The following is a 124059-nucleotide window of genomic DNA, read 5'->3' on the forward strand; positions in this document are numbered from 1 at the left end:
TCCGCGCCCTGCGCAGCCTGTGCCCACAGACAGGTAACATGAGCTCCAGCTGGGACAACTTACGAAATACCGAGATACCCACATTTTCTGTCTTTTAAGGAATCATGTCATGTAAATTCTTCAGGGTATAAAAACAGTATTTTATTTGTGTTTCTTTATTTGAGTTTCACCTTAAAACTAAGCTGAGCACACAGAAAATCACTTTCTTTACTGTGTGCTACATAAAACCTGCCAACTGTCACTCCTATGTAATAATTTTCAACTAGCTGACATTTATCAACATGGTATTTTGACGTGTTTAAGTCCCAAAATAGGTAATATTTTCTTTCTTTTCTCCAAATTGCATCAGCGTTGAGTTGAATAAGAATGTGGAGGGGGGGTGGTATATGCACAGCTCCTCAATTTTGTTTTTCCTTAGAAACGCATCACCCACATGATCCCCTGTTGCCCACATTGGCAATTGTTCCCTGAAGTGTGGAGGGACTTGGGGGAGTCACAGACAGGGTAGTCCCTGTTCCCATGGTTCACTGGGAACACTGCAACCCAGACACCCCTCTTCAGAGCCTCCGAAGATGGTGGGCAACCAGGGATCTGAGCAGCTGAGCTTCCCACAAGGCCACCACTGAGTCAAGGCCCAAGTCCTGACCCCTGGTTCCTGTGAGGGCGACCTTATTTGCAGAGGTGATTAGGTAAGACCTGGAGATGGGAGCCTCGTAGCCCATGGCTGATGTCCTTATAAGAGAAGGGAGAGGGAGGCCGGAGACCCACAGACACCACCCTAAATCTATTACAGAAATTGAATTTAAGTTAAAAAAAAAAAAAAAAAACTCCCCCTAGAAAGAAGACTACTGCTGCACACCCAGATGGCTTCATGGGAAATTCCACCAATGTTTAAAGAAGAAATAGTGCCGGTTGTACAAAAGCTCTTCCAGAAACGTCAGGACGAGAGAATAACCCCCAGGTCATTCTAGAAGGCTAACCTTGCTCTGATACCCAAACCAGTCAAGCACTATCCCTTATGAATATAGATGCAAATATCCTTTAAAATGTTTGCAGACAGAATACAGCAATGTAACAGGGTAATACATCACACCCAGGCAGGAAGATGGGATGCCCACTCACAACTTCTGTTCGAAAACTTCCTCAAGATTCTCACCAATAAAATCAGTCAAGAAAAAGAAATAAAAGGCATCAGATCAGAAAGGAAAACCTAAAATTTTCCTTATTTGCAGACAGCATGATTTTCTGCCTAGAAAATACAGAACCTCTGAGAAATCTATTAGAACTTGCAAGTGATTCCACTAAGGTTTCAGGACACAAAATCTATATATAATTAATCATATTTCTAATACTACCCATGAACAATGAAAAATGAACTTTTTAAAAAAGTACATGTACAGTAGCACTGAAAAATTAAATAGTGATACATCTGACAGAAGATGTATAATATTTGTACACTGAAAGCTATAAAACATTGCTGAGAGAATTAAAGAAAAACTAAATAAATTGAAAGACATGCAATGTTAATCAAAAGACTCAATATTGTTAAGATGTTATTTCTCTAAAAAATTGATGCATGGCGTCAACATAATCCCAATCAAAATTGCAGAGACTTTTTTTTGTGTGTGGAAAATCACAAACTGATTATAAGATTCCTGTGGAAAATGAGAAGGATCTGGAATAGCTGGAACACCTTTCAAAAAGGAAAAACTGAGTTTAGTTTGGAAAACTAAAGCAATGCTCCCTGATTTCAAGACACATTACAAAGCGACAGCAAACAAGGTGGTGTAGAACTGACATCAACATTGATGAACCGATCAACAAGACAGGATAGACATTCCAGAAGTAGAAGCACGTGTATGTGGTCAGTTGAGTTTTGACAAAGGTGCAGAGGTAATTCAATGGAGAAAAAATATTCTTTACAACAAATGGAGGAACAACTGTATATCTATATGCAAAAAAAAAAAAAAAAAAAGCCTTGTAGCTATACCTCACTCCATATAAAAATTAGCTCACAAAGCTTATAGACCTGAATGCAAAATCTAAAATTACAAAACTTATTGAAGAAAACAGGAGAAAATATTTGTGACCTTGATTTAAGCAAGGCCTTTTTAAATATAACACTGAAAACACAACACATTTAAAAAATGATAGATTAAAAAACAACCATGAAAGGCAGAACTAAAATAAATATCATGCTCTGTAAATTAATACCAGGCATGTGGGCACTTATCCAGAAAAACGGGCTGGTTTGAGATTAGAATATCCATCAATTTCATTCAACATATTAACAAGATTAAGGAGAAAAACTATAGGATAGATTTTTTTTTTTTTTAATAAAATGACAAGAACTCTCAACAAACAAGGAATGGAAGGGAACACCCCAAACCTTATTGAGAAAACCTATGGAAAACCTGCAGCAAACATCATGACTTCACACTTTGCCCCAAGGTTGTTAACAAGTAGGGGTGCCCTCTCACCACTTCTGCTCAAGTCTGTAGAGGATGTCAGTGAAATGAAAGAGGAGAAAGACAACAAAAGGCAAAAGCTTGGAAAAATAAGCTATATGCACAGGTAGCATGATTACAAACAGAGAAAATTCTAAAGAATCTGCAAACAAGCTACCCAAACTAATGAGTGAACTTAGCAAGGTTGCAGAATAGATAGTAAACACACAGCATTCGGTGGTGCCTGTATGTGCTAGCAACAAACTTCTGGAAGTTGAAATTAAAAATTACAATTTACAACATGAAAACATAAAATACTTAGGGACAGAATTAGAGAGACATAAGATAAGATTTATAAATTATAAGCGAAAATTATAAAACACTAGAGGCCCAGTGTACCAGTGGGGTCCCTCAGCCTGGCCTGTGCCCTCTTGCAATAAGACCCCGTGGGGAATCAGGCTGAAACCAGCAGTCTGATATCCCCTGAGGGATTAGCAGTGCAAAGAAGCAGGCAGCTGGGGGCCGGGCACCGCTCCCGCTCATCCCAGCCCCACTGCGCCTGCTGGTGCCGCCACTAGGTAGCGCTGCCATGGAGGCAGGAGAGGCTTGCACCGCCACAGTTGCGCTAACCAGCTGTGAGCGCCGCTTCTCGCTGAGCGGTGCTCCCACTATGGGAGCACACTAACCACCAGGGGGCAGCTCCTGCATTGCTTAGGCTTTTATATATATAGACTAGAGACCCGGTGCATGAATTCGTGCATGGGTGGGGTCCCTCGGCCTGGCCTGTGATCGGGGCCAAATAGGGCTGGCTGGCCAGGCGGAAGGACCGTGGGAGGTTGGCCGGCCAGGGAAGGTTGACTGTGGGAGCACACTGACCACCCAGCTGGCCAGGGGGAGGGACGACGGGAGGTTGGCCAGACACAGGAGGTTGGCTGTGGGAGTGCACTGACCACCAGGGGGCAGCTCATGCATTGAACGTCTTCCCCCTGGTGGTCAGTGTGCATCACAGTGACCGGTCGACCAGTCAACCGGTCATTCAGTCGCTTAGGCTTTTATATATATAGATTGCTAAGAAAATTTAAAGAAAACCTAAATAACCAAGCATGAATTACTCAATAATGGTAAGCCATTGTTTTTCCAATTAATCAACAGATTCAACACAATCTCATTAAAAATCCCAGCAGATGTTTTTGGGGATATTAACAAATTAATTATAAAATTGTATGGGAAATGAAAGTATCTAAAAGAGTCAAAACGATTTTGATGAAGAGGAACAAAGTTGGAGCACTTACATTATCTAATTTCAAGACCTAATATAAAGCTTCAGTGATAGAGACAGTGTGATATGGGCATAGGTCGATGTTGCAGGTAAATGGAACACAATACAAAGTCCAGAAACAGACCCACATAGACATGATCACTTGATTTTTGACAACGTTGTCAAGGTAATTGTATGGGGCAAGGTATTTTCTTCAACAAATGCAGCTGGAGCAGTTGGATATCCAGATAGAAAAAATGTACCAGCAATTCATGCCACACACAACCATTCACTCAAAATGGAATATAGATCTAAATGTTAAAGCTAAAACCACAAAACTTCTGAAATAAGAACATCTTTTTTAAAAGTTTAAAATTGTGTTTAATTTATTAGAAGTATCTTAATGACCTTGGTGTGCGTAAGTCCTTCTAAAACAGGATACCAGAAGCATGACCCATAAAAGAAAGATATTGATAAATTGGACCTCATCAAAATTTAAAACACCTGCCTTTTGGAAGATACTATTGATGCTTAACAAAACATGCCAACACTTAGCTACTGAAAAGCACAGGACTTACTGTTTCTCATTATTCTGTGGCTTACCTGGGAGGTTGGTCCATTGCAGGTGCTGGGGTCCCTCATCCAGCTGCATCCACCTGGGGCTGCGTCCAACTGGAGCAGAGACAGCAGCGTGGGCCAGGGACAGCCACCTGGGACAGGGACATCCACCATGGCCTCTGGTCCCCCAAGTCTGTCTTTACACAATCTCAACAACATCAACACAACCAGTAGTATTCCTCCATACGAGCCATGAGCAAACAGTAAGACTCCTTTATTTTACCACAACAAAATTATAATATATCCAGGAATTAATCTAATAAATATGGAATCCTTACGTAGAAACATTTTAAATGCTCTTAAAGACCTTAAGAAGACTTAAATAAATGAAAAAAATAACCATGTTGGTGAAAAACAATGCTTAAAATTGCAAAGTATCATATATTCTGTATGAAACATGTTTTATTTTCAGTATTTCTAATGCTTTGACATCTGGGAGCCTTGCAGACTGATTGCCTCTCCCAGGACTACCTGCCTGGGAGCACACCTTTCAAATGCAAACCAACCCTCTCCTCAATCAGGCACTCAAACTCCAGACCAATGTCCCTGCCCTAATCACCTCAGGGCAGAAACCAGACAATAGGGGGCAGCCCTACACCCTGAGCCCCTCACTGAAATTATTCAAACTAGCCAAACGTAAGCCTGCTTACCCTTCGTGGCCTGTTCAGTCTTGTGGAAATCCTATATAATAAAAGCGTAGTATGCAAATTGTCCCCTGGACAGGGAGTTCATCCGGGAGTTCGACCAGGGGGTAGGGCCAGCCAGGGGAAGGGAGGGAGGCCCCAGCTGGCAGCCGGCAGCTGCTAGGGACCCTACCAGTGCACGAAATTCGTGCACTAGGCCTCTAGTCACAAATAAAGGATTTTGCCCATGGTTTTCCCTCACTTTCTATGCCCCCTGACCTCTCCCGGTTCTTCCCCCTATGGCAGTGGTTCTCAACCTTCCTAATGCCATGACCCTTTAATACAGTTCCTCATGGTGTGGTGACCCCCAATTTCATTGTTACAAATTGAACATAATTAAAGCATAGTGATTAATCACAAAAACAATATGGAATTATATATGTGTTTTCCGATGATCTTAGGTGACCCCTGTAAAAGGGTCATTCGACCCCCAAAGGGGTCGCAGCCCACAGATTGAGAACCGCTGCCCTATGGCCCCATGTCCCTGTGTGCCTCTTGTGTGTAGGGAACTGTGAGTAAAAGTTCTCCCTTGATAATAGTCACTCCCCTGTCTGTGTCTTTCCACAGTTGATTACACCAAACTCCAGGTACCCAGCAACACATTCTTACGAAAACAATCTACACATTTAATGCAACTTGAAACAAAACTTCCAGTAAAAACCTTTAGCGACAAGACAAACTGATTCTATCATTTGGATGGATAACAAGTCCTGTGAATCGCTGAGGCAACTCATGAAAAGAAGTGCCAACAGGAATGCACCCTATGGTTACTAAGGCAGATTATTTCTAAGATAGAAGTGACCACAGTGTGGGGCCAGCACAGGAACGAATAAACCAATAGAATAAAATAGAACACCCAGAAATAGCTTTATAAATACTTCTGCTCATGTACCAAGTGAAGCCACATGTGGGAGAGAGACTGATAAATGGTTGTGAGAATATTGGGTCGCCATGTAGAGAAAAAAAAATCTTAGAATAAAAATAACCATGAAAAGCAGAACTAAAAATAAATATTAGAAAGAAATGAAGAAGAACATCTTCCTTTTCTGTAAATAAGACTAAAATTCAACAATTAAACACACCACAAATCCCCAGCCTCACAGCAGTCAGCAGGCACCTGCATCCTCAGTTCATCTAGGCCGTGGGAGAGAATTTTCTCTCCATTTACCTGCTTAAATGAGAAAAAGAGCAGGGAGCCACAGGGACGGAGCAAGGCCAGCAGCTCCTGTGCTCCCAGCATCTGCATTCCAGAAGGTTCCTGGAGAACCATGTGGGACTTGCCTTAGCAGTTAAAGGGCCTGTCTGGTGGTTTTTCCAAAACTGAGAAACTAAGTCCCAGAGATGAATGGAAGCCTATTCCCCTCTTCTGAAAGAAACTGCTTATAACCTCAGATCAAAGACCAACTTCTCCTAATCAAGCTTTCAGAACCCCCTGAGACTTCTAGAACATTCCATCACACTATCAACATTGAAGCCTAACAGTGAACAACCAGTGCCGCCAGCCAACTTCCCAGCCTGCACCATTCTCCCCACAAGCCCACCTGCCAGCCCCCACCTGTCACTTAGCCTCCAAGAGATAACTCACTTCCTCACACACAAGGAACCTTTGTCCACAGTGGCTAACCCACCCTGTTAGCTGTCTCTCCTTTGCAGCTGTAGCAGGAAGGGGTCCCACCCTGGGTCCTCTGGACTGAGATGGGGCCATCCAAGGGTTTTCAGCTGCTCCTGCACCTAGGAACACCTGAGAGCACCCTCCCTAAAGCAAAGGCCCTGGACTGCCCCCCTCCCCCACACCTCCTCACCCTGCATTTCCATCTGCACTCCTCCCTTTTACCCTCCTTCCTCCTTCACCTGGCAGCTTTCCAGAAAGAGACTCCTGGAATTCCCACTCCCTGTCCACCACATGGCTCACTGTGGGGTGGTCTCCACTGCTGTCTACTACAATTGGACAACCTCTCCATTCTATTCTGGCCAGTCCTCCTGAGGGGGCAACTCCTGGACCCACCATTCTGAGCCCTCATTCCTCCACCCTGCTCTCTGGTGACCTTTGGCTCTGGCTGGCCTCCCAGGGTCCACCACGGCTCTGTTGGTTGTGAAAGAGTGGAGCACCCCCCTCCCCTCCCCAACCCCTTCCCCTCTCTCCTCTCCCTCTTCCTCCTCTCAAACTGCCCCATCAGCCTTCCCAGCTGGGCTCTGGTGTCTGAGGTCAGAGCAATTACCAACCAAATTCCCAAAGATCAGCAGAGTGCTGATGGCCACAGAGGCTGGTGCCTGCCAGTGTCCACCAGCAAATAATGCCCACTGCATTCCCAGGCCTTCACATCTTCACAGCACAGAGTGCCTTTCACAGATGTGCCAACCAAGGTTCCAGGAGCGCTCACTTGCCCAGGCCAAGCGTAATGGCTCTGAAGCTGTGTTGGACCCAGCCCTGGTTTTCCCTTTCTTACTAGCGCTGCTGTGTGGGATGCCAGAACCACTGGCCTCTTTTCTGGTTCCAATTCTCTCCCTCCATCAAAACACAGAAAGGGCCCAGCATGGTGATACTTCACCGTGTTAGAGGCCAAGGTTTCAGATGGGTATTCAGAAGGTCAAGTTACTCCCTGACCCCCGCCCGGGGACCCTCACAGATCACAAAGCCCCAGCGAGGTCTGACCTTCCTGCAGCCCTAGAGCAATGCAGGCAGAGCTGGGCTCCTGCCCCTTATGTCAGACGCCCATTTGTGAACAAAGGGACTAGACTAGACTGTGTCCCAGCATCCTCCCTCACCCGGCACCAGGCCTGCTCCTCCATCTCCTGACTGACTGGGGCCACAAGGAGAGGCATGCCGAGAAAGTTAGCCGTGCTCACTACAAACGGTTTGAGGTGGACTTTTGAAATTTATAAATGTTGAACATGGAGCTATTTCATTGTTGCCCTAGTTAATACTGTGCCATAAATTAGGGATCCCCAAATGTCTCCCCTTCACGTGGTAATTCCATGAACCAGAGTAATTAGGGAATGAGAATCATTTGATTCAAAACACTGGGTCCCAGGTAGCAAATGCATCCGTGGACCCCCTCCGGCCTGGCCCCACCGTCCCGGGTGGGCCCCTGGGCTGGGTGGCCCCCCGTGTCTGGATGAGGCCTGCCCTAACAGCCAGAATTGGCACGGACGAAGAGGCCAGGAGAACCTCCTTCCCCAAAACCGCCTCCCAGTAACCTGAGAGCGAAGAAAAGCAGGGGGAAGGGGGTGTGGGAGCCCTAATGGGACGGTATGCTGTGGCCTCTCACACGTGCTTGCGGCCAGGCCCTGCTCCTCCGGGGTCTCGGGATTTGAGCAGGTGGGGCGGCCTCCCACCCAGACCGGGGTCGGGAGGGCCGGGGAGCACGCGTGCTGGGCGGGTGCGGGCCCCACCCCCCCGACCCTGCCCCCGCGTGGGTCAGTTCAGGAACCACGGCCGCGCCCCCCGCCATGCGCTGAGCGGCGGAAGGCGCGATGTGGCGGGCCTCGCCGCACCTGGGGCCGGACCGTCCTCCTCTTCTCTCGGGACCAGGCGGCCTGCACGTCCCGGAGGTCCGGCCAGCGCTCCTCCAACCCGCGCAGCCCCACAAAGCCTCCGGACGCCGGGAGGGGGCGGGGTCGGGCTGCCTCTCGGGGACGGAGGTGGGCGGGGTCTGAGGCGAAGCCCCGCCCCGGATCCGCCCCCTCCGGCGCCCCCCGCCCACGTCACGCCGCCGCCCCTCCCGCGCCTGCGCGGCCGCACACCGGGCCGCTCCTGGCGCCGCGCATCCTCGCCCCGCGCCCGCTCTGCGCTCAGCTCCACTCGGCGTCCCGCTCGCGCCCGGCCCGCCCGGCTCCTCGGCTACCCTCGCGGAGGGCGGCGCGGCCATGAGGATGCGGGGACGCGGTCCCCGGGATGCCCCCGCCTCCAGCGCGGGGGCCGGCGACGCGCGGCGGCTGGCGCCCCCGGGGCGGAACCCCTTCGTGCACGAGCTGCGCCTCAGCGCCCTGCAGAAGGCCCAGGTCGGTGCCGCCCGCGCCCCGCGCCCCGTGGCCTGGGCCGCGCCGAGGAGGGACTCGGGGGAGGGATCCCCGGCGCGGCCCAGCCCGGCTGCCGCCCCTCAGGCCCCCGCCGCCCGCGCCCCCCACTCTGCCCTGCGGCCCGCATCCCGCATCCCCGACGCCCTCACCCCATTTCAGGTCTCCTTCCTACTTTCCCGCCGCCCGTGCCCCAAACCTGGCTCCTCCCTTTCCCCAGCCCCCCGCACCTCGAACCCGGCCTCACGCCCTTTCCCTGATCCCTGCACCCCTTTTCATGATCTCTGCACCCCTTCCCCTGATTCCCGCACCCCTCCCCCCAGCTCGGTCCGCGCAGCTCGTTCCCTGGTCCGGTTGTCCACTCCTGCAGGACTCGCGCGGGGCTGGAGAGGACCCCCTGGATGTGACTTTGTCACTTGATGAGTTTCGTCGTGTGTGAGGACCTAGTTGATCCTTTGAGTCAGTGCCAGAAATATTGGGGTGCGGGCCGTGTGGTGTCCCCTGAAGATGAACAGCGGGAGGATTTGCGCTTCTCTGTTAGCAAGTTGTTTTCTGGGGAGTGCGTGAGGGACGCTCCCCTGGGGGTTAGTCCGTAACCGGAAGCAGTTGGACACAACTTCGGTTCCAGCCTGGGAGGGAACAGTGTGCGCTTCGCCCCATCCGGTTTTATGTGTGCGGCCGGCTGGTCCTGGCTGAGGGATGGGCGGCTGCAGGACGCCGGGGGCCTCCACACTGGTTCCTTGTGTCGCTTGGGGTCTGACCAGGTGGAATGACTCCCTGACCGTGGGGTCTCGGGCTCTGTTAGTGGTGGCGTTTGGATTTCTTAAGATCGCACACAGGTCAGCCTTTCTTCAGGCTCCAAAACTACACACCGAAGCAGGCGCAGATGTTGGACTTAAGTGGCTGTCCAGTGGGTGGGCGTGACATTGAGAATTTTTTAATGTGTAATGTAACTCACCTGAAATAACGTTCAAGTGAACGCTCTTGAAGTCAGTCTAAAGCTGTCATTTTCTGGGACTCCCGCCTTTTCTTGAAGCACTTTCTCGGTTGGTTCAGTTGGCATGGGTGGCAGAGGAAACCGGCAGAGATTGAGAAGAGAGAAGAGAACGGAGAGAGTGGTGTCCCTCCTGATGATAGGAAAGGGCAAGGTTGTCCCCAGTTGACTCCTGGTCCCTGCCCCTGTGTGTCCAGAGCCAGACACCGGTATCTTCCGGTGCCTCTTTCACTTGTAGTTTCATACTCACCACCTACTAGGTGCTGTGCCCAGCGTACTAGGGTGTTAGGACACAGTCACTTCCTCTGTGCTCCTGAATGCCCCCCTTCCCAGGTCCCCCCCTGACTCTAGCGGTTTAGGACAGCGGTCGCCAGCTGGTGGTCTGCGGACCACTGGTGGTCTGTGAGGTCTGAAAGATTGGCCACCACTGGTTTAGGAGGCCTTCCTCCTCCCACTGCTCTGCTGCTTAGAATCCCCTGAGGTGCCCTGGGGACCAAGCCAGCCCTGAGCCCTTCAGGTGGTTTCCAAGGCCCCTTCTGGGCCCTGCCCCACACCTTTGGCTCCAGCTGCCGTAGGGCATTCTGTCCCTGCCTCTCTGCTCCTCCCTCTTGGGTGAAATATCACCTCCAGGAAGAAGCTCTTCTTCCCTGGAGGTTCCCAGAGGGCCACCTCCACATCCCTGTCACGTTTGCAGTGATTCCCCCCCCCCCCATCTGTCCTGTCCCAAACTGTGTGCTCACTGCAGAGGTGGGTGGGGTCCACTGCAGAGACTCAGCTAGTTGAATGAATAAACAAGTGGAAGGGAGGATGTCAGAGCAGAGTCAGAAATCCCCAGCTCCCCTCCCCAGGAGTCACAGGGTTGTAAATTGGAGGGTTGGAGCAGTGCCTGTGGGCTGTTCTTCCCTGAGACCGCTTTCAGATCCTGGTTTTAGATGTTGGCAGGCAGCATCTGGATGACATTCAGAAAAAGAACAGGTGGGTGGGATGTCTTAGCCTCCAAGGAAGGGCGGGATACCTTGTGTACACCTTGTCACAATGTTTCAGAAACCGTAGTCAGAATAATCACGTGTACTTGTAACAAAGTCATCGCTACTGCTCAGATGTCAGCAGTGTGTGGATGAGGGTGTGTAGCTCTGCTCTCAAGTTCCAAGTCCTGCTCAGCAGACATATTTTGCTTTTCATCAAGCAGTGCTCTGTCTGCCAAGCCTTTTACCTTTATCTACTGAATTTTAGGGTAACATTTCCACAGAGTGAATTGGACTATCCAAGCAAAGAAAGCCTGCCTCCCAAATCAATAAGTAAATGGATTCAGCAATGATGTAGCACGGTGGGAGCTCAGAAACTCACCTAAATTCTGATTAAGATAAACCAGTCAGGGGACCTGTATTTATATGCTAGAATTTGCTGCCAGGGAAGAACCATTGTATGTGGATTAATGACCGGTCCATCTGTCATTTAACTGCAGATTTAGCAAGGAGCTTAAGCAACTCTTTGGACAGAAAACAGCACAGTAAGAGCTGACAACTGGGAATAGTATAATATGGGCTAGTCACATGGTGATTCCTTGCTTCTGAAATCATGAAGTGGTTTTATATCACTTGGGTTTTTGGGTGCTTCCCACTGGAGCCCACAAGTGTGAGTGTATCCCACCTCCAGCTCTGCAGTTTCCCCATTTCTGAACTCCCTATACCAGTGTCAGTGAGCACTTACTTCCTGGAAAGCTGACTGGCTTCCTGTGTACCTTGGAACTGAGTCCTGGGAGGGAGGAAGCTGAGGAGCACACCCCTCCCCCTGCCTAATCCTTAGAGAGGATTACCAGGAGGGTGGAGTCCAGGGCTGATAGCAGCCCTTTGTGGAATTCACCCAAAAGTGGGTGGTCTTTTCTACAAGTCCTTAGTTTTGATAAAAAAAAAAAAAAAAAAAAAAAAAAAAAAAAAAAAAAAGCAGCAGCAGTGGCCTTGGTTGGTCTCAGCCTGGATCCTGGGTTAGGTGTGGCCATTCTGGAGCAGGGAAGCCCACACTCTGTTCATTCTGGGCCACTTGTGGTCTTGGTACCCTGGCCCCAGTGCCCCCATCCCCATGCACACAGACCAGGCCTGGCATTTCCCTCCTGCTCCAGTGACCTGCCAGCCCTTCCCATCACACCCACCCTGCCGCCCCTTGTATCTGGGTGCTCCATGCCTGAGACATAATGAGCAGGTCTTTATCCAGGCCCTCCTGTAACCCCAGCTCTGCCAGGGGTGTTAGGGAGTGGTTAAATGGGAGGTGACCCAGTCTGAAAGTGGTAATAGAGACCAGAAGCCCCTCGTGGAATGGAGGATTTCCAGGAGAGTGTGTGTCCCATGGGAGGACAGAGAAGGCTGCGCCCTCCCTAGATGCCTGGAAGGCCCAGGAGGCTGAGGCTCCAAGTGGACACCAGGCCCTGGGTCTCTGGCCACCTCTGACCACCTGGGAGTTCTGATGGTGATGCCTCTGTTGGCACATTTGTAGCCCAGTAGGGTCCAGGGGAATTCCCAGTGTCCTTGCACTGGTCACTCAGTGCAGCCGTGGGAGCAGGGGGTCAGTGGAGGGTCAGGTACTATATACCCACATCCCAGGTGAGGAGACAGGCCCAAGTACAGTGCTGTCCCCAAGTCCAGGGCAGTGATGGCTGCTGCGTGCAGACATCTGACCTGGCCCCCCAGGGAGCCCCGTCCGTGGGTATCTGCCTTTTTCTTCTAACTCACCATTCTAATGTTTGGAACGGTCCACACGTGACACCGAATTGTGGCTAACGCTGAGGGTGGGAAGGGAGATTCAAAAGGCTTGTCTTTTAGTTTCATACTCCTCAGTCCTGAAATGTGAATTGTTAACAGGTGTGTATGTTTTATATGTGTGTATATAAACACTCACACATATACACAGAAGCATATTCACACATTACATGTATACATACACACAGAAGTATATACTCACATACTCACACACACATACACACAAAAGCCATGCTGCAGAAGCTGGGCACCTTGCCCACCCTGCCAGGCCCACAAGTGTCAGGGCCCTGAGAGGGGGAACCCTCCTCCTCCCCCTTCCGCCATGATTTAGATGATCTGAGGAGAGCCCTGAACTGTTCTTTCCAGGTGAGCCTGAGCAAGGCTTCCACACTCCACGTTCCAAGGAGCCCTGCCCCTGCCCTGCCCGCTGCCCAGTGACCTGGAGCCTTGCTGGCAACCCTGCCCCCTGTCCTGCCCCTGGGCCTTCAAAGTGCAGGACAAAGTGCCATCATCCCCAGAGCAGACAGAGCCCCCATCGATCCCCTGGAGTTCCTGTGGGTTTTGGGGGCTGGGTTAGGGCGACCTGGCCTGGCCTGAGTTAGTTTCTAACATTCCTAGTGTTCTATGAACTTAGCCGTGGCCTAGCTGTGAAGTGCATTCTTTTGAAAATGAGCCCAGAAGAAAGTATGTGCTTGGAAATAACATGTTTGAACGTGGTCATAGTGTTTGTCCTTCTAGCCCCGGGCCATGTTTTGCAGGACTAAAGCCAGTGCCTTGTTTCTGTTTTGTTTGTTTGTTTGTTTTGTTCATTAGATTCCACATATAAGTGAAACCATATGGTACTTGTCTTTCTCCAACTGGCTTATTTCACTTAGCATAATACTCTCCAGGTCCAGCCATGCTGTCACAAAAGTAAGATTTACGTCTTTTTTATGGCCGAGTAGTATTTCATTGTGTAAATAAACCAGAGCTTTTTTTATCCACTTATAGATACAGAGAACAGACTGACAGTTGTCAGCGGGAAGGAGGATTGAAGGCTGGGTGAAAAAGGTGAAGGGATTAAGTAAAAAAGTCATAGACACAGATCTGTGTGGTGATTATCAGAGGGAAAGGGGGATGGGAAAGTAGAAGAGGGTTAAGGGGAGATACCTGGTTGCAGAAGGAGACTTGACTTTAGGTGGTGAACACACAATATAATATAGAGATAATGTATTATAGAATTGTACACTGGGACCCTATATAATTTTATTAACCAATGTTACTCCAATAAATTCAATACAGATTAAAAAACAAAAGCTAGTTCTTTGTTCCTTGGCATTTTAACCATGTTTCAGCCTTATGAGCTTAGGTGTTTTAAGTGCTGAAATGCTGTTCAGACACGGCCACTGGCAGTCGGCTTCCTGTCTTCCTTTGGGCACGTTTACTGGGCTCTGTTGCATTTGGTGACAGTCCACTAGCTACTACAGGCCATCATGGACAGAGCCCTGGCCTCGCCCTGTGTTACCACACATGCAGGTGTCCATGGGACCACAGCCCTTTTCCTCTTAAAAGTCAGGTTTCCATCTCAGAGCCCGAAGAGTGATACTTCCTAAAAAATTATTTGCCACATAAAACCTTCTTTTAAAAATTTTTCACAATTTTAATATTTCAATCCCCTAGGCTGGTGACACAGAGCTGGGCCTTTCCATGCTGTGTCTCATGCAGGTTCCCTAAGATCTGGGGGGTGAAGACCAGCAGTTGACACCCAGTGAGGCCTGGTGCTCCATGGCTACCCCGGAGCCTGAGCTGCTCACAGGTGACCTTGGTGCCCAAGGTAGCCAGGAATGCTGACGGGCAAAGGGCCCCATGTGGATCAGACCCTGGATGCCCACCCTGGGATGGGGGTCTTCTAACTTAGCGCATTTACTCTCCCAGGCTCCCCCTGGAGGGGGCATGGGTGACTGTCTCATATACAGAGCAAACAGCAGAATTCCCCACCACCACCACCAGCTAGCCACCATGCCCCCACACCCTCCATCCACCCTAGCTGACCCTGTGTCTTCCGATCACCCCTGTCTTTCCCCACTGTGCTTGGCCAGGGGACAGACTGTCTGGGGTCCTCTCCACTCCTGTGCTGACTGGCACCAAGGACCCAGTGCCAGGCCCAACCTCACCCGACCAATGTTATTGGTGGGCTGGAGACTCTTTGAAGCTGGGGAGCAGAGCCCTGATATTCTGGGTCGCTGTCTGTATTTGAGGTTGGGTATAGTCATGAGTAGGTGCCCAGGTGGGGGGCTGCCTGCAGTTGGAGGCATTCTCCCCATAGCTGGGAGCCCAGGACTTCTGGGGAGGGCCCCACCATGGGAGATTTAGGACACCCTGTCACCTGGGCCCTGCTGGCTATGCAGGTATTTGCTAAACAAATAAAAGTGGCTGGAAATGCTAGATTTCAAGATTCTTGAATTTCAAGATTCTTTTATTCGGACATGAAGGCCCCTAGAGATAAGGGATTTCCTTGAGCTACAACTCTGAGCTGAGCTGAGCTGGGGACAGAATCCCTCAGGCCTGCTGTATAGGTGGGCCCTTATTGCTGGGGTGCTCACAGCATCCTTGTCCCTGCCTCCCGTGTGTTGTGGTCTGCACCCCCTACCTTTCCTGCCCCTGCTTGCCCTCCCCCTGAGCCAGAGGCTCCCCCGGTACATGACCCGTGAAGCTGCCCACTGACCCTGGCCCTGCTGCCTGAGGGGGGACACACCCGACTTCAGACAGTTAAATTGTGGGGGCTGTGCGCTGGTTCTCAACCTTCCTAATGCCACGACCTTTTAATACAGTTCCTCATATTGTGATGACCCCCAACCATAAAATTATTTTCGTTGCTACTTCATAACTGTAATTTTGCTACTGTTATGAATCATAATGTAAATATCTGATATGCAGGATGTATTTTCATTGTTCGCGACCCACAGGTTGAGAACCTCTGGCTTAGGAGCAGGGACTGGGGCCTTTGCCTCACTTTCTCACCTGAGGCCTCTCTGGCCTGTGAGCCCCAAGGACAGGGACCTGCTGCTCTATCTGGGACACAGCCAGGGGCCTGTAGGGACCCACCTGTCAGATGAGCAGACTTGTCTGTCTCTGGTGCTTACTGCAGCACTCTAGTTCTGCCGGCCCCTCCCGGTGCCATACTGGGACCACTGGTGTTCTGACCCTGTCATTTCTTTCTGGACATCACTTTTCAGTGGACCAGGACGAGGTCTTCTTTGTGCCTGGCCTGTGCCCTCCCCTCCCCACTGCCCTCGGCTTCCTCCTAAGTTTTTATCCCTCAGGAACATTCTGAAAGATAAGCCAGCACCTTTTAGAGTGGCCCTTGCATCCTGGCCCTTCACCAGGCTACTTCTGTGGGGCCCTACCCCACCCCCTGGGGGCTGTCATCCAGCTTCGCTTGTCCTGGGCTTCTACACCCATCTGTGGGGCTCCCAGCCTCCTGGGTCCATTTCTGCAAGTGGAACTCTGTGTTCTTCATGTAATTACAGGGTGTCCTGCCCACAGTGAGGTGCCGTGGGAGCAGGTCAGGTGTTGCTGGGATCCTGCGGCCTTTAAGACGGGATGTGGAGCCAGCTCCTGCCTGGGAGCTGAGCCTCGTCCCAGAGTGGAATGTCCAGCCCAGGAAGCTACACTTCCCAGCCTTTCTGCCCCCCACCCAGGACCCCCACCTGCCTTTTGGTTTACTGTGGAATTTCACATCCCAAATCCCAGGGCCACAGGGATAGACTCTGGGCTCCAGCCAAGGGGCCCTGAAAACCCAGGTAAATGAGATTTTGTAGAAACTGAGGAGTAGGAGGAATGAAGACAGGGAGAGCATGGGGGCAGAGGGGGGGCCGGGGGGGACCACGAGGATGCCATCATTCTGAACCAGTGGAGCATTAGTGTCCCATGTGGCTGTCCTGCCTGTGTGCTTTACCCCTGCCCATCCTGCCTGCCTAGCCTCCTGGCCCCACCTGCCCCTCCCACAAGCCTGGCCTCCAGCCCCAGAGCCTTTGCACTAGCCTTCCCCCTGTGGAACCCCTCCCATGCCCCTCCCCCCTTGCACTTTCTCAGTCTTTGCTTGAATCCCACTGGACATTATAAAGACCTCCCTCAACTCCCTTGGAGAAGAGATAATCCCCTCCACCCCCACCCCACTCCAGGTGTGCCCACCACACCTGGACACCTATTGTCTGCTCATTTGTGTTGTTCCTCCTCTGTCTTGGGGCCCAGCCACTGACCAGTGAGCCTCCATTGGCGTCTGGGTGGTAGTTTTCCCTGGAGACCTGAGTCCATGTGGCAGGTGGCTGCTGATGTCCCTGAGGGTCTGCTTCCCTGGCCTCGTGTGGAGGCTCTTTTGTTCACCTGCTGCTGCATGTCCTTGGGCCCAGTGCTCTGCTGAGCACCCCAGCAGTAAGGGCCCACCTACACCGCAGTGCCTTGCACTCCTGCACCCTTCACCTGGAAGCCCCATGCTGCCCACTGTGTTGACTGCTGACTGAGGGGTTCATTTCATGCTTCCTTCACCAGCTGGACTGTGGGCCTTACTGCCTCAAACTCTTCCCCAGCTCCCGGTGCCAGGGGCCTGCACACCCTGGGCCTGTGAAACCATCAGTGCTGATGGAGCCAGATTCAGGCCTGAGCTGGCCTTCTGGCTGGACCCTCGGGCACTGGCTAAATGGCAGGCAAGCAAGGACTGTCTGGTAGTGGTGGTGGTGGGATTCCTTGGTTGGGGGGAGGGGGAAGGGGGTGGTTCCTATTATAGGGTGTCATGTTGAGGGTTGCCGTACACCAGAGGTGCTGACCTCTGAGGAGCGTTGTGGATGCCCATTGCTGCCTCAGGAGACCCACCATCACTGCAGGCCTAGAGTGGTCAGTGCGGCCATCCAGGAAGACTGCTTGGCCACCGACTGCAGGGCAGAGTGTAACTCCAAGGGAATGACTGAGACACTTTGCGGACGCCTCCAGATTGGGCAGTGAGTGCTAAGATTTGAGTTGAGAGCTCTTGAATAGTGATGATGGGGACGGCAGGGATGTTGGGGTTGGCTAAGAGTTTGAAAGACAAAAATAGCTGTTTTAGAAAAGCTGCATTTAATTTTAGATTTGAGTGGGATAGCTAAGAAGAAATAGCACGTATGTAGCAGTAAGCATGGGTGCTGGAAGTTTTCTTCATTGGAGGTACAGGTTATCCTAACGGTCACACAGGTCTGTGGACAGGGAGCCTCAGAGTGGGATACAGTTGACACCTAGGGTCAGGAAGACAGTCAGCATTCACATGTTAGTAAGAAAAAGGCAAATAGTCCATGTGAATTTGGGCAAGTCACAAAAGTCCAGGTACCCAATACACACTCTGTACTCTCCGTCTGAAGCTGCCCTCGGATGTGACCTGCACTCCCTGGCCCCCCAGCAGTCATTCCCACCCCATCCCTCACGTTGACACTTTGGCTCACTAGCCGCCTTCATGCTTCTTTCTGTAAAGAGGAAGCTTTTTCCTAAGAGCAGGCCTGTATGTGACGAGGTAAAACCGACCCCGACTGTTGAGACATCAGCTTTTTGTTTCCCTTTTGCATTCACGTATTCTAACTCTTAGAATCAGTGTGAACGCTCCCGTTTATCCCATACTGAAGGCAGCAGAGAGTTGGGCCCAGCAGTGTTTTGTATCTATCAGGGATGTGGTGGTGACGGGGAAGCACAGCGGAGAGCTCGGGCGGGTTTGCTGGGTTAGCATCTGCCACGTTGGGCCCAGGGCTGACCTCGGAAGCTCCTCCAGGCTCGGCTCCAGGCTGCTGTGGCTGGTGGAGTTTTCTAAGGAAAGTGCTGGGTTGTGCCAGCTGGTGGGACTCCTGTGAGGATTACTGTGCTTTTTCTAAGTTGTTTTTTCTTTAAAAAGAAAAATAAAATGAGACGTCTCACTGCATCAGGAGAAAGTGGCCCCAGTAGATTTGACTGTTTCTACGTGGCTCTGTGGACCACCTCCTGCCTGGACAGGCTGAGGTGTGGGGACCGCCAACTTCTCAGGGCACCAGGCGTCAGCTTCCCAGTTGTAGAATATTCTGTCTATTCTAAATCAGGATTGGCAAGAACAGCTTGGTTTATTTATTATTTTTTTAATAAGTAACAGTAAAAACAAGATTAATTCCCTGGGCAAGGCTTTCCTGTTTATCTCACATTGCCCCGTAGAGCTTCCTGCGGGATGAATGCATTGCATCTCCAACCTGTTCCTCGTGACACAAGCTTGGAGATGACCAAGGCCAGCTTCCCAGGGTGTGTTTGTGGAGTGGAGTGCACAAGACCCAGCCCCAGAAACCGCTGCTCCAACAACTTTTGAACCCTAGTGCATGCTTCATTCCAAAGATGAGCCCTTGTCCTCCCACCCCCAGTCTCCAGCTGATCTGCCCTCATTCATAGCTCCTGTCCCAGGAGTCCCCCTCCCAGGAAAAGGCTTGGTGTACCTGTCTGGCTCAATTCCTTCTCTGGAGGTCCAACATGGGCCCTCTTATATGGCCAGGTATGTGAGCGAGGGTTCTGGTACCAGCCCTCCAGTGATTTGGGGAAAGGCCCGTCCTGCAGGGGTGCTGGGTGCCCGGTGTGGTAGGAGAACAGAGGGAGGCCAGTGTATCCAGCAGAGGTCATGCGGGGGGCCTGGGGTCAAAGGGTGACTTGGCAGCCATGCAGAGCTCTGAGCACCAAGGGACGGGGTTGGCCGTGTGTGGAGAACCAGGGTGGGGGCTGCCATGTTGCACCTTGGAGGAGTGGGGCTCTCAGATTCTGGATTTGTTTCGGAGGTGGAACTATTAGGAATTGGTAAGAAAGAGAGATGGCAGATATGACTGCGAAGTGTGTGTCTGCTGCCCAAGCAGGACCTGAGGGACGAGTCGCCTGTTTGAGGGGAAGGCTGGAGAGGAGCAGGCCAGCAGGGCTCAGTTTGGGTGGTGGTTTCGCATGGCTGTGGGTTCTCAGTTATGCTGTTGACAACGCATGTCTGGAGCCCTGGGCAGCAGACCTGGTGGGGTGTCAACATCAGAGCCATTGTCCCCGTGTCAGGCCAGGGTCCACGGGCAGGAGGTGCATGGAGGAAGGACTGAGTCCTGGGCCTGGGACTTTCCCCTCAGGGCACCTCGTCTATTCCTTGAACCTTGGCTTTTGCTCTGATCAGCTGACTGATCTTGGGAAGCTGCCTACCTCTCTGTCCTGCCTATCCACTGTGGGTACCTTCTCTCTGGGACACGGACCACACCCTGCATTCCCTGGCAGGACTCTCCCTGCCTCCCCCCTACCCCCCGCCAGCAGCGGCCCTGCCTGTCTGCATCTCATTCAGCATGCCCTGCCCCTGGTGCACACGCTACCGTTGTTGGTTTGTTTGTATTGTTTTTGGTTTGTGGAGAGGCAGGGGTTTGTGGGTTAACTGATTGGGGTAGTTGATTTGTCTGTTGTATTGTTCCCTTTGTTCTGAAAGGCACCCCTAGAGCTGGTGAGCAGCCCCCTTTAGTTCCTGCCTGCATGTGGTACCCTGTGGGCTGGGAGCAGGGTGGGACCCTGGCCTGTGGCACTTCCCCTCGGTGGCACAGCAGGTCAGCCCCAGCATCTCTGGGCCCTAGGGTCCCATCTTTATGTTTGCTGTAGCAACCCCCTTAATCCAGGCTCTACCCACACCCAGGTCCCACACTCATTAGTATTTGTCCATGTCCTATGTGCTCACCTAAGCCTACCATCTTTGAAAAGAAACGAATTGCCACCTCAAGACCTGTCCTCAGTGTCTCATAAGTCAGAGCTCCTCCCTCTGCTGCCCCTGGGTCTGTCACACACAGGTGGTCTTCAGCTCACCTGTCCCTGGTGCATCCAGCTCTGTTCCCAGCAACACTGGGATCAGCAGCCTCTCCGAGTGCCCACACCCCGCTCCTGGAAAGCGGGCCTGGGCTGCCAGCTGGCAGGTGCACTCACACAGGCCCTACCTGAGTTCTCACCTGGCAGAGAACACACAGGCCACATGCTTGGGTGAGGTGAAGGCCGAGCCATGGGGACCTGGTGGAGCACCGGAAAACATGTGGGCTCTTAGCTTGGGATGCTGGGAACCCCCTGCACCCTGTGGAGGTACAATTTACACAACACTATACATATGTAGTACATACACACTTAGTACACACACACACACACCAATAGAACCGCTTCCTCCTCATCCTCCAGGCGGAGCCAGGTGGTTCACCCTGGGTATACCTTATGTCCCACCGCCCACCATGTCATTGGAGGCTTGTCTGTTTGCGGAGGGTCAGGGCCTATCCTTCCCCTGCTTGCTGCGAAACTCAGAAACCAGGACTGTGTCCTTCCTGATGCCCCGAGAGCAGGAGCAGGAGCACTAATGCATCCCCTGAGGTTCACATATTGTGTCCCATGTGGAATGGCCGAGTGGACCCCGTGGCTGCTGGCTACAGGAACATGTATTGCTAATTAACCAAATAACTTGGACAACAGCACTCCAGCCCCAAGTCAGGCTGCTGGGCAGGCTCCGGTCCCCTGATCAGGTCTTGACAGCTTCTCCCTGTCAAGATGGAATGAGGCACTGCCTCCATCCTAGTCTGCAGGTCCCAGTCTGCTGGGAACCACATGCTCTTTCTGGAACCCCATGAGATACAGTTGTTTTAGACCATGATTTATAGTAGGAACTATCCTGGAAACAGAAAATGCCTGCAGCCCGGCTGGTGTGCCTCAGCGGTTGAATGTCGACCTATGAATCAGGAGGCCACTGGTTCGATTGTCAATCAGGGCACTGGGTTCGGGCTCTATCCCCAGTAGGGGGTGTACAGGAGGCAGCCGATCGATGATTCTCTCTTATCGTAGATGTTTCTATCTCTCTCCCCTGCTCCCTTCCTTTCTCTAAAGTTAATAAAAACATGCTTGGAAAAAAAAAAATCTACAAAATGCCTGCAGAGCAGGGTGTGGTATAAATGCCACACCATTCAAGTGCAGATTTCCTGGGATTTTCAGGTTCTGTGCCTGTTCACATGTCTGCAGCACAGGCACCAGACAAAGGGTGATTTATGGGAACAAATTGTAAACTCTCCTGTAACATGATATCTTTGCAAATTGGGAGGGCCAGCTGTCAATTTTAATGGCAGAGCAGGATTGCTGAGCTAGCTCCCAGCCAGCACCCCAAAAGTGAGGGCACCCCAACAGTGAGGGTGGCCCATGGGCTTGGGAGAAGGGTGCAGGGAGATGGGGTTACATCTCAGGAACAGGAGGGAAGTGTCACCTACAGACTGCGACCTCTTTTCCCTCTGCAACAGAATTCTAAAATAATCACAGAGGATGGAAAAAGACATAATATTTTAAACTAAATGTTAAAAATAAAGGAAAGGCAATCAACCTATGGGGTTAGATTAAAGAGGTACTTAAGAAAAAGTTGTGTGCTCTCAGTGTGAATTTTGGGAAAGAAGGTATTTCTGAAATTAATGCTCCTGGTTTTTACTGCAAGATGTGAATTAGACCGTTAGCATAGACCAGGGGTGGGCAAACTTTTTGACTCGAGGGCCACAATGGGTTCTTAAACTGGACCGGAGGGCCAGAACAAAAGCATGGATGGAGTGTTTGTTTGAACTAATATAAATTCAAAGTAAACATCATTACATAAAAGGGTAAGGTCTTTTTTTTTTTTTTTTTTAGTTTTATTCATTTCAAACGGGCCGGATCCGGCCCGCGGGCCGTAGTTTGCCCACGGCTGGCATAGACTCAGAGTAGGAGTCACTCTGGTAAGAGCCAGAATCAGTATCAAACTGGTTCTAGAGGAGATGAATAAAATAGAAGAATATCTCAATATTGGCTGAAAAGTTCTAGAAGGCACAAATAATATAAACAATGAGATTGTAGATCAGGACTGATCTAAAAGTCACGACGAATGTCATGGGCAGCTTCGGTTATCCTGAAATCACTCATGCCAGGAAGTTTAGGGGGGGAGGAAAAGTCTGAGGACTTCGGAGATTTCCTCATTGACAAAAGTACTGAAATGAAACCAAGAGAAAAGAGAAAAGCTTGATAAACAGCAGTCTTAGAAACATGGAAACAGCAGTCAGAAATCTCCGTAGAAATTTCTCCAGAGTGGCAGCTGGCTGGAATTCTAATGTTGTTCCCAGAGGATTCACCCAGAGGAGGCAGCACGGGAGGAGACCCAGGGGTCAGGGTCACCGAGGATCTCAATGACTCGGTCTCCGAGGTGTATTCACGGGCAGACCCAGCGATTCATTCATTCATTCATTCATTCATTCATTTATTTTCCCCCAGCAATTCCTTTAAGACAGGGACACCTGACCCTGCCAAGACAACATTAGTTGGAATTTGAAATTCAATAAATCTAGGAGCTTTTTTCATAGCAACATAATTTTTAAGTTGATAATTTTGTATGGCCCGCAGACGTTGTTAATAAATATCCAAATGACCCTTGACAAAAAAAAAAGGTTCCCCACCCCTGCTTTAAGAAAAGAAACTAAGTGTCACTTCCCAGCACTGTTGCGAAGGTTTTAATGTGAGACAAGCTGTGAACACATCACTTGTGGTGAGTGAGGACAGGCACAGGTTTACCCACTGGACACAGACCTGTGATAAAGTTCAGCACCCAGTCACGATGTAAAGCAAAGCCAAGCTTTCAGAAAGCCAGGAGTGCAAAGGTGCGTTCTCACCAGTAAGACATTTCCTGACAGCCTCGAGCCAGCACCACTTACTGGGAAGCATGGTCACCGAGGACAGCAGGACAGCAGGTCTGGGATTGCCGCTTCTGTGCAGCCTCTGCTGAAACTGGAGCTTCCCGCTGGGCTCTCCCCACCCCGCTCCTGCAAGAGGAGGAGAAGAGGGCCAGTAAACATTTCCATCATTTGCAAAACATGGTTATCAAATCCGCACTGTCCAACAGGCAGCCGCGGCCACAGGTGGCTATTGAGCACTTAAAACGAGGTGAGTGGCCCTAGCCAGCTTGGCTCAGTGGATAGAGCGTCAGCCTGTGGACTGATGGGTCCCAGGTTCAATTCCAGCCAAGGGCACATGCCCAGGTTGCGGGCTCGATCCCCAGTTGGGGGTGTGCAGGAGGCAGCCGATCAATGATTCTCTCTTATCATTGATGTTTCTATATCTCTCCTTCTCCCTTCCTCTCTGAAATCAATAAAGAAATATATTTAAAAAACAAAAAACGAGATGAGTGTAAATTGGGATGCCCCATAAGCATAAAACTCACACTGGATTTCTGACATGAAAAATCATGGAGTACCTCATAATTTTTTATGTTGAGTACATGCTGAAGTGATATTGCAGGTATATTGGATTAAATAAACTATAAATTTCATCACCTTTATATTTTTTAAAGTGTGGCCACTAGGAAATTAATAATTACACATTAAATGGCTGGCATTGAATATCATGTTGGGCTGTGCTGGTCTTGACAGGGAGCCCAAGGGAATCTGCAGAGGCTGAGGGAACAGCCCACATGCGCTCAGTTGCAGGTGACAGAGGCCCAGCAAGGTGAGGCAGGTGGGGCTGTTCAGGCTTGGCCAGCCGAGAGCATGAGACCTCACCACAGACCTCCTGTCTTTTCTGTCTTCTCTGCACCAAACCTGCATATTTGAAGTGTGTATTATTGCAGGTAACCGAACACTGCAGTATGGGTCATACGCCTTTATAAGTTTCAGTTCTATCATCCTTCCCGGTCCTCTTCTGACTGACCACCTGAGTATCAGCTGGTGCAGAGCCAGAACGTCGTTGTGCATGGAAGTGCTTGTGTTTTAGTGACAGCTGTCCTTCCACCTGGACTCGACCACTCGGCTGAACCCACGTGTCCATCATTCCCACTCCCCGTGTTTGCACTATCCCCTCACCTGCAGGGCCTGCCCCTGCCCACAGAGCCCCAACCCACCTTCCTGGCGTCCTCCCAGCTAGACCCGCGGTGGCACATTCTCTGCTGGGCTCGTGCCCTATAACTTCCTTGGGCTGCTAAGCCCCCCGAATTCCCTGGTCTTCCTGGGGCCTAGTCTTGCCAGCCCCACCCCTGCCATCTTGCCATTTCACAGATGACATCTTAGTGCTGTGACAGTGTCCTCGTGTCATATAAGGCTCGGGCTCAGACTGCCTGCAGGTGTGGGAGTTGGGGCAGAGCACTGTTGACTACTTGAGAGGGTCCCCCAACTCCAGTCCTCGGCCTCCCACAGGGGTGACTTTAGGACTAGGATGGAGCGGGAAAGGGGTAGCAGGTCCCCTGTAACCTGGGTAAGGTGTCGCTGCTGCTCCAGCCACCTGACTGTTCCTGAGATGAAAGTACTCTGGCCAGGGCAGGTCCAGCGCCAGTGCCTGGTAGCTTCCACACGAGGATTCCAGAGGAGAGGTTCCCTGATGACCGTGCTTCTGGAACAACCTCAGTCTGTCTCCCCAGATCGCGGTCATGACGCTGACGCTCTTTCCCATCCGGCTGCTGCTTGCCGCCTTCATGATGCTGCTCGCCTGGCCCTTCGCGCTCGTCGCTTCCCTGGGACCCGCTGAGAGGGACCCGGAGCAGCCCCTGGCCTTGTGGCGGAAGTAAGTCCTGTCAGTGGTGCTCTGATGTGGGGAGTCACAGGGCCATGTCTTTGTTCTCACAACTTCTATCCACCCAGTGTTTATCCTCCCCTTCCCGGGGCATTGTGTGCCAGGGCTGCGCTCTCCGGGCTGGGACACTGCGACTCCTGCCACACCCCTGCCATGGTCTCCAGCTTCCAACAGGGTCCTTCCAGCCACATGGCTGCTATTTCCATGTCCCCCAGCCCTCAAACCCCAGTGTGGGATGTGGGGCGTGCAGGAGGCAGCCGATAAAGGATTCTCATCATTGATGTTTGTATCTCTCTCTCCTCCCTTCCTTTGAAATCAATAAAAATATATTTAAAACAAATGGGAGAACAAACTGCCCACTGAACTGAGAGGAACACACAATGACTTGTGCCCAAGTGTGGGACCCAGGGAGGCAAGAGGAAACAGGTTTTGAAATAACAGGGCTCAGAGCATATGCCCTTCGACCTCGTGCACAATGGGGAGCACACTTGTGCAGTGAGTGGGGAGGTGGGTCCTCCCCGCTGTGCACAGCTGTGCGGCTCTGAGTAGACCGATGTTAGGTTAGGGAGCCTTTTTGTTCAATGTATGTTAGTGTCATTCAAAAGTTCCTAAAATAAAAATCTTAGGTTTTGTTAATGAAAGGAAGTGCGCCCTTTCACAAAAGTCACTTACTCTAAGTCACTTACTTTCAAAACACACAGTGTTGTAAAAACTAGTATCTTCTTGCAACACCTGATCAGCAGGCCGACACCTGAGCCAGGCGGGCTGTGGTAATGGTCGTCTTGGTTCTGACACACAAACACACCTAGCTCATGTGGTAGAAAGAGGGTGTCTTAGTCCTGTCAGGCTGCCTTAACCAAGTACCACCAGCCGGGACTAAACAACAGATATTCATGCCTGGAGGCTGGAAGTCGGAGGCCAGGGTGCGGGCATGGCTGACTTTCTGGGAAGGGTCTCTTCCTGGCTGCAGATGCCACCTTCCCCCTGTGTCCTCACAGGACAGTGTTCTGATCTTTCTTCCTCTCCTTATAAAGCACTGATCCTATCAGATGCAAGCCCTACCCTATGATCTCATTTCACCTTATTTCAAAATATTGGGGATTAGGGCTTCAACATAGGAGTTTGGGGGACATGGTTCAGTCCCGAGTGCTCCGTGTGGGGACTCTGCTCTCAGATCTGAGAAGTCCATCTTCATGACAGCCTGGTGCCATGTGTGCACTGGAGACCAGGGCCTGGACTTGAACTTACTTTCAGCTTTTCTCTGCTATCCTGAAAACATCCCCCACCCCGAGATCTTAGCTTGGGATTGCCCTGGAGAAGCCCAGCAGCCCCCACCTGCCCTCCAGTATGCAGCCTAGCTGCCTCGAGACCTGCTGCCCAGGGACTGGCCCTGCATTGAGCTTGAAGCTCCTTGCAACTCCAGGACATGGCCCAGTCCCTTCCTGTCCTCGCAGTCCCAGGATGTGGCCTCAGGCCCCTCCTGTGCATCGTCAGCTGTCATTGCTTCATGGTGGTGGGGGGAAAGGGGAATAGTAGGTGGAGTGTTCCATCAACACACGGGCCAGCTCTCACCTCTCCCATTGTCCGGGTGCTTGCTCCCTTTTGTAGCAAAACCATTTGTAACATGCAGATCAGCAGTCTCCAGGACCACATGGATCTCAAAGACCCAGGTGGACTGGGCTCTTGTCCCACTCTTCACACGCCTGTATGTTCAGGGACCAACACCCAGAGTTCGATGTCAGGACGCTCCCTCCACCTGGACACACTGTCTCCTCAGTGTCCAGTTATCCCCCCACCTCTGTGACCCTTTACCCGCCATGTGCCCCTTCTTGTTTTGCTGGCTGCGTCTACCTCTCCCCGGCCTCGGCTGCAGCGAGTCCCTGTGCTCTCCTGGTGAGCTCATCTGGTTCAAGGATGTCCACGACTGTCCGCAGGAAGAAGGAGACTCCCGTTTGACTTTCACCCTCTCTTGCAGGGTCGTGGACTTCCTGCTCAAGGCTATTATGCGGACCATGTGGTTCGTCGGTGGCTTCCACCAGGTGACCGTGAAGGGGCGGCAGGCCCTGCCTACCGAGGCAGCCATCCTCACCCTGGCACCACACTCCTCCTACTTCGATGCCATCCCCGTCACCATGACCATGTCCTCCATCGTGATGAAGGCCGAGAGCAGAGACATCCCGATATGGGGAAGTGAGTGAGGCCCTCCCGGCCCGCCCTCGGTGCAGGTCACTCCCATGTGAAATAGGCCCTGGGTTTGCGTCCCTGTTATCTTTCCTTTGTTGTGATTTCCTCTGCAATAGTCATTGTGGGTTTTATTTTTCATTACTGCCCTTAAATATAATTTGTTGAATTACTTCTTCAAGTTCTATCACCGAGGATCCTAAAAGTCTGGGCACAGCACAGGGCTCCGTCCCAGCACACTAGTTATTGTTCTCGAAACCCAGGCACAGGAGGGTCCCTAGACTTCATGGTAGATCACTGTGGCTTAAAACAACAGAACTGTCTGCTCTCATTCTGGAGCCAGAAGGCCCTCATCACATTATCTCAAGACTGAGCCCCTGATGGGACTTGGGGGGCAGAGCGGCCTTCCTGCCTCCCCAGCTCCTGATGCTCAGGCATCCCTGGGCCTGCGGTCCAGTCATTCCACCTCTTTCTCCATTGTCCCAGGGCCTCTGCCTGTGTCTGTGTCTCTGTGTGTCTTATAATCCAGGGTGAGCTCACATCAAGATCCTTACCTGTTTTAAAATGTCATATTCACAGATTCTGGGGGCTAGGACATAGGCACATCTTTTTGGGGTCACCGTGGAGCACACTCACCATTATTGTGGAGGCTGTAAGGAATCCTGGGCACTCTAGGTGGCCCCCTGGGTGCTCTACATGGTCCCCTCACTTCACAGATGAAAGCACTCTCATGCCAAGCCTGGCCCAGCCCTTCTGGAGCACTGCCCATGGTGCCCCTGGAGGGTTGGCCAGCCTGTGCCAGGTTTGCATCCCCGTGGTTCCTCCAGCTGCTCTGCCTGGGCCCTGCCTCTCCTCTCCTCCTCGCCAACCAGCCTCTGCCTTTTTTTTTTTTTTTCCAAATCCTCACCCAAAGATAATTTTTATTGATTTCGAGAGTGAGGAAGAGAGAGAGAGAAACATCCATGTGAGAGAGAAACATCGATCGGCTGCCTCCTGTACCCACTCTGACTGGTGGATGGAACCCACAACCTGAGTATGTGCCCTGACTGGGAATTGAACCCATGACCTTTCAGTGCACAGGACAAACATTCTAACCAACTAAGCCATACAGGCTGCCTTTTAAATCTCACGTGGGTTCTGGAGCAGGACTTGTCTAGCAGAGGCAGGCGATGGTTCTCTCCCTCTGTGTCTGTTACCCCTTCTTATGAAACCCAGTCACTGATTAGGACCCACTTCAATCCAGACTACCTCCCTGTACCTTGAGTACACCTGCAAGTATCTTCTTTCTGCCTGGCCACTGTGGCTCAGTGGTTGAGCATTAACCCATGAACCAGGAAGTGTCAGTCATTTTGATTCCCAGTCAGCGCAAATGCCTGATCCCCGGTGTGGGAAATGTAGGAGGCAGCCAGTCAATGATTCTCTCTCATCATGGATGTTTCTATCCCTCTCACCCTCTCCCTTCTTTTCTCTGAAATCAATACATATTTTTAAAAAATATATCTTCTTTCCAAATAAGATCACTCTCACAGGTGTTTGGGGCTAGGACATCAGCATATCTTTTTGAGGGACACAGTTAACCCCACAACAGGAGCCACGTGTCCTGGGCCCTGCGACTCTGAGTTCATGGCCCTCACACCCTTCTTTATTTACAGTGACAGAGGCTGTCTGCTCCCTGATGGGTCAGCCTTGTTCTGCTCTTTCCCTGATTAACCTCCTGTGGACTCTCAGTGTTGTTACTAAGGCTTCATGCTGTCCTCTAAGTTTACTGGAAGCTTTGGTGGTTTCCCAGTTCCCTGTGGCCAGGCATGGACTCCCACCCACCCCGTGGTACAGCCCCTGGGACCTCTAGGGGTCTCACCTCTCACCAGATCCTGCTCAGCGGAAGTGGTGTATCCCCACATGACATCTCCCCTTCCCTTTCAGCTCTGATCAAGTACATACGGCCTGTCTTTGTGTCCCGGTCAGACCAGGATTCTCGCAGGAGGACCGTGGAGGAAATCAAGAGACGGGCGCAGTCAAACGGCAAGTGGCCACAGGTAACCGGGCCCTGCTTGCGTTTGAGTGGATTTATTCCAGAAGTTGTGAGCTTAAAGACTGAGGGGAGAAGAAATAAAAGGGCCAGAACCTGCCTTCCATAGGGGCTGGCTGTGTTTAGTTTCCTTTTATTTCTGATGAGTGTAAATCCAAGAATCTGCTAAATATCAGGTACTTTTGATTCTGGAATTTTAAAATTAAAAGAAAGAAGAAGAAACCATTCAGACTTGTATCTCAAGTTCCCACAATCGTCTTTATTGACAACAAATCTTTGTATAAGTTCTGAGTCAGAAAGAGCTGCTACCCGGTCCGCGGGGTCGGCAGGACCTCGGTTCTGAGCAGAGCATTCGTCTATAAGGTGCCCACTGCTTCGGGGTCATGGGCTGAGCTTCCTGTGTGCATCTGGTTTCTGACCCAGGCCGTGAGGCGCAGGCCTCAGCTGCTGTTATCCGTCGAAGTGTTTGACCCAAGCTGTAATTTTCTTCTTTTAAACTGTGCTGACATTCAGAAGCTGGAAATCCCCCCAGACTCTGGGTTCTGGCTGCTCAGGAAACACAAGGGGGGCTGGCTCCCAGCACCTGTACCCATGGGCAGCCACTTGGAGTGGTTCCCTGGCTGCCACCCCTACCAGTGCAGGCCATTCCTGCCCCTCCTTCAGCTTACCTGCCAGACCCTCGGGGATGCCAGGGTTGGACCCCTGGTGGCTCTTTGTTATCTGGAGGTGGTCTGCCCTTCAGGGACCAGAATTGAAAGCACCCACACAGGTGGTATTTTTCAGCTATGGGGAAGGTGTTACTGTGGATTCTGTTGGGGTTTCCACTTGCCGGCCAGCACCCCCATCCCCAGGGCCATTCCGTGTCCCGAGTCCTTTAGCCACACGCTCTCATCTGTGTGTCCCTGTCCCGCTCTGCCTCGGGACGCCTGCTCCCGCTGACAGCCTGTTCTGTGCAGTTGTGTCTGGTCCTTGAAGCAGCCAGGAGGCAGGGACCACAGTTAGCATATGCAACTCCCTGGTCTAAGAAGGTACATGCTGTTGTCTACTTGCGTTGCTTCCAGATTTTAATAAATTTCATAGAGAAGAAATCAGCATAATCTTCCAAAATGCATTTTACCTTGTTCAACTGAAAATGATTAAAGTGTCTAAATTATGTCAGCAGTAGGGAAATAGATTGTGAAAATTGGCACCTGTGAATTCTGAATTATGTCTCTTTATTGCTGAACTCTTTTTTCTCTTCTTTTTTTATTTCAAGATAATGATTTTTCCAGAGGGAACTTGTACCAACAGGACCTGCCTAATTACCTTCAAACCTGGTATGTAGGTTTTTTTCCAATGTTTTTATTGATTCCAGAGAGAGAAAGGAAGCAGGAAGGAGGGATAGAAGCATCAATGATGAGAATCATCGATCGGCTGCCTCCTGCACGCCCCCCACTGAGGATCGAGCCCACAACCTGGGCATGTGCCCTGATTGGGAATCGAACTGTGACCTCCTGGTTCATGGGTCAGCGCTCAATCACCGAGCCACACAGCCAGGCTGTAGTTTTCTTAATTATTTTTTTCTCCTTGAAAAAGTGGGGGAGACCCTCACTCCCACCAGTGCTTCCAGTTGTCCTATCAAAGTGCAGCTCAGCCTGGAGACACTCCTGTCTGCCTCCTGCCAGCAGGGTTGTGACCCTGGAATTCTCTGTATTTTCCACCAGCACAGATGGGGAGGGACCTTCCAGGCATTGGGTTGCTGCTAACCAGGAAAGCCTGGCAGGAAATCCCATTTTATTCTGAGGCCAGCATGAGCCACGCAGGCACAGGACCTGCCACCCTGGCAGTAAGACGGTTCCTGTGTCCCTTTTCTCTGCAGGTGCCTTCATCCCGGGAGTTCCTGTCCAGCCGGTGGTCCTGCGGTACCCAAATAAGCTGGTGAGTGTGTTCTGCGGATCTGTGTTCAGGCGGAAGCCCTGGGAGTGAGAACTGCAAGGTGTTTGAACACACGGGTTTTCCAGTCAACCCTGCTATGCCGAATATTCCCAAATATTCACGCACAGAATCCTGCCTTCATAGGTCAGGGAGTGGTCCTCCTCTCATGTGATCGATCCTGACATTTTCATGTGAACGTCCCCCCTCTCTGCCCAGTGTCCTCAGCAGCTGTCACTATCCAGTTCACACTCTAGGAAAATTATAAATTAAGAATATTCAAGTTCTGAAAGGCTGGAGGCAGCAGGAGAGAAAGGAGTTAGGTGACTTTGTGGTTCATGTGCCTTTATCTTGCTTCTGTTGTGTGCAGAGGTTTTGTTTGTTCCAAGAGAACAAAATAAAAGAAGGGGTGTTTGGGGCTCAGAGCTCCCAGACAATCTTGATGGATCCCCAGCTCAGAGGCAGAGCTGGGACAGGACCTCAGAGCAGGTTCAGCCAGGGCCCTGCTGGTCTGTGCGTCGACATCTGCAAAGCAGCCATGGCTGCCCCCTTCTCCCAGGTGCCCTGTGGTAGCGGTTTTCATGCTGGCTGCGTCTCACTTCTGTAACCCCGTCCGTGGGTGTCATCTCACCTTGATGGGCTAAGGGCCTTTGCAGCCGAGAGAGGTCCAAACACACTCCGCCCTGCCTGGGCCCTGGACACACGGGAGTGGTTCTCCGCTGAGGCACCTGAGGCAGATCTGCTCGTAACACGGAGCTTTCTCTCCGTTGCAGTATCTTTATGACAGCAAAGGAAGAAACCTACCAGCCAGGACATGGTGGGCTCTGGAGTCCCTAGTTTAGACGGTGCAGAATTACATGTGACATCTGGGCCAGGCCTATAGGGTCTGAGATTTGCACACTGGGCCTAAGGGTGTAGACAGGCGCAGTGGAGGCTCTCTGAGTGGCCATTAAATAAATGTCAGTCAGAACTGGTCGCCACGCAGACTGACAGATAAAATTGTTCTCGCAGCACAGCTGAAACTGAAGAGGTGTGTTTGTTTGTCAGTCTCTGCAAATAAGAGAATCTGTCATTGGTGTGTAGAATTCTAGATTTTCCATTTTTTTAGTTTGTCCCATGAACGTATTGTAAGCAAGGTTTCTTATAGGTTCCAGAGCATGCAGCTCGGGTGTCAGAGACACCTGCTTTGCCTGTTTGTGGCCCATGTCCTGTGTTCAGCTGCATAGCCACAGACATAGCCCACTGCTGGCAGGTTTGAGCACAGACCTGCACAGAGGGGGCCACATGGGTGGCAGGGAACCCCATGCCAGGGGTTTTTGGAGCCTGTGAGAGGTGTGCATGGGTGTCAGGATTACAGAAGGAAAAAGCCTCCATAGGTGACCTTTGTCAGGGTACAAACAGGCACCTGTCCTCCAGTGTCCCACCTCGGTGACTGCTGAGGCTGAGAATGGAGAGCGTCAGAAATGCCCAGTGGGGATCTGGCCTGGCACGGGAGTGCGGGAGACATGGCTCTACAGTGGCTTGTTCTACCCCTTCCCAAACCTGGGGCCAACCTGCTAGAGTTAGGGGTGCAGGCAGGTGTGGTGTTGGAATTTGGCTGGGTGTCACAGGCCCTCATGAGCAAGTCTGAGGGAGCAGATGGACAAAGTCTCCTTGTTGTTAGTTGAGGTTGCCAGGGATACCTGGGGGGTAGGGGGGGAGGGCAGGAAAAGGAGCTTGGAGGGGATCTTAGGTGGTGAGCACCCACCTTCTTCTCTGCCCCAGAATGGACTTGGGAGGATGAGGAGCTCAGCATTTGGAGTCAGAGGAAGGTTAGAATAAGGGCAGGGAGGAGGGCAGCAGAGGAAGTTAGGATAAGTGCAGGGAGGGAGGGACCCGTGTGGCATCCCCAGGAATTTCTGATGCCCAACTCCCAGTCATGTTTTATCCATTCATTTCTTGCCCCCAGGACACCATCACGTGGACGTGGCAAGGCCCCGGAGCGTAAGTCAGACATTGTGCTGTCTCATTTGTCCTGTCCTCCCGGGAAAGTGCTCCAGTTAATTTAGCAAATGTGAAACCTGAACACGTGACCCGCTGCTATTTGACAGCAGTTAGGTTCACCCTGTTGTGGAAACTGAATGTAAAAATCTGGTATGTCCTCACACCCTGGGTTCCGGGACTTAAGTTCATTGCCTTCAGCCCCACTGGGAAGATAATTGTGAGAACCTTTCTCTTCCCGCCTTGCGTCTGTCAGCTTAGTGATTACCATCCTGTCCCTGGAAAAGACAGCAGACTTCCAGGGGCTGCCCTCCTCTTGCTCAGCTATTGGGGGGTGGGGGTGGGGGGGAGGGTGGAACATGGGATCCAGGCACATTAGGCCTCCAGGGTGCTGCCATGTGAGCTGGTTTTTGGAAATGGAAGTGTGGGTGCTGAGGCCAAGCAAGAGCCCGCCCAGGCCCCCAGGCCTTGTCCAGTGCTTGGAACAGAATGCGCGGGAGGTGCCGTGAGGAGCGGCTTGTCCGAGTGGTGGTCCTCACGTTTCTGAGGCTGGAGTGTGGGGGTGGGTGGTGAGAAGCTGGGAGAAGGGCTGGAAGGGGCTCCTGGTGGCCTGGGCTTGAGGCTGTCGATGAGGCCAAAGTCGGGTGTGTAAGAGTGTTACAAGGGAGACTGTGTATCCAGGGAGTAGTGAGCGAAGGCCCAGGGGTGGGATTCTGGATGGCTCCCCATTTCCAACTTCTGCAAATAAAAAATTTAAAATGCTGGTTCTGAAGTCAGGAACTCTGGGAGCCAGGCATGGGAGTGGCATAAGCGAGGGCCTGTCCAGTCTGCGCTGCCGTGAGATGACTGGGTGAGGACCGATGGGCAAGGTTTCCTGAGCTGGAAGACAAACTTGAGAAGCAGTGGCTTGCAGGGCATACTAAAGCTGCAGATATGGGCGTGTTTAATAAAAACAGTGAAGACAGCTATGTAATAAAAGTAGCCTTTTTTCTCACTGTTGTATTTTAAGATTTAGGTTTGGGCTGAAGAAGGCTCAGCATCTGTCTCCTGAAGGAGAATTAACTGCCCAGTACTGCCCTCTGCAGGGCAAGGGGGTTGAAGATTTTGCTAAACGGAATCTTCTCACCAATGCTATAAATCTGTTTGTTTTTAAGGTTAGAAATCCTGTGGCTCACCCTGTGTCAGTTTCACAATCAAATTGAAATTGAGGTTTGTATAAATATAGTGTTACACAATGTTACATTGGGGTTATAAATACATTGTATCAAGGTCTTTTATAGATACGATGTTATGTTGTCTGTATAGATACAATGTTATATAGGTGTCTATGTGGATATGGTGTTAGTGGTATCTTGGGTTTTATATAGACACAATGTTACATTGATATCTCTACAGACACAATGTTATGTCATCTCTCTCTTGGAACCCTTGCCATTTCTCATGGCTCCTTACTAGTAGAGGTGCTTCCCAGTAGTTTTGCATCAATCGCTTGTGTCTCTTGGGTGATTTTTAATCTATTCAGATACAGTTTTTTAAATCAACAAGGAAGGTAACCCCGTCATGCTTTTATTATGGTTAGTGCAGCTTAAGGCATATAAAATTGACACATATGCAATGAATAAATTTTTTAGCTTTATTTTTACTTGATACTAATACTGCTGAATTCACACTGCTAAATTTGTCATACTGTCATCCTCTCTTTGATACTTGGTCAGATCATGTAGTCTGCCTTTGAGTTTGCATCCCACTGGATGTATCAGACAAAGTCACAACACCCATCCTCTCATCTAAATTAAGTACAGCTATATTTGTTCAACTTGTAAATTTAATCTGAGTGGATGAGGAATAGAGTTTATTTTCTTAAAAAGGGAATTACCAGGCTACTCCTGCACCTGAAAATTAAAGATGAGTCATACGCAACTTAAGTATTTAATGAAACACTTTACTACCTTCCAATCAATTTTGCAGAGTAACACTGACTACAAATGAGCAGGCTTTCCGCCAAGTTTTTCATTTCAGTAGAATGTAAGCCACTTAATACTCAGGGCTGAGCCAAGGGTAGCAGCCCCACAGCTTAGGACATTTTATGTGGCTTGCCTGCTGGTGGCTCGGAGCACAGTGGAGCCAGGCTCTGAGAAAGACAAGCTGGGCCTGCCCTGGGCCACCTGGTAGAAACAGCTCTATTTCAGCTCTGGCTTCTTCTTGTGAGCATTGAAAAGAGGCTTCGTGGCTTGTGAAATCCCTCTAAACATAATTCCTGGTGTTTCTCCTCTGAGACGCTGGTGCTAATGTGAGGAACTGTTGCAATTTGCGTCCTTCTTTTCAATGTAGCTGTAAGCAAAAGGTTCAGTTATGAGAATTGATAGTATTTCGGGATATTCCTTGATTCTTAAATATTAGTGTTAAAGAAAACGGGCTCAGTGGTGATTGTTTGCTTTTTCTGCATGGTAGGACTTATTTAAAACATTGGATAGATGTTCAAAAGCTAATAATCTTTTACGTAAAAATAGTTTGTTGTGTTATCCTCAACACAAAACTGAGACCTTTAGAAATAAATGCACACATGTCATTCTTTTATATCTAAAAACTAAGCCCCTATGTGAAATTACAAATACAGTGTACCGGCCACAGCTGCGGTGTCCGGGGAGTGGGTACTCCTAGTGAGGAATGGCGAGTTGTGAATTTTCACACACACACACACGTGCATATATGTGCGCGTGTGACCACTTCAAAGATGATTCTAGCGGGAAGTGCTTTGACAGATCTTAACTTTTTCAGACTCACAGTTGTCACTATAGTGGCATTGGTAAGGGGGGTGTCTTGTGATACTGTGCCAGTAACACAGCCTTCTCTGTGTGCTTAGTTCCTTCCGGTGTACAACCCTTCAGAGGAGGAAAAGAAGGACCCCACCCTGTATGCCAGCAATGTGCGACGCGTCATGGCTGAGTGAGTGCACCCTCTGTCTCCTCCTGGCCTCCTGATTTCCTTTCCCTAAGTATTACCCAGCACTCTTGTTTACCTGCTATTTTCCTCCTCAGTGCTGCTAAAAACAAGAAAGCCAGTAGCTTTAGGAAGATGGGTTCTTGCAAAAGCTAGTGAACAGCATGGACTCGGCCTATTGGACATACACTTTATGTCTCCTGTTTTTGTCAAATGACATTTCTGCTTGTTCAGCATTTGGAAGATCCTTAAACATCACTTAGTTTCACTCATGTCAGGTGTGCCCATAGCCATCAGTCACCCAGGTGCCGCATGTGTGGGCGCCCCAGTGTGACGGGCAGCAGAGCTGTCAGTGAGAGCAATGGCCTCTGCAGATTTCAGGGTCTGTCTGGGCTGGAATGTTCTCGAAGCTTCTCTCTCCATCTACCCACGCAGTGTTTATTAGTGTTCCTGCTCCATCTCACCAAGTTCAGTGTGGTAATTGTGCACCTAAGCTTGTACAGTAGCTCCTCCCACTTGTACTGCACCCGTGCCACAGTCAGGAACGTGCTCACCTCCTATTTCTGGCCATTCCCAGCTTGTTCCAGGTAGTGGTAGTGTCAGCTCTTACACCTGCCCCTCTAACCGCCTTCATCCCTCCCATCCCGTCTTCTCCCCTCTCCTCCTCTCTCCTGTTCCAGGGCAGCAGGGGCTGCCTCTGACTTTGGCCACCTCGGTGCCTGCAGGGGGCTCAGCAGCTCAGCGGCTCTGACAGTGAGTGCCACTCGTTGGGGGTCCACGCGGCTGCAGAGGGGGCTTTAACAGTTGCTATTGCTGACCTGTGTGGCTTAGACTTCTAAGATAAAGCATTTCGGTATGCACATTGCACCCCATTTTAATGCATTCTATAAGACTCCACTGAGCAAAATCATGCATCTCACCTCAACATACATGAATTAACACTCAGCAAGCTGTCTTGTCTTTGTCCACGGGCTCCTCAGGAAATTGGGCGCTAGGGATAGAGTGCAGTGAGACACTCATCCCCTTGCCTTGGGCTCCCCGCTCCCCCCCCTCACACACGAAAAACTCCCTCTTCTTTTCCCTCTCTGATTCACACTGGCCACCAGGATGTGCTTGATCCTCAACTTTTGGGAAGTCAGGGTACTCAGTAACACCCTTGTTTAACCTCTTGATAAAAAAAAAAATAATGTCCATCCATGGAATTGCAGGCTCAACAGGTTGGGTATAAATATTCTTAGTACACACTGAAATAAATTACCTGTTAACATTTTTAAAGATATGTATCCTAAAGAAACTGTCCATATTAATTCAAAGGAAGAGGATAACCCATGGGTCACCCCCTCGCCTCAGCGGCTGCAGGAGAATTTCAGTGGGTTGTCACCTCTCTCATCTCTAGTTCTCACCTTCAAATGCACCTGGGAGGGGCCAGGATCCCCAGGGGCTCTGTGGACAGCCCCTCAGCCAGCCTCATCCCCCTTCCTGAGGAATAATTCTGGCTTCTGTCCCCCAAGGATTATACCTGAGTTTGTCAAGGAGAATGTCAAAGTCACTGTTTCCTTCTCATGTGATTGCAACAGGAACTTTTATCAAATGACTGAAGCCCATTCAGTTATTGGGGTGGGGAGAAGTTTAGTTTTCTATACTTGGTAGATTTCCTACCTCGAGTGTTTTCTTTAACAGGAAAGGTTATTTCTCATGAACCCTGATCCATCTCTGAGAATGGCCAAGTTCTGACTCTCCCAGCTTCAGGGAGGTGTCAGCTCTGAGAAGAGCGATCCCTGGTCACTTGTGAAGAATTGAGCTTCTCCAATAAACACCCCGTGGGGTGGTGGTGTCGTCTTTAAGGCCCAAATGCATGGTTGTTTCCTAATGGGGTGCAAGCTTGGGCAGCCCAAGTTCTAAGTAATTGAAATTTAGGGTCAGCTATTAGGCATTTATGTTTAGTACTAAACATGACCTTCCCACATTGCCCTTCTGTGCATCTCGGCGTTCAGAGTCCTCCCTCATGTACTAACTGCTGTGTGAGGAGGTACCCCAGGGGCTCAGAGCAGGGTGCAGGACACGCATGCAGCACTGCCTCTGCCAGGGTGTCTGCCATCGGAGCAGACTCAAAGAGACCACAGGGGCTCCTGTGACTTGGGACCGCTGCCATGCAGGGCGCTCATGGCAGGGCCTCCTCTCTGCTGCAGGGCCCTGGGCGTCTCCGTGACCGACTACACCTTTGAGGACTGCCAGCTGGCCCTGGCGGAAGGACAGCTTCGGCTCCCTGCAAACACCTGCCTTCTGGAATTCGCCAGGCTGGTGCGGGGCCTGGGGTGAGTGCCTGGGTTTTTTTACTCATGATCAGTTCGTCAGAAAGGGTACTCCCTCGAATGCTGTGACAAGCGTTGGGGCTGTGATGTGTGACAGGGCAGGTGCGATGTGTTCAGCAGTGAGGAAAAGCTTTGTGATGGACCAAAACTCCGGGCAGAACCGCACAGGGGCCTCCACCCTGCAGGTGTTGGGGACCAAGCTGGAGGTCGAAGCTGCGCCTGGGGCTGCCCGATGTCACTCGAGACAGGGCATCAAGGAGAGCTGGAGTGCTTGTTCTGGCAGTCTGGTCATTTTCCTCTTTTCTGTGCCAACTTCAGCCCACACTGAAGTCCCGAAAAGCCCCTCATGGCTGGTGCCACGCTCTCTGGAGCTGCCCCCGAAGGACGTCCTGCTCACAGGCCGCCCTGCCGAGGGGTGTACATGCTTAGGCAGAGCATTGCGTGCCTTCAAGTTATTAGAAGCCTGTTCTTGAAAACTAGCAGCTTGGTCTATAAGTCATGCTGATAATTTGTTGGGTCTTAAAACCGTAAGCCTCCTATTTTTGGCATTCTGTGATTTTATTGAAAAAAAACTTCCTCTCTCTTTATTTAGCCTAAAACCAGAAAAACTTGAAAAAGATCTCGATAGATATGCGGAAAGTGCTGGAATGAAGAGGGGGGCAAAGATCAACGTCTCAGAGTTTGCGGCTTACCTGGAAGTGCCTGTCTCCGACCCACTGGCCGACATGTTCTCCCTGTTTGACGAGGTAGCACATCACCCAGTGGGGGTGGCAAAATCTTTGGCTTCAAAGTATACATTGTTTTCCTTGTAATATAAACATTCTGTAGACAGTTTTGGAAGTAGAGCAGGAAAAACCACCCCTCAGTGGCCCCATCCTACCAGCCTACCCTGTCCTCGGGAGTATTTTCTCCCATGGTTTTAAATGCACAAAGAATCTGCCATTTCAGTTAGCATGTGCTGATAAACATGTCTGTAGTTTGTGTTTCCTTAGATCAGATCACTAAAAGGCTGAGTGATATCACACAGCAGGGCTGGCCTAGCCCCTGCCGTGTCCCTCCACTGACCAGCCCAGCCAGGCCTTCAGAATTTCTAAGCATGGCCTCTTTCTGGATGCTTGGCTAAGTGGTTCCCCATCGCCTCTGTCTAAAGCTTGGGAGTCTCCCCCTGGAGAGCAACCCCTCCCCTGTCCACCACACACATCATAGTCAGTCGTATGTGCTGGCTGCACAGAGTCAACACGTCACTGCAGCTCTGGGAATGGGAGTGGCCTTTCATGTTTGGGAGTGGGGGAGACAGAGAACCAGGAGGGCAGGCTGCCATGTAGCCAGAAACCACCCACACCTGGTCACTCTGGACGTTTGAGTCGCAGCGCAGACCCCTGTGCGGTATGTCCTGTAGGAGCAGTCAGCGTGGCACAGTGTGCGTGAAGGGGCTCCTTCAGCCACGAATGTTCCCTGTGAAAAACGTAGTATGTTGTGTGAATAATGGAGCATGTTGCATGTGGACAACATAGTGTGTTCTGTGTGAACACTTAGAATTTCATGTGTGTACAACACAGCATGTTCCGTGTGACAACGTTGCATGTTCTGTGTGGCCACAAGGTGCAGCGTGGTAGAACTCAAAGAAGCTGGTGAGTGATGTGGGCTTTAGAGACCCCATGAGTGTGCAGGTTTGTGGCACCACAGTGTGCAGCTGAGCAGGCGGCCCATCTGGGCGACCCCTGGTGTAAAGCAGCTGTGGGGTGGATTTGTGGCTACATCTCACTCAGGCACTGTGACAACAGGTCAGGTTTGAAATACAAGAGTGAGCATGGTTTCAGCTGGTGACATCCTGGTGATGCATTATCATCACTGAGCACCGGGCATCTTGCCACAGTGTGTGGGTTCATTTTTATTTTTCACAGTGTCAAGGGCACAGTGTTCTTACAAGGTAGGAATATCCTCCATTTCACAGAGAGCCTCAGACCCAAGATTAAACACCTTCCCAGAGTCAGGGGCATAGGCATGGAACCCAGTGTGCTCGGCCTGTGTGGTGTCATCACCTTGGGCTCACCTTTGATTTGCACGCCCACTGTGTGGTCACTAGCAGGCTAGGTTTCACAGCCCAGAAGTGAGCCTCATGGGCAGGTCTGTTTTTCTGGAAGGCAGGCAACAGTCATCATGCTGCACATACTTTCCTGTGCGCCTTCATGTGACAGTCACACTGAAGATTCATTCTAGCAGCCTACAGAGTGGAGAAGCCAGTGGTTAGGAGCGTTCTTCAGATGCTCTCTTCCATGTAGACACATGATCTCAAGTTTGTGTGAAAATAACCTTGTGTTGACACTCAGCAGCCAGTGTTGAACCCCAGCTCCCAGGGAGGTGCCGGAATGCCCCTCCCTGACAGAGCGTCTCTCTTTCGCAGAGCGGGAGTGGCGAGATGGACCCTCGGGAGTACGTGGTCGCCTTGTCTGTCGTCTGCCGGCCTGCCCAGACCCTGGACACCATACAGCTGGCCTTCAAGGCAAGTGCGGGGTTCACATGAGTTTAATTTATGGGGACAGTGAGATGTGGATTACAGGTGGAACACACCTGTAGGTGGGAGGGCGGGTCACGCTAAGGGGCTCAGCATTCCCTAGGGCGGCACGCTGGTTCTGGCCGTGCTGCCAGGTGGGTCAGGGCCTCCGGGAGGAGGAACAGGCCACCCTGGGCAGGCAGTGGGCCTGGCGGGGCCTGAGGATGGAGGAGGAGACCTCGGGGTGACCTTGCTTTGCAGATGTACGGGTCTCAGGAGGATGGTAGCATAGACGAGGACGCCCTGTCCACCATCCTCAAGACGGCATTAGGGGTGGCAGAACTCACCGTGACCGACCTCTTTCGGGCCATCGACCAGGAGGAGAAGGGGAGGATCACGTTTGGTGAGAGGCCCGGGAGCAGGGAGGGTGGCCCACTGGTGCCAGAAGTGAGGACACACATGGAGCCCCCACCCACCTGTGCTTGTCAGGTCACCCTGTGTCTTTTGCAACAGAGATTATCAGGAGGAAGGTTCTTCCTAAAACCTAGCCAGGAAGGGTGGGAGCTTTCAATCTGGCTTCTGCTGGTGATGAATAGAGCCAAATTCCAAGCCCCGTAGACCTGGGACCAGGATGAACGTCGTCCTGGGGGCTGTGGGCACGTGTGCCAGGCCAGGCCAGGGCAGGGCCTCTGCCATCAGGGTTCAGTGCTGGAGCGAGTCACCTGCCCTGAGGACTCTGCTGGACTGCTCCTCTCTGGAAGGTTTGGCTTCATCACCTGTGGCTGCACAGAGCAGGCTGGCCCGGATCCTGGGGGGCCAGGACCTGAAACCGCCTGTGGCTGGGGGGCTGGGCAATAGGATCTCGGAAGGTGTTCTGCTCAGGGCACTGGCCAGAGTGCGCATTTCACAATGAGTAAGTGTTCTTGCTGAAAAACTAGCAGACATTTGCTCAAGAAAGGTCATCGTGCACGTCTTGTTTGGACATGTTTTAAAATTGCATCCAAATGTCAGGCACGGGTGTGGGGTGGGAGGTGGTTGTTATTTGTGTGTGTGTGTGTGTGTGTGTGTGTGTGTGTGTGTGTGTGTGTGTGTGTGTGTCTGTGTCTGCATTAAAGTAGGCCCTGCTTCCCAGTGGATTTGGGGGTTGTTGGTGAGGTTGGTGATGAGCCTGATCAGCTGCAGACTTTTCCAGTAAAAGCCGTTCCAGGTTTCCTACAAGGAGACATGGATGACCCTGGAGCCTGCAGGCTCCTACACCCAAGGCCTCTGAGCATCACCTGCTCTCAGGATGCCTGAATGCAAGCCTGAGGGTGCTCTCCACTCAACACCAGCCCTGGCCACTGGGAGATTCACAGGCAGGGAGGCATTCAGGCCCTGTGACCAGCTTGCAGGGTGACCCTCCATGCACTCATGGTCTCCAGTCAGACATCCATCAGTAGCATCTGCCTCATGGCATCAGTCACCACACGGACGCTCGTCCTGACCCTGAACCAGCTCTTGTGATAAGCAGCACCTCCCTCACATGCATTGAGTCCCCAGAGTGCCCAGAATTGTGCCATTTCTTTAGCTTTCCCCCAAGCAAGAGTAACTGAGTGGATACAGTGGCTGCCCCTTTGCTTTTGCTATGATTTTATGCGCAGCAGAGAAAAACTGAGTGTGGGTCTTGTCCTCACCTCCAAGACCATGAACATAAACCCCACCCCTGCCAGAGCAGTGGCGGGGTGGTGAGTGGGGGGGGGGGGTGTACGGGGGGAGGGGGGGGGAGAGTCACGTAGGCCCAGGGAAGAGCTCCAGACTCTAGATGTCTGCTCCTGAAGCCCCTGTAACCATGTGCCCTCGTCTCTCCAGCCGACTTCGGCAGGTTTGCAGAAACATACCCCGACTTTGCAGAGGAGTATCTGTACCCTGACCAGCCGCCTTTCGAGAGCTGTGCACAGACGCCTCCCGCTCTCACCCCCAACGGCTTCTGTGCTGACTTCAGCCCCGAGAACTCGGATGCTGGGAGGAAGCCTGTGCGGAAGAAACTGGACTAGGACTGAGGGTGCTGGAGAGACGAGACTGCTCCCCGGCAGTCGCCACCCACCTCCGCATGGCCGCGAGCCCTCTGCTGTGACCATCTCCGGGCTCCACTCTCCATGTCGGCTGCTCGGTCACTGTCCCCAGGCCCAAGTGCCAGAGGCTGGGGTGTTTCCATTTTGCTCCTCTGTGGGGCACCGGCCTGAAGGGCGCCTGCGGGGCATCTGGAAGGAAACCTTATGCTCACTCCACCCGGACTCCTCATAGCAAGACCGCGTGGGGCATGTCCTACCCACCTTGGCGGGGCTCAGGGGTCTCCCTGCGGGCAGGTCCTCAGGGGGTGGGTGGACACCAGGTGTGGCTTGTTTTCAAGTGTCCTGGGTTCAGATTGTCATCTCACTCTTTCCACGCGGCCCCTGTTGGTCAGTTCGAGGCACATGCACAGGCGGGCAGCTTCCATGCACACTCAAGAAGCGGGGCATGTGGCATGTGTTCAATTCCAGACAAACCCTGTGTCGACTTGTGGAGTCACAGCGTGGCTGGCCCGCCAGCGGTTTTTAAACATTTTTATATTTGTGGGAGTTCATGAGTATTTTATAAACCTCATTTAGATACTACAGGAAACATTCAGCATTTTTTTTAAAAGAAGAAAGTTGTTTTTCTACTTCATTTTCCTTTGAGGGTCAGAGGATATTTATTTATAGGCCCTTTTTTTGATAGACTCTGAGGCTGTCTGTGGCTTTGACTTCACTCTCTCTGGCCTCTCCACCAGGTCAGTTTCCCTCCTGTTTGGGCCACCAGGAGTTCCAGCCCAGAACTGCTATCTCCCATCCTTAATCCTTTTGAATCCCCCTCTTTTTTTATAAACGTTACCAGCTTGGTATTTCTGTTTTAATATGACGTCATCTACTTCACTGTAGTGTCAGCTCCGAGGCATTGAACATGGGTGGCATGTTTGGCTGTGCACCTCCAGCAGCCCTGGGGCAGCGCGTCCTGCTCGGAGGGTGGCCATCCCTCCCCTGCTCCGGCTCTGGTGAGTGGACAAAGCAGCTGCCCCTGCAGACAGATGAGCTGCATGGACAGACGGACAGGCGGAAACTGGAGAGCAGCACAGCCGGTGATTGCCTCAGGCTGATGCCCCGCCTGTCAGGGTCACAAGGCCGCATAGGTCTGTCAGGGACCAACTCCAGTCCCGCCCTGGGTCAGAGGAGGAGCAATCTCCTGGCACCAGAAGGGGGACACTGTGCTGGTGGTGCCTTTGTTCTTCCTGAAATCCCCTTGGTTCACTTGTTTAGGACAGAATTGGAACCTGTCCTTAAAGCACAATCAAAACCACAGACTCCAGTTGGTGTCCTGAAGCAAAGCCTCTGGGTTCCTTTGGGGGGAATTTATGTTTTTTTCTAAAATGAATTGAATTTTGTATTTGGGGCATCTCTACTGAAAGTGACCACCAGGGCCAGAAGCACAGGGAAGATGTTTACTGATTTCCCGAGGCATCCATGACGTGCATTTCTACCAGTAGACGCCAGGAAAACCCTTAACTCCGGTTCAGCTGTCCCCTCCCCCTGTTCCAGCTGCTCACTGCCAGCCAGGACGCACACAGGGGCGGGTGCTGAGGGCCATCCGGGGCACTCGGGCTGCTGGACACCACAGAAACTCAGATGCAGCCTCGGTGGCTAACGGTGGTTAATTTTATAATCATAAAATGTATAAAGATTCATTTTTCAAAGAGAAAAACCAATGACCAATGAAGGAGGTGAATAAACTAAGATGTTCTGAGGGAGGGGGCCTGAATTTGGCCTCCATCCTCCAGGTCTGTGCATGAAGGGTTTTTTGAATGAAATGCCACAGTGCGTTTTCAGGAAAAAAATCTCTGATAAGCAGACTTTGAATGGATGTTTGCTCCTCCTGATCCCTTTTCTTTCTTGTAGTGACTCAATGGCATTCGGAACTGTGAATGTACATAGTGTCGGAATAAACCCCATTAGTATGAGATGAGGACACGGGCAAGTGCAGCCCTGGCCCCTCCACCTGCAGGGCCCTGTGGGGACATGGGGGTCCTGCTGGGATGGGGGGTCCTGCTAGAACGTGGGGCCCTGCTGGAAAGGGTGCCATGTGAAGAACTTTGGGTTTGTAACGGAATGAATAAAATGTAGTCCTATGTACTTGAAGATGCTCTTTGTTACGTGTAGTTTTTTTATTAGAAAGATAACATTTCTTAGGCTGTGACAGGAGAGGCGGTCAAGATGAGATTCTAGCATGTTTGGGAAGCACAGTGATTGAAGTTCTGTAGAAGCAGTTTCTCGATAGCGAAGGGGCACTGTGGAGTGGCTCGATACCCTGTGGGCAGTGGTGGCATTTCCTAGAACCCAGACTTGTGTAGCTGTCTCCCTGGTTCTGTAATTTCTGTATGTTGAGCATATACACCTTAAACACACTTTGCCGTCCTTCTTTTAAATCCGTAAAGGATTTATAAATAGAAGTAAAGCAGATAGAACTGTTGTATTACAATCCCAAACACTGTACATGAGAACATCGAGGGTGTGTGGCCACTGGCTCAGGACTCAGGTAACACTAAGGGATGAGGTTTCTTCACAGAAGTGAGTCAGGAGCCCCACAGAAGTGATAGGAGGAGGACACGCACAGGGACTACATTCACGCAGCAGCCGCTGTTGCTTCTTTGTGCTTGGTAGGCCCTTTTTAACATAATAAATGAGTCTTGCCTTTGAAATTGGTTAAATTGATTTAATTGTTTTAAGTAAAGGAAAGGGATAAAGCAAAGACAGGATCTGGACATTTTACATCCAGAGATGGACACAGCTTTGCAGTCGAAACGAAAGGTCACCACAGCCATGGGCATTGAATGGCATGAAAGTGGGCATGGTGGCTGCAGGTGGATGGGAATGTCGCTTCTATGTGTTCAGCTCTCCTGCGTTCTGATTGGAACAGGCTGTGATGGGACCCATGCACACGGGCTGGCTCAGTACTGACAACAGGGCCATCTCTGCCATTTAATATTGTCAAGAGCTGGTTAGGTTCTGATTAATTCTCTTACATGTAATAAAAGAGTAAGAATCCAAAATTTTGTTTCCAATCGAAATGGAGGAACAGAGATTGGATCCACCCTCCCCCCCTAGTGGAAAACTCTGATGGGTATTTTTCTCAGTAGCGAGGAAATAGGCAAAACACTGCCCTGGTCCAGCTGAACACAGCTTCAAAGCAAGACCTGAAAGGATGGCCAGGCTGTATATCAGTAACTCACCTGCAGCCCCAAACCAAGTTCCAGGATATTCACAGGAATGCAAAATTACCCAGCACCCTGCAAAGTAGAAGTCACAATCCCTGGCATCCAATCCCTAGATGCATTAACAACAACAAAGGCAGGAAACAATGATCAGTAATCAGTAGAAACAGACCCAGAAATGACTCTGATGATGGAATTGGGTGAAGTCCATTTGTTATACAACGTCACTGTATTACCTTGTTTAGAAAGCCAGTGAGAGACAAGATTGAATATCTTCAGTAGAGACATGCGAGGTCTTTTATGGGATCAATATGAATTCCAGCATGAAAACTACAATGTTTGAAATGCTAAATACACAGGCTGAGTAGGGGTGGGTTTGACATCAAAGAAGAGACGGTGAGTGGACTTGAAGGCACAGCAGTACAAACCATTCAGAACAAAGGAAAGATGAAAGTGTGAACCGGGCATCAGTGAGCTGTGGAACTTTCTCCAAGGAAAGGGGCAAACTGGAAAAAATATTTAGAGAAGTACTTTTCCAAACTTGATGAAAACCGTGAATCCACAGATCCAAGGAGCTCAGGGAACTCCAAGCACAGGAACCATGATGGAAACCACACCAGGCACATCAGTGTTCAAACAAAGGGTAAAGAGAACCAACCAGAGGAGAAAAGACACATTTGATGCAAGGAACAAAAATATTCAGGTTTCCGGCCCGAACCAATATGCTCAATTAATATTTGACAAAGGAGGCAAGAACATACAATGGAGCCAAGATAGTCTCTTCAATAAATGGTGCTGGGAAAATTGGACAGATATATGCAAGAAAATGAAACTAGACCACCAACTTACACCATACACAAAAATAAACTCAAAATGGATAAAGGACTTAAATGTACGACAGGAAACCATAAAAATTCTAGAAGAATCCAAAGGCAACAAAATCTCAGACATATGCCGAAGCAATTTCTTCACTAATACAGCTCCTAGGGCACTTGAAACGAAAGAGAAAATGAACAAATGGGACTACATCAAAATAAAAAGCTTCTGCACAGCAAAAGAAACCATGAACAAAACAACGAGAAAACCCACTGTGTGGGAAAACATATTTGCCAATGTCATATCTGATAAGGGCCTAATCTCCAAAATTTATAGGGAACTCATACAATTTAACAAAAGGAAGATAAACAATCCAATCAAAAAATGGGCAAAGGACCTAAATAGACACCTTTCAAAAGAGGACATTCAGAAAGCCAAGAGACATATGAAAACATGCTCCAAGTCACTAATCATCCGAGAGATGCAAATCAAAACAACAATGAGGTACCATCTCACACCTGTCAGACTGGCTATCATCAACAAATCAACAAACGACAAGTGCTGGAGAGGATGTGGAGAAAAAGGAACACTTGTGCACTGCTGGTGGGAATGCAGACTGGTGCAGCCACTATGGAAGACAGTATGGAGTTTCCTTAAAAAACTGAAAATGGAACTCCCATTTGACCCTGTGATCCCACTTCTAGGAATATATCCCAAGAAACCAGAAACACCAATCAGAAAGGATATATGCACCCCTATGTTCATAGCAGCACAATTCACCATAGCTAAGATCTGGAAACAGCCTAAGTGCCCATCAGTAGATGAATGGATTAGAAAACTGTGGTACATCTACACGATGGAATACTATGCTGCTCTAAAAAGGAAGGAACTCTTACCATTTGCAACGTCATGGATGGAACTGGAGAGCATTATGCTAAGTGAAATAAGCCAGTCAATGAAGGAAAAATACCACATGATCTCACTCATTCATGGATAATAGAGACCATTATAAACTTTTGAACAATAATAGATACAGTGGCAGAGCTGCCTCAAACAGATTGTCAAACTGCAGTGGGAAGGCCGGGGAGGGTTGGGGGGCAGGAGGTAGGGGGTAAGAGATCAACTAAAGGACTTGTATACATGCATATAAGCATAACCAATGGACATAAGACACTGGGGGATAGGGGAGGCTAGGGGAACTGTCTAGGGCGCGGGGATAAAATGGACACATATGTAATACCCTTTGTAATACTTTAAGCAATAAAAAAAAAAAATATTCAGGTTTCTCATTAGGAATGAGAGCAACTAAAAGACAGTGGAGCAACATCTATAAAACAGGAAGAGAAAAAGACAACTGCCAACCTAGAATTCTTTACTCAGCAAAGATATTTTTCCAAAGAGAAATAAAGCTGCTTTGGACATATAAAAGCTGCAAGAACTCATCACTGGCAGCCCCTCTCTGCAAGGAATGTTGGAATAAGTCCTTAAAGCAGAGAGAAAATCATAGCACTTTGAATCTGGACCTACACTAGGAATGCAGAGGACCAGAAATGGTAATCACATTGGCAAATATAAGCACTCTTTCTTATTACTTAAATCTATTTTTTATTTATTAATTATTGATGTCAAGAGAGGAACGGCGAAGGAGAGATGGAAACATCCATGATGAGAATCATTGATCAGCTGCCTCCTGCACGCCCCCTACTGGAGATCAAACCCACAACCAGGGCATGTGCCCTGACCATGAATCAAACTATAATCTCCTGGTTTGTGCATCAACACTCAACCACTGAGCCACACTGACTGAGCATTATTTAAATCTCTTTAAAAGAAGATTGAGCCCTAGCCAGTCTTGCTCAGTGGATAGCGCATCGGCCTGTGGACTGAAGGGTCCCGGGTTCGATGCTGGTCAAAGGTCAAAAGCAACCACTAACATAACACAACAGAGATTTGGCTAATAATCCCACAAAAGAAGAGGGAACTAAAAATTTTAAAACTCAATCCAAAAGACAGTAGAAAAGGAGAAAAGGGGAACACAGAACACATTGGAAAAATAGAAAACATATAGTCAATTTAGATTTAAACACAACCACATCAATATTCACATTAAATATAAATGGTCTAAATACCGCCTCCACCATCCCCACCCCAAATAGTAGAAACTGTCAGCTTGGATATAAAAGCAAGACCCAACTATATCATGCGCATAAGAAACACAGTTTACATATGAAAACACAAATCAGCTAAAAGGAAAAGAATGGGTGCTCGCTCTAATCAAAAGAAACATGCAGTGGCTGTTTTAACAGCAAATTTGACTTCAGAGCACAGGTTGTGAGCAGGTCCAGCAAAATCACTACATGATAAGGATTCAGGTCCCCAGGAGGACATGCGATCCTAAGTGCGCATGCCCCTGGAAACAGCTTCCACAGGGTGAAGCAGGAGGATAAACCAGAAGGAGACCAGTCCACACTCTTATACTGGGAGATACCAGTGCCTCTCCCAGTAGCTGAGAACAAGCATGAAAGCTTTGTAAGGACATAGAAGACTGGAAACAATATGAGCTAAGCTGACCTATTCGATGTTATACCATTGTCCACCCAAGAATAGCAGAACACACATTGTTTTCAAATGCATGTGATAAACGTCCTTTCTTGGGAGTGGGATCATCAGATATGCAACTTGCCTTCCATGTGGACGGGTCACAGACCAGTGCACTCACCGAAGCCTCACCAATGGCAAGCCTGGGCCTTTTATCTTTCCTTTTTTCAGTCTTTAGCAAGCAGGTGTCTCACCAATTATCTTGATATTTTGTATTCCTTGCCCACCAGCTTGGTGCAGCCGCATGTCCACACAGTGGGCTGATGGGATCCTCGGTGGCGTGGCAGGATGACAGAGGTTTCTGGGACGAGAAATGGCAGCAGGGAGCAGGGTAGTTGACGCAGTGCTGAGGTAAGACCGTGAAGGTGTGCTGCTGTCCCTGTCCGTTAATGGAAAGCGTCTCTTCTGATCTTTCCAGACACCTGTGTGCGGGCAGGGGTGGTGGGGAAGTGGGTGTTGACTGCATCAGCTGTGGCATAGACCAGGGTTTGCACTGATTTTCTCTAGTCAGAAAACCAGCAGCTGAACCTAGAGCTGAGGGCTGCCCAGCCAGTGCCTCAGGCGGAGTGAGTGGTTCTGAAGAGCTCACCAACAGAAGTATGTATCTCCTCTGGATGCCCTACAGCCCAGGCGCACTCTGCCCGCTTTTATTGTTGCTATTTGAGCCTCTGCCTGCGTGTTGGTGACTGATGTTCCTAACAGCCCCAGGGTCTTTACCAGAACCCCACCGTGCCAGCACTCTCTTGGACTTCCAGCCTCCAGACTGAGAGAAGATATATACTTCTGTTGAGAGTTTGGAGATGAATGGATGATTGGAACATGGAAAATTAACCAATGGAAAAACAGGCAATTATTAACTCAAGAGAAAACAAAAAGATTTCCAAGTAAGAGAATGAAGTCCTAGGACACTATAGCTCAGTTTGAAACATTATGGTCTGGGACTGCTGTGCATTGAGTGTTCGTGCTCCCCCCAGGGTCCCTCCGAAGGAGGATGTATTAGGAGGTGGAGCTTGGGGAGGTGACTCCATTTAGAGGTCAAGAGAGTGCCCCTTCCCCATGGGATCAGTGCCCTTATAAGGAGAGATCAGAGGTGTACTGGCTCCCTCTCTTCCCCTACCCCCCATTTTTCTCACCTTTTCCCCCCTCTCCCCCCTCCCCCCTCCCCCGCCCTCGTGTGAGGACACAGCCCCAGGGTCTTCACCAGAACCCCACCATGCCAGCACTCTCTTGGACTTCCAGCCTCCAGACTGAGAGAAACAAACATCTATTGTTTGAGCTGCCCAGCCTGGGGTGCTCCGTTACAGCAGCCCAAGCTGACTAAGGAACACCAGCCACTGTACAAATTATAAACAGAGAGGGATTTCATGCAGAGAATTCGGTTAAAAATTGTTAGATGGTTTGGAGGGACAAAGGTGGGAGGGGTGTCGGTACCCAGCGCTGAGGAGCCTCAGGGAACCCAATCCGGCTGCCTGGGTCTCCTCCCCCTCAGACGCAGCAGGTGCGCCCACTAGTGGCAGACCCTGACCTGAGCCCTGCTGGCCAGGGCATTTGGGAAATGCAGCTTCGGGCCTCCAGCTGCCCTGTGGCGGGGGATGCAGTGTAGTAGAGCCCAGTCACCGACGGGACGGCCCTAAGATGCACTGGACGTGGCAGTCAGGGTTGCACTGGACTCCAAGAGCAAGACAGCAGCTGGCCTCTTGCTCGCAGAGGAGCACCAACCAGTGGGGTGCCTGGTTTGCTGGTGGCTTTCCTTCACAGAGACAGGGGCTGCCAAGCAGCAGAGCATGGTTTGGGGCATGTCATGTTCTGAGCTGCTCCCTCCAGAGCAGGCCTGCTAAGGTTCCTCTTTAGAGTGGCTTGAATTGTGCCCCAACCCCCATTCATATGTTGAAATCCTAGCCCAGGACCTCAGAATGTGGCCTCATTTGGAGGTATTTACAGAAGTGACCAAGTTAAAATGAGGGCATCAGCGTGGGCCCTGATCCAATAGGACTAGGGACACTTGGAGACACACAGTTGCACCCCTGCCTGGCTTGCATTCCTGCCTGATGTTTTTTGTTCTCTCTTTGTGTTTGTGTGTTTAATACATATCTGAACTCATGAGTTCTACCCTGTGTCCACTGGTTAAAGGACAATGGTTTCCTTGATGGCCACTTATTTCCTGGACACTGTTGATGAAGGTCCTATCACTGATTACTCCTGTCCCAGGGAACCTGTGCTGATGAGCATGTGTGAGGAGAGAGCCTGTGTGAGGGTCGCTGGTGTGTACAGACAAGGTGGCACATCACCATCTCCTGAAACCCCGAGTGCTATGGACTGCACTGTGTACATCCCCCCAATCCTTAAATTGAGTCCTACCATCCAATGCAATGGTACTAAGAGGTGGGCTTTTGGGAGGTGATTGGGTCATGAAGGTAGAGACCTCATGATGGAACTAGTACCCTTATAAACGAGGCCCCAGAGAGCCCCTGGCCCTCTGCCTTGTGAGGTTACAGCAGTGAGATGCCTGTGAGCCAGGCAGTGGGTCCTCACCAGAGACTGAGTATGTCCCTGCCTTGCTCTTGGACTTCCAACCCCCAGAACTGTGACAAAGAAATGTCCATTGTTTATAAGTCACACTATCTGTGGCATTTTTATTATAGCAGCTGGAGAAGACTGATACACCACCTTATGAGTTCTAACGCCTTGATTCTAATCAGCCGGCAGAGCAGTTCCTGGCACTGTGGCTGGGTATCAGCCCTGTTTTGTCACCAGCTTGAGGCTGTGGGTAAGGCAGTGATGCTAGTTTCCAAGTGAAAGCCAAGAACAAGTGGGGGAAATGGTACTGAGGATGTGACAGGGGTGACTAAGAGACACTGCTTCCATGACAGTTCTGAGCGCAACTTGCAGTCCAGATGGAATGCAGATGTCCCCCTACAGTGAGTGCACAGTGGGACAATCAAAGGACACACGCCAGGACTGTTAATGCCTGGAACTTAGGTCACCAGCCAGCTGCCATACCGGAGGCCACCACTCACCTTGGAGCCATCCTGCACCTGGGGGATCTGGACCTGGCCTGGTGGCCTGGGGTCTCCATTCCTCTGCGTCATGATGTGAAATCTTGCAGAGGGCATCTGGGCTAGGAAGGTTCCGACTCTGTTCGGTTCTGGAACTAGCGCTGACCACCAGACCTTCGGGGGAAATCAGTTTGCAACGAGAGCAGGAGTCGAGCCCCTTGGTGCCAATCGATGGCTGCAGGCACAAACCGCCAAGACCTCCTGCTACTCACCCCATGCTGCCTGCCCAGGCAGTGCGGCCACAGAAGGACCAGGTCTCCGCAGCTTGGTACCTGGTACCTGCAGGCTGGGGGACTCGGCGCTCAGCTGCAGGTCAGGGCAAGGCAGAGATCGCTGCAGCTAGGCTGGGGATGCAGACAGGACCTCACCTGCCTGGACTCCATGGGAGAGGTCCCCTGGGCGCTGGATCTCGGAAGGGGACCCCCACAGGAGAGGAGTCTGTGGAGCTGGGTGTTGGGGAGAAGTGTAGCATCAAGTGGGGATTGGGCCGCTGAGGGCTGCGGGGAGGGAGAGCACAGGCTCAGGCCCAGCACCCCACCCCCACCCCCCACCCCACCCCCCCCTGCTGGCCATGCCTGGACCCACAGGTGTCCCGGCCCCCAAACATCTGAGGCTCCGGGACAGGCAAGATCTGGGGCAGAGTGTTCTGCGGACAGGGAATGTGGGCACCGGCTCCTGCCCAATGTCTAGGGGCGGGTTGAGGGTGAGGCAGGGTTCGTCCCCCGCCCACCCAGGGCGGCGGGGAAACGGAGCCGGGCCGGCGTGCGCCCCCGACAGCGGGCGGGGCGGGGCGGGGCGGCGACAAGATAAGAGCCTGGAGGCTGAGACCGCCCAGCGCAGCGGGACCCGAGCCAGAGCTTCCGCGGGCGCCTGGAGGCAGGACCCCAGAGCAGAGCCGAGGCCGGGAGGGCAGGTAAGGCCCGGGCACTCCGAGGTGACTTCCCACACGGGCGCCCCCGCGCATCCTCGGGCTCGTCGTTCGCTCCCTGGACCCCAAGGTTACAGCCGAGGAGGACAGGGCTGGGACGGGCACCGTCAGGAGGCGCCGCGTTCCTCAGACGACTGCGTCTCCAAAAGTGGCTCACAGCCAGGGTGCACAGCGCGCCCCGACAGGCAGTGCCTCTGGAGACCTTAAGGCGATCGGTGGCTGAGAGGTGAGTGCACCAGGGGGCCTGCGGGCTGATGCGCGCCCCGTGACCCCTGGCCCTGGCCCTGGCCCTGGCCCTGCATGGTGAGCGCCCCGTTCCCCGGCCGCGCTCGGCTCCAGGGATGCGCCGGCTCCTGGGATAGCGGGAAGGGGCGGCTTCCCTGAGGCGCCGGCACCAGGGCGCCAGCTGTTTGTGACCGACTCCTGCCTGTTGAGCCAGACGCGGTGCAGGGCGAATCCGACTGGGCAGAGCGCCCCGGATCCGATCTGGGTGATGTTCGTAGCCAATGCTCCATCGTGCAGGGTTTTGTCTTTGATTTTAAAGGTGAGCGGAGGGGCTCGGAGCTATGCTTCCAGGATAATTACAGGCGCAGACAGGGACGGACCGGTGAACCACAGCCATGTATGAGCCAGCTGTGCTCCTCTGCGAGACCACGTTTTGCTTTCCTTACGCAGACCTGACTCTGAGGCCACTGCTCCAGGAGTGGGTCAGCTCACCCCAAGTGCTAGGTGCGGGCTCCCCTGGCGGGTGGCCGGACTGGACTGCAAGGGCCCTTGTCAGAGCAAAAAGGCGGGAATTTGCCACCTCTACAGCTCCAGCCCCTCCACCTGCACCGCAGGGCAGGCCAATCTCACCTGCCTCCCAGCAGACGCAGCCCCTTGGCCCGTGTTTCCTACTCTCAGGAATGCGCTGTTGGGTTTGTCACCAGAGGGGAAGGGGCCACAGAGGAGTGGTGCATAAAGACCGTAAGTTGTGAGCTCTTGTTCAAACGTGGAGACAGTGGAAAATACTCCCATTAAACTCCATCCTGTTATGCTTCTGCTTCAACCACGGTGTGCGTGCGCATGTGAGCGAGCAGATGTGCGCACACCTGTGCGTGAGCTGTTGCAGCAATGCTGCTGGATCCAAATGCCAGAAGTCAAAGTTGAAGCCGCTCTTGGCCCCAAGGGCCCAGCTTGCTCCCAGCTGTCCCTGTGGAATTTCTTCTGTTCCCCCGACGGCATTGTCCAGGGCTTGGAAATGAGCTCCCTGGTAAAGTTGCTAAGTGTAGGAGCTCATGGTCCCTCAGGTGAATGCTGACATGATGCGGTCTCTTCCAGGTGGGGCCTGCGAGCCTCCGGGCCACAGGTATATGTGGGTCATGTAGGCATTCCTTGGAGAAACTGTTATAATCATTATTGCAGCTTTTCATTGCTGTGGGTGATTTTGCTATGATGGAAAGAATAGGTGTGCACTCTTGTAAAGTCTTACTGTTGAATGCTATTTAAAGACTGTAAATCTCTCCCTGCAATGTGGGGTATGGCAGGGGTAACCACTTATATTATTGTTAAAAGCAAAGTTAGAGATTACACAAGCCCTGCACTTCCATTGGACTAGAGAGGACAGCCAGGGGAAGGGGGCAGAGCAGATGTCTGTCCTGAGGTGCCCACAGCTCGTCTCCCCCAGCCCCCAGGAGAAATAACTCATCTCCTGTCGTCCTCACCCCTGGCTGCTTGGAATGTATTTGTTCTGCCCCAAAGAAATGATTATAAATGCCTTGGACCTCTGCTCTGGCCATTGGGTACATCTGCAGTTCTGGCTACTAACTCATTGCATTCCGATGTGTGTTTATTTTTCATGCTGGCTGAAGACCAAGAGGGAGGAAGCACAGAATCCTAGATTCCATCCAGTCTGCCCATGAGTAGAAGCAAATGCCCAGTGGGACTGATGCCTCCCATCGTGGCCCCGGCTAAGGAGCCCAACACCCTGTGCCCGAAGGCGGTGGAACTTGTCCTGGTCAAGGAACAGAATGGGGTGCAGCTCACCAACTCCACCCTCGTCAACTCCCCACAGACCCCTGTGGGGCCTCAGGAACGGGAGACCTGGAGCAAGAAGATAGACTTCCTCCTCTCGGTGATTGGCTTCGCAGTGGACCTGGCCAACGTCTGGCGGTTTCCCTACCTGTGCTACAAAAACGGCGGGGGTGAGTCCCTGCCCGCCCGTCCTCTCCGTGCTCTCCGGCTCGGCTGGAGTCCTAGGCAATGGGCGCACTCTGGCAACATGGCACTGGGTCGTAACTTAGCATTAGCCGGGCACAGACTCCCTAGCTGTATGTCACAGAAACACATAGAAACAGAGTCCAGAGCAATCTCACTCCATGTCAGGTCTTCATAGTTGAGGATACTGAGGCCAGGAGAGAGGAAGCAGGAGTTAGCCATTGGAGGCACTGTCGTCCTGCCTTCTTTTTCCAAAGGTGCTTTTCACTTTGGAAAGAAAAGGCCACAGAAGGGTGACTTAACACAGTCTTACAGAGTGAGGCTCTTGAGCTTGGAGTGGTGGAAGATGCCCTGCCCTTCCCCTACCCCTTCTCCCACTTCACCCTGAACTCAACCAGTCCTAGAACCATGACTGTTTTTGGACTCCAGGCAGAAAACTAAGGTATAGGGCAGGATCACCCCAAAAATTCAAGTTGAGAAACCAGTTAAGTTGGAGGTAATGCCTACCGTCCTGGCTCTCCATTTCCCTAGTGGCCTCTCTGAGTCCTTGGCCACACCACCCTGTACAGTGGAAGGGCTGGGAAGACGGTCCCAGGAGGGCCCTCCAGCATGCCTGTGGGTAGGTTGGCATTACTCTTCCCAGGTCGAGGGGAGAAGACCGAGGCCTCAGCAGTGCATTAACTTGCCCAAGGACAGACAGAGCTGCAGGGTCTCCCTGCCTCCCTCCCAGTCCCAGGAAGAGGGCCCTGGCAAAGCCATCTCTCGTTTGAGGCGGGCCTTTAGGAAGCAGAGCCTGGGGCCCTGGAGTTTGTTCTTGAGGCAGGATGTAGCTCCAAGAGGAACAAGGCACCTCCCTGGAGGGGCTACAGCCTCCGGTCGAAGCAGGTTTCAAATGCTGGGAGCTGGGATGATGACAGAACCCACACACAAGGTCAGAGGTGGCCCACAGATCCCAGAAGAGTCACAACTCAAGAGGGTCAGACATTCCACAGAGGAGCAAGAGGGGCCAAAGGTGGGGAAGGAGCCACAGTGTGGGCAGGGCCTCATCTCTGTGCTCTCGGGGGTTGACTCCATAACCTGGGGCACTGGGGGTTCAGTAGGGGCGCGCTTACTTTGAGAGCTTTAGAGGGGTTCGGAGCACTGATGACAGCGGGGCTAGGCATGGATGGAGGACACTCACCCACCCAGCCTGTGGCTTCCCTTGCAGGGCGGCCAGGCAGGGAGCCTCAGGACAAACAGGGACAGGGACTGTGGTCAGGGCCACAGTGGGTGTAGTTGGTGGAGGTGGCTGAGCCCTGAGGCCCTCGGTGACCATGCTGCCCTGTCCCGCAGGCGCCTTCCTGGTCCCCTACCTGCTCTTCATGGTCATTGCGGGGATGCCGCTCTTCTACATGGAGCTGGCCCTCGGGCAGTTCAACAGGGAGGGAGCTGCCGGCGTCTGGAAGATCTGCCCTGTACTCAAAGGTAATGGTAGGGACACGCCCTCACCCCTGGCGTGGCACAGACCAGGCTGCGGCTCTAGAGCTTTCAAAGCAAATCCTTGCAAGTCGTGTGCAGTCCGTAGTGCTTTGCTAAATGTCTACGCATGTGAACACACCATTTGAATTTTGGTCCTAAGATCAAACCTCTGTCTATCTGTCCATATGTCAGCTACCTAGCTATAATCTATGTATCCATCCATCAATCTATTCGCATATCTAGCTATAATCTATCTATTCGTCCATTTATCTACATATCATTTATATATCATTCATCTATCTCTCAACCATCTATCATCTATCAACCATCTATCATCTACCTACCTACCTACCTACCTATTTATCATCTATGTATAACACCTGTTTATTTATCTATCTATGAAATGTCATCTGAACATAAATAAAATCAGGAGGCTCTGGCTAGAAATAAATGATAAAGATGTATTCAAGGGTCATAAGGTTTACAAATTGGAAACACAACTAGGCAATAGCTAGAGTGTTCTGAAGAAGAAAGAAAAACGGAGGTTCTTGTATTAAAAAAGTACAATTGAGAAGAATCAGTCCTGCATTCTTAGTCCCCAGGTTGGTCTGAGCTGGGAATCCTCTAGATGACCGGTGGTCTGGATACTGGATGTCGGATGGCCTGGACACCTATCCCTAGTCCTTCAGGGGTAATCAGGGTTATTGGGAGGTTTGATGTATATCCAGGCATTGATACAGGACTGGATGTTCAAAGGTTTAAGCTCCCAGGCTACTTAAAACAAGAACAGAATTATTTTCTCATGCCTCAACCTACCTGACTTTAGTAATTTAGCAGCTCGACTATCTACCTACCTATCTATCATAGCACCTATTATCTATCATTTATCCATAATCTATCTAACTGTCTAGTTATTCACTGAGCCTTCCAGGCTGCTACTGAGACGCCATGGCACCATGAAGCAAACATACATCATGCTGAGTCCCGATGACTAACCCCGGTTCCTCGCTCCATCCTCATGAGAGCCCTGGGGAGGGGACGCGCTGTGTTGTGTGTCTTGGAGATGTAGGCACTGAGATAGGGGGCTTGAATAACTGGCCCCTGTCACCTAGTCAGGGGCAGGGTGGGATGGAATCCTGTCTGACTTCCCGTGGGGCCAACAGGAGCTGATGGCGCAGGATTCAGGGGTATTCCCTCAAAGAGACCGGAGAAGGTGTCTGGTGCAGACAGATGGGTTCATTAGGAAAATGGCTATTAAAAGACCAGGATTTGGATTTTCTTAGAGTTTCTTGAAAAGTTGATGTTCTGGAGAAAATAGAAGCCCTATTGTCCCTCCCAGGATGCCGCATGGGTGGGTCGGGGTGTGTGCTCAGATAGACACTGATCAGCCGTGGGAGTGAGGACATGGCACAGCTGCTGCAGTCCGTCTCCATGGGGGAATCGCCCTCCCACAGCGGAAATGCTGAGACCGGCCGGGCGTGACAGCTCCTCCAGGCACCGTGTGTTATTCCTGCTTAATGGGCTGCTGGGTGAATCTTAAAACGTTATCATTATTTTCCGAGGCCGAATGATTCATGCCCACCCTCAAGTGGAACTTCAGAGCAAGATTCGGACACCTCTGGGTTCAGGTGCCAGGTGCTGGGTGTTCCCTTGTGCAGTTTGCACACAGAAGTCAAAGCTCAAATGAGTTGCTTGAGATTCGCCTCCGGCACCATCATTGATTCCCCCGAGGAGAAATGTGCAGGTACCTAAAGACACCGGCACCTATGATGAGAGTTGCAGGTGTCAGCCTGGACATTTCAGCGCCTGTGTACTGGCCCAGTGTTGGTGCCACCGAGGGCAGCGAACCCAGGCTAACAGACAAGACACAAATGAGTTAATCGTGTTCTCTGCTGGGCAGCGCTGACATGTCACGCGGCCGCGCACGGCAATGAGTTTTCACTGTGGTCAGTATTTATAGAGAATTCAAGCGCCCAGTCGGAAATTAAGCGTGTCTGTCTTCAGTGACCATCTGGGGAAGTGCTGAAGAAGGATGCCTCCAGCATCCTGTGACACAGATTGTAGTGGGACCAGTTCGTATCTCTGGGTTTCCAAGAAGCACATCCTTCCGGTCCGAAGTCTGTCTGTCATAGTTTCTTATGGGACACAGCTCTGTGCTCCCACCTCCTCCTGGGAGTCTAGCACTGAGTCAAAGTAAATCTGCCTCTTTCTGGAGCGCCCACGGGTGAGGGCCTGCAGAAGACGAAAAGGACGGTGGCCCCACGGGGGTGGGGGCGAGCAGGTGGAAGCTGATGTTCAGCTTTTTCCTGCCACAAAAAGAGTTTTCTCCAAAAAAACTGCTGAAGTGATTTGTTATATTGCTGCTTATAAAATGTCAATAAATAGTATCCAAGGATTTCAAAGCGCTGCTAAATCCTAATGAATTGGGATCGATACAGGAAGTATGACTGTCAGCATCCCATTCTAGAGAAGCTGAGACCATGGATGGGGGCGTTTGGCCACATCCCAGCAGTATCAGAACCCGGAGGAGAAGTCGGCAGACATGGTGCACCTCAGTAACTCACTCGGAGTCCCAGCCTCACTGTCACACTCTAGCACAGCGGTTCTCAACCTGTGGGTCACGACCCCTTTGGGAATCGAGCGACCCTTTCACAGGGGTCGCCTAAATACATCCTGCATATCAGATATTTACATTACGATTCATAACAGTAGCAAAATTACAGTTATGAAGTAGCAACGAAAATAATTTTATGGTTGGGGGTCACCATAACATGAGGAACTGTATTAAAGGGTCCCGGCATTAGGAAGGTTGAGAACCACTGCTCTAGCAGCTCATGTTGGCTTTTGTCCAGTTTTGGAAACTCATCCGTGTGGCGGGCTGAGCTGAGGCCACTGGAGGATGTGCCATGTGGCCCCTGTGGGTGGAATCTCGGTCGGATCCTGGTCACCTGTCTCCTAACTTGGGATTGAGGGAATCGCAAACCACAGAAAGTCAGCTATTGACTGGGAATCTGTGCAGCCAGCACAGGGCTGTGCTCATCGAGGAGATAAACAAATCAGCGCAAGAACACTAGACTTTCATGTTTAGAGAAGAGGTACCTAGAATGGTCATGCATGGCCCTGGGTGCCCTTGGGTGGCCCTAGGTAACTATGAATGAACCCATATTACCTTGTTTGCCTTGGGTAGTCTTGAGTAGCTATGGGTGGCCATGAATTGCCCTGGATGGCTCTGGGTGGCCCTGGATGAGCCCTGGTGGTTCTGGATGGTCTTAGTTGGCCTAGATAAGCCTGGGTGGCTGTGGGTGGCCATGGAGGAATCGAGTTGTCCCTTAGTGACTATTGGTAACTCTGGATGGCTCTCACTGTCCCTGCATGGCTCTGGAAATCACTGAGTATTCCTGTGTACCCCTGGATGGCCTTTGATAACCCTATTATCATGGGTGGCCCAGAAAGTTTCTGGGTGATCCTGAGTGGTTTGGAGTGGCCTTTGTTGACATTTGTTGGTGTTTTGTATCTCTGGGTGCCCTTAGATGATCCTGGGTGGCCATGGGTGGTCACGGGTGGCAGTGGATGATTCTGATGGTTTTGCATGGCCTTGTGGTGCTGGATAACTCTGGGTTGGATTGCTCAGTGTAACCCAGGGCTGCCCTAGATGACTTTAAGTGAGCCTGGATGGTCCTGTTGGATTCTGAGTGGCAGTGGATAGCTGTGAATGGCCCTTAGTTGCCCTGTATGTCTGTGTGTAATGACCTGTTCTACCAGGGTGGCCTTAGGTGATCCTACATGTTCTTGGATGACTCTTCATGTCCCTAGGCATTCCACCTGGTTCTAGATACCCTTCAATGAGCCTGGGTGGCCTTTCAGATCTTGAATGTCTCTCAGAGACACTCTGAATGTCTCTGAGTGGACAGCGATGGCCATAGATGTTCTTGGAAGGGGGAAGCCCCTCTCTGTGGTCACAGCATAAAGTCCAGCATCTGCCCTTTCACTATCTTCCCCTGTGTATTTAAAGATGTTGCCTGATATCAGGATGGTGGCGAACAGCTGGCACAGGTGGCAGTGTCTCCTGTAAGGGAAGGTGGGAAGGGGCATTCTGTTGACTCTGTGCTCTCGCCACCCTAGGTGTGGGCTTCACGGTCATCCTGATCTCGCTCTACGTTGGCTTCTTCTACAACGTCATCATCGCCTGGGCGCTGCATTACTTCTTCTCCTCTTTCACCATGGAGCTGCCCTGGACCCACTGCAACAACACCTGGAACAGCCCCAACTGCACAGACGCCTACTTCGGCAACACCAGTGATGGCTCGGGCCTCAACGACAGCTTCAGGACCACGCCTGCCGCCGAGTACTTTGAGTAAGTGGGAGGTCTGCTCCTCGGGGTGCGATGACTCCTCACTGGCTGTGGCTGCCTCAGGAAGGGAAGGACGCAGAGCCAAGCTCTCTATGGCAGCCCAGGGGTCAGCCACCGCCCCTGCTGCCTCACAGGGGTGTGAGAAGACCCTTTCTTTGTCTTGTGCCCATGTTCCGTTCCCTTGGGGTTTTTGTGGGACAAAGCTAGCATGAGTCCTCAGCACAGATGGAAGGCTAGCAGGCCTTCACCTAATTTCTAATATAAATTATAAAGCTACAAATCTAAAGCTACGAATTTGCCTCTAAGAGGCTGCTTTAGCAATATTCCATATGTTGTATTTTCATTTTCATTCAGTTCAAAGTGTTCCCTGATCTGCCTTGTGATCTATCTTTGATTCACAAGATATTTTTGGAGGTTGATAGTGTCCTTTAATGCACAAAAGTTTTTAATCTTGATAAAGTCAGTTATTTATTTTTTCCTTTTATTGTTTGTGCTTTTGGTGCCCTATCAAAAAAATCATAGCCCAAACTCAACAAAAACAAGCTAAGCTCATAGATATGGAGAACTGATTGGTGCTGCTATAGGCAGGGGCAGGGGTTAGAACAAAATGAATGAACTGGGGGTTTTTTATTTGTTTAAATAAATTGGTTTTTTTTTTTTTTTTTTTTATAAAAAGTCCATCGCCAAACCTAAGGTCTTGAAGATTTATGCCTGTGTTTTCTTCCAAGAGTTCCATAATGTCAGCTCTCACATTTAGTCTTTTACCCATTTGAGTGGCTTTTTGTATTTGGTATGAGGAAGCTACGGATCGATTTTCTCCTGGCTGTAGGTCACATTTTCTTGCTTCTTGTTGTCTAGTAATTTTGTAATCTTCCCGTAATGAGTGTTGGATTTGCTCTGGTAGGAAGTTAATTTGCTGGTGGTACAATTTTCTCCTTTTGAAACTTGTTGAAATGCTTCTGGGGCAGCCTTTGCTTTGGGAATGGTTTATCACCTCTACTGCAGTGACCCTTCCAGGGTCTATTGAGCTCTCCATGTGATCGGCAAGTCCCCTACCGTGGCTGGTGGGAGCTCAGTGGGCCTCAGCCCTGCCTGGGCTCGGAAACCTGCAGGGTCTCACCCTGTGGCTGAGTCAGTGGGCTCCTGTGGAGAGCCTGTCAGCACCTGAGACTCCCTAAGCTCTACCCAGCAAGACCCCATGCTGTGCTCATTGGGGAGGGGCGGAAGGTGCCTCCAGGTGGGAAGTGGGGCATTGTCATCTCCAGTCCCACATCTGCAAATACTCGTTTGGTGTACTCTGTCCAGCTTTCTAGTTGGTATGATGACAATCCCTCATGGCCAGAGTGGAAGCCTCTCACCTTTCCATGGCAGCCATCCCCTCCACCCCACCCCCCGACAGAGCACAGGTTCAGAGTTAGGCTGCCGGGGTCCAGGTCCTGGCTCTGCTGCTGGCTGTCTCTGGGTTAGAGAGAGTTCTTACCCTCTCAGTTCCTGGGTTCCTTGCTGTAAATGGGGCAGCACAGCTGCAGTGGGGATCCGACGCGACAGTGTAGGTGCAGCCCAGTGCATGCCTGGCCCGCCTCAAAGGCTCCCTTATCCAGGTCCAAGAACCATGACAATAAACACACCTGGAAAAGAAAAGCTGCAGGAAGTGGAAGTGTTAGATCTTTGCCGAGGCTGGTAACATCCCAGGCCATCCCTGTTTGGTCCTCCAGGCCACTTACACTCTGGAAATGTCTGCTTTTCAGCCCCAAACCATCTTATTCAGACGTCCTGTCCTCATCCTACTGAAGCACTTGCCCTTCCCTGTGCCCGGTGGCATCCTGCAGTGGCTGGCATGGCTGCCGGCTCCTCTCCGGCTGACAGCATCTGCAGGGCCTGTCCTCTGGAGTGTCTGTGGGATTTCACACAACTTCAGACAAGAGGACTTTTTAGTCTTGGGGCAGGGACTTGGCCAGCACAGACGAGGGGCTAATTCTCAAAGCAGCCTGAAGTGTCTGAGGTAAAGCCAGTGTGTACAGCATCCTAGAAGCAGCTCATGATCAGTCCTGAGGAGAGCCACGTGCTTTCTCCCAGCCACACCCTCTCAGCCTGGGGGCTGTGACCCCTGTCGGCCACCGTGCTCCTTTCCCCTGCGAAAGGGTAAGTGGCCACCTGCCACCAGGTTAGGTGTGTAACCCATGCCCGTGTGTGCAAAGCGTAGCTGGATTGTATGTAGGGGTTGGTCCGGGCCCCACACACACTCACTGGGCAGATGGTTTTGTTCCAAGGAGATTTCTCTCATTGGTGAAAAGAGGTTCCAGGTGTTAAGGCCTGGCAGGGGCTCCAGGGCAAGTTGAGGAGGGAGCATGGGCAGCAGACACAGAGCCAGGGCTGAGGTGAGGGAAAGAGGAGAGAAAGACACAGGGAATTCTATTGACCCAGGTAAAACAGGCCCTGGGCATGTTCCAGGAGGGCAGGTCCCAGGTGAGGCAGGCCCCAGGTGAGGCAGACCCCAGGAGGGCAGGTTCCAGGAGGGCAGGTCCCAGGTGAGGCAGGCCCCAGGAGGGCAGGTTCCAGGAGGGCAGGCAGGGCACCGCAGGCTGCCAGTGCCCCCTCCTCTGCCTGACCAAGCAGCTCCCTACCCCAGATCCCACACTGCTATTGGACAGCGTGAAGAGATTCCTTTCACTTCAGCGTGTATCTTGCGCTCCGTAAAGAAGAGGTGGTGACGACAGTTCGGACACTGCAGGCCAACCTGGGCCATGCCGGGTTTGGGACAGAGCAGGAGTGCTGTGCTGGGCTCTCCCTGCCTGTCACAGCCTCTCCTGTCACAAGACTGTGTGAAGACCCGAACTTCTACAGCGTATCCCGGGGTGCCTGCAGCTGGTGAAGGTTCTGGGACGCTGCGGTCTGCGCATTCTCCCATGGTGCCAGGAAGATCTACTTGGACCTCGCAAATCCCGTGGTGATGGCCCTTTTCACAGTGTGGCTCCTCCACTGCCTGGGCAGCAGCACAGCCTTTGGCTGAGCTTTGACTCACAGTCCTGCCTGGGAGAGGAGGCGGCAGATGCACGGTGGACACAATGGCACCTTCCCCGCAGGCTGTCACAGGATTTAATGAGATACTGTGTGGAAAGTGCCTCAGACCCCTGCCTGGCCCACAGGGAGGGCTCTTCTGGCCATTCTGTCCCCTTCCCGTGTGGCCTTATGCTCTGTCTTTTTGGTGGTGGATCCCTCTACCAGAAAGTTCTTGAGCAAACCTGGCGCAGACTCATCCTGAGTCTGTTCCGGCAGAATCCTCCTCAACAGCTGGACAGCTCTCATCAACTGTCACCCTCGGAGAGCAGTGCCTCAGCCCTGTAAAGGGCCTGGACCTTTCGTGTGCAGCAGCGGCCACCACCTTGCTGACACCTTCCCTCTGGTTTCTGTAGCTCTTTCTTCAAAGACCCAAGGCACCCATTCTCTCCCCAGTTCCAAACACAGGGTGCTGAGGGCAGGGCTGGGCTTCTGTGGGCTACCAGCATGCCACGCCCACCCTCTCCCTCACCTGGAGGATGTACCTGCATCTCAGCTAGGACTGCTGGGCCTGGCCCTTCTCAGAGGGGGGCAGGGGTCTCTGGCCCTGCCAGGCTGGTCCTGTCTGCCATGTGGAGCTGGGGAGGACAGTCTCTGGGTGAGCTCAGCTGTCTGGTTACAGTTCTGGGTGGGGAAGCAGTGCTCTTCTAGGCCCCCCACCTTTCTCCCTCTCTAGGCGCGGAGTGCTGCACCTCCATGAGAGCCGCGGCATCGGCGACCTGGGCCCTCCCCGCTGGCAGCTCACATCCTGCCTGGTGCTGGTCATCGTCCTGCTCTACTTCAGCCTGTGGAAGGGGGTGAAGACTTCGGGGAAGGTGAGGCTGAGCCTAGCCAACTGGGAAATGGACACATGGCCATGGGGGGAGTAGACACAGGCCATGGGGGAGAATGGACACATGGCCATGGGGGGAGTGGACACAGGCCATGGGGAGAGTGGACACATGGTCATTGGGGGGGAGTAGACACAGGCCATGGGGGGAGTGGACACAGGCCAGGGGGGAGTGGACACATGGCTATGGGGGAAGTGGACACATGGCCATGGGTGGAGTGGACACAGGCCATGGGGGGAGTGGACACATGGCCATGGGGGGAGTGGACACATGGCCATGGCGGGGAGTGGACACATGGCTATGGGGGGAGTGGACACATGGCTATGGGGGGAGTGGACACAGGCCATGGGGGGAGTGGACACAGGCCATGGGGGAAGTGAACAGGGGGCTGTCATGGGGTTTACGGTGGAAGGGTAGGCCATGGCAGGTGGGCTGTGGACGGGTGGTTGTGAAGTGGAGGGGTGGCTGAGGTGGGTTGGGTAGCAGACAGGGGGTCTGTGTTTGAGTTGAGGAGTCAGCGCAGGACTGAGGTTGAGAAATGGCATCAAGGGGAAAGCACAGCAGAGTGCTCTCAGCATTGAGACAAGCACAGCGTAAATTGGTTTTTGCTGATGACAATATTTTGGCTGTTATCTGGGCACCCAAAGCACTTTTGACCAGAATGTGTTCATCAGGTGTGATGATACATGTAGTGAAGGGCCAGCACATGGGAACCTTTTGATAGTGAGCGTGCCTTTCCTCCCTCTGGAGCCCGGAATCCATCCTTTACATGTAATCCAGGTGCACGTTCGCACAATCAAGTGAAACTTGCTCGCATCTCACTCACCAGAAATCCAGCCACTCCTGCTGTGACAGACCAAGTACAGAGCAGGAATGCTCCTTCCTTGCCAAATGGTTTGTCCTCTTTTAATCCCTGGGAAAGATGCACAGAGTGGAAGTCATCCATCAGGGTGACGCTGTGCCCACTCCCTGCCAGCAGTTGGCCTGTGCAGCCCGTGACGCTGTCCTCTCCCCAGGTCGTGTGGATCACGGCCACCATGCCATACGTGGTCCTTTTCGCCTTGCTCCTGCGAGGAATCACTCTCCCTGGAGCCATGGACGGCATCAGGGCATACCTGAGCGTTGACTTCCGTCGGCTCTGTGAGGCGTCTGTGAGTATGCCCACCGCTCGCGACCCTGCAGTCCATGTGGACGGGCAGGCATGGTGTCAGGGGGTCCCCATGCTTTGGGGCAGGAGATCCCAAAGGCAGAACCTGGGCTGGAATTTCTCATTCACCCTATAAATCCAGCAGGTGCTGGCTGCCCTGCTGTGTGCGAGGCTCTGCAGGGCAATGTGTAAACCGGATCCCACCCGTAGAGTTCACTGTCTTGTTGAGAAGGGGGGTGGGAATGGATAGGAGGGAGTGGGTGCAAATTCAGGTGCACTAGATGGGCGATTCAGGAGAGCTCAATGGACTAGAAGAAGGCAGTTAGGGGAAAGGTCACCTGCTGGGTCTTCGCAGAAACAGGATGAAGGCTCCTGCCTATTGACCTCTTCCCCATGTCCCGGAGGAATGCTCTTGGGTTCCCGGATAAGCACCGATGGCCCTGCCCAGTCTGTGCCAATGAGCTCCTCCACCTGCCTGGAATGCAGCCTGAGCTCCAGCTCCCTGTCCATCGGCCCATCAAGACAGATATCGCAGGAACCAGGGCTCCTCCTCGGGAAGCCAGACCTCAATGGTGACAAGAGCATGATCTAAAACACTAACTCTGGAGTCAGGCTGCATGTTTCTTCGGCAAAGGAAGCAGTACTGGAGGCAGCCTCCTGGAGAGCAGCGGCTTGGCCGGGCCATGGGAGAGGGGTCTCTGGAGAAAGAGAGAGAAGGGATGGCATTGCAGGGAAACAGCTCAGAAATGACGGTGACCGCTGACCAGTGGGTGTAGGGGTAATGGGAACAGCAGCTTTCCAAAGGGAATGGGTGCAAATTCAGGTGCACTAGATGGGCAGATGGTGGGACTCCAGAAGCCACCCTGGGAGTAACTAGGTGTGGAAGGCCATGTGGCCAGGAGGGGAAGGTCCAGGCTGGGGTAGGAGCCCCTTTGGAAGGGGCTGCCTTATGCTGCTAGGTTGCAATGAGAGGCACGTGCGGGGCTCACTAGGGACTCAGAAGGAGCAGCCCTGAGGCAGAAATGGGAAGAATGATGGGGTGTGGCTCAGCTCCCAGGAAGCCCCAGGAGGTGAAGTGGCTGCAGGAGCCTTGGGAGGAAGGCGAGAGGAGGTGAAGGGAGAGGGAGCTGAATGACTGGAGAGAGGAAATGCAGCAGAGGCCCAGACACGGCTCCAGGCAACATGCACGAGGAAGCAAAACAGATGCCAGCACTGATTCATAATAAATTAACTGTGGTCATGTGGGCAAATGCAAAGAACGCACGAAGACGTGGTCCCTTTTCATCACGCTCCGTCAGGCCAGTGACACGGGAAGGTTTATTCCCTGAGACGCCTATGACTCTGATCATGTTGTTGATGCCAGGTGCTTGTTGATAATGGCGTTTAAATTCCACCCTGTTCCATGGAGCTGGAGGCATCTCAGCAGGAGACGCCTGCAGGGAGGACAGGGAGCTGAGGCTTCGGTCTTTGCACAATTGCACAATTGCCTTGCGACAGCTGGCCCTCACTTCTGCAATTACCTCCAACAGCCGCTCATTCCCCTCTGGCTGCAGGTTTGGATCGATGCTGCCACCCAGATATGCTTCTCACTGGGCATTGGGTTTGGGGTGCTAATCGCCTTCTCCAGTTACAATAAATTCACCAACAACTGCTACAGGTGGGTTCTGAGCTCTTGTCCCATTCCCTCCCATAAGATGGTCTGCAAAAATCAATGTGCATCACTGGTATGGGGGTGGGGGTATCACAATATGTGCCCAGTAGAAAGCAAGGGGAAGTAAGCTCTGTGTGCAAAACCACTGAGCCAAATGGCTTTTTAAGTGAAAACTAAAATGGGGAAGCTACAGGCAAAATGCTGGTCCTTGCTTTCAGGAAGGTATTGAAACACGTGAAGATGTGCATCACCTCCCTGCAAGGAGGCCTCCTAAATCCCAGGAGCAGCAGATTCCCCCCGAGGCCCCACCCCTGCCTCCTCCTCTCCCCCTGCCTCCCTCCTCCTCCCAAAGCCCAGGTCAGGCTCCTCCTCCAGACACCCCCACAGTGAAGAACCTAAATGAGTCCCTTGGCCTGCACCTGGGAGCCTGGGTCCCGCAGGGTATCCCAGCCCCTATGCAGAGGCACCCAGATGACCCAGCATCAGGACAGGAAGGACAGTGGTAGCACTGTGTGCCCACAGCCTGGTGGCATCTTGGCCATGCCACCTGGCCCAGAATGACCTGACTTAGCTGCCGCCACATGTTGGACCCAAAAATCCTTCTAAAAACAGAAACAGAATTTACCTGGGACCTGCTTTCTTTGACCTTTACAGGCTCATGTTTAAATATATTTTTATTGATTTCACTGGGGATGGAGCCTGCAATCCAGGCATGTGCCCTTGACTGGAATCGAACCTGGGACTCTTCAGTCCACAGGCCAATGCTCTATCCACTGAGCCAGACTGGCTAGGACTACAGGCTCATGTTTATATTCTTTCATATCCTGAGGATAAAATGTGGTAAAAATACAAAGACAGCGAGTGTGCACAGCAAAATGACCAGACTGCTGCCAGGCTCCCACAGAGGGTGAACTCTGGGCAGCTGTTTCCAACAGAGCCCTGCCTGAGCCCACCTGTGCCCTCAGGCCCGGGCACTCTGCAATGTCCTTCCATTTGGCTCCCAGGAGGGCTGAGAGTGGAATCTTCAGACCAGCAGCACCAGCCCCCCAGAAGCAGCAGGAAAATACGACATCTAGGGCCCCCCAAACCCACTCTGTCCTAATCTGCATTTGAACAAGGTCCCTGCTCCCTGACAGCTCCCTCACCATGGGTGGGGACCCCCATGGCCATCTGTTTGTCCACCCAGCGCCCCCGGGTTGCTGGTGCAAACCATCTCACCTTCATCACTGAGTCATGTGTCCCAGGAGCCTTGCCATCCCGACCAAACATGACAGCTGCTCACCATAAGGACATGCCCAGAGCCCAGAACCTGCAGCTGAGAGGTCCCGTCCCAATGGACAGCGCAGCCGGAGGACAGGCTCTGCAGCTGCAGGAGGGCCTGGCCGCACTTGGCAGGAAACATGTAGTAAACTGAGAATAATGACTGGAAATGGCAGCTGCTCCAGCGCTGGCCTGGGTGTCTTCTTCTCACAGAGACGCCATCATCACCACCTCGGTCAACTCCCTGACGAGCTTCTCCTCAGGATTCGTGGTCTTCTCCTTCCTGGGGTACATGGCCCAGAAGCACAGTGTACCCATCGGGGACGTGGCCAAGGATGGTGAGTCCCCCGAGCGCAGGCTGCGGCCCCCATACCTCCACCTGCTCTAGGCTAGTTCTCAAAATGTGTTTTCTTGCAAAATGAGGGGGAGACACAGGCCTTGGTACAAGAAGAGTTGCTGATCTGCAGAATTGCACATGTTCATGTGCTAGACCGATTGCAAGACAAATAACTGGAATCAGGACAACCTCTGTCCCCACATCCTCCCACTCCCACCCTTTGTGGGACAATGTGACAGTGGCCCCTCGGCCACGTGCTCCTCACAGAGGCCACTTGGGCTGCAGGATGAGGTCCAGTTCCTTTGTCAGTCTGGATCTCCCAACTTTGTTTACACTCTGAGGGGAGATGAGCGGGGTTGGGAGCACTGAGCTGTCCCAAGCAGCAAGGCTTTTGGATTTCCACGCATGATCAGCCAAAAAAAAGTTGGGTTGTTTTTTACATGAGCAGCTAATCTGTTCCAAAGCTTTTCCCTCCAAACGCCAATGGCCATGACATGTTTACGGGGGATGTGGACAGTATTCAGAGGAAACCTGGACTCTCCAGCACTCGGTGCCTGTGCCCTGGGAGTTGGCGGGTGGAGGGTGCAGGTGCGGGCACAGACCACCCAGGAGCGGGCTCAGTCCCAGCAGGTAGTGCACCAGGCAGGGGAAGCTGGGAGGCTGGGCACAGATATGGGTCCTGAGAGGGGACTCTGATTGCTGCAGCTCCCTGAGCACTTGGGAGTCTGCTTGGTTCTAGTTCGTGATGGAAACCATGGCATAAGCAGCCTTGAATGGGGTCAGTGCAGGCTCCAGGCCTCTTGAGATGACTGCAGCCCCTCCCCTGCCTTCAAGACTGTTGTGCAGGTGATTGGGGAGGGGTCTCTCCCCTGGAGACTGTCCTCTGGCTCTGGGGCACTGCCCTGAGTTTGAAGGCCTCCTTCCCCTTCTCCTGGCTGCTGGGAAGTTCCTTCTGCTGGGGCTGCTCCTTAGATTCATCTGTGAGTGCAAAGGACGCATCTTCCTGGGTCAGGAATCATTCAGGGAGGGACCCACCCCACCTGTGTCCTCAGCTCTCAGCCGGCAGCTCTCATCCCATCTATTTCCCGAGAGTTGAGCATTAAGAACCCACTTTGAAAGTAGAAAACAGAGACTCCCAGACCCAAAAGGTTCCCTCTGAAATGGCAGAGAAAGCAGGGGGCTGGGATGAATCCTTCGCATGGTTTCAAGTCCATATTCTTCCCTCTAGTAAAAAACATTAATAAAGGTGGGAGAATGGGAACATAAACGCAAATAAGTACAGAGCAGTGAAATTTACTCACCTGCATGTATGCATTTTCTCCGGTCTTTTTTGCCCTTTATTATGATAAATAGGAATAACTTGCAAAGACCTCTATTAACCCTTGAAGGTAAAGCTGGATGTTTTCTATGCATTTGCATGACAAGCAAAGTAAATGTCATTTATGGCTCTAATTCTCAGAAAAACAGGGTGAAATGTTAACTCGGATACAGAAATGAAAGGTGAGGGTGTTGACATTAATTCAACAGAACTGATGAATCTTCTCTGGGTTCCTGGCTTTATGGCATTTAGACTTTACAGCATCTCAAAGAATTAACCCTTGGCCTTGCATTTCAGTCATCAGAGAGCCCAGCCCGACCCCAGGGCCATAGAGCCTCTGGGAGGTTGGCTGGTCTCTGGCCTTTGTCCCATCCTCTAGAACAGCGGTTCTCAACCTGTGGGTCGCGACCCCTTTGGGGGTCGAACGACCCTTTCACAGGGGTCACCTAAGACCATCGGAAAACACATATATAATTACATATTGTTTTTGTGATTAATCACTATGCTTTAATTACGTTCAATTTGTAACAATGAAATTGGAGGCCACCACACCATGAGGAACTGTATTAAAGGGTCGTGGCATTAGGAAGGTTGAGAACCACTGCTCTAGAAAGACCTAAGCGCCCCGTATAAGCTCCCCGTTCCTGGCTGGTGCCAGCAGGTCTACTGAGGCCTGGGAGAAACAGAAGAGCTCTAAGGTGCTTCCAAAGCAGAGTCTCAGTGGGCAGTGCTTGTCAGCTAAGTATGCGCGTCTTCTGATTGACCATGAAAATTTCTGTGGAAATATTTACCAATTTCCCGTAGGAATATGTTTTACTCTGAGGTCACTGAAAGCCAAATTGCAACTCATCTTAGGTGAGTCCTGCTGTCCCCGTCCCCTCTCCGTCCCCTCTCCGTCCAGGCTCACAGCCTTTGCCTCCCCCTGGATCTCACCTCTTGGGGATGAGGAGCGGGTGTGGCTGCCCAGAGTGCCTGTCCTGACCCAGCAATACCAGTTCCAGAAAGTTGTAGGAGGGGCTGATCTGAGGAGCACTGGCATGTGCCCAGGAGTACTCCCGTTCCCAGCAACACACCAGACAGCAGTCATGAATGTGGTCTGGCATCCAGCCTGTGGTTTTACAGATCACACTTAGAGTACTTCAGGGCACAGAAAATATTCACAACGTATTTATTGCTCACGAACCATAGTGAGTGCAAGTGTGTGAGCGACCTACTCAGGAAGAACAAGCCAGAGGGCCCTCGGATGCTCAGGGACACAGGCAGGACCCCCAAGGTCCTCCCCCCCCCCCCCCGCCCCCAAGCCCTCACAGCCAGGGACAGGAGAGATCTGGAGCAGAGCTGTGGCCCCTGGTGCTGGGTTCCGTTGTCTAGAGTCCAGAGGCAGGTGTCTGCGAGATTCACAGGAGGGAGGACAGGGGAGGCTGTGATGGGAAAGATTTTGTGCTCCTGAATCTGGAGGCACCTGTGGGGGCCGAGTGGGCCTCTTGGGGGCGGGGAAGAGGGAGTAAACGTGAAGTGACACTCGTGGCAACCTGAGGTTCTGCTTTCAGGGCCAGGGCTGATTTTCATCATCTACCCCGAGGCACTGGCCACGCTCCCACTGTCCTCTGCCTGGGCTGTGGTTTTCTTCATCATGCTGCTCACCCTGGGGATCGACAGTGCCGTGAGTGACGTCAGCATTTCCCGTGCCTGGTCCCGCCCACGACAGCCAGGCTCATCTGCAGCCACAGACGCTCCCTGGGGTCCCCTAAAGCTTGTGTTCACACAGAGCGCTGCATGGGTGGCAGGGAGGGGGCCCACAATTACTGGGATAAAGTGTTCGGACCAACTCACCCCTTCTTTTTTCATTCGGGGCGCCAGCTGCGCCCTCTGCCTGAGCCATCATGGGCCCTAAATACACACGAAGCAAGAGGGCTGTGCAGGAAAACAGGGTGACATGACCACACAGAGTCAAGGCAGGTTCCTCATGATGCATCACTTTCCCAGCCCCTCAGCCCTAGGAGGGGTGGCTGCACTTGCAGGAGGGGTGGCTGCACTTGGGGTGGCTGCACTTGCAGGAGGGGTGGTTGCACTTGCAGGATAGGGCAACAGAAGTCTCTAGCTGCAGCCTAGGCCTTGCCCATTGAGGGTCTCATGTGAGGCCCTTCGTGTGTGTGTACAGGGAGTGAACTAGGGGGTGGACAGTGGACCCTCGTTTGGCCCTGGGCCTCCTGGACTTCCTCAGCCTCCCTCCCCATTGCCTGCTCATGACCTGCTGAGACCTCAAGGTCCTTGTGACTGGTCTTGTTCCCCTGAGCTTCCCGGAAAGTGCAGAGTCCCTCCCCATGAGAATGCTGGTCACACTCTGTAGCCCTCCACCTCCTCTCCCGCCAGCCCGGTCACCAGCCCTTGGACAGCAGGTCTGGTGGGGATGCAGTCCTGACAGCACTTCCTGGGGGAGGTGGTCTCGATTGAGTGGGGCTAGACGGACCCCAAGCAGTCAGGGCCCCCAGGACACACACTCAGAGTCAGAAAGGCTTCGTATGTTAGTCACATAGCACTTCTCCCCCTCCCCCCCCAAGCCCCCCAGGACTTCACAGTGGCTGAGAAAGTTACCACCAGTGGATGGAGCATCCACCCCCATTCCTCTCTCTCCAACAACCATGTCACAAGAGAAGCCCTCACGAGGGCTGTCTTGTCTTTAGGGCATTCTGCACCCTGGACACCGTGCAGTTCTCACTCCATGTCCATTTTCTGGGTGAACATCCACTGACTCTCATGTAAATCGCACCTCGGTGTGGTCCCGAGTGCCCCCCAGCACATCCCCTGCTCTGTGTTGGCTGCAGATGGGCGGGATGGAGTCAGTGATCACCGGGCTCATTGATGAGTTCCAGCTGCTGCACAGGCACCGGGAGCTCTTCACCCTCTTCATCGTCCTGGTCACCTTCCTTCTCTCCCTCTTCTGCGTCACCAATGTACGTACAGGCTCAGCTCACCTGACCATGTCTCATTAGCACTCAGCACTGGGCAGCACAAGGCTGGTGCGGTCAGGCCAGACAGAGCCACAGCTCTTCTAAGGCTGCATCCCCCCCAAACAACCCTTGATTTATAATCACACTTGGGTAGCTGTGGTCACACTCGGGTAGCCATGGCCACGTGGAGCAGCTGTGGTCACACTCGGGTAGCCATGGCCACGTGGAGCAGCTGTGGTCACTCACAGGTAGCCCACGAGCACATTCAGGCTAGCAGTGATCACACTTGGATAGCCGTGGTCCCATGGAGTAGCCGTGGCACCTATGGAACATGGTCTAGAGTTACTTCAGTGCCTGGACAGCTCCCTGGGAAGTGCCCTTGGCTCGGCCACCTGCCTGTGGATTTATGGGGCTGGAGGGAGGCACCCAGGTCACCTCCCCTCCCAATAGGGGGTCTGCTAAGCTTGGCATTTGGCTGCTTTCATTTCTAATGCCACCAGGAGCCCTCACAAAGGAGAAGAGAGGTCGTCTTTTTTTTGGTAATGGATGTGTCCCGAAGAAGTTGCAGGTGGATTGAATTTTAGTGACTCAAATCAGACTTTAGGGAGTAGTAAAACAGAATCTGTCTATAAATTGAACCCACAGGCCAGGTTTATATTTTAAGAAAAGCACTTTTGTGGTCAAGGCCTGCCACACCAGGACACCGGAGTTCAGTGGGCACTCCCTTCTCTTTCAGGGTGGCATCTATGTGTTCACTCTGCTGGACCACTTTGCAGCCGGCACATCCATCCTCTTTGGGGTGCTCATCGAGGCCATCGGGGTGGCCTGGTTCTACGGTAAGGAAGAAACCTTTCCTGGGCTGGTGTGCTTCGGCGGGCGGGGGACCTGGGCACGGTGCTGCTGCTTTGTGGCTGTGCTGCTACCTTCCTGGCGAAGCTGGCTTGAAAAGGGAAGAACATTACCTCTAGGAAGCTTACTGTGGTGACCACAGCATTACAGAGATGAGAGGCTTGGCAGCATCATTCCCTTGGATCAATGAAGACAGCGTGGGTGGCACCCCAACACCCTCAGCAAACCTGCCTCAGCCATGCCAGAGGCCGGGGCAAATTCAGGGCAGGAGAAATCCCTTTTAAGATCTCCTGGAGAAAATACTGGTCATCTAGAAATACTTTCCTTTAAAAAATGGTGACTATCTACATACAATGGAATACTTTTTATCCTTTAAAAAAAGGAAATCCTGACACACGCTACAATACGATGAACCTCGAGGACATTATGCTGAGATAAACCCAAAAGGAAAAACCCTCGGCAAGTTCACTCCCAGGATGGTCCTAATGTTGTCAAGCTCATAGAGACAGAGTGGGGGGTGCGGTGGGGGGGTTTATTCTTTAATGAGTTCAGAGTCTCAGTTTGGGAAGATGGAGAAATCCTAGAGATCAGTGGAGATGATGGTTGCATGAACGTACTTAATGCCGCAGAACTTAAAAATGGATAAGATGGTAAATTTTTTGTTATATCTATTTTGCCAAAATTCTTGAAGTGAAAAAACAAATGATGATTGCAGAGGGGAAGCAAGGACAGCTGGGGGGGGAGGGAGGACAGGACAGCTGTGGGGGGGCAGGGCAGGAAGCTATGGGACATCGGGAGGACCCCTGAGGTGAGCAGAGGGTGGAGAGGGTCAGGCAGAGTGGCTGGAACCGCACCCGTCTTCCTCATCAGGACTGAGGAGCAAACATCACCCAGTGTCACCATGGGGAACATGTGTGGGGACCCGCCGTCAGCAAGAGCACCGGGCAGTCTGGAGGGGGGCTGGTCCCTACAGGAGGCAGCCTGGGCTTGAGGTCCCCTGGGGTGGCCCCAGGGGTCAGCAAGGACCAAGGTCTTTGCCTGGGCCTCAGAGAAAGTGCTGTCCTGACCTCCCTGCTTGGCTCCCCAGGCGTGCGACAGTTTAGCGATGACATCAAGCAAATGACCGGGCAGCGGCCCAGCCTCTACTGGCGGCTGTGCTGGAAGTTCGTCAGCCCCTGCTTCCTCCTGGTAAGGGGCCAAAGGCCATGCGCGTCCCTGCTCTGCCCAGGTCTCGCATCTATCCCAGGGTCAGTGGTGGCCGCAGGCAGGTTTCACCAAGGCTGGGGGGGGGGGGGGGGCGGGGACCCATGCTGCCTGGAGACCAGGTCTCTGAGGTGGAGTCGGTGGTCATGCAGGACTCCAGGAGGGCCGGCTGGTCCCTGAAATCCTCTCTGGCCTCCTGAAGGTGTGGCCCACCCCCCAGTAAGCCCACTGAGGACCTCACATGGGATCTAGGATGATCTCCTCCATGAAGGCCCTTGTGTGTCCTGCATTCAGCCATACCTCTGCGCTGGGGGGGAGGCCTGAGATGAGTGAGGTTATTGGCGTTTTCCTTGAGGACCAGATAGAATTTAAACCTCCTGGGGCAGCAAGTACTCAGTCCAGAGGACAGAGTGAGGTGGATTCTGTCACCACTCTGCCCTTGGGGGCCTCCCCAGGCACAGGCACAACTCACCATCCAGCAGCTGCCTGGCTTTTATTGTCTGGGCCCAACCCACATGTGCCTATTTTATTAGAACATAGCCGTGCCATTCATTTACAGCAGGGGTGGGGAACGTCCAGCCTGCTGGCCATATAATCCTGCAAAATCATTTGGTCTGGCCCTGCCAAGGCATTAGATGTGAGGTAATTAAATGTTTGACCAAATAGAGCAGGCTAATGTTTAAGTTGATAATTTTGTATGGCCCATGAATGATGTTATAAACACCCAAATGGCCCTTGGCAGAAAAGAGGTTCCCCAGCCCTGCCTTACAGGCTGTCCGTGGCTATTTCCTCGCTGTAGGAGCAGGGCTGAGTGGTTGTGACTGAGACCCGATGGCTCTCGACACCTGAACTACCCCAGCAGGTCTGGGACAGGTGACTCCAGATGGCCATTCAAGGCCATGTCCCGGTCTGAGTGCAGAGTCGGGGAGCTATGCACAGAGGCCAGCAGCCCCTGACCCCTGGCTCTCCCCTCACCCCAGCCAGCCCAGTGGGCACCTTGGACAGGCCTGGGATAGACAGGCAGCTTAGGCTGACCCCGTCATGGGCAAGCCCAGAGGCTAGTGAGAGAAAGAGGGAGGAGTCAGGGTGCAGCACCTGATATGACGGTGCTTCTCACAGAGCCGCACCCGAACCTTTGGAAGCTGCTTGCCACCCCCACCTGGCAGCCCGAGGCCCGTCTCCAATATGCCCATCTCCCCCCGCACTCCAGAGGGCGGAGGCTGTGGGGGTGTGAACTCTAGACAGACGAGGTGTTCTTGTGCTGCTCTACATACTCAGGTCCCCCGATGGGACAAGGTGTGAGGTTGTCAAAGGACAGCAGTGGGAATGCCCACTGTCAAACTCAGAACTGAGAGGACGTGCACCTCAGGAACACCATCCTGTGGCAGCAGCTGGGGACTCAGAGCAGCAGGAGAAGCAGGCACTGCCTGGGTTCCCTGGTCTGCGGGGCCAGGGCCCCTAGAGCTGTGGTGGCTGGAAGACCCCTGGCCCCGACACGCTGGCCCCATTCCACCTCTGCATCCCCTGCCTGCTGGCCGAGTGCAGCCACATGACCTCTGCCCTTGGTTTCAGTTTGTGGTCGTGGTCAGCATTGTGACCTTCAGGCCCCCGCACTATGGAGACTACGTCTTCCCCGAGTGGGCCAACGCACTGGGCTGGTCCATCGCAGCATCCTCCATGTCCATGGTGCCCATCTACGCGGCCTACAAGTTCTGCATCCTGCCCGGGTCCCTGCGGGAGGTGCGTATGTGAGCAGGGCCCCTTACCCATCCCGGTCACCTGACCATGAGGCCACCAACTACATCAAGTGGACTTTTACCTCCTGCCAGCCAAACTCTGAACATAGACCACATAAAATCTCAGTACCTGAGACAGGTGAGGCTGTGGGAGGGTCCTCTGAGGCTGCGACACTGAGAGGAAACCTGGCAGCTGCTGGCAGATGGGCCCCGGAGGACCAGCAAGGAGCACAGCTGCTCTGTCCAGCCCTGGGGCCTGGGCCACTGGGGCAGGAAGTGGAAGGAAGACGAGCTTCCTGGAGCTGAATATGACAGAAAGCAGGCTCCTCCTGCGTGGCATGTGAGCTTCCGGTGCCCTGAGGCCGGACTTGGGCCAGCGGGGGTGCGTGTTGTTCACCTTCCCTCGGAGCCCACCGAGAGCTGACGTGGAGACAAAACTTCTCCAGCATCTGCCTCTTTAACCTGTGCTGGACTCTGCTCCAGGGCCTAAGGGGACCCGGATGTCAGCTCCCGCACCTGACCACCACATGCCAACCAGGGAGTCTGGTCACCTTACTGAGCGTGTGCCCGCACCCACGGCCTCTCCATTTCTCGTAGAAAGTGGCCCACGCCATCACCCCCGAGAAAGAGCGCGAGCTGGTGGACAGCGGGGAGGTGCGCCAGTTCACGGTGAGTGCTGCTATCCCCACTGTCCCCTCGGCTGGATGCACACAGATCTGGAGAGCAAGCCTGTCCTTGCACCACAGCCCTCAGAAGGCTGGGAGGCTCGTTCACTCATTCAGTGAATGCTCCCTGCCACCACCTTCTGAGAACCCCTGACCTGAGGAGGGCGGGCAGCAGACGAAGTATATCAGGTGCAGACAGCAGGCGGAAAAAGAGAAAGCAGAGAGGGGCAGAACCTGACTTGAGGCCCACCAAGACATGGCATCTAAGCAGTCACCTGTGTGAAGGGAAGGGCCTGCATTTCAAAGGGGGTGGGGCACATCACAGGGAAAGGCCCTGAGGGGTGGGCAGAGCAAATTGTAGGATCAGCAAAGGACTCACCTGCCTCACAGAGGGAGAAAAACTTGGAGCAGCCCAGGCCACCTTGCTGGTGGTCATCTGCAGGAGGTGAGGCTCCAGAGGTCTGGCGCCAAGATGGAGCCCAGATCTGATGACATCGACAGGCTCCCTCGCTGGGGCTGCTATGAGGTGGGGTTACGAGGAGACGGGGGGCGGGGGGGAGGGGGGAATAAAGGGAGGCTCTGGTGGGAGAGAGTAGGGGTCATATCAGGCCTGTACCAGGATTTATTCTTTCTCCTCACCTTACAACTGGGAGCCATCTGAGCATGCATGAGCTTCCATACGTGTTTACCATATGCTATGGAGCAGCTGTGGAAATGGCCCTAATGTTGTTGAGAGACAGAGTAAAATGTGTGACACATTTTAACTCCCACATCCTATGAGGTAAGTTGTCACTCTCTCTTCCAAGAGGGTGTCCCTGAAGCACGGAGAGACTAAGGAACACCCCACAGTAACATAGCTGGTCAGTGGAAGGTGACCTGGCAGGCACTCCCTTTTCTACTACCTTGTGAGAAGGACTTAGATCAGGTGAGAGCTGAGTCAGGGTGCTAATGACAGCTATGACTGCTGGATGGCCAATCCTTCCAGGATATGGATGCCACATTGATTCAAAAACCATCAAAGGGGCACAATTTTAGGCAGGGGTGGGCAAGGTGGTCTATTAAGACAGAGAACTTCCTCTTACACAGTTTGCAGGACAGATGACTTGGTACAGGCTGCTATTCATTCTTTGCTTTCTATCTCATTAATTTCCCCTCCTATCTTTTTTATTTCTTTATTCTTTGGGTTTACTCTGTTATACTTTTGTCAACGTCTTAATTTAGACCTTGGATCACTAATTTTCAACCTTTCAGTTTTCTCATATAAGCCTTCAAGGCTATGACTTTTCCTCAAAATACCCTGTTGGCTGCATTCCACAACTTTTAACAGTATTTTCCTCATCATTCAGTTCTAAGCTTATTTTAATATATATTGTGATTTCTTCAAGTCTGCTTTTATATCACTGCCTGTTTCAGTTACTGTCTTTCAGCATTTTGAAGACATTAATTCTCCTCTGCTGCCTCTGTCATCACACTGAAAAACTTGCAGTCCTATAGGGCATGGTTGCCATGTGCTATGGACCCTTCCTGTCTCCTTTGCTTTTGGTGTTGAAGTTTCCCTGTAGTGTGCCTTTCTGTTTTTCTTTTTAAAAATTTATCTTTATTGCTGAAAGTATAACAGATATTCCCCCTATATCCCCCACTGACCCCCTCTCAGGATATCTTGTGTGACCAGGGTGTGTGGGTCCATTTTTTTGTCAGTTCTGGGAATTTTGCAGGTAGACTTAAATCTTGCCTCTTGCCTGTTTCCTTTTGGGGCTCTGGTGTGTGAGACTCACCTGGGCATTATGCTGATTGAATCTTTGGGTTTGTTTCCATGTGTGTAGTTACAGCATCTCTCTTTTTGCTTCTTATACCTACAGCTCATTGAGCCTCTTGGAACTCTGCATTTATAGTTTTCAGCAAATTTGGGAAATTCTGGCTATCTTTTCTTCAGCATTTTTTCTGCTCCCACCTCTTTCAAGGGCTCCAATTACATGTATTAGGCCACTTTAATTTTCTTTTTCTCTGTTTTATTTCATATGCTTTCTGTTGTATTTTACTTCACTATTTGTTTCCTCTGCAATATCTAATGTGCTGATAATCCAGCAATTTATCGTCTCACACATTGTAGTTTTCTTCTCTAGAAATTCAATTTGGGTCTTTTCACGGCTTTCCTGTCTCTGCTGAACTTTTTGAGCATATAGAGTGCAGTTATAATCACAGGTTTAATGTCCTTCTCTGCTGATGTTAACATTTAAGTCAGTTTCTGTTGGTTGACTTTTCTCATTAGGGGTGAATTTTGCTGCTTCTGTGCATGTCTGGTGATACTCAATTCCATTCCAAATATTGTGAGTTTTACCTTGCTAGGTGCTGGGTATTGTTGCACCCCTTTAAATGTTCTTGAACTTTGTTCTGGGACATTGTCAAGTTACTTGGGGACAGTGTGACCTTTGGGGGACTTGCTTTTTAGGATTTGTTAGGTGGGAGCAGAGCAGCATTCAGTGTAGGAAATACCCAGTGTAGGGCTATTTCCCACCACGGAAGCGAGTTCTTCGTGAGTACTGTTCCCAGTGTCCCACGAGCCTGGGATTTTCCAGTTGTGCTGGCGGAGCAGCACGGTTCCCATCCGGGGTGCATTTCAGGGGCTGTTCCCTCTAATCCTGTTGGGTGGCTCTTTCCCAAACCTCCTGTGCACAGAGTCTTCAGCTGAACCCTCAGCGGGACCCTGTGGTCTCCAGGGCTCCCTGTGCAGGTCTCTCCTCTAGGTACTTTGTACTGAAAACTCCAGCTGCCGTGGTGTCCCTAGCACCAGGGGGTTCACTGGCTGCACCAGGGTCCCACTGCAGCCTACAGATTTCTCAGACACATCCAGCCGGGCAGTCTGAGAGCCCCCTTGCTTGTTTCTCTCAGTATCATTGTCCCTTGTCATCTGAGATCTCGTGTCTTGACAACCATTATTACGTATATTTTATTCATTTTGGGCAACATCAGATAGTAGAGTAAATTCAGTCCCTATTACTCCATCTTGACCAGAACTACCCTTGTGTGTGGCTGTGGCCCACTCCCTCCACCTGCTACACAACATTCAGTGTGTAAACCTGGCACAACAGGGCCCTCATCCTCCACCTCATGGCCCTCTGATTGTAACCCACTTCACCGACAGCTACACTTCACTTCACCCCTGGAAGCTGCACTTGGTCCGCCCGTTTCTTGTGAAATACACCATCATTGTAGGTGGCAGATGTCACTTTTAAAACGTCTTACACAGCTGCCCCGTAATCTGACAGTGGCAACCTCTCTGGTCTGTGGGGTCTGAAGTTTCTATTGTTCTGACTCCACTGAGGGTGGGCTGCAGCCATGTTCCTGGTGTCCTTGTTCACGAGCTCATGGCTTGATCTTAGTCTGTTGGAGTTCTGAGAGGCCCCCTGAGCACACCTTCCTCCAAAGAAGGTCGCCTTCTGCTGCTGCCGTGGCCAGGACAGAGGATTGGGGCTCGGCCCTGGGTCCCACACATGGCCTCCTTTGCCCACCAGTTCCCTTTACAGAGCACCCGGGCTCCGCCAGCACTGGCCTCACCTGTCAGTCGCTGCCGGCCCCCTGGAGTCCTGACCCCATGTGGGTGATGGAAGAGCCCTACAGGGGACCAGTGGCAGATTGAGCATCTCCCTGTCCCCGCCATGGCTGTGTCAGAAAGAAGCCCTGCATGCCCTTGTTTTAAAAATGTTTAAAAAGTGTAGTTCTTGCCATTTAGTGTGATCGAATGGCTTGTGCTCAAAAATAGACTGAACTCCCAGCTGCATAATAGGCGATGACATTTGCAGGAAGACTGAATAGCCGGCCTGTCGATCTCATCCGTCCCGAGTGGTAATGAGGCCTGCTCCCGCACCTGTTGGGGTCATGTAAGTGACATAGAACTGCAGGGCACAGCCTTTCAGGGACGGACCAGAGGCCCCAGGAGAGTGGCTGTGGGGGTCTGGGGGCAGCCCAGGTGACACACATGCTGTGGGGATGCCATCTGAGACTAGCCCCAGGTTTGCTGGTGTGCAGTGTTTGTCTGGTCAGCAACTGGCTCATCTGCCATGAGGTCCCCGGCTGTATCCTCACCATCCTCTCTGCTGAGATCCCTCACAGCTACCAGTCAGTCATAGGCTTCTCAATTCACTTCTAAATAAGCCCATTTTCTTCGCAGCTGCGCCACTGGCTCATGGTGTAGCAGGGAGTGGAGAAGGAAGGCCCTGGGCAGCCTTCCCTGTGGGAGAGACGCAAGCCAAGACGGAAAAGCTGAGCTCGGACAGAAAGGAGGGCTGCTCCACTATTTAACTTCTGCTTCACTGGAAACACGGGAGCTTTATCTTCTGACTGTTTACACCCTTCTGCCACGAAGAGAGGGCCTGCCGTCCGTCCTGTGTCGCTGTGTAACCCTGTAGATCTGTGCCCATTCCCGCAGATAGAAAACTGTGTTCTATTCACGTAACACGTTCCCCACCTCAGCAGCCATCCAGAGCACAGGCCTCGCTCATCTGTGTGCCGAAAAGAAATACAGAAATTATTCGTGCACTCTGTGAGAGCCCAGTGCTCACAGCAGCTCCCTGGGTCACTTATTTTGTTCATATTTTTAAAGTAATACCATATTTTGCCTAATTGTGCGCAAGGTGAAATGGAAGAACTGCAAAAGTTGATCAAGTGGGAGGCAGGGGGTGCGGGGAGGGGATGCTCATGTCTCCACGTTACACACTGCGTCTGTTCAGAGCCACGGAGGGCAAGGGTCTTGTGTATGAAGGGAAGGCTATTTATGTCCTTGTCACTGAGAAAAACAAATCCTGTGGCATCTGTATGGCCGCCACCACTCCTGTCTGATGTGGGCCGTGGTCAGCTCATGCTCACCTTGCTGTGGATCCCCAACTGCAGAGCCCCGCAGGCAGGCAGCCTGGGACCCCGCCAGGATTTTATTTCTCTCTGGCACACATCACATCGATAACAACACTTTTTAAGTTAGGGAATGGCTTTTTTAAATCATATTTACCTGTGAATCAAAACTAATGCTCAGATGTAGGATGGGTCTCTGAAAATCTGTTTGCTGATGTCCAGTTGTTACGAGAGTATTAACGAAACCAAGTGAGGACTGCTGGCCGAGGGCTGCTCTCCGGGCGCCTGGCGTCTGCCTGGAGGGAAAGTGGCCATCGGCCTCAGGATGCATGGGGCTGCTGACCATACGCTCTGGCACAGCTCTGTGCCCCGTGGAGAAGTCCCACTGCGTGTGCTGGCTTTGCAGGGCATCTCGGCACCCCCTACCATGGACGCTGTTCCCAGGGGGTATGGAACTTGCCTCTAGGGCGGGGAGGCAGGCGGTGGAGGGACAGACTGTCAGCTGGAGGCTGTCTGCAGTGTGGCCAAGAGGAATCAGGTCTGTCCTCTACTCCTTTGGGGGAGCATCGAGAGCTCCATGTAGAACACTGGTATTGTCAATGTCTGTCTGTGTCCATACTCAGCATCACCAACAATAAAAACTGTATGCGGGAAAGACAACCCCGGCTTTTTGGCCACTTTTTTGCTCGACCCCATTGTTTTTACGGGCTGGCTGCCTCAGGCTCACAGCTTCACTCCCTCCTGAGTTCTCCACCTGGCAACTTCCAGAACAGAGGGAGCACAGCCTGGGCCCTAAAGGTCTGCTGGGCTTAACCTGGAGCCCACCCAAGGCCTAGGCCTGCAGGTTCCCTGGTGCCCACTGGCTCAGGTCAACCTGCACTGTCCTCCTGCCTCTCTAGAGTCCTCATCTGGCCCATCAGCTCCCCTGCAGGCTCCTGCGTGGCCAGACTTCAGCCCTGTGGTCTGACCACCACGCCTGCTGGGCCAAGTGCCCCTTCCAGGGACATGTACCAGAGTCTCAAGTGGCTCCCTGTCCTTGGTGTCTGAAGGCTTTTCATTCACTCTATGGCCAAAGGAGTCCTTCCAGATACCAGTCAGCTCAGGCCACAGCCTAGAGGAGAGCTCTGTGGCTTATCATTATACTTGAAATAAGCCCAATTCTGTGACCTGGGTGGTCAGGCAGCCAGTTACTCCCTCCAGGCTGTAGGACACTGGTCACTCCTGCCAGACACCCACCCCTGCATGGTCATTCTTGCCCCAGGTCCCCAAAGAATGTCCTCACTTCCTTTGGGTCTCACTTTCCCAGGGACCAGGGGACCCCACAGAGTCTGCCCATTAGGCTCCACCCATCTGGCCACATGCAGGTGGGCCATGCCTTAACTGTCCAGCGCTTCCTGCTGCTGCTTTCCTGGGGTGCTGCCTGCCCCTTGGCTATGACCCAGCCCTCCCCCTCCTGGCTCCACAGGTGTCTCCACCTCTGTCAGCCATCACAACAGACACTGGGCTGGACACAGGACCTGTCCCAATGGGACAAGGTGAGCAGAGCTCAGCACCATTGTGTCCCCTCTGCTCCCTGGTCACCAGAGCAGGCGTGGGCCACTCGGACTAACTGTCCATGGCCTCGCAGGCCTGTTCTGTTGCAGCTGTGCCCTCACCCCCGGTGCAGTGTGAGCATCTGCAGGACCCTGGGAAAAGTCATGAAACAAAGGCCTGATTGTGCCACAGCCCCCACATGGAGCCTTCTAGGTGTCACATTCTGGGGTGGGGAGAACGCTGGGAGCCAAGCTGTCCTTTCTTATATATTTTCCCACACAAAGAGAGACATGTACATGCACACACAGCGTGTATCCTGCACGTGTCACACGTATAGACACACATATGCTGCACATATCTTACACATACCACATTCCACACCCACACATGTGAATTCCTGCATGTACACATACACACAAGCACACGCACCAGGCATGCTTCACATCACACATGAGCATGTGTATGCACACATACACGCTCTCATACTAAGGTCCACTGCGGTCTGCAGAGATCTTCGTGGTCATCTGGGCACAGCCTGGGAACTTTGTGCCTCTCTGGACGGTCCCAGGGAGCTGTTCCATGGATCCAGGCCACCCAAGAACTGCTGAGGGGTGTTGTCTCGGCAGTCACTTGTTACAATGGGAGTTTCCTCCGTGTCCTGATCCCAGCTACTAGGCTGGGGTTCCTCCTAGGCAGCCAGACAGATAGCCACATGCTGCTCAGAGCTATGACACAAATGGAAGTGACAAAGGGCTGATACCCTGCATATGTACAGAATTCCTACCAATCAATAAGAAAAAGAGAGAGAAGCCAATAGGAAAATGAACAGGCACACAAGGGGAGGCGGGTCCAAATGGCCAATGGTCCCACAAAAAGATGCTCAACCTCATCCGTAAGCTAGGACATGCAGGGGAAGCTGTGAGGCAACTCCACCTCAGCCTGCCACACCTGGTAAACTCCAGAGGCCGGACACTCCCCACCCATGTCGATGAGCAGGCCGAGCAATGGGAACGCTAACACATTTCAGGCACGAGAATAAATGATATGCAACCTGCAAAGTAGTGTGCGTCTTCAAGGTTGAACCACATTAGCAAATGCTGCAAGCTCTCCGTCTAGAATATGGGATGTTTTTTGCCTTCAGGTGTGGCACCTGCCGCAGGACAACACAGCTCACACCTGGTACCACCCCAGGGGCTGCCTGGGTGACTGGGCCCCTCACATGGAGACTCCTGGGGCTTGGGCCTAGGCCTGCCCTGGGATGGGGATGCCAGTTACCAACCACTGACCATGGGCAAAAGCCTGACCCTGGCCTGAGGGGGGGGTCTGTGCCCCAGGGTGCCCCAGGGCGGGCTGGCTTGACAGCTCCTGAGACCAGGCCCATTCTTAGCCTTTGTCCCCTTTACCCCATTTCCTTCCCATTTTCTCCTGAGCACCCCCTCTGCTGAATCAGGGAATCCTCTGCTTCTCAGGAGTTCCAGCCTATGGAGAAGTACATCCCCAAACACAACAATTCCACCTCTAACCACGTGCCCAGCAGAAACATGTTCACACCTGTCTGTCACAACACACTGAGAGTTCATGAATGGAACATTTCAGCAGGTAAAGGAGGACCTGTTAGCAGATGGCATTGACTTATGGGGGGCACTAGAGGTTAACTTCTGTGCCCCAGCAAGAGACAGTGAAGTCCTAACCCCAGCACCTCATTGGAAATATATCATTACTATTATGCAAGCACAGCGTCGGGGGTAAATGAGAGCATTAGGGGTAGCATTGGCGGATAGATAGCATTAGAGTCCCTGTTGCTCCACAAACTCACTAACACAGGGGTTGTCATCTTTTTAATGTTAGCTGTGCGGCTGGGCAGTGGTATTCCCACACAGGACTTATACTTAGTGGAATGTAATTAGGTAAGAGGAGGTCATACTAGAGTGGGGAAGGCTTCACCCAATATGACTGGTGACCTTATAAGAAGAGGAGAGAGACAGAGACGCAGCAGGAAGAAGGCCATGGGATGACGGAGGGAGAGATGAGAGTGAGGCAGCCACAGCTCACAGTGCCCAGGATCACCAGTCACCCCTAGAAGCTCAGAGAGAGCGTGGAACAGACTATCTCAGGGCCCTGCAGAAGGAGCCAGCCCTTCCCATGCTTGATTTCAGACTCAGACCCCAAAACTGTACAAAAATAGTACATTTTAAAGGTAAATAAAATCAATTTCCGTTGTTTGAAGCCTCCCCATCCCACCCAGGTTGTAATGCTTTGTTACAGCAGCCCCAGGAAACTCATACAGGTGGGCCTGCCGGGATGTCAGAGGAAGCGGTCTACCCTGCCTGGAGCTCAGGTCCCTGAGACCACACTCCAGGCTCCAGCCTAATGGGACACACCTCCAAGTTCCTGAGCCTCCCACTTGTTCTCTGTCTGCAACAATCTCCTTTCCACTCTCACCCCCCACTTTCCAACCACCATCCCCAACACCACTCCAGCTTCTCTTAGGCATCACCTCTGGAAGCCTGCTCCAACCCCCACTACTGGGTTCTGGCCCCTGGTCAGTGCCCCCTGAATGTCCACTCTCCCCAGTGTCACAGGAAAGGGCAGCACTCCTCCCACTTGGCTGGGGGATCCCCTGGGAAAAGGCCTGAGCTGGTCCCGGTCACTTCTACCAATGTCGTGAATAGTCCCGGTACACCGTGGACGGTGTCACTCATATACAGGGTGTCCAAAAAAATGTATACACACTTTAACAGCTGATAGCTCAATTTTGAAAATGAAATTTATTTCAATAAGCAGTGCAAAGTGTGTGTGTATACATTTTGGGAGACACTCTATATTTGCAGATGGATGAGTTGATGGGTGGGTATTTAGATGAACGAGTGAGTGAGTGAATAAGTGGATGTTTGGTGGATGGGTGGATAGATGAAAAAAAAGGATAGGTGGGTGGATAGAAGGAGGACGGAGAGAAAGGAGGGAGGGAGAGAGGAAAGTAGAAGAATGGATGGGTAGGTGGATGATGGATTATGAATGGATAAATGATGGAGGGATGGATGAATGGATAGGTGGGTATGTGGATGGATGGTTGACGGGCAGGTGATTGGGTGGATGGGTGGATGGATGGATGGTGGAAGGAAGGATAATAGATGGATAGGTGGGTGGATAGATAGAGGGGTAGTTGGATAGATGAACAAGTAGGTGGATGGGTGGAAGGTCCTGCATTACATCTGAAAGTCTGTCATTCTGGCCCAATATAAGATCCCCAATAAAAATATTGACCCAGACTCACTAAATTGAAGTACTCTGACATGGGGGCTAGACATCAGAATGCTGTATCTGCCACTTGTTCTCCAAGGAGACATCAGGCTCTTTAATGCTGTCCATTTCAAAACACCAGGAGAAGGGTACTCTTCTCACACCAACATGTGCAGAGGCCACGCTGGGAGGGAGAGCCTGCCTGTGCCCCCAATTCTGTCAAGCGGGAGGTCTCAGCCATCTGTCCACCCTGCACTTTACCATCGCATTTATGCTGTTTGCCAAGTGACCTTTAGACACAAAGTCTGCAAGTTAAACCCCAGAAAAGCCATGTGATTTTCCTTTGAGAGAAGCATTTTAATTTAAGGTTCAGCAACAGTGAAATCGGTGATTTAAAGGGTAAACAGATTCCTCTGCGTTCGGCTTTTTTTTGCTTTTTCTCCACAATCCTTTAATCTTTAGAGATGCATTTGACCAGTCCAAAGTTTGCGGCCTCTACCTGAATCCTGATTCCTAGCAGCAGAGAAAAAGGTCACCTTTTTTTGAGATAGTTACCGTAATTAGCAAGTCCCATGTTCAGTTGTCCCCTGGATGCTGCTGCCACACCCAGATCTACCTGTTCCCCTCCTCCTTCCAAGGAGCCTCAAGGGCACAAAGTCCACCTTCATGGCCATGATTCCAGAGAAGAAGGCTGAGGCACCACACCCTCCCCACACATCCCTTCAAACCAACCCCAGAGCACTTGCGCTAACTGCCTGCACAGAAGGCTCATGTGGGAGCTGGGAAGACAGAACAGGAGCAGACAGCCACTCAGGGGCTTCCACCCCTCCAGCCCCCACCCCTGCTTGCCAGGTAACTGGGAGGGGCTGGGCATCTAACTGCTTCCCAGGTAATCCAAGCAAAAGAACCTCTGCACTGGGCCAGGACCCACAGTTTTGGGCAACATCACATAGAATGGAAAATGTCAGAGTACTTCAATGCAGTGCGTCTGGCTTGAGACTTTTAACCCAAAATATCAAAGTTAGTGCACCTGAGAAGGGCAAGTTGTGTTTTGTGAAACCTGTTTCAGGTGTGTGTATGTGGAACGGGGGGGGGGGGGGGGGGGGGTGTTGGAATAGGCCTTTGCAGGTCAGGGTCAAAGACTTGGGGCCCAGACTGAGGAGGGTGAGTGACCACTCCAGTCCGCCCAGCACTTCCCAGGATGGTTGGTCACTGGGGTCCGCAGCCCCTGCAGCCTCCATGCTGTCCCTCTGTGAAGACCAGTGGGCGGAGCCCTAAGTGCGGGAGGAGTGAGGCCCAGGACAGTTAAATCTGAGAAGGGTCACGGTGTCCTGAGGGGGAAGGTAGCAGAGGGGTATCTGAGGAAAGCAGACCTGTTTGCCCCACTGTGTCCCCAGAACAGCTACAGTAGAAGGTGGCAGCTGATGAATGACACAATAGAAGAGTGTCCAGTGAACTGAGGGTGCGAAGTGACCCCCATTTTCCTGTTCAGGACACCTCACAGCCCGTAGTGTGCTAGTGTGCACTGCTGTCTGCAGTGGGAACCAAGGGCTCCAATGGACCAGCCGGGTGTGAACAGGTAACAGAGATGAGTGCAGACACCAGGAAATTCTGCCCTGAGAAGCAGCCCTTCCCTTTCTCAGGAGGGGGGTGTTCGCTGAGAAGGAAGGCTCCCCCTTGGGGACACCAGCCTTGGGGGTCCTTGAGTATACCTAGCAATAGGTGGCGTGGGAGAAAATACCACAAACCCTATTTGCTTGGAATATTCGCTCTCCCCAACTGAATGCAAAAAGCTTCCGTTTATATAACTGAACTTTAAAAGTCAAGCCACTTATGTACTTGAATGTATTTATCTAGAATTGAAATAATTTTAGTTATTCCAGGAGCTAAGTTCCTCTTGCCTTAAAGTTATTTGTTGTGTAGATGAAGAGTTGCCTCCGACAGAATATTTATTGGGTTAAAATTTGAATGGCAAATGTATTCACACGCTATCCACTTTAAACTGCGCCCAGCCTCGCTGCCCGGCCAGGGGCAATGCCCTGCGGGTCCTCACGGGGAGCTAGCCTGGTCTGGATCAAAGGTTAATATTTGAGTAGCTTTTCCATAAATGTATTCAAAGAGGGTATTATCAACCATCAGCTATTAAACATTCTGATTTATCCTTTAAGCCTTTTCCACACACAGACACTTAATCTAAAATTTTACATGTTCTACTATACCACAAAATGATTATTTTTAAAGCTTAGGAGGAAAAAGGGGGAAAGTCACCTGTAGATCCATTCCCCACGGCAGCAAAGTACGTTGGCCCTGTGCCACTGGGGTGCAGAGTCTTGTCTCAGTGTGTCAATGTTGGGACCCCTTGTCCTGTCCACCCTGTACTCTGTCCACTCCAGAGGTGTTGGAGGAGGACATGGGAGGAGGGTAGGGGAATGGGCAGGGGCCCACTGCCCAGTTCACGGGGGAAGTTCCCGCCTACCTGTTTACTCATCAGTTTACTCATTGTAAACAGGTGATCTCCAGTCCCAGCTGAAGATTTTAAACTATTAAATAAGTATGGAAGGTCTCAGGGCACCTGGTGAGGTTGATGTAGAGCCATTTTCATGGGCTCTTCCCAGTGATCCGCTATCAAGATCACATTCTCGGTTGCACTCACAGATTGTTGCTAGCACGGAGGAAAGTTGTTTTTAACCTAGGAAATAGATTTTGATGGCTTCTCTCTGAGTTCTAACTAGAAATGCAAGTTTATCTGAACCAGTAAATTGATTTTTTTCTGTTTCTGACCCCAGCACCCTCGTGTGTCCTGGGATGATGGTCACTCCTACATGCTTCCTGCAGGCTTGTTGGAGGTGCCCATGTCCCCACAGACATGACTGGGCGCTGAGAGGTGGAACACTATGGGCCGGGGCTTTGACTGGGGAGAGCTTCTGCCCCGTCATGAAACTGTCCACAGAAGCAACCAGGTCTCCTGTGGGAATGGACAGGCCTTCCCCAGCATCAGCACCCCCTCAGCCACCTGTGGAAGGGGAAGCTCTCAGACTGGGCTGGACCTGCTGCAGCTGTGGGTATCTCAGCGGGATGCCTGGCTGGGCCCAGGGGCACACACATTAGTGCCAATTCCCCCCACCCAGAGGGCAATTTGCCCTGAGCCCCAGACCTAACTTCCGATTCCAGTGCAGATCGGTTTCCTTCTGGCTGCTTCCAACTGGAGTCAAAATGCCTGGGGGCCGATTGACCGGCCACTCCTCAGACTCCAGGCAGAGCCCAGGCGTCTCCCGCTTGTGCCCCCAGCCTTCCCAGAGAGTTGCAGTGCACTGTGGGTTCTACTGACTATCGTAGCAGCAGTGGACAAACTGGGAGACCATGGCTGCACAGGCTAGGGCATGAGGGTGAGAGCGGTACTTATAGCCCCACAGGTCAGCACAGGCCAGGGGGCTCCTAGTCCCCCAGAGGAGTGGCTCAATGGCCAGACATGCAAGCTTTCAAGGGTGACCACTGCCTTTCCTGTGTTCCAGCTGAGTCCTAGGTGCACGTGAGCCCTGGACCAGGGAGGACTCAGTGTTGTGTTAAGTTGGGACTGAAGAAAAGACAGCATGTCCAGGGGCCCAGGGAGGGGAGGTCCGGTAGCCTGAGCAGCACCCTTGTGATTTCCATGGTCCCGCCACCTAACAGGGCTGCATTTGCTGGCTAGGAGAGCGCACTTTCCACAGAAGACTAGAGACTGGGTTTTCCCCAGCGAGAGCTGAAACGACCATGGAGGAGCAGAGCTATCTAGTCAGAGGGGCCTGGTCCCAGGGCTCCCTGGCCCTAGAACTGTTCCATGGCTGTGCTGTTTTCACAACTGTGCTGTAGCACCACTGAGCTGTAGTATTGTTTGCACTGAATAAAGTTTCCTTCACTGCACCCCAATTGGGAATTCTTCTTGGCATTGAATTGGTGCCAACAAATCATCGGTTGACAGGTGCAACACACATTCCAGGTGTAGCCACCTGCCCGGAACCCGATTCCTGCTCCTGCTCCTGTCTAGGCAGATCCCCACTGAGCACCAGCACTGCCATCTTCTGGCACCTGGGCTCCCAACCCCTGGCCCAAGCCCCTAGTACACACCTCTCCCTTCTGGCCCTGCACTTACCCCCTACCCCTCCACCCCGCCACCATTGTCCCTCCCCGCCAGGCTGGCCAACTGTCCACTGCCCAGGGGTGTTTCAGTTCAGCCAGGATGAGACAGAGGGACACCTGACCTCACCCCAGGTCTCAGGATGACAGTATTTTGACTATATGTGGTAAGACAAGTAGAACTGTACACAGATAATGTGCCCCAGTTACGAAATTTGTTTTGCACAGAGCTATGAGTTAGAAATCCTGGAGTTATTTTGTTTTCTAGAATTGAGCAAGCAAGCAAACATGTTTTGGATAATCAGAATTGGATACATAATTTTGCATAATTTTCGGGCCCTGTACAGAATGAGAACATGGGGCCCTTGTTCAGAATTCGTTAACAATTTCAGGACAGCGACAGTAGAGCATTAAACCAAGCCCTTCTGCGCGGGAGGCTGTGTGGATAATGAGTCTCAAGGTTGGATAAGGTGAATGTTGGTCATAAACACAGAAGGAATGCCAGACAGAGAAAAACAAACACGATGTGATATCACTTATATGTATTATCTTCTTAAAAATCCCAAACTCATAGAAAAAGAGAGATTTTCAGTTACCAGAGGAGTGGGGTGGGACAGAAAGAATTGGAGGAAGGGGGTCAGGTACGATTTCCAGGCATAAGATCAATTAAGTCCTGGGCGTGTCTAGTACAGCACAGGTCACAGTGTCAGGTGGGATATAGTAAAGCTGCTCAGACAGCAGATCCTAACAGTAAAAACAATATGAGAGCATGTATGTTCAAGCTTATGCATTACTAGAGGCCTGATGCACGGAATTCGTGCAGGAGTAGGCCTTCCTCCCCCCCCCCCCCCCCCCCCCGCTGCTGGCACTGGCTTCCCTCCAGCACCTGGGACCCAGGCTTCCCTCACAGCCCTGACTTCGTCCAGAAGGATGGAAGGACGTCTGGAAGGACATCTGGTCTAATTAGCATATTATGCTTTTATTATTATGGATGGCCCAGTTTTAAAGCTGAAGGCTGGAAACAACCCATATGTCTGTCAAGATGGAGATAGCTGAATAAACTGTGGTACAGCCACAAAACGGAGAAATGTGCAGCTGTAAAAACATGTAGGAAATGTCTCTATTTACTGCATAGCATTTTCTCCAGGATATAAAAAATAATAAAAAAAACACTCAATTAAACGTCTGGAGATAAAAAAAAATAACACCTGAAATGAAAAAACACACAGAATGAGTTTAATAGTTTGAAAACTGCAGGAAAATATTGGCGAACTTAAATACACAGCTTTAGGAAAATGGAAAAATAAACCAGCCTCAAGCTGTATAACATACATATAGCTGGAACCCCAAAAAAGGGGGCAGAAAAAATATATTTGAAGAAATCTCAGCTGCAGTATTTTCAAATTTGATGAAACTCTCTCATTGAATAAGTTCAATAAGCCTCAAGCAGGACAAACAAGGGAAACCACACCATAGCATGTCATCAATAAATTGCTGAAAACCCACCACTTTTGTGAGACTAAACAGTCATCTTTTCTGTCCAAGAACAGTTTAGACAGCTGCCATTTGGACTGCGTGACTTGGCAGCCACCATGTTGGCCGCAGGACTTGCAGCTCCCTGGGGGTCGCCATCTTGAAACGGCAAAGGCCAATCCCTCCCTTTGAATTAGCCAATCAAGAAAGACTGTGTGCCTGAGCTCCAATCAAGAGTGAGGGCAGGTCAGGTGCGTCAGGATTAAAAAGCCGAGCAGATCACCTGCTCAGTGTGCATGTGCTCCCAGGCCATGTGCGTGCACACCCTTCTGCACAGGAGTAAAGGTATTTACCTTGCTGCCTGGCTCCCGAGCATGTTTTGTGTTCTACCAGGATCCCTGAATCTGGGGGCTCACCCTACTTCTTACACTTTTTCAAAATATTCTAAAAGCAGTCAGAGAAAACTAACACACTATAGAAAGAGAAACAAAGACAGGGATCACTGCTAACTTTTCAGCAGAAACAATGCAAGCCATAAGACAATAAATAAAACATGTGCTTCAACGTGCTGGGAAAAAAAGGCTGATCAAACTAGAATCCTGTAATTAGTGAAAATACCTTTCAAAAATGACAGCAAATTAAAAACATTTCCATATAACCAATGGTTGACAGAATTCACCACCATTAGATCTGCATAACAGGAAATGCTGAAGTAATTGAGGCTAAAGGAATAAAAACTACCTGGAAGCCAGGATACATACAAAAGAGGCAAGAGCAGGTAAATATAACGTCAACTGGTGATTGTTGGTGCCAATTCAACGCCAACAGAAATCCCCAATTTGGAAAAAGGAAACTTTATTCAGTACAAAACAGCTCAATTGTGCTACAGCACAGCTGTGGAACAGCTCTGGCGCCAGCCAGGCCCTTCTCCAGATACGCAACTCTGCTCCTCTGTGGTCTGCTTCGTCCTGCGTTAGTCAGCTTCACTCTGCTCTGGCAAGACACCTTCAGAGTTTCATCTCAGCCAGGGAAAGGGCTTCCATCTCTCTGAGCCAGAGGGGAACTGGTTTAAGTGGTCTCTGATTGGCCCATAGTCATGCAAATGAGGATTCCAAATCCCCACAGCCTGATTGGTCAGAACAGAGCCACTCTGATTTGCTGGAGCTGCACAGCTTCAATTGGATGGAGGAAACCTCAGTCTGATCATTGAATTAGGATTCCAGGAATTCCTTCATGAGGGCTGGCTCAGATGGCAGAAACACAGTGCAGGCAGGCAGTTCGGTGCAGGCTTCTCTGTGAAGTGAGTTTCTGTGAGAGGCCCCTGTGTGGAAATGGCTGCTAGGCTGTTTTTTTTTTTTAATTTGAGTGCAGTTAGTCACTAGTAGCCCTTCTTGATAGGTGTGTCCGCCCCCACCCCCAAGGGTTTACATTCTAAAACACATGTTTGTTCATTTCTAACGTATTTAAAAGATAACTGACTGTTCAAAGCAAAAAATAGCAATATGTCATGGGGCTGATGGCATAACAGAAGTGAAACTTATAGCAATAAAAAAGGAACAGGACAGTAGAAATGAAACTTGACTGTTTCAGGTTGTTGCAACCTATGTGACATAATATGATTTGAAGGTAGATTGTCCTAAGGTAAAGCTACATATTGACAACTGGAAAATTAATTCTTTATAGGTCCCACTCGGAGGCCTATAACAAAAGATACATTTAAATCATTTTATCTTATATAATAAAAGCCTAATATGCTAAGTGTCTGATCGTTTGACCAGTCGCTAAGACAAGCACTAACCACCAGGGGGCAGATGCTCTGACCGGTAGGTTAGCTTGCTCCTGGGGTCCAGCTGATCGGGACTGAGCAAGACGGGCTGGACATGCCCCTGGACAAATCTGTGCACCGGGCCTGTTTCAACCCAATCCCCGCAGGCCAGGCTGAGGGACCCCACCGATGCATGAATCCGTGCACCGGGCCTCTAGTTTAATAATAATTAATAATAATCTAATCTAATAAAAGACAAACATGCAAATTGACCGTGCCTTTGCTACGCCTTAAGCCATGCCCACCAGCCAATCAGAGCGACTATATGCAAATTAACCCAACCAAGATGGCGGCCGGCAGCCACGGAGCTGGAGCGAGCAGGAGGCTTGGTTGCTCCAGTGATGGAGGAAGCCAAGCTTCCCGCCCGTCCTGGCTGGCTCTGAGCTCCACTGAAGGCAACAAAATTTCAATTATAGAAGGTAAATAAATCTCAGAATAAAAGAAAGAAAAAGAAAAAAAAGGAGAGGCTGGGAGCTTCCATCACCAGGGGGCTTGGCCAGCCTAAAAATGGCCCTCACCCAAACTGGCCAGGCAACCCAGTGGGGACCCCCCCACCCTAAAGGGGATGTGGCCAGCATGAAAACAGCCATCAGCCCCTCACCCAGGCTGGCCAAACCTCCATGGGGTGAGGGTCCCCACTGGGGGGAAAGGTCTTGACCAGCCTGCAAACAGACATCAGCCCCTCACCCAGGCTGGCCAGGCACCCCAGCGGGACCCCCACCCTGATCCGGGACATCCTTCAGGGCAAACCAGCCGGCCCCCACCCATGCACCAGGCCTCTATCCTATATAATAAAAGGGTAATATGCAAACTGACCCTAACAGCAGAACTGGTCACTATGATACACACTGACCACCAGGGGGCAGACGCTCAATGCAGGAGCTGCCCTCTGGTGGTCAGGGCACTCCCACAGGGGGAGCACTGCTCAGCCACAAGCCAGGCTGATGGCTGCCAGTACAGCAGTGGTGGTGGGAGCCTCTCCCGCCTCCTCAGCAGCGCTAAGGATGTCCAACTGCAGCTTAGGCCTGCTCCCTGCTGGCAAGTGGACATCCCCTGAGGGCTGCCGGGCTGCCAGAGGGATGTCTGACTGACAGCTTAGGCCCAATCCCCCAGGGAGCGGGCCTAAACCAGCAGGTGGTCATCCCCCAAGGGGTCCCAGACTGAGAGAGGGCACAGGCTGGGCTGAGGGACCAACCCCCCTGCCCCCCCCCGAGTGCACAAATTTTTGTGCACCAGGCCTCTAGTAATATAATAATAATAGAGAGCAAAAATAGAAAAACATACCAATAATTACATTAAATTTAAATTATGTAACACCAGATTAAATGGCACAGATTGTCAACCAGAATTTTTAAAAAGTAAGAACTAACTTTAAACTGCCTATAAGAAACACATTTCAAATGCAAAGACACAGAAGTTAAAAGTAAAAGATCATGAAAGGATATGTTAGGGAAACACATCTAAAGAAAGCTGAAGTAGTTTTGTTACTGAAAGTAGACTTGAAAATAGTATCGCCAGGGATAAAGGACAGTTCGGAATCCCAAAATGGCCAATTTATCAAGAGGACATAATCCTAAACGAGTATGCTCCTTTTGAGCCTCTGAGAGGGGCCGTAACCATCTTATTCCAGTTAATTTTGTATGTTCTTCAACAGTGCCTGCCCCATGGAGTTTATATGGAAAAAACAACAAAAACTGTTGCCAAACTCAAGGGGTTCACCTTGTGGGTTGTTCTATTCAAAGAGACTTGGTTGTCTCCAGGTAGTTTTATTTACTTGCAGCAAGTAAAAGAGAAGGGATTCACATCTAAAGCTCTGTCTCCCGGAGGGAGGCCTAGCCATTGCTTGTATCAGCTATTTTTCAACCTTTTCCATCTCACGGAGCACAAAAACTAATTAGTAAAGTTCTGTGGCACACCAAAAAATATGTTTTTTTTGCCGATCTGACAAAAACATAGGTGTAATTTTGATTCATTCACACCGACTGCTATTATTGTGTTGGCTGTTGTCACCTTGTCATTTGACAGTCTAAGGAAAAAGAAGTCAGTGCTCCTGACTAAAAAGACAGGTACTGCATGATTTTAAAATTCTTGCAGCAACCGGTGGAAAATCACTGGCTTATATATACTATTTGTTCAATTACAGGTAGTAGGCTACACATACCTTGTTGGGTCCCTATCAAGCTTATCCTGCTTACAGCAGGTCTGCAAAATACTGTGCTACATTTAGTAACGTGCACAGGAAAAGGGGCCACATACTAAACCTGACTAAAGCTGGGGGCAGGGTGGGGCCCGGTCTGCATGGAGGGGCAGAAAGTCACCACACAGGATGGACTGAACTTACTAATTTCCTAAGTGAAAACAAGTCACAGCAGGGAGTCGCATCCGGGGCTGGCAGCTTCCATAACACAGGTCCTTCTTTACCTTAAGTGAGCCTGTCTTTTTGCAACTGAGATCACATACCTTTGGAAGGTCAGTCATCTTTTTCCAGACCCGGGAGGGCACAACTCCCACCAGAGCAAGAGACCACAGAACCCGTCACTGTTACCTTGTTGCCCACATTCTAACGTAAAACAAGTATTTGTCTCTCTGTTTTGCTTTTTATCCAATCTTCGAGATTTCCCCAGCTTTCCTTTCTCCCGCCTCTTCCATCTACCACCCCTGGATTTCATGTAGCCACTACAGCCTTTTATGTCTTCTCCTTTGATCCTAATGTATAAAGAAATAAGCTGTAAAACTGCCATTCTCCAGAGCATTTTCTCAATCCGTTGGGCTTTTGATTCCTGGCAACTGTCACCAATTTGGCTCAAATAAACTCATAAGAACTCTACAGGTTTAGACGTTTCTTACTTCCACATTTAGAACCGCCCAAACCTTGCGACCCTTGTCCTAGCTAACAAAACCAACACGAAATCAAGTATTTCATTTTTGTTAATCTATTTACTATTTATTTCTCTTTAACTTTTATTTTCACGTTTCCAGATTTAGGTCTGAAACAATACAGAATCACTGTATCGCCTCCATCCAGCTTCCTCAAAAGTTAACATTTCACCCATTTGTGGATCTGGCCAAGCCTGGGGGTGGCGTGGTTCCAGGGCGAGGGTCCGCTGGCGATCTCGGGGGGTGGTAGGCTCTGAGATGCGCCCTCCCACCTGTGGGCGCCCCGGGTCCGCCGGCTCTGGGTCCCGGACCTGCGCCCGACCGGAGAAAGCCTGAGAGCCCCGTACCCCGGAGCGCCTAGGAAGGACGGCGCGGGTAAATGACGTCGCCGCCTCGCTTCGGACGCAAGCTAGTGCGTGCATACGCGCGTGCGCGCCCGCGCGAGGGGAACTAGACTACGCTTCCCAGGTGGCCCTGCGGCGGGCCCACTTCCGTCCGGTGGCAGAGGACCCGGAAGCTTCCGGCGCGCCGGCGAATCCCGCGGTGACAGGTAGACGGCGGCGGCAAGAGTATGCAGGGTGGCCGGTGGTCCGCGGCGCCCGGCGCGTTAGTTCCCCGACGGCGGCGGCGGCGCGCGGCGGCTCTCGAGTGAGCGGCGACGGCCAGAGCATCCAGCGGGCGCCGGGAGGGAGGCTCGCGGGGCCCGCGGCAGCGAGACGGACCGGGACGGGTGGGCGCCGCGCTCCGCCCGGAGGCGGCGGCACCATGTGGAGCGGCCGCAGCTCCTTCACCAGCCTGGTGGTGGGCGTGTTTGTGGTGTACGTGGTGCACACCTGCTGGGTTATGTACGGCATCGTCTACACCCGCCCGTGCTCCGGCAACGGTAACTGCATTCAGCCCTACCTGGCTCAGAGGCCCAAGCTGCAGGTGAGTTCCCGGGTTGGGGCGAGGGGTCTCCGCGACGAACGGGGGGCCGAGAGCTAGTCTCACCTGAGCTGGGCAGAGTCCGGTGGGGTGGGGGGCGCTTCTCATCAGAGCCAGGCCGGAGCTGGGCTGAGGGCTCTCCTGGCCTGATCCCTGACCTCCCTCCCCTAGTAGCCCCGAGACTCTGCCTGCATAGTGACCGCAGGCGGGCCCCGGACGCTGCCCTTGTCACCCCATCACAAGGTACCCAGAGTCAGTGTACCCCTGCTCTGCTGATCCAGTCAGCTACACACTTTAGCAAGTTGTTCTTTTGCAGCAGACACATCAGATACAACCATTCGGTCACAGGTCAGAGTTTTGTCCCTTTGGGAGTTAAAAATGAAACCTCTCACCTTTCAGATTGCTCTCCTTTGCGTAGCTCTTTGATGTGTGTTTTTTGTGGCCAGGACCGTGCCAAGCTAATTTTCTTGACATCGTTTCCAGCTGAGTGTGTACACCACCACCCGGTCCAACCTTGGTGCTGAGAACAACGTGGATCTTGTCTTGAACGTGGAAGACTTTGATGTGGAGTCCAAGTTTGAAAGGTGTGGTTATATGACAAAGTGCCAGCGATAAGGCTAACATAATAAAATGTTTAGATTGTTTAAAAGTTAGCGTTCTGTATGTAACAAGGTTACCCCAGAAAAGCCGTATTACCTACCGTCTTGTGAGAACGTTTTAATGGAAGACCTATGTGTGATGGGTAGACGGCCAAACTTTTGTTTTACTTGTCATTTAGGAAGCAGCTGACACCAGCATCACATGGCTGTGGGACATGCAGCAGCTAGGGGGAGTTTGGGATGGAGTGGATGTTGCACTGGGAATGACATGCGGTTTCCCACAGCAAACCACTTGTCTCTTTGTAACCAAAGGCGTTTCATATATAACTATGGCTCTGGGGTCTTAAGATTTCAACAGGCATAACTTTAAAAAATGATGTGTTTGTCAAGAGTCTACCTTTTCCCTCTACATCGTCGGGGAGGTATCAGATAGAGTGATGGGAACATGTGCTGGAATGAACGTCCTCTAGCCAGCCAGCCCCCTCATAGAGCTGCAGAGGCAGTGCCGCGGGCAGGGGCCTTGCACACCTGGAGATTGGCCACTGCCTCTGACTGACTTGTCTTGAGTGCCAGGAAATGGAGGCAGGAAACACAGGCTTTCCTGCTCTCAGGTATAGCTGCTTAAGCTTTTAGAAAACGTTCCATTAACTTCCGTACCTAGGACTCTCAGTCATAGGCAGGTGGGTTTCATTTTTAGTACTCTAAACTAAAATTAGCTGTTATAAAGATATTTGAGTAATCTTTGCTGTGTGTGTATATACAGAGTGTAAATGTACACATTTGAAATTGTAATTTGTCTTGTTTTAGGACAGTTAATGTTTCTGTACCAAAGAAAACAAGGAATAATGGGACGCTGTACGCCTATATCTTCCTCCATCATGCTGGCATTCTGCCTTGGCACGATGGGAAGCAGGTGCACCTGGTTAGTCCTCTCACCACCTACATGGTCCCCAAACCAGAAGAGGTCAATCTGCTCACTGGAGAATCTGCTGCACAGGTGGGCATCTTCGTCAGATTATCAGCCAAAGGAGCCTGCACTCTGCCTCTTAGAATTCACACCTGCATGTCCCTGTACATGCAGTTTCGATCTAGGGCTGGGTTATTGGCGAACATGTCTGTGCTTCAGCAGAATAATTTCCCACATTTACAGATAAATTTTTTGTCAAATTAGTGACGTGCTCTTAAGTAATCAACTGACATTTTTTATGTATATTTTTTCACAGGGAGCCCCTTCTATGGAGCTCAGCTGTAGTCATTACTTAAGAGTTGGGAAACTTACTGCACTTAATATATTTATTCTAAGAATATAATTTAAAGTTATTCAAAAGGCAGGTGTACAAATTATATTTTATACATCCGTAGAAAACTATATGTACCAAGAAACACTGGGAGTTACGTAAGTGACCATTGACAAAGCCTAGGAATTCTGGTGTTTGGGTCTGTGTTAAATGGAAGGTCAGATCATTTACAAACAAGAAAGATGGCAGCTTTTCAGGAAGTTTCTGTGATGCTGCTCCCTGCACAGGGACAGGGCTGTCAATGGTTCAGGTAGGTTTTGAAAAACCTGACAGCCTGCTCTGGCCTCTCCCAGTTTGCACTCCTGCTGTGTGTCCTTGAGAAGACCCCTCGCCTCCTTTTCCACAGAAAAAGTATGGCCCTGCCTCATGGGGCCTTCCTGGGGAATCGAGGCAGTAGGTGTAAAGGGAATGGAGAGGTCTTTGGAACGTATAAATGCCAAATGTTAGCTATTACTATTATTTGGGAGGTAAATTATTACATCAAAATATATCTTTTTTTAAAAAAAAATATTTTTACTAGAGGCCCAGTGCACGAAATTTGTGCATGGGGTGGAGGGTGGGGTGTCCCTCAGCCCAGCCTGTGTCCTCTCGTAATCCAGGAACCCTCAGGTAGGGTCCCTAGCCTGGCCAGCGATCAGGGCCTATCGTGGCTTTCCTCCCGCTCCCCCCCCCCCCCCCCCATGCTGGCAGCTGGCCCCGCCCCCACCACTGCCACTGCTTGCCATCTGTGTGGCACTGCCTCCCTCCCTGCACCCATCCCCCCACAAGTCGCCTCCCTCTGCGGTACGATCACTGGCCGGCCCTGCACACCCGCCACAGCGTCGCTGGCCAGTGGCCTGGGCCTCCCTCTATGGGACATTCAATCACGGGGCCCCCTGATCGATGCCCCCACAGAGTGAGGCCCCGCCCACCTGGCCAGGGCTCCACGATCGATCACTGTGCAGAGGGTGGCCTGGGCCTCCCTCTGCAGGGCAGTCATGGGGCAATGGCAGCTACCCTTTACCAATCGCATTGCATCCGCCTTGGCTGGCCTTGCGCCAGTGCATCTCATAGCGTGGTCGTCCGGAAGGTCGTCTAGACGGTCGTTCTGCTGTTTGGTCATTCTGTCAATTTGCATATTAAGCTTTTATTATTATAGATTGATTTCAGAGAGGAAGGGAGAGGGAGAGAGAGATAGAAACATCAATGATGAGAGAGAATCATTCATCGCTGCCTCCTGCACGCCCCCCACTGGTGATTGAGCCCACAACCTGGGCATGTGCCCTTGACTAGAATCGAACCAAGGATCTTTCAGTCCGCAGGCCGACGCTCTATCCACTGAGCCAAACCAGCTAGGGCAAAAATATATCTTTTAAGTAGGAGATAAATGACACTGTTTCCTAGAATATGTCAGTTAGATCTCAAATAAAGATTTTCCTGCCAATCAGTTTCTTGGTGGATGCCTAGACATTGACACAGCTCCTTCCCGACAACCTGATGTCCCTGATTGAGCAGCAGTCTCCTTTTCAGTCTGTCTCATTGCACATGCGGGACAGTTAACTCTAGCTTGCCTGCACCTCCTGTCATTGTCTCGGGGACTCGCCCTCCCCAGTATCCCTAAGAAGTGGGCCTTGCTTAGGTGGAGGACCCAGGGCAGGCGTCAGTGAGATGCAGGGCCACATGGGACTTCTGTGCAGAGAAGGAAGTGAGGGGTGTAAGAACTTGGGCAACTGGCATTTGTGGCGCCCCACACTCTGCCAGGCTCTGCTTCCCAGTTGTGTGGTCTTGGCATGTGGGCTATTCCCAGGTGAAGGTGCTGACCACCCTGTTACCTCAACCTGTTTCAGGCCCGGTTTCCCAGCCAGCATTGGCCTCTTTTCATGCTGAGTCGCTCCTTTTCATTTAGCAGAATATCGAAGCTGAGAAGAAGCCGATGAGTGCCCTGGATGAGCCTGTTTCTCACTGGAGACCAAGATTGACACTGAATGTGATGGTGGATGACTTTGTCTTTGACGGGTCCTCCTTGCCAGCCGATGTGCATCGATACATGAAGATGTAAGTGCACTAGTCTAACCGGAGATTGAGGCTTACTTGACTGGCTTTGAGCATCAGTTTGCCCTGAGTTGACAGCAGAGGAAGCGACCGCAATGGTGTAGGGCTGGAGGAAGCCCCTCAGGATGGTGGCCCACCAAAATCCAAAAATGGATTGGTCATACCTGCATTTTTTAATAAGAGAGGAAAGGAGAGGGATAGAAACATCAATGATAGAATTATTGATCGGCTGCCTCCTGCATGCCCCCCACTGGGGATCAAGCCCCCAACTTGGGCATGTGACCTGACTGGGAATCGAACCACTAACCCACACCGGCTGGACACACCTGCATCTTTGAGTTGTCCCTGGGATGGGAGGCCCAGGAGGGCCTAAGGTGCTGCCTGGGCACCCTCAAACTTTGTCCCTTTTCTCTGGGCAGTCTTGCTGACCGAGATTGCCATCAGAACGTTGGAATGAATGAAACTGGGAGTCATCCTGCCCTTTGTTTTTGTTTTTTTAATCCTCACCCGAGGCTATTTTTTCTGTTGATCTATAGAAAGAGAGTGGAAGGGAGGTGGTGTGGGGGAGAGGAACAGAGAGAGGGAAACACCAATGTGAGAGACACACATCAACTGGTTGCCTCCAGCACATACCCCACCGGGGCCAGGGTTCAAACCTGCAACCAAGGTATGTGCCCTTGACTGGCATCAAGTTTGAAACCCTTCAGTCCTAGGGCTGAGATGCTCTAACCACGGAGAAAACTGACCAGAGCCTGCACTTTGTTCTTGGCAAAGGCCTCCCTTGGAGAGAAAATGGGAGCACTGATGAGACCATGTCATGTGAGTTTTGTCCTGTCTGCATTCTGACTACCTTTGTTAGGGACGCCATGGTCAGTTTAATGTGACTCATTTACATCTATTTAAAATTAATTTTTGGCCCTGGTGGGTAGCTCAGTTGGTTAGAGCATCATCTAGATATGCCAAGGTTGCTGGTTCGATCCCTGGTCAGGGCACATAGAAGAATCAACCAATGAGTGCATAAATAAGTAGAACAACAAATCAATGTTTCTCTCTCCCTCTCTCCCCCTCTCTCTTCCCCCCTCTTCTCTTCCCTTCCTCTCCCTTTTTCTCTCTCTAAAAAAAATCAATAAATTTTTAAAAAATAATAATAAAATAAAATAAACCTTTAGATCTTGTCACTGTCATTTGCCATTATCAGTTAAGCATAACTATTAGCATTGATTGACCGTTTAGACTAGTGTGGGTCTCCAGGCTTTGGGGAGCCTGCTGTTAGGTTAAGACCTATTATCAAGTCATCATGTAGCATCAATGAGTGGCTACTGTAATAAGTGTTCTTATTCATTTGTCAGTAGTTCCTGTGGTATTGTCATGAGGGGTTTTCCTTTTGTAAATTTAAACCTTATTTTTGAATACATGATACAGTCACAGTTCAAAATGTGAAAGGTGTGGAAGGTATTTATTAAAAAGCCCCCCCACTCCTATCCTCTGGCCCCCCACCCCTCCCAGGCATGAAAACCAGATAGATTTTTATTTTTGTTCTTACTGCCTCACTGGACCATTCATGTCAGTGCACAGAGGGGCCTCTTGCACGTTTTCATGCCCTGGATGATGTTCCACAGTGTGGTCGGGTCCCTGTTTATTTACCCATAAATAAACTGGTCATACTGGTCTTCTTGGTGCCCAGTGTGTCAGCAGTGAGCGTAGCTTGTGAGACCCCTGCTTCCGTTGGGAAGGTGTGCGTGGGACTCTTGTAACCAGAAGCAACTGAAGGTGCTGGGAGGGATTTTTCAGGTAAATGCAGCGTCTGGGGCTGCATTCAGGTCATCTAAGGTGACAGAAAACTTCACAGTGACTGAAAACTGTTTCCCCCAGGATCCAGCTTGGGAAGACCGTGCACTACCTCCCCATCCTGTTTATCGATCAGCTCAGCAATCGGGTGAAGGACCTCATGGTGAGCACGCTCCCCTCTGCACTTCGTGGCCTGAAGTGTGGCTGCCTCCTCAGTGCTGCCCTGATGGCTCGTGTGTGCTTTCACTTGGCATGCGTGTGCTCTGTGTTTGCTCCTGGCCAGCGGCAGCGTCCTTCCGAGCCATCCTCTCCTCAAGCCCCTGTGCCCTCACTAGTGTAGGGCTTCAAAAGGACGGCAGGGAGCACTTGGGAAGCAGTGAGGAGAGACAAGTCTGTGGCTGGGCCACTGAAGGATCTGGGCAGCATCCACAGATCACCTGCGTTATCTTGGTCACTGCATGGTTTGGTAAAAGGCCTGCTGTTCAAAGGGCTGTTGTTCACAGAAACAGACCTGTGTATAGGCAGCTAGCTTTTTCCCAGGCTGCCTTCTGCCTCTAATGCTTTGTCTCACTTGGAGCCGCTTCTCTGAAGGAATACCATATTTGGAGAACAACCAAGGCCACTGGTGTGTGGGGTGCTGCCTGCTATGGGCCTTTACAGTGGTGCCCCCATGGGACAGGCCTGGCCTGCTGCCCACCTAGCCTGAGGCTGGTCACTGCATGGGGTGGCCTGGTGCTGGACCTGGTCCGGTTGCCTGGCTCACTGTGAAGGGTCACGGTGAGCATGGACTGTGACACTGATGTGTATGCTCAGGACCCTCCTGGGATCTGACCGCTGTGACCACGTATGCTGCTAGACAGTGGGACTGGGCTTTCCTTCCTGTGGCAGCCTCCACCCTCAGTTCTGTGCCTCCTCATGAGCCCAGCCTGAATGCTGCCTCTTCCTGGAGCTTTCTGCCAGCCCAGATGGAGTGACTGCCTGTGCCGGGCACTCGGCCTGTGGGTATGGGCAGAGCAGTTGTGTCCCCAGCCCTTCCAGGGGAGGAGCCTGTGTGGGGTTCAGTGACACGTGTCCTTAGTCCCTGGCATGTGGTGGTGCCGCTCATGCCGGGAAGGAAGAGCAGAGGGATGAGGTCCAGAGAGCAGTGCAGTTTCCTCAGGAAGAGCTCAGGGCAGTGTGTAGAGGAGGAGTCCCGCCCAGTTCTGAGAGGAGAGCACGTGGGTGCTGGAGCCCCACAGGAGGGAAGTGGGGAGGGAAGAAAAGGGAAGGTCAGCCTCGATGTGACCAACGTGCCCAGGATGTAGGAGTGTCTAAAGCCCACCAGCCACATGGCCTGGGTCTGAAGCCTCAGCCTCCACTGTGCCCGGACTGGTGGGTGCAGAACTTGGGGACCAGGTGCAGTGTCCGTGCGCAGGGTGCAGCCCAGGGTGCGCTGTGGTCCGACCAAGGCAGAAGGGTGGGGTCTGGCAGCTGGGAGCGCCCTGGTGGGCAGGTTCCGACTGTGTCGTCACCCCCTTAGGTCATCAACCGCTCCACCACCGAGCTGCCCCTCACCGTGTCGTACGACAAGATCTCACTGGGGAGGCTCCGCTTCTGGATCCACATGCAGGATGCCGTGTACTCCCTGCAGCAGTTTGGTGAGGCCGTGGGGGCCAGCCCAGACCCTGGGCGGCAGTGTCCTGTAGTTGCAAGTCCAGATAGTGTACACAAACTCGGTAGCCTTCACACCTTGTGGTGCAGGTTCTTTCATGTAATTTTAATCAGAGGGTCACTAGTGTCCTGTCTTTGAAAAATTCTTGCTGATTACCTGAAAGTTTGCTTTATTCAGAACATAGTATTTGAAGTGCTATAGTTTTGCTCAGGTGAACTCTTACTACCAACAACAGTCAAAAACCTTTGTAACACTAAGTAAGGCTGACATTGCCCATTTTGCATTATGTTTTCTTTTTTCAGGGTTTTCAGAGAAAGATGCTGATGAAGTGAAAGGAATTTTTGTTGATACCAACTTGTATTTCTTAGCTTTGACCTTCTTTGTCGCAGCATTTCATGTGAGTGGGTCACTGAGTCCTTGTTGGTGATGACCGTGGTGGGCGTGGCGGCTCCAAGGGTGCCAGCCATCCTCAGCTGCGGGGTGGGAGGGGGGCGGGGGTGCGGGGGGCGGGCGGCGGTGTCTCATCTGGCAGCCCCTTGGTTCCCAACGGACCTGAGACTCCACAGGCCAGAGTGCTAGGCCTTTACCGCGGAAATGAATTAATGACTATATGAACCTTACTGTGGCGATCACAACATTAAACACCAGTCCTCTGTGGAATCCCTGTTTGAACATGGGGTCTCCAGGCTGGTGGAGGAAAGCCATCAATGGATGCTGGACTCAGGTCCAGGTGGGAAGGTGAGGCAGCACAGGTCTGGGGAGCTGAGCCATAGCTGGTTCTGAGTTCCTGGGACTCAGCTGCCAGTCCAGCTAAAACTTTCCAAAACTGCTGAAAAATAGCAATTTTTATCAAAAGGTCATGTCTCAGAATGAGCCTGTGTGCTTCTGAGGCAGACACACTGTGCTGTTGCCATGAGAGGGGAGGAGAACATCTGGGCGCCTGTGGTCTCCCTGCCAGTGCAGGCGGAGATGCTGGTTGTGGTGACTCCACATATCATAGCGCGGTACATGAGACATGGGGTTCACCTGCGTCCAGTGCCTACCTGCCAACCCACGGGAGATAGATGCACACTGGTGTCCTCTCTCCTTTTCAGCTTCTGTTTGATTTCCTGGCATTTAAAAATGACATTAGTTTCTGGAAGAAAAAGAAGAGCATGATTGGGATGTCCACCAAAGCAGGTAGATGCCCTCGGGACTTTTGACCCATTCCGAAAGTGTATTGTGCTGTTATAAAAATGGGTTAAAATGTTCGTTTTGGAACCTAAAGTTATAATTGTCTATGATGCATGCTGGTTGCAGGCCCCATCCCCTGCTCCTGTTCAGAGGGTCCTCTTAGATCATATATGGTAATAAATGGGGGGGGAGCTGTCTCCACGATCTTGGTGAGTGTCGTGCAAGCCTGTGTCCACAGAGCACAGAGGACCATGGAGGCCACACAGCCAGGGTCCATCTTGGTGACATTCCTAGTGCCGTCTGTGTCAGCCAGGCGAGTGTCTCCCATGGGAATGACACTCCCCAGTGGCTGGTCTATGATGCTGGGGTGCTCCCCTGCCCCTGTCATCCGTGTCTCAGATTCTTCTTTCCTGTCCTCGGTATCCTCAGAGAGGATGCCCCTCCCCTGCTGAGTCCTCCTGCCTGCTCCCAACTTTTTCAGGTGAGAGGAGAGGGAGGGTCCCTGAGTCTGCGCCCATGGAAGGCAGCGGGCATCTTACCCCCCACCCCCCTGCCAGTGCTCCTGGTGAACGCCCTGCAGAGCTGGCTCTGCCGCTGCTGCCAAGAGAAGTATTTAAGGCAGTCAGACACTTTCAGTCAGCTACAGTGTTTTCTAAAGTACAACTTATTTTATTTATTGAGTTTAGAGAGAGTGGAAGGGAGAGGGAGAGAGAGAAACATCGATTTGCCTCCTGCATGCCCCTTACTGGGGACTGAGCCCACAGCCCAGTTATGGGCCCTACTGGGCATCAGACTAGTGACCTCTCAGTGCAGGGAATGACACTCAACCAACTGAGCCACACCGGTCTGGGCTAAAGCGTGACTTTAAAAGAAAAAGGGTACACACAGCTTTAAAAGACAGATGTCTTTATCACAGAATTGGTGTAAAAACAAGAAAGTGTAATTTGATTACAGGAAAGCAAATTGTCATGATTCCAGTCAAGAATCCATTATTCTCAGTGTATTTGCTGTGTGTTTATGTGTTTGCAAGTGTAACTTAATCATGTTTATGTAGTTGAGGTTGCCTTCTGCTGGGTTCTGGAGCCTTTTCTAATCATTTTCCTTCGTGCGTGTGGCCTATTGTTCACTGTTAATGGACAACGGGGGAGAAATATTTGTAGGTCCACACGTGTGTGCACATATGTGTGTGTTCGGAGCCGGGGCAGGGATGTGCATGTGTGAGCTGTACACATACAAGTGTGTTTTTTAGTCAAGTGGAGGTGTGCGTGTGGGTTCTATATATACATTTGTATCTATGTACAGGTGTATATGGGGCTGTATTAATACAGGTATATGTTAGTGGGATGGGTATGTGGGAGCAGGGCTGTGCATGTGCTGGTGTGTGTGAGCCGGGTGGGGGGGTTGGGTGCTTGTGGTCTGTACGTGTGTAGGTGTGTGTGTGAGTGGGGTGGTGGCCCCCCTCAGCAACCCCCCCACCCTCTGTCCCCAGTGCTCTGGCGCTGCTTCAGCACTGTGGTCATCTTCCTGTTCCTGCTGGATGAGCAGACAAGCCTGCTGGTCCTAGTCCCCGCGGGTGTCGGAGCCGCCATCGAGGTGAGCTGTCATCTGAATTGCCATGGTCCTTGGGCACAGGTGCTCAGTGCAGTCAGAACCTGCGTAATTGCCCGAGTGACATGGGGCCACCTCCATGGGCAGGCCGGGACGCAACTGCTGCAAGTGTTTACCAAATTGAGAATTCAGAAGATCCTTTAGGTGGCCCTGCAGTTTTTATTATTAAAAGGCCCCAGCTCATCACATCTATTGCAGAATGTATTCTGGCATGTTTAAAGTTCCATGTGGTTCGTGCTGTGCTGGATGCCACTGAACGCAGAAGTATGCGGTGTGGGCTCCAAAAGCTTAATGCCCTGTGGCGGCCCTGCTGTGTGGGGCTCAGGAAAGGGAGCCCTGTGGGGCAGGCAGGCTTGGGACCAGTCCTCAAGGACGAAGGTGGAGTTGGGACACAGGAATAATGGAGGGAGGTGGCAGCCTGCACATCCTGCTCTGCGAGTTGCAGCCCTCCTCGCACATGGTGTCAAGTCAAGAACTGTGCTCTCCGTGCCTGTGGAAGAAGGCCGCCAGCCAGGGACCCTCGGAGCCACAGCCGCAGTATAGAAACTGCTCTCTAAGGCCGTGACGCCTCTCCTATCAGCGAGGCAGCAAGTGGGGCGTGGGTTCCAGAGAGACCAAAAACACAAGGCTTGAGCGGAGGCTGGGGCCTTCCAGTGCCAGAAGAGGGTGCCAGGGTGAATTTAAAGACGCAGGCAGGGTGTGGTGAGCCAACCAAGTGCACACAGCTGGGAAGGAGACAGCCCAGAGGAGGGCAGCAGGCTGAGGGCTGGTTTGTTAGTGCTGATAGGTGGTGATGGCATCCACATGGGGACAAGCTGCTGGGTGGCATGTGGGCTTGGGGTGAGGACCCAGGGCCTGTGCCTGTGAGCTAACCCAGTTGGGCTTGAGCAGGCAGGTGCCTGGTCCACGAGGGTTCGAGTGGCGAGTTCTGGCATCTCCTTGCTCTTAGAATCATAAATGTTGGCTTCTTGTTTTTCCTCAGCTGTGGAAAGTGAAAAAGGCTCTGAAAATGACTGTTGTTTGGAGAGGCCTCAGGCCCAAGTTTCAGGTGAGTGTTTTTGCTGTGTTCTCTAGGGGTTTTGTCTTCCTCCCTCTTGTCGACGCATCTGCTTCCCTCTAGACCTCCCATTCTGCATGTGCACCAGCTTGTCTGCTGGTGCATTTCATAGCTGCACCCAGTGAGGTGCAGGACCCTGTGAGCATGCGACTGTCCTGCATTGACGGGACTGCCCTCCCGGCACATGGAGCACCTCTCTCGGCAGAGCCATCATTGGCTCCTTGATCACAACTAATTCCCATGGGACGCCCCAATCACAGACTGAGCAGTGCCTGCACTAGAGGCAAGCTTCCTCTACACCAGACGGGACGCTGGTCTGACAGCTCCCGTGGTCCTGTGGGCAGTTCAGGCCAGCTCCCGAAATAGCCAGCCACAGCCCAGGACTTGTCCCAGCTATGGGCGGCGAGAGCTTCCCTCCCAGATCAGGGCTGGGAGTTGAGCAGCGTTTGAGGTTTACAGGTGTGAAGCTCACTGTGCTCTCTGACTCACTTCAGTTGAGGGATTTTTGACCCTCCCATGTCCAGGTCCAAACAGACCAAGGACAGGAAACTCAGCAGATAGTGCAGTTTACTGTTTTCTAAGTTAGACCAGTAAACCCTCCTTTCCTGGTCTCCTGACTGATCTAAGCGCACTGTCAGTGTATCTGCGCAGAGCAAGTGTTTTCACTGAAAACACCGCCAGGGGAAGAATGGAGCAGCCTGGTGGGTGGGACACATGTGGACAAGGCTGCTCGCCACATGGACACACGGTGTGGTGCAGGGTCCAGGCCAGAGTGGAGCAGAAGTGCTGCCCGCTCATCCTCCCCGTGGAGGGAGGTGTGTGGTCGTGCCAACCTCAGCCTTGATGGAGGGGTCATACCTCACACAGTGTGGCCAGGCCAGGCATCTCTATCGATCAGCACACAGCCCTATCACCCCTTCAGTCCTAGCAAAGTCATGCTCAGACACCTGCCTTAAGTCACTTAGTTAACATGATTGTATTGGATTTTACAACAGTTTGGTGCCTACAGTGAGTCTGAGAGGAAAACCGAGGAGTATGACACTCAGGTGAGCAGCTGGTGGGCTGGGGGATGGAGGGAGGGGGCGTGCATTTCCAGCAGACAAGTCACTGAGCACCTGACTGTGACGTCCAGCACAGGAAGACCATCTCCTTGGAGGGTGGTCACGGTCCCAAGTGGTTTTCTGGTTTGGAAAAGGGGCCAGCAGGTGTCTTCTCCCTGTTTCTGGTCCCTGCAGGTGTCCTCATGCCTGTCTCCCAGGACATTTTTCATAAGCAGATTTGTACCCTGGGGGTTGCTGGGATTGCTGTGAGCTCGCTCTGTCACTTAGACCTGGGCGACCCCACAGGGAGGCCCGTGTGCTGAGCTACTGTGAGGGAGCCGCAGTTTGCAGTATGACCATACAGCGTGTCCTATACAGGAATGGGTATATTTATTGGCTAATAAGCATCAGCCTGCATTCCAACTTTTATTGAGGTTATGATAAAATCCTAATCAGAATAAACTCAAGGACACAGCCGCGTTGACTTAGATAGCAGTCTTGACAAAATCCTAGGAAAGTTTCTTCAGATTTTTATCCACCACATTTTTATCCATTCACATTTGTCATAAGCTAGTTTGTTTTGAGCGTGCCAATGTTATGGACATCACCGCCTACATCAGTAAGCTGTGGGTGCTGAGTTCTGTTGGTTTGATAAACGCACACTGATGTGTCCTCCATTACAACATCACACAGGTCAGACAGCTGCCCACACGTGTCCATTTCTTGTCTTGTTTGTTTATTTTCCATCCTTGTGAGTTAGTTGCATGAAATGCACTTTAACAGAGGTTTGAGGATTGGGCTCTAACGGGAAGTACTCTGCTCCCTGCAGGCCATGAAGTACCTGTCCTATCTGCTCTACCCTCTGTGCATCGGGGGCGCCGTCTACTCACTGCTGAACATAAAGTATAAGAGGTACAGGCACCACTAGGACTTCCCCTGCCACACTATCACCAGTTTATTCTGGCAGCCATGCAGACCATGCCCCTCAGCCTCTATCCGTGTCTGCCTGCCATTGTGGGGACTACGGACTAGCCAGTTCTATGACTCTATCTCATCTGCATTGTGGAAAGCAGGAGGTCGGGGGTTGGGAACGCTCATGGGAGTAGCCTCGGACTTGGAGACACAGCTGAAATGGGGGTGTCCCCATTCCCCTTTTTTCAGATCATCAGGCACATAGGCCGGTACCCACAGCACTGGTGTCTAGGGTGAAGTTGGATGCGTTTGATAAGGGAAATCCTGGTAGCAGTGTGTGGCTGCTGTGTTCGGGGTGGCAGGGGCTTGGGAGAGGCCTGGGGTTTTTCCATCTGCCTGGCAGTTCTGAAGGACAATGTCAGTATAGAGCAAGCATGTCAAACTTGCAGTCCACCAGCCATGAGTTTGACATGCTCGGTGTAGAGTCTCCCACCCCTGCAGCATCAGGGATCTGACCAGGGTCCAGAGCCTCCAATGTGCAGAGTATCTCCAGGAACTGTAACCACACCTTGGCACGGGTTCCTGGGAAAGCTTGGTGTTTACAGAGAGTTCCCACAAAAGAATTGGTTGTCAGTTTAAACAGACACTGATGAGAGGGAAGTCGAGCCTTTCACAGTGACAGCTCTCTTCCTTTTCAGTTGGTACTCCTGGTTAATCAACAGCTTCGTCAATGGTGAGTCATGTGGTTTTCTGTTCTGGTAACGGCATGATGAGCAGGTACCTTTTCATTGCTCCTGTAACATGAGGTTACCCTGTCAGGCCCTGTGCACTCGGCTGGGCCTCAGGATGCCCATTTGCCTACGAGAGGCCCATGCAGGCTTCCTGGGACTAGAGCCCTTAGAGGTCTCTTTTCCTCTGCATGAAAACCTAAAGAGTAAACACGCTGTTCTTACATCCGATTCCTTAGGGCAGCTACAGCCGTAACCCTATAGCATGGAGCTCTGTGTGGGGCCTGCCAGCCCAGGGCTGGCCCTGACCACAGCACTGGTCTCCGCAGGCAGTTAAGGGCACAGAGCAGATGGGATGGGCTCCCGGTATGCCATGTTTACTGGGTGTGGATCTCAAACCTGGCCATAGCCCCTGGAGGGGACCATGTGGGGTGGGTACCCTGGCCTCACAGCCCCCACACTACTTGGCCCCTGTGGGGGAGAGTTACGGTGATTGAAGAAAAGGATGTTGCTCTCTGAAGTCACTCTGCCAGCCAGAAAGCTGTGGATGTAAAGCTCTGGGGCTGTCAGGATGGCATAGTCCATGCATGCTCTCAGCCATGTCTTATCTCCCCAGGGGTGTACGCCTTTGGCTTCCTCTTCATGCTGCCCCAGCTCTTTGTGAACTACAAGGTAAGACACAGCCCCAGCTGGACAGTCGCCCATGTACTCTGTGCACCCTGTCCCTGACCTGCACGTGTCTCCTTGTCCCCAGATGAAGTCGGTGGCGCACCTGCCCTGGAAGGCCTTCACATACAAGGTCAGTGCTCTGCCTGCAGGAGGCGCTGTATGTAATGGGCCACATTCCTGGCACAGTTGGGGCATCTTCTTTAAACATGAGAACCACAGCAATGACTTTAAAAGAAGACAGCAGCTCTGACTCTCATAGCAATAGAAGACATTTGCTTAAATTAAGTGCCATGTTACTTGACAACATGGATCAAAATGAGCACCCAGGCCCTGGCTGGGTAGCTCGGTTGGTTAGAGCACCGTCCCAATATGCCAGGGTTGCGGATTTGATCCCTATTCAGAGCACATACATGAATCAACTAATGAATGCATAAAATAAGTGGAGCAATAGAATCAATGTCTCCCTTTCCCCCCCCCCTCACAAAATCAATCAATAAATTAAAATTTTCATTAAAAAAAATATTGGACACCCCTGACCCAGTGGCTACTGTCCAAAGGGTAGCCCATCATCCCATAGGTCGGGCTGCCCTGAATGCTGTCTGGGTATGTTGTGGCTAATCCAGAGCCTCCACCTGCTCATTTTGTTTTTATTGTCACTATAAGGGTCTCTGTTGCCCATGGTATGTCTGCTATGATTTGCTGACTCGTGTTGAGTATGAGCAGGGTTCAGGTAGTTGGGCATCTCCAGGCGAGCCCCCACAGCCCATTCCTCACCCTCTCCCCTCTCCCGCCCGGCACAGGCCTTCAACACCTTCATTGATGATGTCTTCGCCTTCATCATCACCATGCCCACCTCCCATCGCCTGGCCTGTTTCAGGGACGACGTGGTGTTCCTCATCTACCTGTACCAGCGATGGTGAGTGCAGTGTCTCTGAGGCGCGCTGCCAGGTGGACTCTCACCATTCCTGCTGATGTGCACCTGACCATCCTGTGGGGAAAGATACAGTTTGCAATGGTCTTTGTGTGTTGCCCAAGCTTGCATTCTGGTTGCCAGTGGTAGACGGTGGAAAAAATTATTCTGTCTCTTGGTATAGAAGTGCTTGTTCTGTCTGATGGGATCGGCCACTGTGGGCTCGTATCTCCATAGTTGAATTTGGTGTGACATAAAGGAGGTCGCTGCCCCAGCCTCTAGGAGCTGGGACCAGACCCTGGGGGCAGGCCTTTGCTGGACACGGTGTTCCAGCCCCAGCTCCCACTTGGGCATAGCTGTCCTTTTCCTCTGATCAGCCTAGTCTGAGCTCTAGTCTGACCATTTAAAAATATCAATAGGCCCTAGCTGGTTTGGCTCAGTGGATAGAGCGTCGGCCTGCGGACTGAAGGGTCTCGGGTTTGATTCCGGTCAAGGGCACATGCCCTGGTTGCAGACTCGATCCCCAGTGGGGGGCGTGCAGGAGGCAGCCGATCAATGATTCTCATCATTGATGTTTCTATCTCTCACCTTTTCCTTCCTCTCTGAAATCAATAAAAATATATTTAAAAGAAAAAAAAGAAATTAAATAAAAAAATCAATAGGAGGGCACAAGGTGAACCCCCAAATTCCTCAAATGCAGTAAACTCCTGACGATTTTATTTTATTTTTTTTTGTCATTTGTAAGACATTTGATTTTTTATTATTGGGCTTAAGGACATGCACTTCCTCCCTTCAGAAGCAGTAGCACATCCATCGTATCGTTGCAGGCTCTACCCTGTAGATAGGAGCAGAGTGAACGAATTTGGGGAATCCTACGAGGAGAGGCCCCAGCAGAAACCCCACACACAGTGAGCCCTGGCCTGGGCCGCCCTCGAGCCACTATGCAGCACATCTTGGATGGTCAGCTGAGTATTTTTGGAAGCTTCTGGTGAATTCCTGGACGTTACACCTTCTACATTGCCAAAACCTCTGAGCATTTCTCATACGTCTCCTGAGTCCCGTCACGAGGTGTTTGAGAGGAGCTGGCTTCACTTACAGTGTCCCCAGCATGAAGACATCTGTCTCAGTCACTGAGATATTGGGCGCTCGTGGTCATCCTTGGCTGTTGGTAGCTCTCAGCAGAGGAGCGTCCAGTGTTGGCAGTGGCTATGCCATCACCATCACCGGTGTCCCCCGACCTGGCGGACTCCGGAGACAGGGAGGTGCAGGTTTCCACCTCCAGTTGTCTGTAAGTGCTCCTTACGTGAAATTCAAATGCCTCTAAATCCATGCTGTACAGACTCTGGGATCAAATGGCTTTTTTCCTTTTTGTTTAAAACTTGACTATTTTAAAGCTTAATGTATGTATGTTTCTATATTAAAATAAATTTCTCTGGCTGTAACAGTTTCTTGACCTGCTACAGATACTTTCAGATACTTTTGTTTACCCCATTCCGAAAGATGAATGTATGATGTGGGTTCATTTGTGTTTGCTGAAAGGACAAATGTAAAGACCTACCTAACCTTAGAGTCGTGAATGTTCTTAAATATTTATATTTATATTTATATTTGGTATTGAAGACTAAAGGACTAAATTACTATTATATGGTCATGATTGGTCAGACTGATGGTGTTTTTGTTAAATAAATGCCCTAGGTTAATGAGAGAAATAGCACAGGTGAGGCAGAGAGCAGCCACAGATTTGGGGGTAATGTGGTTATTTTTGTGTTCAGTGAAATTGCATTATCGAGGATCTGTTTTCAAAGTGTATGTGTCCAGGTGTGTGAGCACAGCAGATAGTTGTCCATGTTTGCAGCAAGGACATCAATATCTCAGCCCCAATGGCACTTAGGTCAAGCTTGGACTTCAGTCTTCTTGCCACTAAGGGTCCTCTGGATGCTCTGGCCTCTGCAGACAGGCCCAGGACGGCCCCTTCTGGGGAGAAGGTGGAGCGGAGCCAGGGCCCAGCTTGAAGGGAAGCCTGTGTTCTTCCCACACGTTCCACTCTCTGTCAAGCTTGTCAGGAATTAGCAGGTTTTAGTTAAGGCGTGTGAGCCTCCCTCAATGATTTGGAAGAACACTGGTTTCAAGTTACCCCTTTTTAGTTTTATCATCAGAACACTGAGGTGGATCCAGGGTCCCACAGAAGGACACATTCTTTTCAAGAGCTTATAGAACATTTACCCAAGAAAGACAATATTCTGGACCATAAAACAAGCCTAAATAAATTTAAAACTACTATGTTCTCTAGCCACAATGGAATTAAAAGCACAAGATCTCTGGGGGGGGGAAACCTCTAAATATTTTGAAATTAAATATCACATTCTGAAATAACTCCTAGATCAAAGAAGAATAAAAAGGGAAATTAGAAAGTACTTTGAACTAAATGAAAATTAAAGCAAAAATTATCAAAGTTTGTGATATTTGGCCCCACTGATGTGGCTCAGTGGTTGAGTATGGACCTATGAACCAGGAGGTAATAGTTTGATTCCCGATCAGGGAACATCCCCGGTGTGGGGCAGGCAGGTGGCAGCCAATCAAATGATTCTCTCTCATCATTGATGTTTCTATCTCTCCCTCCTTCTCCCTTCCTCTCTGAAATCAATAAAAAAATTTAAATTTTTTTTGTGATTTGTATAGATGAACGTACAGCTAAAGCAGAAGGTGGAAATTCACTGCACTGAAAACCTAGGCTAGAAAAAAAGGTTTCAGTGTCTTCAACATCCACCTTGAGAAACTAAAAAAGCGAATTAAACCCAAAGTAAATGGAATATAATAAATATTAGAGAGAAAAAATCAATGTAATAGAAAAAAAGAAAAACAATACCGAAAATTAATAAACAAAAGATTGTTCCTAGAGATGGTTAATAAAACGTAAAGCTCCTGCCAGGATAAGTAGAAAAAGAGAGAAAACATGGATTATGGTACCAGGTATGAGGGAAGTGACATCATTACAGGTTCCACACATATTTAAAGAATCATAAGAGAATAGTATGGGTAATTTTATGCCATTATTGTCAACAGGACAAAATGGACAAATTCCACAGTTCACTCAAGAAGAAACGGGTAACCTGAGTAGCCCTCTATCTGTTTAAAATCTTGAATTTTTCATTCAGACCCTTCCACAAAGGAAACTCAGGGACCAGATGAGTCACAGTGGAGTCCGTCTGACTCTTAGGGAAGAAGCCATACCAGTGCCACACACACCTGGAAACGGGTGGCCTCAGGCCTCCCAGCTTGGCCTGTGAGGCCATTTAGCTCGGATCAGCCCTCAAACTTCAGTGCTGTGAATGTCAGTCTTTTATTAGCTTGCTTGCTTTTTTTGAGCCTCACCAATCAAATCTTCCTTTTATTTTATACATGTGCATGTTTCCATGTTCACATTTCTTTCCTTCCTTTAGAAATTTGGCTCCTGGTAAATCCTTCAAGATTTATTCAGATAAAATGTCTTTGTTTCACTCTCATTCTGGAGAGATGTTTTTATGGGGACCACTCACAGACAGATGGCGACTTCCCCTGGTTACCTGCAGGTGCTTCCCTAGAGCCGCTGTCACTTTGGTCGGTGATGTGTCCTCTCCCATCTGAATTTAAGATGTTCTTTCTGACATTTGTGTAGCCCCTTCTTTAGGTACGCAATGCACTTACTTTAATGGTGCATTTGTGTCTTCCATCAACAATAGAAAATTTCAGCCATTTTCTCTCAAATAAGGCTGCTTCCACACTTTCTGACTCTCCTGTGATTTTGTTCTAAACTCTTAACTTCTTCCTGTTTCAACCTCCTTGTCTCTGCTGAAGTCTGCGTAGTTTTTTTGGTTACATCATTTTCCATGTTGCTAATTGTCTCTGCTTTGGTACTTAGTTCATCTTCCTGAATTTTAGTCATTGAAACACAAATTCTAGACATTCTGTTTGACTCTCTTTAAATCTTCCTGGTCAGTTATAATAGCCTTGCTCTTTAGTCATACCTTACCCTCCTGCTTTTGTTTTTAAATGTATGAAACAAATTTGCACTACACTGTAAATCTTCTCAGTTGCTGCAGAATTTGGACATCGACATCTGCTTCACTGTGTTTTGTGTGTTTCTGCCGACCCTCACTCACCACACTTGGTTTTCTGTGTTTGGAGGATTCTGATGGTGTGCTCATAGGTTAAACTTCACCTGTGGGAGCCCCCAGACCTAAAATATAGGTCAGTCCTTCCAGAATGACCCCATATGTCATATCTGCCTGGGGCTCTGTGGACACAAAATGACTGTAGCTCTCTCAAAGGTCCTGGCTGAAGACAAGCATGGGAGGCGGGTGTGGAGAGACGAGGCAATGTACATCTCCGAAGGCCAGAGTAAAAAGCCTGGGTTTATTCTAGGATCAATGACAGGCCTTAGCAGGTATGAGGAGGATGTGACGTGCTCTCAGTTGTGATTTTCTTTCTTTTTGTAAAAAATATATTTTTATTGATTTTAGAGAGGAAGGGAGAGGGACAGAGAGAGAGAAACATCAATGATGAGAGTCATTGATCAGCTGCCTCCTGCACGCCCCACACTGGGGATAGAGGCCGAAACCTGAGCTGACTGGAATCAAACAGTGACCTCCTGGTTCATAGATCGATGCTCAACCACTGAGCTATGCCAGCAGTGTATTTATGTTTTTTCAAAGATCCTTCTAGATGCTCCCTGGAGAAGGGCTAGCAGGAATGGAAGGACTTAGAAGCCTGTTGCAATCATGGCAGAGATGACGGTGGCTAATGTGGCACATGCTAGAAAGAGGAGTCGAGGACATTCCCTGGCATGTGGCTTCCGTCTTGCTTTCATCTTAAGCAGTGACTGAGTTTACTTGTAAAGAAGTTCGAGTTTAGTTCCTCCTTTTATAAAATCACTAGCACTCTTCTCAGAAGCCCTGTCTTTAGGTCCCTGCCTCCTCTCTCTGTCCCTACCTTCCCCTCACTCTTGCTGGAGGGAATAGACTGCCCCGGGTCACTGAGTTGCCCAGCCCCGAGTTTCTCCAAGACCCTAATTAGGACCCTGCTTCTGACATGCCTCACAGAGGCACCCGGTCCCTGTGCCTTCCTGGCAGGGAACCAGCACGTGGCTAGGCCGGGAAGGTGGTGCTCACAGAGGGAGTGATTAAAGGACTTAATTCTCTAAGTAAATTCCACCTTTTGGCATCCCAGTGGCTAATTTTAACTTGCTGCTTTCTTAAATTTCATCAAATGCCTCTTAAGAGTGCAGAAATCTGAATGTGGGCGGCTGGAGCTGACTGTTTGCCAAGATGCGAGGAGTAAACACTGACAGCCTCGGGGGTTTTGAGCCCTGAGCTTTTTTATTGGTTTTTTCATAAGGAGGTTTAAGGTGCAAGAGAAAGTACACAGGAGATGGAAACAGGTCAAGAAGGATTAACTTGGTGAAGCCGACCATGGGGGAGATCAAAGGTTTTGCCCAACTAAGAAAGTGGGAAAACATGCTGGTTTTCCCTGGCAGCTGCCAAACTGAGCAAGGCTACAGCATCTGAGTTCCTGTGACTCTTAAGACCTGGCAGGGCATGACCTCAGAGTCCCCACCCTGGGGCACTTGGGGAACACTGGCCTGGGACTTGGAGACCCTGGGTTTGTGTCCAGGCTCTGCCCCAGATTCTTATCGGGGATTTTCAGGAAGCCACCAACTCTGAACCTGTAAGAAAGTACAATGGCACTTATCTACCTACCTCCCAGGGCTGCGAATTATAAAGCTCTTTATAAACAAAGACCATTATTCAGATTGTTATTTATCTTCACCACTAAGAATTAAATATTCCAGTTACCTCTTTGGCATAATAAAACAGACATAGAGCAACCACTGTTTTATTACTGTTTTATTGTGCCCACAGTGACCTGCCCAGATCCTGAAGGATAAACCAAATAAACCCAGCCAGAAAATGAACTGGGGAAAATAAACAAAAACAAACAAAAAAAAGAAACAGAAAATGAACTGGGGGTTGCCCTGAGCCCCCCAGGTTGGGGTAACAATAGCAGCTGAAACAATGGGCTCCTGGACAGACAGGCGCAGAGGTTCTATGGGACAGCTCTCCTCCTCCCACTCCCCTCCCCCCCCCCCCCCCCCCGACTCGGACACACAGACCCACATGGTGGTGTCCTCTGCTCCATCCCCTCCCCAGCAGGTCCCTTGGCTCTCCCGTACCTCCTTGCTTCTCCAGAAAACACTTTCTAAACTTGCCTCAAGGTTGTTCCCTCTTTTCAATCCAAGTCTAGTTTGAATGACAGCTCTCCTGACATTATGTTTCTACTTTGCCAACATTCTCTGAGCTGGAACCTGCCTCACAGCCCAAATGCAGGTCCTTGTGTTGTGGCCTCAAATCTGGCTCTGCCAGCTTCCAATCCAGACACCCTCCTGGATATGTCCCCCAGCCCTGAGGTTGTCAAGGCCTCTCAGGACTACGAGAGAGCCTCTATCTCACTTATACACCTATCAGAGTGGCTACAGTAAGAACAGTGACACCACCAAATGCAGGCGAGGACACGGAGAAACCACATTCTGGGTACACCACTGTACATGGGTAATAAAGTGACATCAAACTACCCACACACATACCAGGGTCAGCATCTGGCTTAGTGTTGACTGACTTACAGGAGTTTAACCACTTGGTGGCGCAGGGAGACAAGCAGAATGGTTCCTCTAACAACTGTACTCTCTGCCGTGCTGAGTGTCCTGGGCAGAATAATGTCTCCAAGATGTCACCTCCTGGTCCTGGAACCTGTCAGTGTGACCTCATTCAGCACAAGGGACTCTGCAGATGGGATTATGTTAAGGATGTTGAGGTGGGGTCTGGCCCTGGATTTTCCAATTGGCCCTAAATCAATCCATCTGAGGGGCCATAGGAGAGGGAGGGGAAGACGAGTCAGAGAGCTGGAGGCTCTCCCAGTGTCTTGTCCTCATGTCTGGTGCTGGGTTTGGGATCGTGCTGGCATTTCCACAGGTAAGGGTGCGCTGTTGCCTGGGTTTCGGTTTTACACCGCTTTGTGGTCAGGTTGATAAAGACGATTAGAATGCATCCCATTGTGTCACACTGCCTTCATCTGGCCCCCATCCTGACCCACTGAGCCATCTGGATCCTGATTCTGCAATTTGGTCTTCCTGCCTCCTCCTGGCTGTAGATCTAAGACATGAGCTGTGTGTGCCATCCAGGATGCTGACATGAGGGTGCCCAAGTGGGGCATGCACTGGGCACTTGGCAGGCTGTCCACTGGGCACAGGCACAGGCAGTACCGGAGCACTTCACTGCGGCTCCCTCCCCGCCTCCCCTCCCCCCATGGGCTATCACTCAGCACTAAGCCCAACAACCTAATCACTTACTTAGACACCTCCCTGGGCTCAAGTCACACTCATTGGTCTGGAGTTTGTGGAATTCTGTCTCCCTCCCTTTGCTCAGATGACTCTTCTACAGGCTTTTCTATAATCGCTCATGGACTGGCAGCCAGTGAGCAACACTGCAGGGCAGCTTTGGGACACAGTTGAGTCAGGGCTCCCGACTCTCCCCAGGAGGAACCCAGTGTCCAGTGCTGTGCACACTGTTGCACATCTAGGGGCATCCGTCTCTTATTCATCATCTTCCAGTGAGCAAATGGTCCATCGGTGTCCGTGGCTCCTGGCACAGACTCTGCTCCGTTTAGAAACCTCTGAGTGTAAGGCCCATCCGTGTCCTCCCAGAAGGCCCCAAATGGGATTTTGTGGTTGTATTTGATCTCAAGCCAACAATGCCACTTTTTTTCTTGGAACATTTATCATGTCTCATGAGGCAATGGTTTAAGACCACCCATCACTCGCACCTCAGAGCCAGAACGGAAGCTGTAATACTGGAGGGCTCTGGCTGTGAAGAATTCCAGTCAAACTGGAGATTTTCTCACTTTGGACATGGTACTGAGCACACGCCTGTCATTTTCTGCCTTGGGTTCATCTATTATTTTATTATTATTATGTTTCATCCTGATTTCTCCAGGTGAGCCAGAGTAACTTCATTGTTGGAAAATAACAAATTTCCTGAAGCAGCCCCAAACCTCTAGCTGCACAAGGAGCCAGCGCTCACTCGGGGACTTGCAGAACTGCAACCCTTCATCCCCAGGATTACTGGGCAGCAGACAGCCTGAGGGCACCATAAATCTGAAACGCCATCTGTCTCGGGAGGGAGAGTGGAGGCCTGTAAATGCTAAGGCCATGAATGGGAGCAATTTCCGGAGCAAGTTTCTTCCTGTTGTGCAAGGTTAACATTTGTTCAGCCTTCAGTGTTCGCCAACTCAGATCTGTCACCTCAAGGAGCCTCCCAGACCTGGAAGCTTCTCCACTTCTTAGTGATGCAAACGTGGACACCTGCAGTGCCTGGGTTTGGGTGTAATCTCATTGGGGTGACTCCTCTGAACTGTCTTGTTCAGATGACCAGCCCTTGTCAAAACTGTCCTCCTGCCCCTGGGGAGGGGTGAAGGGTTGTGGAGATCTCTGCTGCTGAGCTGAAAGGTGGGGGATCCTGACTATTTCTGAAGCTGCAAGGCTATAGGCAGGTGCCCTGGTCTGTCCAGTCTCACCTTTCTCCCCGCTGGGTTGGGAGGGCTCATGCATGAAGGGACCACGTAGGTGAGTCCACAGGTGGTGCCACACAGGGAGCCTGTGGCTCCACTTTCTCCCCTTCCTTGGCAGACCAGGTGTGTGATGAATAGGGAAATGATTTTGTGTATTTTTGTTTATGGTCTGGACAAGAGACGCTTAAGAAGCCAAAGAGAAACTACAGTCCTGGTCAAGGAGGCTAAGTCGGCAGGGAAGGACTGCTGCTGCCTGCTGACCACGGCCCGCTGCCCGCCCTGAAAATGATCGGGAGCACCACTGGATGCCGGTCGAGGATGCGCCTGT

General features: G+C 51.3%; 3 protein-coding genes and 1 long non-coding RNA gene across 7 annotated transcripts; 3 read left to right on the plus strand and 1 right to left on the minus strand.

Moving 5' to 3' along the window:
- Nucleotides 1-8735: 8735 nt before the first annotated feature.
- LPCAT1 (lysophosphatidylcholine acyltransferase 1) lies at nucleotides 8736-45359 on the plus strand. Of its 2 annotated transcripts, XM_036308633.1 has the most exons (14): nucleotides 8738-9008; nucleotides 25174-25316; nucleotides 27301-27515; nucleotides 29430-29542; nucleotides 30791-30851; nucleotides 31394-31452; nucleotides 33395-33429; nucleotides 34581-34635; nucleotides 36290-36372; nucleotides 38556-38681; nucleotides 39271-39424; nucleotides 41083-41181; nucleotides 41434-41575; nucleotides 43021-43346. In XM_036308633.1, the coding sequence occupies exons 1-14, from the start codon at nucleotides 8874-8876 to the stop codon at nucleotides 43203-43205; spliced, it is 1605 nt and encodes a 534-aa protein (XP_036164526.1). In that variant the 5' UTR covers nucleotides 8738-8873; the 3' UTR covers nucleotides 43206-43346. The 2 variants fall into 2 exon arrangements, with proteins under 2 accessions (XP_036164525.1, XP_036164526.1); XM_036308632.1 differs by lacking the exon at nucleotides 41434-41575 and having other exon boundaries at nucleotides 8736-9008; nucleotides 43021-45359.
- Nucleotides 45360-53767: 8408 nt separating this feature from the next.
- On the plus strand, nucleotides 53768-84400 carry SLC6A3 (solute carrier family 6 member 3). Its single transcript, XM_036310942.1, has 15 exons — nucleotides 53768-54056; nucleotides 55681-56013; nucleotides 57359-57490; nucleotides 61607-61838; nucleotides 65569-65707; nucleotides 66739-66873; nucleotides 68423-68526; nucleotides 69994-70118; nucleotides 72986-73098; nucleotides 74261-74389; nucleotides 75123-75222; nucleotides 76323-76423; nucleotides 78011-78178; nucleotides 78772-78843; nucleotides 83008-84400. Exons 2-15 carry the CDS (start codon nucleotides 55728-55730, stop codon nucleotides 83029-83031), a joined length of 1860 nt encoding a protein of 619 aa, XP_036166835.1. The 5' UTR covers nucleotides 53768-54056; nucleotides 55681-55727; the 3' UTR covers nucleotides 83032-84400.
- A 10428-nt stretch (nucleotides 84401-94828) lies between these two features.
- Nucleotides 94829-99221, minus strand: LOC118656154. The gene is made up of 2 exons (XR_004967513.1): nucleotides 98329-99221; nucleotides 94829-95364 (listed from the first exon to the last, which is right to left on the minus strand). It is a non-coding gene; the product is annotated as an uncharacterized LOC118656154 (long non-coding RNA).
- A 48-nt stretch (nucleotides 99222-99269) lies between these two features.
- Nucleotides 99270-116591, plus strand: CLPTM1L (CLPTM1 like). 3 transcript variants are annotated; one of them, XM_036309030.1, is made up of 17 exons: nucleotides 99270-99672; nucleotides 100153-100253; nucleotides 101076-101265; nucleotides 103452-103600; nucleotides 105470-105548; nucleotides 106905-107022; nucleotides 107339-107433; nucleotides 108131-108215; nucleotides 109699-109802; nucleotides 110800-110865; nucleotides 111870-111920; nucleotides 112744-112826; nucleotides 113525-113559; nucleotides 114171-114226; nucleotides 114309-114353; nucleotides 115024-115139; nucleotides 115930-116591. In XM_036309030.1, coding segments are annotated over exons 1-17 (1536 nt in total). In that variant the 5' UTR covers nucleotides 99270-99510; the 3' UTR covers nucleotides 115931-116591. The 3 variants fall into 3 exon arrangements, with proteins under 3 accessions (XP_036164923.1, XP_036164920.1, XP_036164922.1); XM_036309027.1 differs by having other exon boundaries at nucleotides 99272-99672; nucleotides 115961-116591; XM_036309029.1 differs by having other exon boundaries at nucleotides 99511-99672; nucleotides 103455-103600; nucleotides 115961-116591.
- The last annotated feature ends 7468 nt before the right edge of the window (nucleotides 116592-124059 follow it).

The sequence above is a fragment of the Myotis myotis genome, unplaced genomic scaffold, assembly GCF_014108235.1.
Source record: "Myotis myotis isolate mMyoMyo1 unplaced genomic scaffold, mMyoMyo1.p scaffold_m19_p_5, whole genome shotgun sequence".
Classification (NCBI taxonomy): Eukaryota; Metazoa; Chordata; class Mammalia; order Chiroptera; family Vespertilionidae; genus Myotis; species Myotis myotis.

What these genes read in the sequence shown, in the direction of transcription:
- LPCAT1 (XM_036308632.1), top strand. Translation starts at nt 8,874, where the DNA reads ATGAGGATGCGGGGACGCGGTCCCCGGGATGCCCCCGCCTCCAGCGCG. An exon ending in CAAACGGCAAGTGGCCACAG is followed by an intron (nt 29,543 to 30,790) that starts GTAACCGGGCCC and finishes TTTTATTTCAAG; the next exon opens with ATAATGATTTTTCCAGAGGG. An exon ending in TGCGGTACCCAAATAAGCTG is followed by an intron (nt 31,453 to 33,394) that starts GTGAGTGTGTTC and finishes TCTTGCCCCCAG; the next exon opens with GACACCATCACGTGGACGTG.
- CLPTM1L (XM_036309027.1), top strand. Translation starts at nt 99,511, where the DNA reads ATGTGGAGCGGCCGCAGCTCCTTCACCAGCCTGGTGGTGGGCGTGTTT. An exon ending in CTGGAGAATCTGCTGCACAG is followed by an intron (nt 101,266 to 103,451) that starts GTGGGCATCTTC and finishes CTTTTCATTTAG; the next exon opens with CAGAATATCGAAGCTGAGAA. An exon ending in GGAAGGCCTTCACATACAAG is followed by an intron (nt 114,354 to 115,023) that starts GTCAGTGCTCTG and finishes CGCCCGGCACAG; the next exon opens with GCCTTCAACACCTTCATTGA.
- SLC6A3 (XM_036310942.1), top strand. Translation starts at nt 55,728, where the DNA reads ATGAGTAGAAGCAAATGCCCAGTGGGACTGATGCCTCCCATCGTGGCC. An exon ending in GGGTGAAGACTTCGGGGAAG is followed by an intron (nt 65,708 to 66,738) that starts GTGAGGCTGAGC and finishes TCCTCTCCCCAG; the next exon opens with GTCGTGTGGATCACGGCCAC. An exon ending in CGGGGTGGCCTGGTTCTACG is followed by an intron (nt 75,223 to 76,322) that starts GTAAGGAAGAAA and finishes TTGGCTCCCCAG; the next exon opens with GCGTGCGACAGTTTAGCGAT.